This window comes from Teleopsis dalmanni, chromosome 1 (assembly GCF_002237135.1).
Source record: "Teleopsis dalmanni isolate 2A chromosome 1, ASM223713v2, whole genome shotgun sequence".
In the NCBI taxonomy this organism is placed as follows: domain Eukaryota; kingdom Metazoa; phylum Arthropoda; class Insecta; order Diptera; family Diopsidae; genus Teleopsis; species Teleopsis dalmanni.
The window spans coordinates 64,807,547-64,943,048 of record NC_051846.1 but is presented as its reverse complement, the minus strand read 5'-3'; the positions used below and the strand labels follow the sequence as shown (position 1 = coordinate 64,943,048).

The window sequence follows — 135,502 nt, the reverse complement described above, 5'->3', positions numbered from 1 at the left end:
GCGAGAGTTGAAGTTATTATTATTATCTACTAAATATAAATATAATAATGTTTGTAAGTGATGATCTGCAGAATTAAGTTTCCGAAGATAAGATATTATAAAAAATTAATGCACTTCTCATGATACTTTTTACAAAAACATTTTATATAAAACGATTTTTATAGTCTTCAAGTAAAAATATTACAAAAGTAATTAAAATTAAAATTCAATTAAAATAATATAAATAAATTTTTTTAGAAAGAGTTTAAGTTCCAATAGATGGAATAATGCTGTCATAAATTCTATTATAATATAATAAATTGATTTTGAACGTCTACTCTTTGACAAAACTAAATTCTCAATATAATAAGAATAATATATAATAGAATATATATAAATATTAGAAATAGAATAATATTATTTTCAGTGGAGTGATTTTCATCGAACAGTAGTGAAATTGCAATAACTAGGTAATTAGGTTGCAGTGGCGGCCTTGTTTTCAGAAAGCGTACTTAAGGTGGTACCAGAGGAATAGCATTGCTACGTACAATAGATTGTCAAAGCAGTATAAAATCGACGCCGGAAAAGGTAACGCCTCCCCATTAGGTAAAGAAAAACCAACCTGACAGTTTTATAAATTTAGTTAGTAGGGATCTAGCATATTTCAGAATGACAACTCGGTCAGGTCGTTGAAAAATGGGGCCCCGAAGATTTTTGATTTTCTCCTAACTAAAAAAGGGCACTGACACATGAGATGGAGCACGATGTCTTCCTCATCCTCAGAGTCACAGCCGCGACAAAAGTCATTGGAGGGTAGACCCAGTCTCATAGCATACCTGGGCCGTCAGCACAGATACCGTGCTGTTAAGCAGGTTCCGCCTTAGTTGAAGTAACTGACAAATGCGTTTCTTGTCCATGGGTTCCATCAGCCCAGTATTGTTTGGCTATGCTCAGGTATTTTTAGTTAATGGCCAGTGTAATGCAACAACTAAATTCTTATTATTATTTTGGATAATTTAATAATAAAATACAACGTATAAATATATATATTCTAATAAAACATAAATAATTATAGGTACATACAGAATAAGATATATTTAGAAGAGACTAAGTTAAAAGGAGCTGGTTAATAGGTATTACAGACTAGAAGTCAATGAAGTCACACAAAATTTTATACAAAAACCAATTTTTAGAAATTTAAATCTAGAAATTCCTACATTTCATTTCATGAAATGGTTTAATATCGTGATCAATGTCTTCTAAACTTACATTAACGATATTGGATATTGGAGAGAAAGATAATGGATAAAAGAAAGATAATTTTTTTCAGAATATAAGAGTAAAACGACGAAAAACCGCTAATTAAGGTCAGCGGAAAGATATCTTTCTATGCCCTATGACTACAACCAACCTTAACAGCTTCTTTAAGTATAAATAGATTATGAAGAACCGCCTATTTAGAAGATTCATGTCTTATATTAAAGTATTTCGAAAGTCAAATAAATCATAGGTAACTAGTCCTTAAAATACACAGTTTTGAATAAAACACACTTAAAATACAAACCTAATTTTTAAAAACGAAACTACGCGTGTCTCTATAGATAATACATACCCGTAACACCCTGATTTTATAAAAAAACGGGCTTAGTTAGACTCGTAAAGTGGATTTTTTGTATTCACTTATAAAAGCTTAATGACATATTTTCTATTTTTTCCTTCTGCTATAATTATTCTTATTATTTTTTGCTGCATAAGTACTATCACTGTATAACAATATAAAATATTAAAATAAAAAATATGTTTAAATATATTTTAAACAACAAAATAAATGCAAGATTATTTATTTAGAAAAAAAAACAACAAATTTGCAATACCAATGATGTTGTGTTGTGTGTTGCATGAGTTTTATTTAAATTATTAATGTAAAATAATAAATTTATTTGTAGAAGTAAATTATTAATATCTGAATATTTTTAAGGTAATTATTGATTTGCAGCGTAAATGTGCTGTGATGTAAATAAGTATCTTGATAAAGACGAACATTTAGAACACTTTCAGTATCTGATTTATCTGTTTTAAGGATAAAATTTTTTACCATTGAAAAGAAATGTGTATTTTATAATTAAATAAAAACAATTTGAAAAAAAAAATTGTGATGAAAAGCGAAAAATATTTAAAATTAAAAAAAAAAAAGTTGAGGAAATTTAAAGGATTATTACTGCTCTATAAAAGAAGAAAGATTTTTTGCATTTTTATATTGAAAAGAATACTATTTCTTTGAAATAAAATATGTGGTTATGACTCAGTCCATAAAAACTTCTCAAGTTTATTTTGCAGATATGTATGTCAAACATTATATATATCAATATATAAGAAATATATACTTTTTCACTTTGGTGGTACAAAAGAACAAAGAAAATCAAAATCTAAAAGCAAAAATTTAAAAACCTACGCAAATTATTTTAGTTCAAAGGTTTTGCTAAATCTTTTTGAAAGCGAGCATTTCAGGTTCGTGTATGATTACCATGACAAATCACGGCAGCTGAAACCTTTAATTCTAACAAATAAATCCATAAAAAAGTATTCAGAAAAAAAAATCATAAAATATTGTATGCAAAAGATGCCGAAAATTTTTGGGGCGCCACAGCAATTAAATTCAATCAACGGCCAAGGTTAAAATGCTGCCAAACATAATAAAAATGTATGAGAAAAAAATATATTTGCACCCAAATAAAATTTTAGATCACAAATATATATAAGTATTTTTTATATATGTGTAAAAAAGTGTGTATATTTTTTAATAGAATTGTTGTTTAGTTCCCTTTCTGATTTAATTTCAATTATTTTATTTGACAAAAATATTTAATAAATAATCATGACAGTTGCTTTTATTTGGGGAAGTATGATTCTGTTCAATTAAAAGTCAATTGAAATTTATGCTTTATTAAAATTAATGAATTTTAATTTTATTTATGTTGTCACATATATTTAAATTAAAAAAAAAGTAAATTGATATAAAAATTTTGATTTCAGATTAAATATACTCATACGCTTAATAGTGAAATACTTTATTGTTTCTATGAAAATAGCAAAACCTTCTTGCATTGAGTAAAGAAATGTTCCAAACTATATTCCATCAAGATTGAAGCATACTTAAGTATTTTATTATGAAAACTTGGAATTAGATCTTGGTAAATTTGGAAAACTCAAAGCCAAACTCAAAATGTACACTTAATTTTATTTTATTTTAATTTTTACAGATAATTATACTAGAAAAAAAGAAATTCATTCAAAAACCCGGAAACACCGGAAATACCGGAAACAGAAAAAACTTTCTTAACGTCTGCACTAGAGAACAAATAATTTATATGTAAAAAAGTGGGAGTATATGTGAAAATATAGACAAAAATCGAACCAATATAGACTAAGGGTTATCACGCTCTACAAGTCTCCTACCATACCTATCCTGCAGTGTTGAGAGAAAACAAGGACAATAATAACAATGTGATTAGAAGACACTGCGAGCATTTAAACGAAATATATTTCGAAAGATTTGTGAGCCCGTATATGTTGGTGACGACTATCCATTTAGATGAAAAGAAAAGCTACATAAATTATACCACGACCGTTGCCCCGTATAAAAATTAGGGGTCTTCGTTAGCTCAGTCATGTCTTACGAATAGACGAAACTAATCGAACTAAAAAGGTTTCCTAAAAAGATTTCCGCTAGTAGACTAAACCAGGTGTCGAATTATATGGAGGCACTTGGTACTATAAGAAAGGTGTTTGAATCGGTATCCGTTAATGAACCACGTGATAGAGGACTTCTGCATCTTCAGTGAAAAAAACAGATGTCTTATGATATGAAGGCACTCGGTACTACCAACTGGCAACTACAAGGCTCTGATTGAGCAGTTAAAATAGTAAGCAAGAATTTATCCTATATAATGACAAAGCATAGAGGTTTCGTTGTATAATAATTTATATTAAATAAAAAGGTTTGTTTACTTAAGTGAATTTTGAGCCATCAACAGTGGTCTGTAGATATATTAAGTCCTTATATAGTTTTAGGTCTGCAAGTGTCTGAAAATTAACCTGTTCAAATAAGAACTGTGGATCCGCGACCTTGCAGGCGTGCAGATAATTAATTTCTGTTAATCTATTTCTGATTTAATTTTTTTATGTAACAAATTGATATTGCAGAAAATTTGTTTCATATAAATATATTCTTAAATATATTTTCTTTAGCTAATAAATAATTAGTATACCAGTTTTATATGCAGTCTTTTGAACCTTTTTAAATAACTAGACATAAAAGAATTTAAACCACGAGAACTTCTACTTTAACATTTAAACTATCTATAAATTGAAATTTTATAGAGTTTTTAAAAATAATTAACAACAAATATTTTAACATTATTTTATGATTTAAACTTTATGAAAAAAACTTTAATATGTGTTTTTTTTTTTGTTGAGAGATTAGGTACACTTTTGCCAAATGAAACTTTAGAGCAGCAAAAGCGAAAGAGTTTTACAATTTTAAGGCAATTATTTGTGCTAATAACCAATTTATTATTATTTTTTGTTTTACAGATTATAATAATTTTTTATATGAGTACATTTTTTATCTGTTGTTAAATATTTTGCTATTTAAGCCATAACATTGTGTGCCGCATACACATTAAGATGCTTAAGCATCGGCACTTAAACAGTTCATTGCTCTATACTTCTTTCTACTACTACTACTTCTGGTACCATAGAAATGGAAAATGACTATTAAAAAATTAATAGACATAGAAATTGCTAATAAGTGAAGGATTCAGCAAGACCATAGATAGCAGATTATTAGACTTAAAAAATATACATGCATGTAAAACTTACAAATAACTAACAATAATTTACAAAATTTTAATGTTAATTTAATTTTCTAACAAAAATTTTAAATCATAATTTTTCTAGACAACATTAAATTAGTTAAATTAAATTAAATTATTTAGTATTTGCTTTAAGATAATATAAAAGGCTAAAGATATGTAAGGACTTTAAATGACCTAGAGTCCATAAAGCCATTTATATATGTAAACAATTAGCAAATAATAAAGTTAAGTGAAGCATTTAATACTTAAATTCTTAATATTTAATTTTTTATATTCAAGGTAGCAAAACACCTGGTGCTCCACGTTGAAAAGAACGGTCGAAAGTGAGCTAGTTAAAGCACGATATACATTGAACGACATCTTTAGAGAAGCACCAAATAGAGTCAAATTTAGAAAAATTATACTATTGCATTCGTCGTATAGTTTTAATTTTATTATAAGCAATTAATTTCGTAGTTTCTTTATAAGTAATAAGATATGCATTACTCTAGTTCACTAGCATAACTATTAGCTTTCTGGATCACTTGGTATGAGGGCTGTAAGTACTGCAATTATTCCAGTTTAAATTTAAACAAAAATTTAAATAAAATTTAAATAAAATTTAAACATAAATTTAAATAAAAACTTAAAAACCCTATTTAAAGTAAAATTAGTAAATAGTAAATAGAAGTCATGTAAAATGAATTTTATATATTTGTTACAGTTTAAAATATTAAATTAATCTTTAAAAAAAATTTAGCAATTGTGGTTAATGCAACGGAAAAAAACATATAATAACATCTAAACAGCACTATGGACCTAAGTGGATTTCTAGAATCACACTGACAACCCAATTCTAGACTGTAAGGTTAGGTTTGGTTGCAGCGTTAAACCTATTTTATTTAAATCTATTTTAGCACTAATAATGGCCCTTTGTGATATCAATTAAAAGACTTTGATTCATATGCCAGATCAAATGAGAAAATGGTTATACAAACGAAAGTAGTAGGCCCATAGAGAACACATTAAGAATCAATGACTTTTAAATAAAAGAGAACTAATTAAGTAGGTTTAGGAAAAAAAGAAAAATATAACCTTCAAACATAACCTTTAAATATATAACGGGATGTTAATGCCATAACTCTAATTCTGCTTTTTGCACGAAATCGCAACGCTGCTTTAATTTTGATTTCAGGTGTTCCATGGATTCATAGGTTCTTTACCATGAGGACTATAAAGAACATTTTTTCTAATAATGTTTTCTGTAAATTGGCGTTGATTGTGGACAAGCCACTTATATATTCGAGTCATTATTTCCTGTTAATGTTAAGGACACTATTTATTATTGTAACAACAGGATCCTCGCTGGGATTTAGAAAGCAGATAACATAAAAGTATTTATAAGACGATTTCATAGGTTAGCATGTGGATAAGTAGTGGTAAAGACGTAATGGATTAATGGTAAGTTGGGATTAGAAATGGGTGAGGTTTGAATTAACATCAAACCGTGTTCCGACGGAGTAGCCTAGCCACGTCAATAGAGTGGATCTCAAGGTCAATTGGACGAAGATTTGAGAGTGCAGGGGGGGAAAGAGAACACATAGGCGACTTTGGCTATATCCCGATCTCAATTAAGAGTTCTTGCTACACGGAGGTGTTGGTGTTCTTCCTGAGAAATGTTAGGTAAGGGCATGTTGCGAACCTTGTTGTAGGTCAACCTTGGAAGATAATACTGTCAGCTATTATTTCCTCAGTTTTTGCTGTTGATTAGTTTTATACCATAATTCGATATTTAATTTGATCAGAATATTTATATGTTACCACAAAAACTGCGGTCAAGAAAACCCTGCAAATTTTATTCGCTGCTGTTGAATATATTTTACATATAACTGTTATGTTAAACAGTCTCGATTGTCTTCGACAGACTCATTTTAGTGAGGCGAGAGATAATTGGAGATTTTCATATTTAAAAAAGGATTCTAAAGACTTGTTAAAAAATTTATTTTGCGTGCAGAGAGAGATAATCGAAAATCTACATATAACATATCGTTTACCAATTGTAATATTAAAAAGAAAAGCTTGTTTCAAATCTGAATTAATTTATTACATGAAGAAAAAAATATATTTACTAATGTCAACAATATTACGTCATATAAGGAAGATTCTATTTGAGTGGAAACAAAAAAAATAGTGCAGAAAAAAGCAATCAATTAGGCATTTTGATAGTTGTTTATACACAATTACTTCGGATGTATCCATTATCAGTCGCCTTTGAAAATATTTCTTGGTTTAATATTTTGTACATGATTTTTGGATTGCAAATATAAGGTATAGCAGCCTGTCAAATTTAAACAGATAGAGCCACACGATATTGGAATGGACACATCAATCAAATACTGTATACAAATTGCGATATATTATCAGCAATTTTTATAATATTTGAACTGAATACAAAAACTGTATAGCATAATGCAATTTATTGGGAAATACATATCTTTTCTGTCTCTTTAATGATTAAATTTTTTACTACCAATGATATTATTTAAACTGATACATAAAATATAATTTTTTTTTGACAGACATACCAAATTCATCATATAACTGAAAAAATACTTCTTCAATTACTTGCAATATTTCTTAATTTAATTAGATTTTTATTTCTCTTTTTTTACTTTTTATTTTGTTTATATTTTTAGCAAATGATGCCACTTTTGCTACACGTAGCACCACCACCACTAACTCTAATGATTATTAACATGATCATATCATGCCATACTTATTGTCAATGACTCTTCAGCACAATCTTATATCTTTTATTTTTTCATAAAAATCTTTTTTATTTTTTTCATTTACTACGAATATAAAAATAATTTTGGCAATAAAATTGCCTAATGCGATTACATATGTCTTCTACATAGTAAACACAAACGCACACTTAGATCTAGGGTATTACGTAAATAGGTAATACTCGTATCTCAAAGTATCTTGTCCAGTCAGATAAAAGGCGAATAAAGTCAATGAACGTAATTTCAATTAGTTCAGATTACCGAGATGACAAATAAGAATTTGTTTTGAAGATTTTGTTTATACCCGTGAGCGTGTAAAGAAAAAATTGACATTTTTAAGTTGATTATTTTGTTGTTCTTGTTATTGTCATATTTTATGGTTTAAGAAAAAATTTAATTATAAAAATAAACAATATTTATTTCAATTTTGCACTAGTTTTGCAGTAATCTGATATTGATTTAAATATTAAAATTGTAAATAAAATTTTATCAAGAAATCAATGCAAACAAGGAAGTTACTTTTTTTTTAAAGGAAATGTATACAAAAAGATACATTAAAATAAATTCATGGATGGTAACAAATTGTCATCCGTGACAAGTTTTTGATGTAGAAGTGAGTAATCTAGTATCTTATAAAGTTACACACACAAAAAAAGAACACATGTTCAAATTAATTGTTGCAATTAATCTGACATTTTATACTTTATTATAAATTATAATAATAATAGGAGTGGTATGTATCACTATACTGTATATTATTGAAAGAATACAAATCAAATACAAAATTCCAATGGTCTGAATTGCAATTTCCTGAAGAATTAAAACCCAACAAAGTACTCCTAATCCAAACAAATGTAAAATTAATTGTAACTATTTTCTTTGCCTTAATCATTACGAATAGTTCAACAAGGAGTACTACGAGAACCTATTACTTTTTGTTTAAGAAAGTCTAAAAAATTAGCCTGAGTTTTGAAGATAATTTTATATATTTAGCAGGATTATAATGACTAGGAGCTACACCGCTTGGTTAAATTATTCAATTAAATTTCGTTTCTCGGCAATTTATATGACTTAAGCTAGAAATGATTAAAAGTAGACAACAAATAATCTGAACACTAACTCACTTATAGCTACATTTATTTATTATTATTTTATTTATTATTATACGTTATGGGTGTGTCGCGTATAGCAAACCTGCCGACTCTGCTATCCAAAAGCTACAAGTTACTCAAAGTCAGACTCTCCAAAGGCTCTTCAAAGTGACATTGCACATCCGTACGAGTGACATGCTAAGAGAACTTAGAATAGATCCGGTCAAAAAATACATAAGGGACAGAGCTCTGAACTATATGCGAAAACTGACAGGATGCTCTACTTAGCACTATCTAATCTCAGAGTAATCACTAACCGTACGGGGCGGTAAGCAGATCTTAGATCAATCATTCACGAAGATTAATCACGAAGATTATGAGGAATACTCAAATTAGTCAGTGAGATGGGTGGGACTCTACAGAAACTCCCCAGCCATCATAGAGTAAAAGTCTCCAGATCTACTAACTCGGAAAAGGCTCAACATAAACCTTATTATATAAACTATTTTAAGTCCCCGATGTAGAGATATTGTTAATAAGTTTTCATTTTAACTAGGCGCAATAGAACAAAATAATAAGAAAAACTTCTATTTTGCGGGACCGGGTTTATAATTCTAAGATCTCACCTGAAGACTTTGACCCATCAACCATTTAATCCTGACATTCTACAAACAGTTTATCTCTTTATTTAATGGTGAAAATACTCGGTATTTATCCGGGTATGTGTATCGAAAAAGACACCGACTTTTAAACATTGACACTCTGCTTTGTGTTTAAGTGATGTTCCTGAAAATTATAACAGAGATATATGAAACTGAAACATACATATATAAAGTTTTTACAAGTGAAATCAACGAATGTGATCGATCGGGTACCAACCTCAATCATATGACTTTTTTCAGTCCCTAAAGCTACCTAATATAAAGTGCGCAAAAGATGTTAAAAGTCATACCTGATCAGCTTTTAAAAAATGTTTGGAGGAATGCCTCAAGGTGGTATTACACTCAAGTAGGTCTATTTTAGGTAGCAAAATAAATCTTGATTGAGATCATTTAAATACTGTATCTATATCGATTTCTGTCATACACTCGTGATGGCAACAAATTGATCTAAAATAAAGTGCCTACATAGTACCTGGGTCTGATCTAAAAGTGGCAAAATATGTTAAATACTTTCGCTGGTTCGAGATTGGTTTTTACTCTTATAGTCAGGCAGTTTTTAAAGCTCTATCTTCTTGGATTTTCAAGTAGAAACAGGTCCTTGTGTGTTAAGAGCATCAGCCGCAGTATCTGCTGTTGAGCAATTTCACGTCAATGATTTTAAAAATAATAATAATAATGTTTATATTAATAAACACAAATTAAATATATTTTTAAATTAAAGATGTACATAATTCTCAGTAAAATGCAAAAACAAAACCAAATAAAAAAATTTGTTTAACCTCTTCTTATAACGAAGACCTTTTTATAACGAGGTTTTTTGTAGGCACTAACGACTTCGTTATAGAGAGGATTTACTGTATTTGTAATAAAAATAAAATATTAAATGAAAAAATTTACAAACTTTCTATAAGAAATTAATTACACTTGCATAAAAATTATTCTTTTTTCAAATCTCTTAAAGAATTAATATTACTGAGTATATAAGGACATATTTTATAATGTTATGTGCTTTTTGATATTATAGCAATAAGGCCCTCTCGGTTTAATATCATATAATTTTTTTTAAATTGAACTTAAAGTAAATTATCAGTTTGTAATCTTTTAAAGGGAATTACAGAATTGAAAAAATTAAATTCTTAAATCTGCAAGTACCAGGAGTCTGCATCTTCCTTGGGTCATACAGAAATAAAAGCAAATTAATCTTCTTACCAAATCGTGTCTGTGTTATTAAAAGCGGCCACTTTGGACTTACCTGAAAGAGAGAAAAGCAAAAAAAAATTTGATTAACTACAGTTTTGTGATATTTTGAACGTTAAAATAAAATATTAAAATGTGCAGTATCTTAAAATACAAAAAAAAAAAATAACATCACTGAGAAATGCAACTCATGTCTACAAAATAACTTCATTTCTTTAAAATTATTTTATAAACGAAAATAAAAAAAACTAAATTCGAGATGAGTTAAGAAACTTTGCTGTTAAATTCTCCCTCAAAGGTGTTGACATTACTTATCACCGATCGAAAAAAGTTAACTTTAATTACAGATTCGTGCTTGAAAAGTCAACAAAATGACTCAAAAAAATTATTAAGGAAACTTTTTTTTATGAAAAGTTTAAAAAATGAAATGAAATTTTACAACAAAAATTAAATTATTAATGCGTGCAAAATTGTTACAAACAAAAATGTTCGTAAAAATGATGTTTTATTTTGTTTAGGGAATTTCCATCTAGAGAACCATTACACCCCAGGAAAAATGGTAAGAGAGAATTATAAAACTATTTATAAATAATTTCAAATTTTAAAACTGATAATAATGACTAAATATTTATAAGATAATTAAATAAGTTCCAAAATGGTGTTTGCAGAGCTCACATACCTACAAGATGGCTACAACAGTGGACATATTATATACGAATACATATCCCTGACTATGATTCATTACACAAATCATGGAATAAAGTCAAACAAAATATAATCACAACTGCATTATAATCAAATTAATGCAGTAAACAGATTTCCAACAAACACTGAAACAGATTGTGCTTGCTTCAGAACAAAGATATGTCCAACCAGTGATACCAATAACAACCCATTTTGCAAAATACGCAGCTCGTTTAGGCTCCAAAAATGAGCCCGTTTTGATAACGAAACTGCTGGTAATGATAAAGCTTTCAAAGTTTCGTTAATGCATAATATAAAGTAAACTTGCTTGAATATGTTAGTAAGCATAATTTCAAACCTTCAGAAAGACGAAGCCCCCACAATATTCTTTAACATGACTCTTATTATGCTTGATCATAAAAGTCATTGTATGGCACTAAATTAAAGCCCATTCAGCCTAGTTAAAAGCGCTTATTTTTAAACACTGTAGTGTAAAGAAAAAAAAGAATTTATGGTATATATAACAATCATCATCATACAGACATAAAAGACTCCCATATGCTACCTAATGAAGCCAGGTTTTTTCACACTGAAGTTTTAGCAATTAAAAAAGCAGATCACATTAAGAGTGAATGATAAATAAATGATGACTGCAATTTTTCAAAAGCTAGTATTTAAAAGTTAATTGGAATAGAGGTTGTTGGACTAAACCAACTTTCTAATATCACTCTCATTTGTAATACCAAGCATAAGAACATTGGAGAGAAAGTATTAACATTGAAGAACGACAAAACGGTTTTGACATTTACCTAAATGTACTTCTAAGGGAACTGGTGAATTTGTGTCTATTAAAAAAACACTTTAATCTTCACTTCATAAAACCAGAACCTAACATCTTTGAGCAGGCTCTAGAAAATAATACAATATTGACGAAAGCTCTCATTGATCACTAGCATATAGACACTTATGCAGATAACCTTATTATTTCTTTTAAATTTCATTGCAAAAATTGTGGTAATTTATACCAACAAACATATTTCTTAATGATGGCTTTCAGAGAAATGAGTTTTAGAGAAATTTTTGTCACAGTTTGTTGGATTTTTTATCGGTAAAGGTATATTAACATAATATATAGCATACACTTGTGTAAGAGACAGTTTTGAGTAGTGTCGACCATTCAGCGTAGATCAGTTTGCCGACCCATCATTACGCCACTACCTTATAATGTTTAATTGAATTAATTTTATCTATTTTTATAAATTAATATTTTGGTTTAAACCATACTCTATACCATGTTCCCTCCTATATCTATATATACAAACCCTGTACATAAAATAGGATAAAGATCTTTTTATTTGTGTAACGTGACAACAAAAAACACACACATTATATTTTTATTGGTAATTCCTTTAAATATATGACTTCCATCTGTGTTAACTGCACAAACACTTTTCCCATGGAAACAGGCACGTAAGGCCAAGTTTTGAGAGGGGGCGGTACTATTTTTATAAGTTATGAGTTTGCGACAAGTTGACAGTTAAGGGCGTCAGTGTGAAACTGACAGATGCGTGAGATAATATTTATATAAAAAATAAAAACTTTATTAAGGAAGAAATAAGACATCGCAGTTAATTCAGCGGATAATTCAAAAAAAAAAAAAAATAATAATAATAAATCGCTGTAAAGCTTCGTTAACGTCAAGGCAAAGTTCAAAATATCGCTTAACTTAGCAAATATTTACTTAAGTTATAAAAAATACTTAAAAATAAGTTTAAAAACAAATATTTTCCGAATGTGCTGTGTTCTATATGGCATTCATAGTAGTTGCTCTGCTAAGAACCATTCCAGCCCATTTAGCACATTTACGGTCAATCAAAATTTTGCGTTTTTTCCTTCAACAAAGGCAATCTGGTAATAGCGATGGCGTTATGTATATAAATACATTTTCTCATATTAATATTTTTTAAAATTAAAAACAAAAATTTTTTGTTAAATACTTCTTATTTTTGTTAATTTTTTGTTGCTGAGCTGTCATTCTTAATTATCCTATTTCGTTAAGAATCTATTAAGAGCGTGCTGAAAAGTGATTGTTTCAAGTATTGGACCGCGCATACGAAGAACTGAACTATTCGTCCGCGCAACGAAACAGAAACCAATAAAACTACAGGGTCTTTAGACTCCCACATGTTAGCGTATTTAATTTCATTTAAAGCACTAAAAAAAGTGCTAAAGCAGAACATAAATCTTGCAGATACATTTTTTTGCTATGTTCGATGTGATTTTTTGTGTTTTGGACTTGAAAAATACGAGTGCGTGCGTCAACATAAAAATCATTAAATTTCGCAACCAATTAAAATTTGTATTGAGCACAATTTGAAACGTTGAAGACAAGCTGTTCTTGTAAAAAAGTATCTTATCTCTGAGTCTATCTGAAGGGCTAAAGTAAGTTGTCGTTTGGTATGCTGTCTGCAGAAAAATTGACACGAACTCTGTTGCAAATTTTATGTCATCAACACAAATGTTGAAGTTCTTTATTGTGTAAATTTATTTTTTTTTTTTCAATTGCTTAAATGATGTTAAGTTCTATGTAGTTCAGTGCTGGATTTACATAGTTTCACTAGAATTGTATAAATGAACATTTAATAAGTTTTGTTCGTATTGCAAGTATTAATATAAAAGAAATCTTAACCAATTTTTATGTCTATTAAAAAAACATTTGTGCCTAATACAATTTTAAGCATATGTTGTAAGCTATAATAAAAGAACCAATTATTTGCTTACTAGAACTAAAACTGGTACTATAAAACAGTGTCCTAAACCATTATTTGTGTATTAGAACTAGAACCGTAAAAAAGCAACCTACATACAGACGACAACATAGGTGTACATTATAGTACTGTCTGTATATGCTGCAAATAATACTCATCTAACAATAAGATATTAATTTAGTTAATTATCACCATCAAAATTCTTACAGCATCAGTGCTGTCCATCAAATATCTCATATTTTACTAACTTGAATTGAACTCATTAGAATGCATATTAAGGACACGGAGAAGTGCTTTAAATTAATTCATATAGATATTTTTACAACTCAATGGAGAATAAATATTTTGCTACAATTTTCTTTATTCAGTCGACTTTTTAAAGTATTTGGAAAATTTTAAGTTCTTTTATATCCTTTAATTTAATTTCTTAATAAATTTCTGGGTTAGTTTGCATCGCACACAAACAACTATACTTTAAATAAAATTAATGGAATTAACTTTGTTCTAATTAAGGCACTCTATTAAACTGAATTAGTTCTGGACTCACTATACACTCTTTATAAATCCAAATAAACATTAAGTCACCTTTTTCACAACGCCGTAACTATTCCAATGCATCTTTAAAAAAAAAGTATTATGAAAATATGAGTATTAAAAGTATTATGAAAATATGACAATCACTCTTTTGATCTTTTATATAGTGTTCTCTTAAAAGTGTTCACTACGACCCACCAACGTCATCGTTTGTTACACTACTATGGACTTTATTGTAACCATTTTTACAACACCATAATTATGTATATATAAAGGTACCTATTGAAATAGTTGAGTATTAACAATTTATATGATCTTTTATCAAGTCTTAACCGAAAAGTGTTTACTAAGAACCACTAACACAATTGCTTTGCACTACAATACAAAAATTCTTATGTTCAGATGTTATGTGAAGCAAGTGTGGAAAATAAATTCGTTAACCCTATGATGAATTTTTAAGAAACAAAAGCATTAATGAAACTTCATTCTTTTTACAATTCTTAATTATTTATTTGTATATTTCAAGAAAACATAAAAAAAATATATCTACCAATACTTAGATCTATTACGTAGTGTTCTCTTAAAATTGTTCACTAAGATCCACTAACACGATCATCTATTACATAGTGTTCTCTTAAAACAGTTCCTTAAAACAGTTCCTTGAAAATTGTTTACTAACATCTTCATATCTTACATATTCTTATATTAAGACTGTTTACTCAGACCCACTAACAGATTCATGTATAACGTAGTGTTCTCTTAAAACAGTTCAGTAAGACCCACTAACATTATAATTTTACAATACTACAAACAACCACTCATATTAACATATCTTGAAAATGTCTTGGAATATACATTCGCTAACTTTACATTGGATTTAAAGAAGAGAAAAAAAAACATTTATTATCACATTTTATTAAAGAAAAATAATTGCGGATTTAAGGCTCTCAGTTGCTTCCCCAATTAATGTCTTCTATATTTGCTAACGTAAATCTTATTTATTACGGAAACCTCAAGTATTGCTGCTTCTATTTTCCGTACACATAAAATTAAAGAAAAAAAATTTAATAAACTATAAAAATTAAAAAGCTTTTAACTAAAGCTGTTAACTAACTAAAAATGTATTATTAACTCTTTAGATACAAAATAATAGTAAAATAGATAAACTATTAATAAACGTTGTGCTATGATTTGCAATAAATTCAAATCATTAATATGTTGTTGCTCTTATTGCCAGTACTGCTGATATATTACATATAGCTGCTGTTACTGGCAGAACTGTTCAGTTCTACGATTTCCCTACCAAATGTAATTACAAATAATAATTCTACGCTCGTTTATCTTTTGCTTATTTATGAAACAGCAAACCGACAAATGCAATTTATGTATTTCCATAGAACTGCAATATAGAAGGAAACGTATGCATTCGACCAACAGCAATTGCAACGGCAACTGCAACGGCAACGGCAACTACACTAGCAACTATACTGGCAACTGCACTAGCAACTGCAATAGCATTTAATAACAGCAACAAAGGAAACAAAGCAAGCCATTTTTAACTCGCTAAACGTTTCCCTTGACCATAACAGAATTCATTTTTATATCAATTGATGATATTAGAAGTAGGAACGATTTGTTGTTACTGAAGCGCATATTAGCTGAAAAAATGCCAAGACTCAAGACTCTGCAAAGGGTACTCGAGATGTGTATTTGCGTTAAGTCAACCCAGCTAGGGTACGAGAGGTACGAGTATAGCTTAAGTTGCATTACTTGCAAACACCAACAAGCCACACGAAAAACCAAAATATCTACAAAAAATGATATAGTATAAAAAAAAAAACAAAAACTAAAAAATAATATAAATAAATAAACGTAAATAAATAAACACAAAATCAACAAAATAAATCGCACTTTATTGCCAATAATGCCTGCAAGTTGCAACATTGCGTCTTAGGATGCACAAATACTGAATTATATTCCCAAATGCAACAACAAATGCTTAAGAGTGCATTGCAGCACGGAACACAAATGCTGCTCATCTGCAACCTGTTGTCAGTATCGCTGAGCAGTATTGCTGAGCCCGTGTGCATAGCCCTTTTCTGCCAAAGTCTTTGATAGTCAATGACATTCTGTGGTAGTGAAAAGCTCTTACCCATAGCAGCACTTCGTCCTTCCAGAATTTTATTTCATTTTCTATTTTATATATTCTTTTTTTGCAAGTTGCTGCTATGAATTCCTATAAAAATGTTATCTTAATGGCTTTTATGTAAGCCAAAAAAAAAGTCAAAAAGATACACAAAAAATAGATAAAAAGTAAGTTTAGGTAAGCAGGAAAAAAATGAAAATAATGCATAACAAAAGGGTTTATTCCTCAATAGTATCGATCAATTGTACGTTGCTCTGTAAAAATATTTGCTCATGTGCAGTTCTGGTCTTTTGTTTTGCCATCTTGAGCTGCCACACTCTGTGTGTTAGGAATTAAAGTTAGAAGAATTGGCATACAAACCGTAGATACATTCACATTTACACACAGATAATACGGAATGCATGCACATAATCAACTTTGAATTTCATAAATATCAAATAAATAGAATTTTCTCTTTTTAATAGCTCGAAAAATGGTAAACATAAGTTTAATTGAAGTTATGATAAGATTTTGATATGACATGCCATTACCAGTGGAACCAAAGGCAATTTTTGACCAATGAATACTTACTCGTAGAATACTGATTGCTTTTCAAGCTTATTTTTATTTATATCTACATATTTATAATGATTAAATTATATATTATGTTTAAAGTTTACGATGTTAAGATGTACGATAATTTTTTTAAATTCACAACTTAGGAAAGTTCTAGTAGTTCGTAGATACCTATTTCAGTACTTTTCATTTATTGTTAACATGGCCAAGGCCAATGATAGAGAACATATTATAGTTAAAAGTGTTAGTGTTGTAGGCTTATCTATTTGGTGGTTCCACAAACAAATGTAAGTTAAGCACACTTTTGTTATAGATTTAAAAAAAAAATTTACTGTAAAATACATCATCCAGTGTCCTCCAAGGAACATGCTTCACTATCGAATCCTGAAGTATCGATGACTTGTCGGTACCTAACATACTGAACCCTTTTGAGATAATTTACTAATAGTTTTCCACAAAAGTTTTGTACTAACTTGATGGTTGCTCATATTTACGAATTGTACGCATAACCACATAAATACAAATTCAGTGAGGACCAATCGCATGATCTTAGTGGTCAATTTACATCACCAAAATATGAAAGAACATGTCTGAAAAATTTCAAGTTCTACAAAGTTAAATTAGGGTATTAAGTGTGGCTTGAGAAACCAATGTATTTAAATCAGATGCCAACTCAATCTTGTATTTCATGCCAAAAACAAAAAAATATTCCCTTGTGACTGTAGTAGTCAAAACCTCTTCAGGGTAGCGATTAGAGTATTTGCATGAATTAGACATGCATATAGTAAAAAGTGAATAAAATTTAGTAACCATCACCCAGTACTGTTTAGAAAATAAATAATATTGTATAAGATTCAATTGCGGCTACCGAACGAAGGTGTACGTCTAGTACTACGTGGGTCAAAGCCTTAAAATTTAGCTGTGCTAACCAATACAGGTTTTCTACTTCAATGGAAGTATCGTAGTAATCCCAAATTTACTCCGGTTGAATGACTATATTCAATCACCTTTATTTGATGTGGAGTTGCAGTTTCCACTCAGATGCTGTAACCCAAAGAACAGAAACTCCCTTCGAATATGGAAACTGCATCTCAACGTGTAGATTCAATGGGTATTGACGGAATTTTATGAAATTTTAATGGAGACGTTTATCAACATATTATACCAATATGTGTGTTAAAAACACCGTAGTGTTAGGTCTTCACGACACTTTATCACGTTAAAAAATATTGTCAGAATTTACTGATTCACTGACCACAATCCGGCGCCCCGGAAGGTGAGTGCCCGACTCGCACGGATTAAACAATTCCTTCTCATTCCGAGAAACCTTTGTCTACCCTGGGACTGCGTTGGTATTACTACCCGGTAGGGTCGCTATTAGTCATTTAAGACTTCCATCGGTGTGACCTACGTCTAGGCCCCGCTGCTATTTTAAATGATTTATCTTTCCCTTCATCTGGGTGTGATACCATTGTAGTCTATTTGTTTTCAATCTCAGAATGTGTGTTCCGGCTTTCACTCCTGATTCGAATTGGATGTCGTCACATTGCTCTTCGTTCTGTGATTTTGATGAATTCTGTGATTTTGTTGTAATTTTTTGCTCGTTCTATTATTTTTTCTACGATATTTTTGACTGTAAAGTGACCTATATATTCTGTCAGTAGTGTTCTTTCCCCATGCCATCTTTCGCAGTTGAAGAAAGTATGCTCAGCATTGTTCTCGATGGATCCGCAGTATATACATTCTGTATATGCATTCTGTATAGATATTTTCGAAAATATCCATCACCAGATAGGAACTGTGTGACGTAACAGCCAATCTCGCCGAAATTTCTTTCAGTCTACGACTTAACATTTGAAATTAGCTTTGCTGTCCATCTTCCTCTTAAATCAGAGTTCCATCGTTTTTGTCAGATCTGAAAAGATTTTTCTTTTATATCTTGAGGGCCTGTTGAACTGTTTGTCGATCTCTGTTTCCAGCGCATTCTCCGTTCATGTGCCTGGAGGTCAATAGGGATGATTCCACTAATCACTAGAACTGCTGGCTCGGATACAGTTCGGTATGCAGAAGCTACCCGAAGTGCAGCAGGCCGCCGTACAGCTGCGTAATCCTAATTATTCTTAAAAAGTACACTCTTATCATATATCCAGACAAAATGCAACACTTTATAAGAATTTTTGTGGATACAGCAGTTACTTGTAGACTTGATCTGCTCACGATATGATAATTTTCTGTGTTAACCTTTGCCTGTGCAAAGGTAAAAAATGTTTCAACCATTTCAAAATTATTTTGGTTCTATTACAAGAAATCTATTCCGAATAGAAAAGTTAGTAGTAGTAGGGAAATCTTATATTTAATTTCCAGACCAAATTTTGTTTTTTATCAAGTAAATTGTTATGCTTACTATATGGCTGTTTCGAACATCCCCAAACATTCAAAAATTGACTTGTTAAAAAATTAAACTTTAGATTTAAAAACATCCTCCCTATACAACGCTAGTATCCAATAGTGAAAACAGGCTTTTGGCATGATCACTAACTATCCATTCAAGTAGATAAAGTAATGTTTTGGATAAAATTTTTTTAAAATCTATTAATGTCAGAGAATATGTCAAAGATATAAGCAGTTTCACTGACTATTAAAAATCATAAATATTTTGTCACATTGGACCCCATAGCAGATGCAATGTTAGTTAGTATGATTCTTTAAGTTTTAAATATAATTATTATTTAACAAAGGGTCATTTGTCCAATTCATACAACACAAATTGCACTTATGTTAGTACAAGTATTCGTATTTAAAAATTCAAGCTAGAGGATTAGCGAAAAATAAAAAATTCAATATTATCTAAGTTCATCATTCACATTGCCAAAGCAAATATCTGCCACAGATTTTTAGATATTTTTAGTTCTGTTTTTTTTTTTTTTTTAATTTTTCAAATCAAAATATGTTGAAATAAATATCTTAAAAAAAACTTAGCTCAATGTTTTTCGCATTTAAAAAATCTTAAGTTCTCGATATCTTAAAGTATAAATTAATGTTAAATACATTAACAATTAATTTTATAAACTATGTGACTATATTTTTTTGCAAAATAAATTATATAGACATTTTGTTAAACAGACAAATCCAAATATAGACTGCCTTTTGTCTTAAATATTCAAATAATTTCGGACGAACGGCAGTAGCAGTTACTGTTTATCTCATTTTGCTAACCAAAATACTTTACCTACCGCAGTTTTCATCCTCAAAGCATAACTTTGGAGCGCTTTAATTTGGTAAACAATTCAGCAGACCAAAAAAATTTTAATCTGAAATTCTGTTAATAAGACAAAAGATATCAAATATTTGCAGAAACGCTTTTGTATGACGGAAAAGCATACAAATTCTATAAACTTGATATCAAGTTGACAGCAAGTATTTGTTTACGTTATCATAAGTTGAAAAAAATGATGCATAAGAAATTTTAAGCAGCTTCAGAAAATACATATATAAATAAATTTATTTGAACTGTAAAAAATAAAGCAGGTGATGGAAAGATGCAAACACTTGAGGGATCTTGACATGGGAATTAAATAAAAAGAGGAGTACATTTATAAAAACAAATTGCATTATGAGTAATGCCTTGTAGTTTGGAAAACAGCAAACAACATTTAAAGTTTTTTAATTTTTTTAATAAATATTTTTTTTCAACAGCTAACATATATATATATATATGATATCATACAGTTAAATATTTTATTTTTATTAAATTTTATATGCATTAAAATACATGTAGTACTAATAAGTACGCGTAATTTCAAAAAAAGCAGAGAAACTACGAAGAATGATTTTTTTATTTACTACAAAAATGTGAATATGTCATTGGATCATAAACCCAAAAATATATTAATCAAAGGGATTGCAAAACCTTTTCTCAATTATTAGGGACTTATTTCTTCAAGGGGACTTCAACCTATTAAAAATAACTTATATCACTGCACTGAATGTACTATACTGATCTAGGTACATATCGAAAAAATTAATCTTTGACGGGATCCGCTAATGATTCCCAAAAATATTTAAATCAAGGCATAGCACAATAATAGTAAATCTATTTAAAAATTCAAGAAACACTATAAAAATCAACATACAATAAATCTTTATGATTAGATCATAACATGACCGAAACATTCCGTGCAAACAATCTAATCTTTAAACCCTATATAACCGATATGCGGTTTAAACCGATTTTTTTAGTAGAATAGAAAATAGAGGCACGATTCTGATTTCCGGAATGTCTCTCTTCATTTCACACCTCCATGCCAGTTCTATATAATTTTTGTATAATATTAATCGTGCGTAGATCTTCTTAAGAGTACATTGTTTAAATTCATATACCTCTTCACCTCATCTGTCCAAATAGGTGTCATTTTGTTACCACAAACTATATCATGTCAATTTTAGTTTTAAGTCCAACCTGCGTGGATGACAAAGGAAATTATTTTTTGAAGACCTAGTTTTCAAATGTCCGTAAAGCTTATAATAAATATTTGTAGAATTTCATAGTGGAATGTCTCAATCTTGTCAGTTTTGGGCATTTCTGTAGAAAGTGTTCACTTGTTTCTTTTTCCTTTATGGGTTTTTACTGTGACACATTATAAAAAATTATATTAAATTTGCAAATTTGTATTAATAACAGTAAAAGCTCTGTTAAAGAGATCCATCATCCATTTTATCTATCTAAAAATTTCAAAGTGTAAAGCCCAATGTCTTTGTTCGGACCAAACCGAAACTAGATTATAGTGCGGTAAAACATATAAATAATGTTATGTAATATCATTGATCTGATATTTATATAACTCATATAAATTATACCTCTTTCTACTCTTGACCATGATGGCATGTTATGCAGACAGTCAAATTACAATTTGTAATTATATATTCCTACAACTATTTTAATACTTTGTTGCTTATTTTAATGCTATATATCATATTTCTTCACAAAAATACATGTTTTTGGTCTCAAAAACTCCAAATTTGTCATATAGCAATTGTCAATCAGTAGGAAATTAATTACTATTAATTTAATACTTTTTGATTGTGTTTAAAATTTAAAATATAATAAATTTTAATATTTATTATCTTTTTTTGTGATGGAAAGTTGCAAACACTTGAGGGTTTATTTTTTGTGTAGATATGTAAGTATATATATTTATTTCTAAAAATTTCCAAATCTGATATTTGTTAATGAGCACCACTGTTTTGGCTAACGTGGTAAGGTACAGAGAGCCACAACACTATAATTTAATATGAATTTTCTGTCTTGTATTTGATGTGACTTGGATGGTCAGCATAACATGAGGCAAACGTACATCTCTACGAAGTGTGTAATATTGTTGTTATACAGTTTCCATTTACTAAATAGTAGTTTTCAGAAGTAGGTTCTTTACCTATCCTGTCTGTGTCTACTTAAAGTACTTTCCAACCGAACACAATTTCTGAAGCTAGTTCTTAACTGATTCTGTATGTGCCCACTTAAAGTACTTCTCAACCGGGCAGAATTTCTAAAATTAACTCTACACTGATCCTGTCTGTATCCACTTAAAGTAGCTTTTACTGTATTAAAGTTTAAAAATATTTTTTTTTGAAAATTAACTTACTTTACTCGTTGTTTGAAATTTTTTGCTTTACTTAACAGAAAATTTTTTTTTGTTTCTGGAGTTTTGCCAAAAATTATATCCAACCTTCCAAGAAGTGGATGAGTAAACAATTCATAAAACATTTTCCTAGGAAAATTTGTCAGTTTAGTACGAACGAGTGTTCTATAATAATTCATGCTATAAACAAAAAGCAGAATATAGCGTTTGTCACCTAACAATAAAATCTTAACCAGAAATGGCTAAGACTGCAGCGCCTGCGCCTGACTCTATAAGGTAGAGCATACAGCTTGGAGCCTGCTGGAACAATACCTATTTGGTTTCTCTGAAGCAATAAATAGCATAAATTCTGAGCAAAAAAAAAAAAATGCAGGAACTGGTTATGTACTTAACTTTTTATTTATTTCATTCTGAATTTGTTGTTTAATTTCTTCTGGTTTCGCTGCTCGTCAGAGTGTTTTGGTTTTTATTTGTTATTTACAAACTTGATGGAAGTATAACAAGTAGGTACGAGTAAATAAATAAACAAATAAAGAACAATAAAAACAGCTTCATTCAGTAGCATCAAAAGCTATTTAAAGTCTTTGACACTTCATTTAAAATGAAAATCGTTAAAAACAATTCAGGAAAAATAAAATATTAAAAGAAAAAAATAAAAACAAAAGATCAGCAAAAAGGTGCAGAATAAACGATCTGCAGCACCTCTGAAACCTGAGCACAATATGCCGGTACAAAATTGCATGAAGGTACAAAAACCAATATATGTGAAATCCAAAAAAGAAGAAGAAGAAAACCGAAATAAAAATAAAAAATAGTTCAGAACTGAAAAAGTTAAAAAGGTATAAAAAAATTTTAAGAAAAAGATGAACGACTAAATGACGACAGGAACGACGAATGGTGCTGATCATGATGGCAAAATATATGGCGTCGTCAACGTAAAACATGTCGCGCGAAGTAATTCTGTATGTACGGGCATGTGTAGTGTCTAGACTCAATTACACGAAAATTTCTAAGAAGATCTCTCAGAAACGTAATATCGTATGGATCTACCCATAAAGCTTTAAAAGCCATGGTAGCTACAGTAACACCAACTAACAACAACAGCAACAACAATACCACTGCCAGTGCCAGTGCCAGTGCCAATAGTAATAGCGAAACATTAAGGATCAAACTAAGAGGCGAGCAGTAAAAACTTAAGAACATGAAATAGTGACGTGCTTAAAATACACACTGACAATTTGAAATGCTAACAAAATCGCAATAAACCGAAGTAAAACTAAAATCTAAAATAGGCAATAAACCATTAAAGAAATTAAACAAAGGACTACACTTAGTTATGTGTTATATGCTATGTATATATACATTAACTACATTGTTATATATGTGCCGATAAGACACAAATTAAAATTAAGCTCCGAAACTGAGTACATAAAATTGATTTACAAAGAGTTCTGCTTTCAGGTCAGCGAAGACAAAATATCACAGTAACAATTTGGCAACATCACCGCAAGAACTGTCACAATTGGAAAGAAACAGGCAACAGAAGTGTGTGGCTAAGGCATAAAAATATTGGCTCTTTAGTGTCAACTAACACCTTTACGTCAACTTGGCGTGGTTGCTCAGTTGTGAAAAAACAACACAATATAAATAAATTATTTAAAAAAAAAAATGATAGCGCTACAAAAAATATGCTAAACTAAACAGCTACCCAGTGCATCCGTTTCTGTCCTTAAAAATTCTACACGAAAACAAACTAAAAAATGAGGCACAAAGTTGTTGAAAGCTGTTGACGTTCTTGTCTTGTTCTGGGCTCTACTCCGAGCTCTTTAGCCTTTTAGTTTGTTTTTAGTTAATTAAAAACACCAAGGCAACATGTCGCTTTACGCAGCAACCTGTGTGGTTAATTTTGGGTGTTGAACAACCTACGGAGCGCATCCTTAGCCTCAGCCTCAGCCTCAGCCTTAGTCTTAGCCTTAGCCTTAACCTGTAGATACTTTCGTTTTGTTTTAACATTTTTAGCTTTACCTGCAAGATTACACAGTGAGATATTTAAATGCAGTGTTTAGAAATGTAACCACTTATTTTGTAGACCACCAACTTTGATAACAGATAAAGACATTTATGAAGCTGCATAATAAAATATACATAGTATGATAATATGATACACCGACAATATTTTTAATAATTTAATAAAGTCATTTTGAAATCAAGACACTGATTATTTACACATATTTTACACTTTAAATTAATATTGTATTTTTCGTAATGTAAGTGATTTGAAAATGAATAAATTTTATCCAATTAACTTATATAAATGATATAAATGTGAATAATAAATAAATGGATTAGTTAAAATAAAGGTAATCGCTAAACGAACCACAAATGGTAAAAGCCATTAAAGTGATTTTCTATGATAATTAATTTAGATATAAAAAATATCTGATGAATATTATAATTTGCATTTACATTATAACTTGCATATCCAGGCAGAGTGGATACAATATAATCTACGGATAATACACTGACATATAATACATTTCAAATAAACTGGCAGACAAAAAAGGTTTACTATATTTCTAGTAGGTATATATGTGTCAATAAGAAACCATATTGAAATACTTCTAGTATTATAAATAATTGGTAAAAATATAGTAAGAAGTGGAATGAAGTAGTAGACTCCAATGAAAGTCACACGACAACAATTAAATCCAATAGTTCATACCTCTTATATGAAGTTTCAGCATTGTAAATATTAACAAAGAAATTTGATATAAAATTATACGTTCATCAAAGACTTTTACTTTTTTAACATCTTCAGCTTATACTTCTAACCATTTTGCATTTTTATGCTATTAACTGGCACTTTGACATTTGGTTATTTTAATGAATTTCACTATTTTTATTGATTTTGTATATTTTGTGCACTTTAATTTTTAGTTAATAAAAGCTTTGAATAAACAGCTATTATTGTTATATAGCTTTATTTTATATAATAATTTATCAACATTTTATATTTACTTTGAATATAAACTTATGGCAGTGACTGATCTATCGTCTGTCTGATGAATTATAAAATGCTTTTTATAAGCTGAACAATCAATAATCTACTTGTAACGATACTAATCAGATTACTGCAATGTTCAAATAAAATTCTAACAATAAACTCTATGATTCGGACAAACTAAGGAAAGATTTGTGTCCGGATACAAAATAGTATATTTTTGTCTTTATTTGCTTTCAGTGTTTTAAATTCAACAATTGGGTCGCCAATTAGTATCATATTAATATTCCACGAATTATTGTCATAGTTCCATAATACGGCAGACAAATAATTTTCTTTGTTTCCAATGTGACTCCACAGAGTTTTATAAAACCCTATAGAGAGGTTTCGAAAAGTAGTGAACGACAACAACAAAAGCTTTTTTATATATTATTTTTATTAATTAATCAAAAAATTATTTAAGAATAATTAAATATAAGAAATAATTCTAAATATATAAATGATGGGTATTTGGCAATATTCGAAACAGTTATATGGAAAGCCCAAAATTCAATTAATTAAAATTATATAAAAGGAATATTTGTTGTAGTTTACTACTTTTCGAAATGTGTCTATTAAATACAATAGTTTCTATCAAGTAAAATAGTCACTACTGTCATATAACTCTATATATTTATCCAGATTTTTGAACATTTATAAATGATTTGCAAAATAATTTAATTAATATGATGATGTTTTTAATTGTTAAATCTGCTGTAATTTCTTCAATCGAGATGCTGTCTTAATGTACTTTTAGTGCAGTTTCATTTATGATTGGTTAATCTGGGGCAATATGTAAAACGCTCGAGATTATTCACAACACTCTAGATAATTTGCCACAGTAGCAAGATTATCCTGAAAGATGTATAGGAAAATTACACAGCTGTTATATATGATTTGACAAGTAAAATGTGATTTAATTTATTTATGAAAAATATAAATGTCTACTAACACTACTACAAAGGTGTTAGATTACTCTAAAAATTTTCGATTGGGCAAAGATTGATTAGAATGATTGGGGTCTGACGATTTGATGTCATTTATGGACGATTAAATGTTCAAATCGCAATCATACCACCAAAAACTAGCGGAAATGATCATAATCTCGCCCACATAAGGGAATAAAGGTTTTTCCAACGTAACCAACTCCAAAATAACACAAAAGAAAAGGAAGGAAAAGATTGAGCAACAAAATTTTACAGATCAGGAGTAAATCTAGATTGAATCCTACCAGTCGAAAACACCATTATAATATATAAAAACATCTTAATATTTATTTATATTTTAATATAACTATCTATTATGGGTATAATAGTTTCGAAAAATCCAAGACTTGCTCTTTGTTTCAAGTTCCATATTAATGCAATGTTGTTAATTTCTCTGACGTTTGATACGTTGTTAAGTCATAGGTATTTCCCATATCGATGCACAAATATTGTTTTAAGTGCCGCAAACATGAATTGGCACTTGCAAAATTTAGCAAATCTGCATTATGCATTTCATTAATTCTTTGAGGGAATAAAAAGTGCAGATTTCGCACACAGAACATGGGCATTCACACAAATATCAAATTTCAGATTAAAGTTATATTTCGACGTATAAACTAAATTCAACTAATGAAATTAAAATATCAAAATCGATAAAATTATTCAATTTTTTTTTTTTCATTTATATTTGCAAATTCCTAAGAGGCAGACATTTAAAGAGGTTTGAAAGATAAGGTCATGAATTCTAAGGGCAAAGTCAGCGGGTAGCCAAACTGCCAAACTACTGCGGAAGCGAGTTTAAATGTTAAAGTAGCGCGACCAAAACGGACTAACAAGCAGGCGGATCTTGACTTTCTTTATAGCCAAAAACAGAATTAAAAAAAAAATTGATTATAGGAACAAAAAAAAAACAATTCAATGACTCGAAAGACACAGGATTTAAGTAGAACCTTTTACTAATGTTGTCTTCATTTTGCATTTGACAATAAAAACAGCCAGCAACAACAACAACAACAATAAGTGCAGCAGCAATGAATTCAAGCTGAAAGAAATAAAATCGCGATTAAAAATGTCGATTTGTTAGTTTTGGCTTAAGACAGCCTTAAAACGCTGGCTTTATCATTTAAAACAGTCACTAACATGCAAAGCGCCCAGTTGGAAACTGGTGTTGACTGGTAATGGCGGTGCAGCTATTGTTGTGCTTGCAATGCATGTTGCCATGCTTTGGTTCCCGTGTTCTTCAGAGCTTTTGCGCTGCTCCCGTACAATATCCAACTCTTAAACATTCGTTTACTTATACTTGAAATAAGTCAATAATCGCGTTTATTGTTTTAGGTTGAAATGGGGAACAAAAAAAGAAAAAAAGAAAATTGTTGGAAAATAAGAAAAATTCGCTTCATCAACAGCAACAACAGCTGCGGGTGCAGAAGTGGCAACAAAAAATGTTGTTGCGGTGTTGCCATTTTTTCTTTGCTTCCTTAAATGCTTTCAAGTCGTAAGGAAACTACAAATTCTGACTTTTTTCGCCATCGCCATAGCCATTGCCACTGCCATTGCCATTGCCATTGCCATTGCCATCACCGTTGTGTAAATATAATAAAAGCTAATGTTGTTGCTGTTAGTACTTTTATTATTGTTTTTGTTTTTGTTGTTATTGTAATTGTTATTGTCGACTTTGTGGTTGCATTTGTCGTTTTTGTTGTTTTAGTAACTCTTGCTGTTACTGTTGCGATTGCCGTTCTGTTGACATTCTCGCACAGTTAACATTCTTAAGCCCCGCTTAAATAGCTTCCTAGGCGGCTTTCATAGCTACTTTTTTTATGTAGTTTGCAGTGTTCTTAGGATGCTAAGATTCTTTCCACTAAAAAATCTTAAACAAACAAGTTGTTGTGCTATACTAGTAGTAGTTGTTGTTGTTGTTCAAATTGTTAGATATAGTTTCTAAGCACTTTGCGGTTGTTTTAAGTTCAACATTAAATTTTATTAGACGGCAAACCTAATTGTTGTCAAAGGTTTAAATTGCTTGCCACAACAAATCGAATTGAAATTACAAAAAAAAACAAAAAAACTGTAACCAACCAGTAAATAATTTAAAAAATTATTCACTTCGACATAAAACACTGCCGCTAAGAAAAGAATTTTTTTAGTAAATGCATTTAAATTAAATTCATTGTTTCATTAAATATTTTTTATATATTTTTTAACTGTTAAGAAAAGTTGACGGTGCTTAGTAATTAAAAAAAAATTACAGAATCTTATCACAAATATCGTAAAGTATGTGATAGTATTTTGCTGTCACGCTTAAAACTGTTAATTATATTTATATTCTTTACAATATTTTAAATAAATGGCACTTCATTCTAGTTAAGAAGTTCGTACCTTCTGCTCAAAAAGTACTCGGATTTTGTAAATAAAACACACAAATTTAAATTTTATTCAAATTTATTTTATCTCCTTCAAAATATGCTCCTTCTGAAGCGATACACATATGCCAACGCTTAACCCAATCTTCCATACACTTTTCATAGGTCCGTGAAGGTATGGCTTTTAGTTCCTTCAACGAATTCTCTTTTACCGATTCAATCGACTCAAAACGCTTACCACGAAGGGGTAATTTGAGTTTCGGGAACAGGAAAAAGTCGCATGGATCCAGATCTCGCGAATATGGTCCCTGAGCGATGACAGTGGTACCGTGTTTGGTTAAAAAATCGCCACAACAAGAATTTTCCATAGTAAAAATCGCTGAATACACTTGAGGCAGTTTCACATTAATAGCTGCTGTAAACAAACTAATTAACAGATGGCGCTCAAATTTGTACCATATGTCAAGAAGGGGTGTACCAAACATAACAAAAAAAATGTTTGGAAAAGGTCTATAACTTAAGGGGTAGTTAACAAACAATAAAATCCGGATACTTTTTGAGCAGAAGGTACAATGCCTAACGTACAATTGAACTACTCTCATACTACTATAGTTAATGACTCCCAATGTTGGAAGCAGGAAATCGCAAAAAATACGGCGTCCGTATGAAGAAGAAAAAAGTCTACTTACAGGAAAAGAATACACCGTGTCACATGTTGTAGACTATCATTGCCAAATTGCACGAATTATACTTCGAATTCCTTTCGCACCCAACACTCGGCAGTTTTAACCATCAGTATATACTCTCATGAAGACAATGAGCCGTGCTACGAGTCGTTGGCTACCATAACCAAATCCCACGTATCACACATCGATTCTACAATCACCGTATTCACCAGGTTTTGCTCACAGCGACTTTAAAAAAGCGCTCCAGGCAAAAATTTTCGACTCCAATGGAGAAGTCATCGCCTGAATTGAGGCATAAGAGCAAAGATGAATCATTTTACAAGAGAGGTAACGAAATGACAGAGAAATGGTAAAATAAATGTATTACTATTTTTTAAATTTACTACATTTTGTCGTTCTAATGGTTATCTAAAGGACTTATCAGGCGGGATGTTATGTATTAGGACAACTTAAAAAAGAGAATCGGTTGTTTATCTGACTAAAACAACACGTGCACATGATTTTATTGTTTAAAGATATAAAAGTAGATTTTGGCAACCTACCTAGTATGTTTGTTGATAATTTCCCCCATCATCACAATCTCTTCAAGAAAATTAAAAATCGGAGGAATTTGGAATTTTTTTGGTCCATTAAAGAACGTCTTGAGTTAAACACTTTTACGGTGTAACACCATTGGTAGAAGACAGTGCGCTCATTTTAATTATTGTAAATGTCTATTAGCAGTCATATGTTTTATACTTTCCAAATATATTTTGTAAAAATAATTATTAGAATGTCTCATGTCTTGCTTAGTTATATCTTTAAAAGCACGTGTACATCGATATGTTATATTAAAATAATTTACACTTAGAATGTCAGAAATGCCTTATATAAGCAATTGGACTAAGAATCAAAAGTGCTATTTGACAGCATTATTATAACAGAAATTCAAACAAGCCAATAGATGCTTTTAATGTTATTAGATACCATTGGTATTTCTATTCGTAGACTGTTGACTCTAAGAAATTAGTGCTTTGCGATACCAAAAAAGATTTAAAGCAACGTAGCTATCTCGAAGATACCACTGCATTATCTTCATAATACAAGCAAATCTTTAATGGATGCCTTAGAGTTATTGATAGAAATTTAAGAAATTTAGCACCTCTAACAGAATTATCTAATTTGTGATTCCTTTTTTGAATCACAGTTTAACAGTCGTTCTTGAAAAGTACTACTATCTTTTTAACATCACCACTTATTATACCATGTTCCATTAATGTGGTAACCCAAGTATGCAAAGGCATCCATCTGTTCAACCTCAAGAGCAAGGCAAACCATTATAATTTAGTTATTACATATTAACAAAGTTTTTATATAAAAATACTCATAATACTTTAAGGTGCTTGTTTAAAGCATATTTATAGAATTCGAAACATACAATATTAATCACACAAGTTTGGAAGTCAGTAGAGGGACTCCATTAAACAACAAGTAAGTTGTAGGCGAACTTACTAGGAAGTTATTAAGAGTGATTTTTAATTTTTTAGCAGAAAGTGTAAAATCTAAATGTTTCATTTAGACAGAACGATAACATAACACCATATAAATTATAAATATGTATATGGCATTAAAAAGTGACATTTCTTAAATATTTAAATAATTAAAATAATAATAATATAAATAACAAATTGTTATTACTACATCAACAGCTTAGGTTAGTATGTTTGGTTTCAAACCTTCAATTCCAGTTCCAAGTCATAAAAACCAAGATTCTTTATTAAGAGGACAAAACTCTGTCTTGTTCGGTACCTCAGGCAGCCTTTAGTGATTAACATATATTAGTATTGAATGTTGACATTATATAGTTCCCAGATATTAAAAAAAAAACTAAAATACTGAAAAATCATTTTTTAGTAATTATGATCACTTTAACCCTATTGTTATATAGATTGCTTACGATTAATTACATTAGTTTACAACCAAAATTTTAAATATTATTTAATTATTTGTAAACTAGTTTTATTGGCAAATACTCAATATACCCTATGTATCAAGAACAAGCTTACGGTATGCGTATATTATATTATATAGTATATTACACTTTTGTAACAATTTGAGTATAGGTCCTAATTTCTTTGGTATAGTCACACTATATTCGGTTCAAAGTTTTTCTATAGGCGTAAAGTAGTTATGAAAGGTTTTTGCAAAATTTTTGCCTTCCACCAATAAGATTTGGGCTTGCTTCCAGATTATGATACATGATAAACAAGATCAGCTTAATACTAGTGACTCCATTTTCTATTTTTAAAATACGGATGTAAAAAACATGTTTACTGGAATTGAAAGTTGTAGTATAGAATGTTTTTAGATAAACTAAGTAGTATTTTTATAACATAGACGTTTTTAGAAGGGTTTTCGAATAACAAAGCTTCTTTGTCACTATACAAAGTAAGTCTAGCTTTACAGCAACACTAATACTTTATTCAAATAATAGACGTTTTTAAATATAAAAGTAAAAATAAAATAAATTGACTGATATATATGTATATGTAGGTATATATAATGCATAGGGAGATGTGCAGGTCAAATATTTATTATATAATAAACTTCTTCAACGGCCCTTTTAAATTCCAATGCAGTTTGACCATAAATGATTTTTGTGCAAAATTCAAACATCTTTTCATTAGATCAATTTTGTTAGTTACTGGGTCACATACTATCAACATACAGACAGGTAGAGAAGGTTAGATCGATTTGTCTTATCATGTCGATCAAAAGCATATATTTATAAATTTTACATTGTCGTCGACAACTCCGTCACCGCGTAACAATCGTTGTCTCTTTGTTGCAAGAGGTATAATAATAAGCAGAAAGTAAGTCAACATCAAGGCAGTGTAGTACCAGAGAGTAAACTAACAACAGAGTAGGAAACTAACAGTAGGAATATTTAATGACATAACAAAATTAATTCAGAAAAAATAGATTTGTAAAAATATAATTAAGCTTGTTACTCAATTGTAATTTATGTTTTAATAATTCCTGGTATTATTTGAATTGTGTAAATGCTATACTTTATCAAGATGCATTTACGGACGCTTTAGAATTTGTAATTAGTGGCGCCGAGATCGAGATTGTTTGGTACAAATCGTTGCATTTAACAGCATTTAAAATATTAAAAATAAAATTATGAGCTTTGACTTTCAAATACGAAGAAAAGTGCTAATTAAAGAGTTTCCTTTGAGGAATCGTACGAATTATAAAAAAAAAAAATTAACAGATTTTTATTTGCAGTTACACACACTCTCTGAACTATTTTTTATCTTTTCTTCTCGGATAATTTCTAGTATTTTTGCTTATTTTTTACTTGGCGTGTAACTGCGATTCTGGTTGCTGCTTAATTTGTATGCAACATTTGTGCCTTCGGCATGATGTTGCAAACTTTTTTCCTTGCTCTTGTGATTTTTATTTTGTTGCTGCTATTGTTGTTGTTTTATTGCTGATGTTACTGTTGTAGTTATGTCATTGTCGTGATGTCATTAAAAATGTTTTGCACATTTTATGAGCACAAAGAACTTTGACAGTTGCTATTGCCGATGTCGTTAATATACATATTTGTTGTTGTCGTTATTGAAGTGGTTTGCTTTTATTTGATTTTAATGTCATTGTCAGGACTTTTTGTTGCTGCTGATTATACAATAATTTTGTTATAATATAATAAGGTGATTATTTGATATTATTCTGAAATCGCTTAGAAAGTTTCTACAATCCACATCAAATCCACTCTTATTTTTTTTAGAGTAAATATTGACCCAATTGAACTGCATAGGTTTCAAACTGGTGGCAACACTTCGGTTATATTTGATAGAGCTCAAATATAAGGGTATTATAACACTACATTTATATGGAAAACAACAAGTGCTTATTAGCAGAACTGTAGAACATCTCAAGGTAAATAAATCTTTAATGCCACAACCCAAAGAATTTTATAATGAATCTGGTAATGTTGGAAACGTTAAGATGATCGAGAAAAAATGAATGAGAAAAAAACATCGAGTTAAGGTAAAAGTTAACTTTTAAGTTAACTTCGTCATTCCGAATAAACTCTCCAAGTTTAAAATATAAGACCCAAGTGCAACAAAATCCGCTTTGCAATGAAAAAAAATTTCTGCTCAGGTGAGATTTGAAAACAATCATAAAATAATGCACCCTAGATAAAGCCTCACAAGATTTCAAATAGATTTCAGAAAAAGCTTTGATAAAGCGATGGAACTGAAACGCTTGTATGAACACGAAGTATTGCGGAAGATTTTCTCTGATGGGAATTACTAAAAAGAGAGGTTGTATAAAAATTAAATGATATTCGAATGGTCATAACTAATCACACACTACTATTTGTGATGGTTTGAATAACCACTTGATATGACGATCCATGATAGCTTTCTGTTAGTATTTTTGGGCTATAACGTTCAGTTTAATACAAATATATAAAAAAAAGGTACTGAAAGTTGCTTTAAAGCTAACCAAGCAATTTGGTGCGAAAGATTATGCATCGTCACAACAACAATATGACTGATTTGAATTACACATAATAGAATATACTGTCCTCAATATAAATCCCTTCGATTTTCAATATGGGGCAGTTTATAGACCAAAGTTAGCACATAGAAATAGCACTAACGTCATTTTGTTTAAGCAATGGCTTTCATGATCACCATTGTAACTTTGTAGACTTATAAGATGAAATATTTTATAGGTTTACATTCGAACTGTGTTTATCAAACTATTGTTCGATATTTATTTATTGAGCTAAAGGAAATTTAAAATATATACAAAAAATTTAATTTTCTTTTAACTTTATATATTGTTGAGTCAACTTAATGTGTTTTCGTATAACAATATAAATTGTTTAAAGAATTACGCCCTGTAATATTAACTTTTTCACAGTCGTATATTTACTTTTATCTTATCTAGGTAAGAATCCACTAATTGCAGGTAATGATTTAATTGATAGTTGGGCTCTCTCATAACAAAGCAAGGTGATAGTCCAAGGAAATTAAATAAAATTTACTAAAATATGGAAAAGTACAAACACAATGCGCTTCCAACACATTTCTACGCGGTTCATACGTGGACTATTAGGATATTGGACAAGCAGAAAATCGAAACCCTTCAATTGTAGATACATTAAAGAATATTCAGAATTCTGTAAACTGCTTACAGAACTAATATCTTCATGCCTTAATAACGAAATAAACAATATACCATGAAAATAATTTTTGATTTGATTCAATCACTTAAGAACCTTGACTAAACTGACTGTAGAGGGCGACGTTAATGGAATTATAAAATAAGGAATTTGGCCAAATCGATGCGTGGATCAATGGCAATCTTTAGTCGGAAAATCAATAACTGAAGCAATACTTATTAAGGATTCAACAAAGAAGATATTGTCTATGTACTTTAAATTGACATATATTATCTTCAAAATATTTAGCTATGTATATTTTTATAGAAGCAATCAATTATATTGCAATATACTATATTGCATCAGTTTGGATAGATCTATGTATTAAAAATATATACCAAGAATTTTTAAAAAAACCAATTGTAATCTGTAGTTGGAAAATTAATCAGTGAAGCAATACTTACAAAAGATTGGAAGAAGAAAATAATTATTATCTTTACGTAAGTTATATGGTATGCGGCTTAATGTTATTAATTTCAACTTTAAAGTGACATATATTATATTCAATATATTTAACTATATATATTTGCATAGAATCAATCAATTATGTTCCAATATTCTCTATTGTATCAGTTATGGACAGATCCATGTTTTAAACATATACACCAAGAATTTGTGAAAAACCGCTATACAGTGATGCTGCTCCGTTAATACCACCATGAATTAATTTCATTCTTATGCGATATGGAAAGCATATTAATGTGTATCTTTCAGTAGAGGTCAAATATATTTTTATTAAATGTTATACCTACAAAAAGTGATATGACAAGTTTATTTAGTTCAATTTAACGACTAAATGTAAGAATCTTCTGGCCGCAGTACCGGCTGTTGGGCAATTTTCACGAATACCTTTTATTATTATTATTATTATTATTAAATGTAAGAAACTACACATTCGCGTATCAAATGCACAATTTAAATACTATAATAGTTTAATAAATATTATATTTATCTGCAATTTGCGTTCTTTAACTGTAAGATGTATAATTTGATTACTAGTATCTGAGATGAGTTTCTTGATAGTGATTAACTAAAATTAACAATTTAACAACATTCATAAACGGAGCTTTTATTTTATTTAAACACGTTTGTAATCATTTAAACTATTCACTCTGCGGAATCAAGGATCTCGTGATGATAAGAAAATTTTTATGAATGCACTCATTGCTTTCTAATCGATTCTTAATAATTTAGCTATAAAAAATGTGGTGCCGTGTTGCAAGTGCCAAACACTACGTTAAGCTGACGTCTTTTCTCCTCTAATTACTGATTTTAATTGTGTCTCTTCCAATACTCGTACATATATTTCTGAAAGAAATGTTCTAATCAGCATAGAAACATCAATAAAAACAGAGTTTTTTTTTTGAAAAAACCAGCAGCAGTTGCTGACAATGTCAATAAAATACTAACAGCAGCAAAACAGCAACAGCAATTGCAACATCAACCGCACATAAAAACACGATAAAAATTAATAGAAGCAGAACTTTGGAAAAAAATAAAACCGCGATGATAAAAAATGAAGGCAAACTGAAAACAAAACAATGAAGTTGAAGTTGAAGTTAAAGCTGATCTGAGCTGAACTGAACTGAGCAGAAGCTAAAGCTGAAGCTGATGGTTTTCTTGATATTGATGACATTGCCATAGACAATTAACAAGCGATCAACGTGAATGGCGACATGTTGCTGCCGATATTGCTGTTGCTCTTGCATATGTTGCATGCATTGTGCCACTACTGTCGTGCAATGTTGCAATGTGTTTTATGCATTTTATAGGAACAACAGCAGCCAACAACAGCAGCAATTGCAACTGCTTGTCTTTCGATAAAGATTCAATTTTCTTTTTTTTTCTTTGTTTGTTTATTTATTTGATTTTATAATTAAAGTTCAATACCACAGCAACCATTGACAGCAATGTTGTGCTTGCTGGTACTGCTGCTATTGCTGGTATTGCTGGTATTGCTGCCTGCAACTGCTGTTTCTGTTATTGTTGCTAATGCTGTTATTGCATTTTAAGTTAGTAACAAAAATGACAATGATCAGCATCAAATGTGCACAGCTTGTGGCACGTTCTTCTAAGAAGCAATATCCCTTGACGCAATCACAATAAGCTGACAATAATGCCTCATACTTTGAGTTTTGTATTAGGACTTTTTCTCTTGCCAGTTTTTCTTTGGAAAAAATTTAATAACACAATAAGCATTTAAATTTTATGAAACTTATTAAAGCAGCAGCTGTTCCTACTTACTCGTTGCCTGACTTCATTTTTGCTTCAACAACCAACCTCCAACAACCTAACCTCACAGCAGTCAACTGGCAGGACTTAATAACAAATTTTTATGTAAAATTTTTCTGCAACTTCACATATAGAAAATGCAAATTTAATAAGGTTTTTCTGTTTTCTGGCAACGAAGGGAAATTCCACTAAAAGTTAGTTGAGCAGAAGTTACTCATTAAAAAGTAAAATATTAAAATAATAAATTTCATTGTCACTAAACATAATGAATGCCATAAAATTTTATGAAAGTTAACTGAATGTTAACCTGAATATCAAAAATGTTATAATTGAAAATTTTCCATTCCTTTCCTATCCTTGCCAATTGCTGATATAAAGTACACGTTATAAATCTAAGTATTGTATATAAAAACTAGTATTTATTAAGTACATAGTTTAGTATATAACGATGCATATTATTAAAACTTCATCACATCTGAAAGCAACTATTTGCTATCATCTGACAATAAATACATAGATTCACAACGGGTTTTTTTGTTCTAAATCAACTGATAAACAACGACTTAAGTCCTGATTCTTCTTTATAACATAAAGATTAAGAGGTTCTCATAACATCTACGAACAGCTACTTGCTATCATCTGACAGTAAATACATAAATTCATTCTAATAATTTAAAAATTATGAGGATCTCATATCATTCGCGAACAGCTACTTGCTATCATCTGTTAATAAATACATATATTCACAGCAGTGTTCTTTGTTCTAAAGTCTGATTATTCCTTTTAATATAAAGATTATGAAGATTTTATCACATCCGAAAACAGCTACTTGCTATCTTCCGTGAATAGCTACTTGCTATCTTATGATAATAAATATAATGATTCGAGGTTAAAACGTATAATATAGAAGAAATAGAACAATCAACTACCAACGATGAGGATGGGGTTTGTGATATTATCTTGTAGATTAACGCTAACATTAATATAATATAATAATGCAATTTTCAACCGAAAGATCCAGTGCCTTCAAAAATCGATCCTCAATTTTTAGTTGTGCTTTCTCGAAAAGCCATAGAACTCGACATTTATAAAATATTTTGGAACAATACGACTAAGAATCACGAAAGAACTCAAGAATTTCAAATGTAAAGAGTATGTTTCCTTATTGATATATTTATTTTTATGGTGAGTGAGCTGACGAAGTAGAAGGAAGAACGAATCGTACTCTATTAACTAAGAAGACCGTTTTGATTCTACATTCTCCATAATTGTGGGTAGAAGAATAGTCATACAGAACCAGCATTAATAAAAGCAAGTATCTAGCTCATACTAATGTTGGTAATATCACCGAGTGTGTTAAAGAATGGGGCGTTCAATAGCTTAAATCTGCTTCTAGACAAACCCGGTCATAGACGCAACAGGTACTCCGGTGACTTTTATTCGAGCTCCGTCATTATTTCTTTCGAAATGAGGAAGGACCTGCAAGTTTGAAGATAACTGCACATACCATAATAGTTTCTTATTAGGTGAACTTCTTTATTTGTTCAAGTACTATATTAAGTATTATAAATTGCATTATGTACATATTGCACTATGTTATAGTTAAGGGTGCTGGAATAATAAGGTACACTTATATTTATCCTATACTTCTAACTATTTCGATAATAATCAACTGTTATAGAAATAGTAAAAATTATCATATCTATTACACTTTAAAAGGTTTGCAAATTTGTTGCTGACTGAAATCAATACTAGTTTACGGTGTACCATAGCTTACACCCTTGGCAAACACTAAATCATTTTCTATAAACGTAACCCAAAATTATTTGATGTTTCGAAATAAAAACACACCCTAAACCCTTTCATTCAGATCGGTTATTTTAAGAAATATTAAAGAGACGCCGACATTTGATACTCTCGTACCTTCTCTTCTCTTGCAGTACAGCGTTTCGCTTGATCTTTAGAAAATTGCGCTCATACGGCATTTGGCGGACGTTTGCCTTTGATTTTGTTTTTAATGATTTTGTTTTATTGGTTAAACTTCTTTTTATAAAGAAAAAATAATAACAAAAAACAACAACAACAATAACCACAAATATTTGAGAAGCAAAAGCACCGAAAAACAGACATTTGTATGTACACTTCTGAACTGTTTGCCCCGGCCTCTAACCGTATGTCCGTCGGTCCATTGGTTTGTCCATTTGTTTGTTGGTTTTGTTTGCAAGTTTGCTCCTTATTGTCCATCTGTTTTACTGTCTTCTGCTTTTCGGTTTTTATAAAATGTCCGAAATGTCTGTTAGCTGTCCGACTTTATGGTACTTTACTAGAGTTGATTGCACTTGAATGTGGAAGACTTAACCTGAGCCGCTTGCGCTAAGGATTGAAATATATATTCGGAGCGGAGCGATATGTGCAGTAAGCGACGAGGCGCGAAACAAGTGCAAAAAGTTATTTAAGCTACGCGTATGGAGTTCTCCATTTATATATATGAGCACGTCGCATTCCTATAGCAAAAAGTTAAAAAAGTGAAAGATGAAAATGACAGTTTTATAGTGGTTCAGAGTTTAAGGCTAAGGCCGGCAAGTAACTCAAAGTGAAAATATAGGCAGGTGCGTTAAGAATTGATTTTTGTTTTTTTTTTGGATAGAAACTTTCTAAAATTTTTTCAACTAATAAACATGTTGATCTATTAGACAAAAAATAATATATTTCAGTACGTTTTTTATGATTTATGTCTTCTAATAAAAATGTTAGAAAATGAAAATTTTAAGTTTTTTTTAAGTTTTAAGGTGGACGGTCATATTAGTAGATACAGGTAAAACTACTTTGAAACACTTCGTTTAAAATTGGAATCATTTTCTTTCTGCCCGGTCCAAATAGATTTACTAAAATACTTATATTGCTAAAAAATTTTAACTCAATCAAAAACCATCACAGAAAGCTCTCCGTGTTTTGGATGTAACGTTTGTTTACATTGAGTCAGTTAACCTTGAACATTATGTTAGAACTATGGAAGGGGTGCAAAATAAACTAGTTATAAAGATTTAAAAATTTTGATAAAATTATGTACTTCCATTTCTCTCCTCAGATCAAATAATAATGAATACAAAAAAAGACAGAGGAAGAAAACAAACGATGAAGACTAAGACTATACTGTTAGCCCAGATGGCCATTATGACTGTTTTCTGAATTGGCAAGAGCATATTATCAAGATTGACAACCTTGAAAAATAGTTACAAATTAGTTAAAATATGCTATGCAATATTACTAATTATTTTGAATATTGTAATTATCTAAAAACATTTACATTTTCTGAGATTATATTTTATTAAGATAATGTTTCAAGTCACACTTCAATGGTCATCACGGCTAAAGTGTACTAATTATATTTTTAATAGTTTTACGACCCCACTGAATCACTAAATTTGACCACCATTCTTTACTACTTTTTGTTTTTCTCATAGTCCTCATAAAAAAAGAGGTGATATGCATTGAATTTAAGTACTGTGAAGACCTTGATGCAAAGCACAATGTCACGGAGTTAATTAAGAAATAACATTTTTAGAAACAGAATATTGGAATTATGTAGAAATAAAGTAACAACAAAATCATATTGCCAGCTTCGAAAAAAATATGTGGCAATGATATATAAATTAATGGAATGAGTTCATAATTAGTATGGTTATTTATATTCTACAATATAAGGGAGCGTCTTTAATCCAGGTAAACCAAATCAATGTTTCGTTATCGTTAGCTTTTAAATTACTATTTTAAGAATAAAGACAAACTTGTAACTACTTTTTATTAAAGTATGGATGGGGTTTTAAAAAAGCTTAAACAGTATATTAGCAATTTTGCTTCCAGAAACAGTACAAGATCCTGACACTCAGTTGATACAGATGTGAAGTTGGATAATAATATTGTCAAAATCGTAGAACATACTCAAGAATACACTTAAAAATATTTTCCAATTATATTTCTAAACTGTAAGCGTCTCTCAACCTAAACAGGAAGAGTCTAAAGTCACTATCTGGTGCACTAACAGGCCACACCGCCTGCCATAAACACCTACACAAAAAAGGTATGTTTGCAGACACAAATATTTGTAGACTTTGCTGTGATGAGGAAGAGTCTCTGGAATAGTTGATCACCACGTATGATGCGCTAGGCCACAAAAGCCACAAAATTTTAAGTGCTTACCAACTAGAGGATGAAGACCTTCAAAAACTCCCTCCGAAGGAATGGGTTCGATTCCTCTAGATACTAAATGTCTAAATACAGAGGGATGCACGATAGATAAAGCTGGTCGCAATCCATAAAGACCTTAGCCTAACCCATAAACCATTACCATTACCAAACTATTAGCCCCGAAGTGTTAGGTGTTTAATGTAAAGTGAGAACTTTTTTGAAGAGAATAAAATAATCATTGAAGATGGAATGAATACTGTTGGAAAAGATTAATTTTCTTGTTACTTTATAATCAAACATTTTTTCATAATATCCATTTTGATTTTTATTTAAATAGAATATATAATAGATATTTGTGAAGAAATAATTATATTTGAAATAAAAACACAAAACAAAACTTCGGAAATATAATATCCAGATTCTTAGCCAATAAATTTGAAGCTAACGAATCATTGATTGATTGCCAATTTGTAATTCTTCAATTTATTTCCGAAAGCTATAAAAGATACTTTCATTGAAACATACAATATATCTGAGAAATACAAATTATCCGAAAAGCTTTAAACCCATTGACGTGTAACAAAAAATACTGAAAAGGTGTAAATTACATTTACACTGGAAAAAACACGTATTTTTCCATTGAGCTGCATATTTTAATAAAACTATTAAATACATAGAAATCGAAATAAAAGTACTAAAAGGAAAAAATAATTGTAAAAAACAAAAGTTAAACAAAAACGTTGCAGTTAAATGGAAACTCAATATAGCAGTAAAAGCACCAGTAAAGACCACACAGCAAAATATATGAGTAGCTACTCCAAGGGTAATGGAGTGTACCAGTCGAAAAATTAAATATCGAATGCAGATGGTGCGTAACACTGAGAAAATAGGCAAAATATATGAAGTACAAACAGAATAAAATATATAGGCAAACATAGACCAGGAACACAGAGTACAGCAAACAGAGCAGCAGTCGATAGAACGATTGAAATGAACAAATGAACGATTGAACCAACGGATGGATGGGTTAAACGGCTGGACGGACTGGAATTTGCATTGAAGTCAAGCACAGACTGCAGCACAAACAAATACAAATCTTTGTAGGCCCCCACAGCACTCTAGTACTTCTCATGTTTTGTTGTTGTGGTTAACAATATTTAACTATTTTGTAGCTAGAATGGTAGCAAAATTGCATAGCAGTTCTTCATGTGGTGTGTGGTGTGTGGAGTGTGGAGTATGGTGTGGCTTAGTTTGATATGATGTAAGCCCAGTGTGTGGATTTGTGCGTATATCTTCATCGGAGCAACATGTAGCATACATGGCTTGAGAGTGCAACAATTGTGGTTCCACTTGTGCGCACAAAACTAACAAAATAACACTTAATGTGGAGGAAAAACAAAATATTGTTACATTGTTGCCAAGAAAGTTGGTTTATAATAGTGTACACACCACCAAGAAAATTGGTAGGCCAAATCAAATATCATATGTAAACTGCGAAGGAAACCGTAGAGCAACAGAATATATTACCTTTAATTTTTCCTTTTAGCACTTCTATTAAGTATGCATTTTATGGTACTCGTGTGGTCAAGATGAGGATAGTTTCAATTTAAAGGTATTTTTAAGTGTTAAAAAGAACTATAAAATATTTATGAGTTTTGCTTAAATACTAAAAGTTTAATGAAAAAATTAATACCAAAGTGAACCGTAAAGCAAAACATTTTCATTTATGCAGGGAACATTTCACAGCCATTTAAAAAGTTATAAAATAATTATTCATGCAGCTCTTTTTCACTGAATTTTTGCCGTAAATGTCAGCAAACCAAACGTTTGCATTACCAGAACGTGCCATACTACTTAAAACCATGGAATTATTCATGTAATAATACAAGTTATTGCGAATAAAAACATAATTTAATATTGTAATTAGTTTTTGTTTAAAACTGCATTTCAAAATTTAGTACTAATAAATTTTTTACGTTAGTTTTAGCAATCAGAAAATGATTAATTAATGTTGCTATTAAATTTTTATTAAATTTTAATACTCTAGGAGTTGCAGTGATTTTTTAATTTAAACCGATTTTAATATATTTAAAGATCAGTTATACTTTTGTTACACATCAAAAAACTGTTTAAATAATTTTATTGCTAGAAACAAAGATAAAGCATTAAGTTAACTAGAAACAATAATAATAACTTCTCTACATTAATGAGCAATTTGAGTTGCTATTATTATAAAATTTTAATGAAGCTTTTATTAATTACTCTTATTATATATTAACCATATATGATACTCCTAAAAACATACTCAAAAAACTAAACGATACGTCATTAGTTTCTAACAACAATTACGTTTCTAACAACTGTCCTTTCTAGACAAGGGAGTACCATATATTAAAGGATCTTTGTTAGTAATGCTCTACAAGTTAATCTTCAAGGATGGTATCAAGATGCCAAATTAGTAAATAACATATTCTAAAAGACTTAACATCAAGAAGTTTGTGAGTTTCCCCAACTCTTCCAGCGTCTTCCAGTCGAAAGAGTCAATAATTGGAGAAACATGTTGGCTACTAATTGCAAGCTCTAAATACAAACACAATACAACCTCTTAGCTGCTGGAACAAACAGAATAAAATATCTAGGCACAACACACAGAGCAGCAGACGATAGAACGATAGAAAGGACCGTAGCCACTTTGAGTAAACGACACAAATTTTCTCTTATCTATGTCCCGAGACATCGATCTCTTAAGGAAATGAAATAGCAGTCGAGCCTGCGATAACTAATTTCAAATACAAATAATCCCAATAAGAAGCTCTAGAGGAAAAGTTTTTATTCTAACAAAATTTATATCCGAAACAAATATTTATTTAAAGGTTATATATAAATCATTCTGTAACCCTTGTAAACTAGTTGTACATCACATTTTACATCCCGTTGTATTGACTGTTACACAACGGTCATTATGATATGATTCATTATGTCATAATGAATACAAATTAGTTGATAGAGAAATAGGTATTGTTACAATAGTTCCAGGCATTTGTATTAAATTGCATTACAAATTTAGTGCTTGCCTAAACCATTAATCTATAAAATTTCTCTGTTATAAATCAGTTTGATATATGTACAGCTTTTGTTAATTATTTTCTACTGTTAATTATCGTAGAAAAAAATACAATTTAATTTAAAAATCACTAAATGGTTAATAAAAAAATTTAATGCACCTACATATTTAAGAATTGATTTATAACTTTTAAGAATTACATTAGACAAGTTCTGATATATTGTTTCGACTGTGAAACATAATTTAACGAAGTGCATAAAAAGCGTCCATAATTTAATATCTTTAAATGTCATTGTCTTGTAGAGTGTCTACATTCTTTTGACAGCACAACATCCCCAGAATGCTTTTAAACATTTTTAAGTTAATTTCTGACAGTTTGACAAATTAAACTAGCATAAATCACTCTCAATAATTCACAAGCTAACACATTCAAACACAAATCCGCAATCCTGAAAATAGGCATGAGTCGTCTATGGACATACTTAAGCGACGAGCATAACTTAAAATAATGTCTTCATTCGTTATAAATTGGTTTTTCTAGCTGAGTTTTCTCAATGTACACTATTTTTTCACAACACGCCAATTTACTGCCCTCGAGATTGACATAAACCAATTAACTTTTGCCATTTATTTATCGCTTTTTGACTACGCTTTTGACTTTAAAAAGGCACTAAAGCATCCTTTAACAACATTTTTCGCTTTACGTTCAAACCAACAATTTCCAAGGGCGGACAAAGGATACAACAGTGTTGCGAACAGCTGCGATTTTATTGCATGCAAAACTGATATAATTACGGGAAAAGTATCTATTAAATACGACTACACAACCTGAACCCCATTTGTAGCGCTCATGTGTGAATTAAAATAAAACATAACGACAAGAGGATGTAACATTTTTCAAATAAATTCTGCTGGCTGAGTTTTAAATATATTTAGCGAAATAACTTTAAATATATACAAATAAAATCAAAAGAAGCATATGGAATATAACGTAGAATAGATAACTTTGTGGCCTAATCTTGGCGAACTGTCAAATTGCATTTTATGCCATGTTAAAGTGAACTGTGCACTTGTATGTGTATATATGTGCGTCTCTCGATGGACATATGTGTGAGTTAATCCATTTATCTATGGCCATAATTCTTAAAATAGACACAACGTACAAGTTCCTGTCCAGCTTTTATTTATTTTTATTCAGTTTCGCTGTTTTATTTTCAAATCTTTTGCTAAACTCTGCTTAATACATTCAATTGATTACACACAATGGGTAACTAGCGAAAGGATCAATACTCCAATGAAAAAAGAGGTCTGCCGAAGTGCACTAATTACCCATGCACATTCCATAACATTGAATGTTGGAAGCTTGGGAGTGAAGATTAGAGTTGCATGAAACATGCAACATTTAAGGGCATGAATAGACTAATGTAAAGTAAGGCTTTGATGTACTTTCGAAATCTCTTAAAACGCAAAGAAAACATATGAAGTGACATGTGAGATTTTAATACAAATCAAATTCATTAGAGAGTAGAAGCTTCTTAAGTATTGTACATATCTAAAGAATATGCCACTCTCAATAAAAAGCATGTCAAAGCATTGCTACGAAAGTGCCAATTAGACATTCTAGTAATGCTATACTATTACAGATCGTCGATTTTGTAACGGATAACCCCTCTTCACTTTTAATTTCTCTAATAATGGTAAACAATTAATACTCATATATATCACTACTTAGTTTATTTTTACAAAACAACTATGTTTCATTAACCTATGCTTACATCTAATGGTGAATCCTATGTGTTATGAGCACGAACGTTTTTGGTGCCCTTGATTATGGAACGCCACAAAATTCAAAGACATCGTAAATGATATAAAGCGGAAAAAGTAGCGGTAGATTGTTCAAATACTACCAAGAATATTAAGCTAAGGTATTGTAAACGACATAACATGAAAAAAGGAACAGTGGACGAAACATTGTTAGTATTGATTCTGACAACATTGTTCAATCAGCTTCGATTATGGGAGGTCACAAAATCCAAAGACATTGGAAACGAAATAAGACAGGTATTTTCTATGTATTTATTATATCAAGGTATTACAAGAGATAATAGCTGCAGACTTTGTCAAGAGAATACATTTTGTGTCACTTTGATAGTCTCGCTAAACTCAGACTTTAATACTAATCAATTGCCTATTCGGTTATAACAGAATTAGACAGCATCTCTTCAAGGGACATAATGGCATTTTTATGGAACTAAAGTGGGTTTGTCACAATAATCCTTAGAGGTTGCAGTGATATGGTGACATAGCTCCCAGTATTTATTAAAAAAGTTATCTAATTTCATCTAATCTAATCCATATAGACCCGACAACATACATCATTCTTCTGCATTTTCAACAGAAGACACCACAGAAGTTGTCAGGATGTTTATATGGAAGATAGAAAATTTATTATGTCCTACCACCGTGTGAGACTTGAACCCACTAAATCACCTCTTAGGAAGGAATGGAGAAGATTTTCACAGCATTGTGAAAACTTCATTCACAGGAGAGAGGAGAAAAAATAGGCTTAGTACATAAAAACAAAAACAAAAAAATTATGTCCAACAAAGGTTTAACTCCTTAGAAGATTTATAGTTTGAGCACCTAAGAGTTTAATATAATCAATATGCTCAAAACTTATAAAGTTTGTCACTAAAACCATGTGGCTTAATGAAGGTAAATTAGCAATGGTACCGCAACGAGCGCCAGGCCTAAATGAGCCACAAAACTTCCTTTTTTCAGAACTTTCAGATTTATTATGATAACAATAATGCAAATATAGTTTATTTAATAAGAAACATGAATAATAAATCAGTTATTAGTGATATAGTAAATATTAATCAAATCAATTATATTGTGTTTTGAAATTTAAAAATATACTTTTGAATACGAAAATATAGTTAAAGTATGCCAATATATAAAATTCTCAATCCAAATAATAATATAAATTAATCATAAAGAGCCAAACCACATACTATTAATTATTATTGTTAAAACACATGTCGTTTTACCGTACTTGTGAGCTGTGAAGCTCTAATTAAATAGTTCTATGGTAAAGACTATATACGACCGCTTGTGAAAGGCATCCGTTTAATATAAGGCACAAATACGGAATTTGAACCGACATATTGTATTTTCTCTCACTCTCAATTTCATAATTTGCATTGGAAACAACAATTTTTTTGATGCCGTCACCAATAGACTCTATATAACATGGCCTCAAGCAAAATTATCAAAATATTTATTAAGGATCGGTTACTTCGTAAATTCATAGACAAAAATGTGTTATGTGACTGAAAAACTCTGATTAATGATGTAAATAACTTTTAATAGCATTATCTAACAAATTTGGGTAAATAAACACCTACATAAAGTAGACACTAATATTTGCAGATTCTGCTGTGATGAGGAAGAGTCTACGGAACATATGATTACCAACTATGATGCACTAGGCCACAGAAGAAAAAAAATTTTAGATACATACCAACTAGAGGACGAAGACCTTCGAAAACTCTCTCCGAAGGAGCTGGTTCGATTCCTCGAGATATTAAATATCTAAATACAAAGGGGTGCACAATAGATTAAACTGGTCGCAGTGCATAGGGGCCTTAGCCTAACCCGAAAATCCCCAAATACCATACCATACCAATATATATAGATTTAAATAAGATCAAAATATAGTAAAATCAAAAATAATGTTGGAAATCGCATTTCCACATTTCACATTTCGGATGGTATCTCAAATATCTGAAGTACTAGGCAAAAAATTACGAATTTAAATTCAACATTAGTTCCATTAGGAACCAATAATATTTGCTTAAGTAAGACATCTTGTTGGTCACTGTAATTTAATATAATTTATCAAATGAATTTTTATAAATTTACTTTTAAATTTGATTTTAACTTTAATCGTTGACCAGAGCACGAGTTCAACCCTTGATACTTGATGTCTCAAAAAATTATTTGCGAATAATTAAATATAAAAAGTAATTCTAAGACCCCTGATAATAGGTATTTGGCAATGCTCTAAATAGTTGTATGGTCAGTCAAAAATTCAATTGATTAAAATAATATATAAAGTATTTTTGTTGTTGTAGTTCACTACTTTTATAAAACAAAAAAATTCCTTAATATATATATATAAAAAAAATTAAAGAATATATTTATTTAGTAGCTCTAATATGTAAGAGTTAAACATCTAGAATTTAAAGCCCAAACTAATGATATAGACAATAATATTTTTATTTCTCGATTTTATATTGTTATTTTATTTCTAGAAATCTTGTAAGTCCGTGTAATTTAATATAATTTTTTTAATTAATTTTAACTTAATTTCCTTCATATATAACAAAAAAATTGCTTTATATAAATAAAAAAAATTGCAAATAGGAGCTAAATATCCTATTTCTTATTAGCGCTTTAGTACTTAGACTCTAAAGTCTAGACTTTAGACTAATGATACCTTAATAATATTTTTATTTCTTGACAATAAATCAAAATATTTTTTACATTAAAAACCTGCATAAATACTAGACGAACTCTAAATTGCTAAACTTCAGCGCTCGAATTGAAGTAGGATTCAGTTGACAGAACTCTAAATTGATACATGACTTCACCAGTTTTCCTCATAATCAAGAAACAATCTCATTTCACGCAAACTGTCAAATTTAAAGTGTGTACGTCATAAATGTCAACAAACAAGGAATTATGGCGAGACGATAAAAACAGCAGCAGTACCGACCGGCAGCACTAACAGCGTCAACACTATTAGGCGTTCAAGTCAAACCTCATACGTTATCCGAGGAACGTCGTCAAATGCAGCTACTGTTTGCATTTTCAGTAGAAATTTTATGAGAAAGATTTTGTGCTTCGTGATCATTTAAAAATGTGATAATTGAAAATGCGATGGAGAAGAAAAAATATACACCAAACAAATTAACACGAAAAACATAAAATATGCGAAATAATAAGCTACAATAGAGAAGAGGATGATGGCACTGCGGCTCACTCATGGAGCCGTTGGATGAACCTCTACTTGCTTCCTAGAATAATTTATTATTTGAGGCAATAATGCAGCTGGGCTTGGTTTTATGTAATCTGTAAGAACGTTTCATTTTATAGCTCGAAAAGCAAAAACAAAAACATAAACAAAAAATATAAATTAAAAATATTAAAATAAAAGGAGCTACTGTTGCAGTTTGCTTTGTTTTTAGTTGTAATTAATTGTTGTCATATTACGTTTGGAATGAAATCTTAAAGATTGCACTTTTTTTGTTTCAATGTTTTTAGATTGTTGATTTCTAAATATTTAAAATTATTTATCATAGTGAGTGCTATTGCAATATTACACAGCACGTGCTTCTATGAGAATTATTAAGTTTGGATTGTAGTGCAAATTGTCAGAGTGCGATTTTAAAATTCCCATATAGAAAAAATTAAATTGCTGCACTCCTTCAGTATTCTTAAAGTGCTGATCAAGATTACAAAATTGTCATCGTAATAAACTTGTCAGCAGAACGTTTAATTATAAGGAAGTGTTTATACTTTTAGCCCACGTATGTTGAACACGGACATTATTACTATCTCAACACTTTAGTAGATATGAAAATATGGTATATAAGTAGAGAATTTTCTTCACTTCATGTTTCATAAAGAAGACTTGAAGCTACAAGACAGTAGTATAATTGTAATAAGTTATAGAATTTAGAACTTAATTAAATGCAAAGATATAATATATAGAAATTATCTGTAACATCTTAGAAAGATAGTTTCTCATTCTTGAACACAATCTCTTTTTGGCTCAATATACATTATCTAACATTTACTATTTTATCTCTATTAAATTGAGAAAAAATATCAAGATATGTATTGATGTTTATATAATTACATCGTTAAAAGTAAATCTGTCACTGGCAACCTATTTCTAGCAGTTGGAAAACTTAAAATTGTCGAAGTAAGAACTTATATATATAAAAAGTTTAGTGAACAGCAAAATAATTTGTAATTCAATTATAAAAATTCTGATTTTAAACTAGCTCACTGAAGTGGATCGATACTCTAACCAATGATTGAACTCAAAAACTAATTTATCTATCACCCGCCTTCGCCTCAGAAATTGCAAAGCTGTTTCAGTAAAGTCAATGATTTCGGCAAATATGTCTTCCTCACCAACTATCACTCTCAACGAAATTGTAGTTCCGCAAGCAGAAACAGTGACTTACCTTGGTATTCACCTTAACTTGACGGAAAGATATCGAAACAAAAATGACTCAAATGAAACTCAAGGCTATAAGCCTTCGCTGGCATCAGTCTCCCTTATATTTAGAGTATAAAGTCTTGTCATACAAGTCATTAAATCAATGTGGATGTACAGCTTACAGCAATGTCTGTTCATCAAACGTAGAAGTACTGCAATAAGCACAAGCAAAGATTCTAAGAATGATAACTGATACACCCTAGTATATTAGACAAGAAAAAACATACATTTCGATTTGGAAATTCAGATGGTTAAAGTAGAGTTCGAGAGAATAAGACAGAAACATGTTTTAAATCTTGAAAACCATGTGAATCTACTTGTTAGACCGCTTGCTAATATAATAAGTTACTCTAGACTATAACGGAATGATAGACCTGTCGTACTGTTTTTTTAGGACTATTAGGACTATACTGTTTAATTCAACTTATGTGCCGTGATATCTGGTAAATAAGCCCTGGCTAGTTATTCAGAGGTTATCAGAGAGTTGTTCATTTTATAATTCATTGTACTATGTATATATGTACAAAATAATTTGTAACGTAATATTATATGTTTTCAGGATTTTAAAACTTAGTGTTAGGCTTTAAATAAAAGCGGATCAATGAAAGGCATTACTATTGTTAAATAAAAAAATATTGTAATTTCACTCAAAGAACGCAATTGACATTTCGGTTCAAAAACGAATATGGTTATGAGCTGAAATAGTGACTTATTCAAAAATTTAAAATAAAGAATTTATTATCATAGCGAATTCGAAGCTGACGTGTCGGCGATTTTATTAGAATAGTGAAAATCGAATTTCGCGTATTGATAAAGTTCTTTGTTTTAGATTGTGTGAATGTGAAAGCAATCTGGTCCTTCATTTCCAACTGTAAATCGATGGGTTTTAGAGTTTAAATGTGGGACTACAAACGTTGAAGATGAACCACGTCATGGGCATTTTGGATGAACAAGTAGTATATATTTTAAAAGATGAATTCCATATGAAGAAAATATTCAAAATATATTCCGGCTTACGGAAGAAAAAAATCATTTTTCATCAACACAATACCCGGGTTCACACAAATGTTTTGACAATAACTAAATTTCACTAATTTAAGTACAAATTGGTTAAACATCCACCGTATTCTTCAGATCTGACCTCTTCTGACTTTTACTTTTTCAGAAATTTAAAGCAATTCCTTTGCAGAAAGCATTTTTTGCCGAATAAAGAAGCCATTGCAGCTATGGAACAGTATTTTGTAAAGCTTCCAGACTCTGTCATGAGGAGAAGGAAACATCAGAACATGTACTATGCAACTGCCCAGCGGCGACAAGACGTAGACTCGATTACCTTGGTAGCGGGATCCTGGCTCCAAATCAAATAGGTAAAATTAAGCCCACTGCAATTATAAGATTTATAAATAGTCTAAAACTGTCCTAGTTGGGCCTATAGGCGCACAATAGATCTTTTAGGTCGGGGTGCACAAATAGCCTTTTTTAAATAATAATAATAATAAAAAAAGCTTCCAGAAAATCATTACAAAAATGATATAAAATTATTAAAGAATCATTGGAATAAATGTTTTGAAGTTGCGAGACTATTTTGTACAAAATTCTTCTAATACTTTTTAACCAACCTGTATAATTTTAGAAGATCTATTTCTCTTTGTGTGTTTATCGGATAGAAATTTTGAACTCTAAATGCAAAAAATACTAAAACCACTTTTTGAAAAAAATCAAAATTATTTTGCATTATAGATGCAGCATCGGTCTAAGTTATCGAGGCCCGACCGATAACATTTCTGTGTTCAAAACAGAGAAACAATTCAAGTCTCTTTTACAAAATGCCTTTATAATGCTGTTTAATGCTTTTAAATAACACCATTATTTTCATATTTATATAAAATTATAAAATTAAAAAATTATAAAAATGTATTTTTGAAAATATTATTAATTTAAAACACAAGACATTGATTCTTGTTATATAAATAGTCTTTTATTGTTATTCTAATTGTATGGTAATATTTACACTTTGTAAATATTAAAAATAATAATTTTAAATAAAACCCATATTGTTTATTAGCAAACTTTACAACAAAGGTTGGAATTATTTCATTTATTGTTTAAATTGAAAGAAGTAAGAATTTCGTAATCAACGCGTAATTGGACTCTTCATAATTTTTTGATAATCTTGATTAGTTTTTTTATGATTTATTTAATATTAATAAAAACTGGCCTGAACTAATTTGCCGCTCAACACAGCTCAGAAAAAGAAAAAAAAAACGAACAAATTGTTTTGAGATACAAAGAAAAAAATAACAAAAAATTTATTTCAACACAAACTTGACCCGAATCACCCTTAAAAACCACAAATAATTCAAGAAAACAATTTTTCGTTGAAACATTTCAAATTCACACCACACATAAAACAAAATTTATGTTTTAAAAGTGTTTTGTGCGTCTCGTAACGCCACTCTTCACCGCCTGACCAGGTCCAAAACGTACGTGAATCGTCCGATTCGTGCATCATTTGCTCCGCTGACCGCAAAATTGCAACAATTCGTTCGCTCAAGCTGATTTCTGTGCCATTGTAGCTGTCCGCGGCGGCGTTAATATTCCAAAGGCGAAGTACCCAACCAACTCCGAAAAGATACAAATTTTGCGTGTGAATTTATACTCAACAATTGCTTGGTAAATCTTTCGGCAATTATCACTGCGATATGCGATGAATGCGAAATCAGTTGGCGTTTTGCGTTCTGTGTTGTGCGTTGTGCGTTCGTGGAGATGCAAAATAATGCAACTGCAGTACGTGCAGCGCACGCAAAATGCAAATGTGTTATGCACGTACGATTTGGTCCTGTATTTATGCCAAAACGTGTCCTAACCTCAACTGCCAAACACAATAAAATAGGCTTGGTTAGGATTTAAAGCTCCAGGCGAGAGTGTTCCGACAAGTCTGTCAAAAGCTAAGGGATAATTTTCTTGAACTCAAATTTATGACAAGCACGTATCTTTCAGAGCACATGAGCTTGTCCTATTGACATTTTAGGCCGTTTTAAAAATTTAATGACATATCAAAAAAGGAATGCAGATTTTTTTAAAAAGTACTTTGGAAATTTGAGACTACGAATGGCCACTTAAAGTAATTTTTTGTCTTAGGTAATGGTATGGGCAGCTATAACTGCCGATAGACGCTTTCCAATCGTTTTCATCAAGCCTGGTGTCAAAGTCAATGTTACTAATTATCGAGGAAATGGTTTGAAAGTTGCTTTAGAGCCGTTGGCACGTAAACATTTCGTTCGTAATCCATCGATGTTTCAAAAAGACTCTACACCATCTCATAAAGCTTGTGTGAACCAAGAATGTTTAAAAAACCATGTTCCACACTTTATTTCGTCCATGTAATGGTTTTCGAATGCGTCAGATGCAAATTCGATAAGGTATGCCATCTGGGCCATTTTGGAGAGCAAAATGAAGCCTAAAAAAATATGCCAGTGTGGATGCGCTGAAGAAAGCGATTGTTCAGTAATGGGACAAAATAGCGGAAGATCACATTTGTGAGGCACGCTACTCATTTTTTAACCTTTTGAAGGTCATAGTCAAGGCAGAAGGGGGCTAGCTCGAGCTAGAGTGAATGGATTCGAAAATTTTGATTATTTTCACAAATTTTTGTGATTTAAATCAATAAAAAATAATTTCACATAAAATGGATATGATCATTTGAATAGGTAACACTTCAATTGGTAACACTATACAAAAAACCTTGTATAAGTATAATATAAGAATATTACTACTTAGTAGACAATTTGGCTTATAACAAGGAAAACGTAACACATTTTAGTAATAGTCATAGTTTTAATACATATTCTAAACTAATATTCCTATGAATATTATTCATAATAATAATAATATTGTTTCTTCAATGTTATGTTTTTAGAATAGGAATAAAAAATAATTCTCATTGAATTTAACCAACTATGACATTTTCCAGTGCAAACTATTCATTAGTTAATTATCTTACATTTTACATTCATCATATCAGGCAAATATATTTGAAGCTTTAAGGTTTTTTATTGCTTCATATGTTTTAGGTTAGGTTTGGTTCGGAAGGCGCGTGCTGACCGTTGTCAGCACTTCTACTCGGAGGCGTATATTGGCCATTGTGATGCCCTCAAAATTTTTGTCGGGAGAAGCGAACTGCTAACCTTTGTAATCCTTGTTAAACCATTTGGTTTTCCGGATGAAGTTGAGGAGATCCGATAAGTTTGCTTTCTTTATGTCTTCCAAGTCAGTGAAAGACCGATCCCCGAGACATTAAAGTCACTTTGTCTAAAGTCCTGGACAGAGACATATGTTTTAGTAGAAGACATTTTTAAGACTCTATTTTCTAGTTTATTGTACCTAGTAGATAGAGTTTAAATCAATATCAAGAAAGTACATGTCCAGGACATCAGCATAGGGATTGTATTAGGCATTTCAATTGTCGTCCGTGTTAGATTAAAAATCTACTTACAAGGATAGCATAATAAACCTTACAATGAGTTCACAATAGAACTCTTGCAGCGTGCAATTGTCCTTTTTAATACTAAAGGTATAAATATATCACTGTCAAAACTTATTGACAACACAGTTTAACAATGATGATGCATCTAAAAAAATTTATTTAAACCCTTAATGGAAAAAAATTACAGTTATTTATTAAATCAACCAAAAAAAAATATTTTGAATTATATAAAAGACTCTCGGGACACTGATATGATAAAAAGGCACTGACTCCGAGCTTTAAATTTGGCAGGGCACGAGTTCAACCCTTAGTACCTGTAATCTCAAAACATTAATATATAAGAAATAATTTCAAAACCACTGATGATAGGTATTCAATATCAATTAAAATAATAAAATTTATTTTTTTAAAATATCAATTAAATAATGAATGAAAAAAATTTTGTTGTTGTGTTTTACTACTGTTTAAAATATTTCTCTATTAAAACAAGAGTTTCGATTGAGAAAGATGGTTTCTTTCTTCATAAGTATCTTTAAAAAAATCATATTTGATATAAAAGATGGTGCAACAATTTTTTTTTGTAAGGAATTATATTAGAAAATTAAGGACAACTACTTCTAATCAATAGTAGAAACATATATCTTTCTTAGACATTTAAGGCATTTAGACAGAAACAAGTAAAACGTTGTTGAAGGATTAAAATTCTTACAACAAATTTTTTACAAATTAATTTGAAGACATTAAATTTCATTACATTTATATGAAATTGAATTTTTAACCTTTTTCATTTACTGTTTGATTAAATTTTTTAATACCCGGCAAACTACAAATTCTCTTAACTAGAAACATATTTTAAAATTGCCATTCGATGGTTTTTATATGAACTTTACTAGATTTTAATTGTATTTAATGTGTGGGTGAAGTCATAAAGGACTTAACTGCGGAAATCATGAAAACTTTTTTGCTCAGCACTCTGTACTCTGTAAGTTTTTTATTTCTGGTAATTGGTAACTGAAATTGTTGCATAGTATCGATTCCAAGAACTTTAATCAACATTTTTATGCTCTTTTGTATGTCAGAAATAAATTAAAAACGATCATAAAAATTCTGATTAAATTTCAGTAGAAAATAATAAACGAGAATTTTTTTTTGCAGATACTGGAAGCTAAAAGTAGTAATTGGAAAAATGTTTATTTTATTTATTTATCTATAAGAAAATGTACTAAATTTTCTTTTATTACTTTTCATTTTATTAGCTTTTACTTGTCAATTTTATTTATTTAATCAATTTTATAATTTTTTTAATGTTAGCTGTTACAGGCAATTATTGTTTATATAAAAATCAAGAGTTAACTAAAAGTTAATGATAATAAATTGTATAGTTTTCGTTAAAGAAAGTACTTATGCTAAAAAAATTAACAGCAATTTAGTTTTTTAAATTAAAATTTTAAAATCAAATTTTTAATTACTCTTACGGACCTATTCTGTGCACTTTATAAACTTGTCAAACATTGACACTTGTCAAAATTGACTGCTGTAAAGGTTTTGTTATTCTGTGATATAAATAAAAAGCTCTTTTCCTTGTTAGTTGTCAATACTACAAATGCTGTTGACAACTTTAAAAATATGCTCTTTTTAAGCATTTTTTATTTTTTGCATGCATGACAAATATTCTTAACTAAAATATACGCTCTTTACAAGCATATTTTTTATTATTATTTGAATGCATGGAAAAGGCTTTTGGCAACTTAAAATATGTGCTCTTTTAAAGCATTTTTTACGAACAGTTACGAACAATTACGAACAGTTTTCTATACAAAACACTTTACACCATAGTGTGGTGAGAAGCACTAGGTACTTGAGCTTTGAAATTTGTCAAGAAGTGTCCAGAATACCGAAAAGCTTTCTGCTTTATAAAAATCAAAAATTTTATTAAAGAATTTGACAAATCTGTCAAGTGCACAGAACAGGTCCGTTAGAATAAATTCATTTTTTTTCTTTTAGCAAAGAAAAAAATTGAGCAAAGTGTAGTGCGAGAATATTCTTTGCTAAATAAGGTTGGAGATACATAAATACGTAGTCACGTGTACATTGCAGTCCTTAAAAGCAACTAGTGACAATACATATTAAGATGTGTTTTCCGAGTTTTACGAGAAAGTTCAATTCAAAATTAACGACAACATTCAGCGTCTTTAAACTGATAGATGCAAGGAATTTGGACCAGTTTTCAGAAGAGCTGAACAAACATAGAATATGCTCTAAAATTTGCATTATTCCCGGCTTCTTACCAGCAATCATCACTATTTACTTTTTGCGCCTATGCCACAACGCGAAATCTCTTAATAAAACACTAACTTATGTCCTGCAGTTCTTTCGATCAAACGACAACATAAAATTGGTGTATCCTTCATCGAATCTGTGTTTACACATGATAACAACCATTTTACAGACACTTAAGCCACGCTATCTTTTGTTCAGCTTTTTCAGCAGGTGTTTGTCTAGTTTTCTATATATATTGCGTAGAGGCGTAAGTACCTCTCTTATTAGCCTCTCTGCAACTTCAGTACCAGTTTTATCAATATCGTCAACCATTTTATTTTCCTCTATGCGTTTATGGCCAGGAACCCAATATACATGCAGCTCATTTCAGTAGGTCAATTTATTTCTTATCTTCCTGCACTGCTCAACATTCTTGGAATATAGCAAGTGTAATGATATTGCTTTAATTGCCGATTAGCTGCCTACAAAGAAGTTTAGATTCCACTTTGTTCTTTTCTAACAACAAATACTTCTGCCTAAAACATATAACAGTATTGAAGGAGTTTATACAAAGTTCAGTATACCGAGCTGAGTTCAGTACAGAAGACACTGATTTCAATTTCAAACAAAGGTAATGAATATATATATCGAAGTGGTAGGGGTTAGGTAAATCTGCGTATTCAAAAGCAATGCTATGGTAAGCTGTTTTAAGTAAAAGAAGTTGTTAATAACTTTGTGGTAATGCAAGTGAAAGACATCTAAAAACTGCTTTAAAACTAATAATTGTCATAATAACTCATAAAATGGTTTTGGATCTTGAAATAACCGATAGAGAATGTGATAGATAGAATGATAAAATGCTGAATTTTTTTATGTGACTCAGTTTTGTCCATTATATGTATTATTCGAAATGCACTCAACTCTTTGTCTCTGAACTGACTTTTAAATAAAATCGTTTATTCGTGGGAATGAAGTACTTTATTATCAAATGAACGAATAGTTGCGGTAGAAAGATGTTTTGCTGACATTTCAGAAATTATTACAGAAATGGTATTAATAAATTACAGAATCATTAGAATATTGTAAAATTTTTTCACATATATGAAGGGTATAATAAAATTCACAAAATCGATTTACACCGACAATAAAGAATTGCTTTAAAATTAACATTATTCTTAAGAACAAAATTAATATATTTGTAATTTCACTATAGTCATTGGAAAAAAACCCATTCATATACCATCATTAAAAAACATTATTTCGCCCAAATAGAAAATTATATCTAAAAGTATAAATATAATAAGAAATTTGTTTAATCACTTACCTTCATCACTTGTGCTTGACTTGATGATGTCCTCCTCTGACTTTGATTCCACGACACCGATAACCTCAATGGCACTCTTAACCGAATCAACTGATGATGAAGTTGACATAACTGTTGGCGTTGTTTGTCCCTCTGACATGGATTGCGACTGTTGTGACTGTGAATTTTGCTTTTGTATTTCAGTGGGTAAATTGATGGTCTCCAAATGCAACTCATTGCCCATTTGCATATTAGCATAGCTACTATCACTGTTGCTATTGCTATTGCTACTGTTATTGTTGTTGTTGGTGTTAGCATTGTCATTGAATTCTGCCGACAACGAACTAGAAACCACATTTGGCATATATTTTGGTGAACCAACATTTTCAGTTGGCAGATCTTCACTAGCAAATGTGATAATTGGGCTTTTGTCATTCAAAGGTATTTCTATTTGATGTTCTACACCGACAATTATACGTTCGAGTGGCTTTGGGGTTTCAAAAATGGGTGAAGCATTCGTTGGAGTTGTGCTCTCATCACAACTTGTAGGTTGTGTGGTCTTTGTAAGTAGTTCGGTTGCATCGATAGAGGCGCGTTTCGTTGGTGTGGGCTTAATTTCACGTTTATGTGGCACAGGTGGCTTGTTTGTTGCAATCTTCAACTCTTCCTGTTTGACATTGTCTGCTTTTTCTATAACCAATTTTAATGCACGGGGTAAAGGTTTTGTAACTTCTTCAATTTTAATAATTTCAGTCACTTTTGTTGTGTTTTGCATTTCTGGTTGGTCAATTTCATTTATTTTATTTATATTTACTTTTGAATTTTCATTTTTATTAATATTTGTGCCTTTAATTATATTTTTGTGCAACAAATAGAAAGGTTCACTATCCATTAGAGTAGGAGTTGTAGGAGGCGTTGCTGTGGGTTCAATAATTGGCACTGTTTCATTTTCAGTGAATTGTTTTTGTAAAGTTTCCTTTTCGTTATCATTGAAACTACGTTCGCTTTTCAAGAAGTCAGCAGTTGTCTCTGTTTTTGTTGGACTTTCAATCTTAATTTCTTCTTTCTTCACATCGTCTACTACATTCACAGAACTTTCTTCGTATGCACTCAAATCAAAGCCAGCTTCATCATCCACACGTACATCATCTTGAAATAGTTTTTCAGCTTCTTTACGCACTTTTTGGTAGCTATCAATTAGCTTTTGTGCTTCTTGTTCCAAACGTTTTTCATCTTCAGTTTTTCTTAATAATTTAACACCTTTCTTTGGTATTTCTTTCGTTGTTTCTGCACGTTTAGTAGTTTGCTTCTCATCATTTTTAGCAACTGTTATAGTCTCACTTACTTCTCTTAGTAAACTGGGTTCCATACTAACATCATTATCAAATACACTTTCTTGATTCTTCCTCGGACTCAATATTTCTTCCACATCTTCGTACGTGTCCTGCACTTTGTGCTCACATTCTGTGTACTCCACACCACCATCTGCAGTCTTTTGCAATTGTTTACCACTTTCCGATAAATTCAAAATACCCCTAGCAATACTTTGCATATCTCGTGGATTCTCAGCTAATTCCGATATACGTGTTTCCGCTGTAGCGGTGACGGTCATCGGTTTATTCTCATCGTTGGCTGCAAATTCAGTCGTTAACTCATCCAAACTGTCCTTGCTGTGAATTTTCTTAAGTTTAGCGTGTTCTTTGTGAGTTTCTGTGCTGGTTTGTAATTTCTCCTCACCATCAGCATCTCGAGTGCGCACCTCTGCGTAAGCCTTCTGATCGCTTTCAAATTGTCGCTCTTCAAGCACCGTTATTTTCGTGTTACCAGTGCGCTCCGCATATGGCTGCAAAGTGAATGCAATTGGTGCATGTGTGGGCGATTTGTTATTGTCTGCATTAATCTTAGTAGTTGCACCATTCAAAGCTGCCTTGAACTCAATAGGTAAGTCATCTAAGGCATCTATAATTTTGTCATCGATTATTTGTGAGTTAGTAGTTGAACTCGTCATCGAAGTCGATGACGAAGTTGTGCTCTTGATAATACGTTTTTTTGTTGTTGTAGTTTTTGTTGTTTTTATTTGTTCAGTGTTTTCTTTAGCCAGTGTCGACTCCTCGCTGGTGGTGGTCGTCGAACTGGAACTTGTTGTTGACTCAGTTGATTCAGTTGTGGTTTGTTCCACAGATTGACCTTCATCACTTATACTAACTGCTTGTGTGGTTTTCTTTTCTTTAGAATTTGTCGACTCCTCCAACTTCTCTGCCACTTGTTGTATTTGCGTGTTAGGTAAATTTTCGTTAGTAATTTCTAATTTATTTTCGCTTGGATTAGTCGATTTAACTTTATTATCTACTATAAGCTTTTTGTCATCAACAATATTTTGCATTGTAACTGTTTTTGTTGTTTCGTCAATCCGTGCCTGCTCAGATGCGTTATCATTAACACTGCCGGCGGTTGTTATCTTATCAGCAACGTTGTTAATATTTTGGCTGGCATTATCATTGACCACATTTTCGCTTTTAATTTCAACTGCAGTTTTTACTGCTGACACTAATTTTTCTTCAACATTTTCGTTGGTTTCTTCTGCTGTGCTTTCATTTGAGTCAGTATTTTTGTTGGTGACATTTTCTTCAGTCTCCATTTTAGGTACTGTTGGTGGTAAGACTTGTACTCCGATGAAATGTGGTTTCTTAAATTTAATTTGATTTTGTGCTGCTACTGTTGCAGGTTTTACTGAGTTATTCTCCTTACTGTTCACCGTGGACTTCTCTTCTTCAGCTGTACTTGTTGCTTTCTGCTGGCTTAGATCGTTAACAATAACAATGGGGCTATAAAGAAAATATTAAAATTTCATTTAAAATTTGCCTTGCATAATAATAATTAATATCTTTTATCTATATACTGTGTACTATAGTCGACAACAAACGGAAATTATTGTTTTTACCTTTACCACCCCAAACTAAAATTTGTACTAATTAACGTTTTCCATATTTATGAATTCATTTCACCTGTTGGCTTATCAATTTCAACGTTTATGCAAACGCTGAAAGTCGATAGCTGTGGGTACCTTTGCAAATATACATAATATTTTTTTTGTAGTTCTTTTCAACAAAAATATTTCACGCTTATTTAGGGTTCCTTTGCCACAATATATTTTACTTTGTTTATAAACAATTACCAAAAAATTTAAATTTATTAGTGGTAATGTATCAGAATGTTGTCGAAGGGTATGAAAGAGATCTACTATGCCATCAAAATAAAATTGCAAATAAATAATGACAATTAAAGAAGAACAGACATCGTTTTTCAACAATAATTGAGATAAAGACGATGTCATAGTGTAAACTTAAGACCATATCAAGAAAGGCGTAGGACCACTGCAGAATATCAAAATGTCACTACTTCAAACAGGATAGAATTAAATTAAAAAATAAGCTATTAATTAATAAGCTATTCTTAAAGTAAATGTTAATACACTGCTTTTACTTTAATATGACGCACAAAATTAAATTATTATTTCTGGACGATTATTATAGAACTACGAATATTTTAAATGTATTTTGTAGTTTTTTCATTTTTGAAAGTACTCCTTAGAGAAGACTACATGAAGCACAATGTACTTCAGTTTTTTTTTTGAATCTGGTCAATCAAAGTGTAAACGTGGATTTTACCGCCCTCCATACAGATGCAATATTCTCTTCGAGAACAAGAATAACCCACAACAAAATTCTCAAAAGACCACCGCCTGTCAGAAAGAACGACATCTCCCCTGTACTGCGAGAACTGTCCTCGCTCAATTGATATTAAGATATACTCAAGTGCTAAACAGTTACTTGTCACACATACGTATATTCCTATTGTGTGTCTAAACTGCAGCTCCACCCCCAAAATGTTCCCTATCTGTTCTTTTGACCCACTGCACACACAAACCTCCGTCCAATCAACCCACCCCTTGAAGTGTCTAGGTTTCTCCATCTGGACTAAAATCAATTTATACCCCACGCATCTCTAATCCACTCTTTCTTCCTAATTTCCTCTCCCCATTACTTCCAACCAAGCATAACCTATTTATATTCTAACCCATATATTCATTTAGTAAATCCGTTCAGATATAATCTCCTTTTAGATCCTAGCGGGTTACAACAACAATCAAAGTAACATATGACTGGGTACTGCAATTTTTTTTTTTTCTAAGAGATAAAGTGATAACATAGAACCATTGAAAATACAACGTGATGAACTCAAATGGTATGGTTTAATATTTGAAATTAGAAGAAATTTTTCCAATTTCTTCCAATTATTCAATTATTCAATTCTTCCAATTATTCTTCCAATTATTAAAATTGGAAGAAATTGAGTTAATCCGATAGTAAACTAATAGTTATCTATACGGGTATATTACGGAATGAGCAGCAAATAAATTAAATTCGATATGATTCCGTTTAGTCTAAATCAAATATAAATGCAGGTAAACACAGCTCTAAATCATTGAATTCTATAGAAATTTAGAATAAAATAGCAACCTTAATCTTTAAACAATACCAAACTGTCTTATCTGAATTTAGGATGAAAAAATCTACACAGTTTTTGTGGTACTATATTCTGATTACAATTGACTAATAATAGATAGAAGAACGACGTAGTTAACTTTAGGAAAAAAGACCTTTAATAAGATGAAGAGTATTTTAGATAAATAAGAAGATAGAAATTATACAAATAGAAATATACTATACTCGTATGAGTGAGATAATTATTATTATACTGTATCTTTAGGGTTTTCGCCTATTATTATATTCTCAATTCTGTATTGGAATAATTCTTCATAATTGATATAGTGTTGTTTCAACAAAATCGCTACGCTTTGACTTACGAAATATTATTATAATTTATATATTTGTGTATAATTTTGTTGTATATAATCTTATCAAAAGTTTTTGTTGCCTTTCTCGTGCAGTCATTAGATTGTTGATATTTGGCACCTTGCTGTTTAAAGAGAATTCCGGTATTTACGATGTAATTACTTAGATAAGATTTATATCTGAGTTGAATGAATATCTTTTATTTACCAAATTTATTATTAGTTTACTTTGAGTTACAAGTTACAGTTGTTTTATTAGAATTGCAGATAGAAAGCGTCATAAAAGTGGAGTAAAAGAGATAAAATTTGGAAAAATTGAAAAGTGCCTTATCAACTGGTAGGCCTTTGATTACTAATTGCTAGCTAAAAGTTGTTATTATGTGATTCAAAATGTATTAATGATGGAAACTAATGGTTGCCAAATAGATAAAAATATATTAATTATTTTGAACATTTAAGTAATATCAATTCAAATGATTTGAAACCCTTTGAGTTTTACCGATAATAGAAGGACCGAAGAGGAACGCTTAATCTAACTTAACTAATATTGAAGTCATATTCAGATATTTTACACTCGCCCACACTTTATTTAAAAATCTTAGCGCTATAGTTAACAAACTTACCCATTTGTTAACGATTGTGGTTCCAGCGAAGAGAATTCTTCTTCAACTTCACCAATCGTAGGCAACATATTTGTATGCCAGTATAAGTTGAAATACGCCTCCGAGGGGCCAGGTCCATTTATTACCTCCGGTGGTCCCAATTTCTCACCGTCCTCACAGTCATAATCCTTTTCAGCGTCATTCTCATCATTAGTATCAGTATCCTCATCCTCACTGCTTGTACTTGAATAGTAGGTGGGTTGTGTATCGCTCACCTTGATACATTTACCCACTGCAGGCACGGAATCATCCGTTTCATCTTCGGTAACATCCTTGATATGTATCTTCACTGCTGAATTATTCATATATGTACTCTCAATATCTTTTCGTTCCAGGTTAGGACTATTTTTATGAACCAAATCGAATAAACTCGGCATTTTGGTCTCCTCATTACCATTTACATCAGTGAAAGGAGCCTTTAATTGTGATTCTTGTACTTTGCTTTCATATGTTTGTATTTTGAAACGTATTTCTCTATTAGCAGCAGTTGTGGGTGAAGGTGGTGTACCTGGTGTTGGTGTGCCAACCGGTGAAGTTTGTTTAGTATTTGTTTGTTTAAAGGTCTGCATAGTGGGTGGTGCTGTAGACGTCACTGTTGCAGTTGTTGCATTCTTATCTGTTATAGTAAGTGTAAAGGATGAGTTGCTGGTATTTGCAGTAGGACTGTTTGGTGTCTGTAATTTCGGGATATTAGTTTTACCCAAGGATTGTATACGCTCTGGTGGTTTTGGCTTAGGACCTTTCGTTTTTGCACTGACGCCACTACTCTGTGTGCTATTACTACTCAATGACTCTGTCGATGTAGACATTTGGCCACTGAAAATTGGTATTAGTGTACGTTCTGGACTCTTTAATTTCGATTCAGCCGATATGGTACGCTGTAAAGGCGTTTTGTTGATTGATGTTGGACTTGATTCTTTCGATTTACTACGGTATAGTCCGAGTTTAAGGTCTGTTTCGGATTTTTGTTTCTGCATAAGCATGCGTGGTATATTTGAAGGACTATTACTTAAGTTAGATTTTTTCTCCACTAGATTTTCTTGTTTTGACAAATTTTTCGGTGACAGTACTACGGGTATACGTGATTTTATAATGCCACTCTTGAGTGCATCCGCATTATACTTAATTTTACTGACATGTGTTTTGTTTTCCTTGTTATTCAAGTTTTCCATGGAACCTCTACTTTCTTGCTCCAAAAACATTGAAGTTTGCTGTTTTAAATTCTCTGTGTACAATGGCGATTTCAATTTTATTTCACTTTCAGTCTTTGAGCGCTCCATAACGCGCAGTGAATTCGGTGAAAATACTGTCGCTATTGCCTTAGGTATTTTAGTCAGAAATTCTTTAGTAGGTGTGGTTTCATTTGTTGGTGTCGTTGGAGTATTAGGTAATTTATGAGCATTACTTGTGTCTGGTACTTTTGGAGGTGCTACCTCAATGGGTAGTTTTGTTGGTGTGGTTATTTTACGCGGCAATGGTATGATGGAACGTTTCTTCGGTTCAATGCTAGATCCACCTACTGCAACTTGTCTTGGCTTTGGTGTCGGCAAATTAACGACCGGTGCCGCAGTTTTTTCATCGTTTCCTGATTTGAGTTCTACATTTTCATAAACATTTACTTTCTCAGTTTTAAATTCTACATTTTCGTAGTTATTTCCAGGAATCATATTTAGTTTTTTCACTTCTTCACCTCCCATAGATTTAGGATCGTCCATTTGATTGATAATGCAGTCTTTAAATTGTGTTGTGCTATCAACACTAAATTCTTCTTCCAACATTGTGAATGGCTTAAGTACTTTTGCCAAATCCGTTTTGTTTATTACATTTTGTGCATTTGGCAGCGATGCAAAGCTAGACAAATCTGATTCAGAAGAATAATTCGAGTTAATTGAAAACTTATCGATAACAGTAGATATCGTACTGGCAGTATCATCAGATTCTGACTCAGTTTTGATGGACTGTCCATCAGCAAACAGATTTATGTAATATTCTGCATCTGGCGGTGGTGTAAATGGTTTATCCACTGCATCTGTTGTGATTTTTAAACCATTCTCAATGATTTTGGCATCTTTCAAAGACTTTCTTTTAACCAATTTTCTTGGTGGCACTGGTGGTGGTGGAGGCGGACTACCTTTACTCTGTCCATTACTCATTATGGATGCGGTGCCATTGCTCATATGTTCTGTGCCATTTATATAATCCTCTTCAGTTTCAGGTTTCTGGCCATATCCATTTCTCACTTCAAGCTTAATGGCGACATTATCCTTCAAGCAGCGCACACACTCAATGCGTGTCATTTCACACACTTTATTGCCATCAATGCTGACAATTTCATCGCCCTCACGCAGTAAACCCCAGCTGGCTTCTACCTTCGATGCTGGGCTATCCTTGGCGCATGATTGTATAAATAATTTTTGAACTTTCTCTGTACTACGTGTACCACCTAAAATAAATTCAAATATAAAAAGAATTTCAGTTAAGTATTATTTTCTTTACTTGCCTTGAAATTTTAAACCAAAACCCAAGCGTTCGCCGGGCAAACGATATACGATCACAGTTTCCGTTAAAATTTGGTTTGTGTCTGTGATATAGTTGGAATGAGAGTTATTGGTTTGTGGCATGACGTTGTTATTATTGTTGATTGTTAAAACTGTTATAAATGAAGAATCTTCTGCGATCGAACTCTGCCTTTTCAACAATGGTCGGTTCTTTACTTTGCTTGCTGGTTCATCAACTGACACAACTGTTATATAGTCATCCATTGTGATTGTTGTTGTGTTGAGTTGGGTTTACTAATATTGGTGTGGTGAAATTTGTACATGAAGTGAGCAGTGATCTTCAAATTTTTAAGTTTATGTATGAAAAACGTTGTTGAAATATCATATAATTATTTCAACTATGCATCGCTTGGAGTGCTGCAAAGAAAAATATGAAGAATAATTATTAAACTTGAAGATATATTGGAATAGAATGATCATGCTAAGTAATATTGGAATTTTTAATATATTAAATAATCATTAAATAATTTAATAATTATTATAAATAACTAAATAAATATTTATTTAATACTAGCAAATAATTAATTCTGCAATGATTAAAGTTGTCGTTATAAAGTGTTATAAAATACAATAAATATAATAAGTTAATAAATATATTAATAAAAATAAATTATTTTTTTATTTTCTATTATTTATATCACTGTTCCTGTTTTATTAAAAAAACGTTCGTTTTCTACCGTTATCAGATAAAAATTATAATGGTGGCCAAAGCTCTCAAAGTACAACTTAACAACATTTGGGGATATATTAGAAAAAGTTTTATTAAATAGAGCTGTCTCCGCTTTTTAAATACAGCACTTGCTGACCTTACAAAAGAAGTGAATTCTTTTAAACATCTTCCAAGCGTTATTGGAGTGGTTTTAGTACACCGAGCTAAACGTTTTTCGCAAATTTATAACTTTTGTTATAGCATGGACTCGCCAAAATTTTTTGAGAGCATCACAATGGGCAATATATGCCTTCGAGTGGAAGTGCTGACAGCTGTCAGCACCCGCTTTTAAACATAACCCTATCCTACAACATGAACTCACCAACACACTTCAAAGTTCAAAAGCACTTGAGAGCAGAAAATTGAAAAAAAGACACAGAGATCTGCGAAAAGAGAACAATGCTTTGATATGCTATGTTTCTTGATATGGCAAATCAGATGACCAAATCACCGGACCTAGAAACTATATATTAATTTTCAAAATTCAGAACTAAAGTTTACTTCAAATAAAAAGGAGATACTGACGACGGAGTTGTTATTTTGAAGACCTTAGTGCATGCATTATTTAGAAAGATTTAAGTTTATTGAGTTTTAAAAAAAATGAAGTTTAAAAAGAAAGCATATCGAAATTAATTAATAAAAAACTAAAAATGTGTGTATTTATACCAAATAAGACTTCTGAAATAACATTCGTTGACCAAAAAAATATAAAATTTATTTCCTATGGAATTTCAGTCACCAGAAAAGATTAAATGCTCTTCTCTGAATTACTGGACTTTGTTCACAAAGCTTTAAAGGGCCGGTTTTGGCCGCAGTACCGTGAGTTAGGCGATTTCACGTCAAAAATTTGAATAATAATCGCAGCAATTAGAGAAGCCAGTCGGCAAATTGCAAGTCACATCGAGGACAGTTGTAGTGTTGCCATTGACAGCCAGGCAACAATCAAAGCCCTTGAATCTTTCACAAAAAAATCAAACATAGTAAAAGAATATAGAGAAGCAATTCACGAGCTAAATGGGTTGGTTGATATCACCCTCATCTGGGTTCTTGGACATAGGAACATCGAAGGGGACAAAAAAGCTGACAGTTTAGCCCAATCTGATGCTTCCCTGGATGTGTCTGTAGCGGTACCGATTTATATTTCCCTAGAGACCATTAAGAAAAGTAGTTTCCTCTACTTTCTGCAACTTGCCCATAACAGATGGAAAGCAGGTAAGTAACTTTCAGGTTAACATGGCCCACCTATAATAAAAATAGATCCTCGAAACTCGTTTAAAGTGACTTACTGCAGTTCTTTCTGGTCATTAGTGTGTAGGTAACCACGCAGAGAAACTGCGCATTCCCTGTAAATCTCACTGAAGAAATTTTGGAAACTAGCAGGAGAAATCGCAGGCATCCAGAAGGTATACGTTCTTAGCAAGATACTTTTTTGATAGTTTATCAGGCTGTTCATCGGTGAAGACAAAATACCTATTAAATTATCTAAATTCGGCAGGCTGGATTTAGTCTCTACTCGTCTATACTAGGGTTCTTACGAGGAATATGGTAGTAAAACGACGAAAAAACGCTAATTGAGGTACATGGAAGTTATCTAATGGCCTGCTACTACAACCAACCAACCTACTATAAAAGTTTGAAATTATATAACAAAAAATAATATATTGCTCTATATATTTTTATATGTAATAAATATATCATTAAATATAATATATAAACACTATATTTTTATATTTTAAAATTTATATGTTAATTTTAACAAATTTTTATATTTTACAACAAATATAAGAATTTATTATATCATATATATTTCAAATATATGTGTTAAGTGTATTTTATAAACCATTTATGCCTTCATATTCATTGCCATTAACGGTCGATAATGCACCGATATTTTCCATCTCATAAAAGTAAAGATAAATATTAACAAAAACCAAATTGCAAACTTTAATAAATGCCTCAATGGAACCAGCTGGGTTCAGTTGAACTTAAGCTCAATCTCATGGCAAACCACTGGAATCAATTACAGCAGCAGTAAGTCTTTGGTGCACACAAACTGTGTCAGACAATCACTTATATTGAATACATACCTACATATAGGAATTCAAAAATATATCTATATTAAAATATATTATGTATGTAAACGAATAAGAGTATATAAATAATAAAAAGATAAAAATTGAAAAGTATAAAAATGCTGTCATTTTTTAAAGCGCCAAGCTTGGTTTTAAGCCAAGCCATTGCAGTAGATATATTTTTATTTGAATAATTTCTTGCAACTGCAGTTAGTTTACTTCAGAGATATGAACAAATAATGACATAATTACCAACATAAACCAAAGAATGCCGTAAAAATTTAAATAAAAAATTAATTGCTGTAAATCGCAAACTACAACAAATTTTTGCATAAAAATTATTATGCACCAATCGACAAGTTCGACTATTTCGAATTAACAACAAACCGTTGACCCACCTATAAAGTCCGCGAAATTCAGCACAGTGGATTGAAGGCAAAGTTCATTTAAAATTATTGAGAAGAAATAAAAAAATAATATTTTTAATGAAATCTTTCTTATTGAAAAGAAAAATAACTTGAAATCTTTGAAATTTCTGCGATTTCCTTAGCTAACCCACTTGCCCCCTCAAAATAAGCGACCAAAATCAAATTCGTTTCGCTTATTTACTGAACGGTTAGTATTGAGAGCGGCTTGTCATTAATTGGACCCATAGGTTCCAGTTAACAAATTCATTTTCTGCAAGAAAAATCTTCAACTCTTTTTTTATTTTGTTACTGATTTTAATTTTATTTTTCTTTTCTTCTTTTTCTTCATTGATTTTTATTAAAAAAATATTATTTATTTATATTCCATAAAAGTTACAAGCCATGAAAAATGTGCTTAACGGTTACGAGTACAGGGGGAAGGTCTTATAAAGTGTACAGTGTACAGCGTACAGCGTATAGCTTTATCTCGCAACAAGTTTAAGCCTGGCTTAACATTGCTTGGACCAACATTAGATTGCCAATTTGGTATGTTTGGTATGCGGTCACCTGTAAAATTGAGCGTTGCGGAGCTGCTGCACTCGAAACGCGTTGGTACCGCCACGTTTCTTTGTTTGGTTTTCTGGCAAAAATTTTTGGTACCGTTGAGGTATTTTTCGTGTGAGACTCATGGCAAAATCCACAAATATTGGCAACGTGATTTTGCAACTTTCTTATAAGCAATTTCGGGTTTTAATAGAAACAAGTTTTCATATTTTGCCGTTTGCTGTTTGCCGTTTGCAGTTTGCAGTTTATTACTGAAGCGGTCCGTAATTACGGTGAATGCATATGGAAAAGCAGTCACAACAAACGTCATGACTCTATTTTACTCATATCTAAACGATTTTCTGTTCATTTAAATTATCTGGTTTGTAGGTGGCTTGAAACAACAGTTGAAGTCATTTAAAATGTTTATGAAGTTGAAAAGTGATTGTTAAGAGGCAGTCGCGCTAATGAAAGTAAATATGTCAAACATGAAATGAAAAGGAAACTTTAGATATTTATGGTATGTTTGGTATGTAGGCAATTATAATTGAAATTATATGATAGAAAATATATGTGTAGATAAAGTTATAGTACGTTTCCACTGCTTTGGTTCGACCAGTTTATGTAGTTAAGGTCGCTAATGAATTTTGATTAACCATACAAATCGCTTTTGTGCTCTTTAACTTAATTAAAAATAAATCAAGGGAAATTAGATCAAAAATGTCGAATGCAACCTTTAAAATTAAAATTTCCAAAAGGGAAATTAGCAAAAAATTAAAATATTTGTCATATGTTTTATATGTAGAATGCTCTGAAAAAGCAACTATTTAAAATATTTGTTTCTATTAATTGAATATATAATAAATATATATAAATGATTTAATAAAACCATTACATATATAATTTTTTTGTGTAATATATTATTAAGTGAAGTTTATTTAAACAAACAGAAGCTCTCTTAGAACTTTCAAAAAATTTTTAACACATAAAAGCTCCTTTCAAATGCAATAAGTAACTTATGTTCATGGAAACGACAAAATCTCAAAGTTACTTAAGTAACTTAGTAAGTAAGCAGTGGAAACATGTTATTAAGTGAAGTTTATTCATAGTGATGATAGCGATTATTAAGATAACGATGAGAATTCAAAAACTTAATAATAAATTGACTTGTAATTTAATTAATTTAGAGGAAAGTAACGCTATTTATTGTTTTTTAATAATTATTCATTTTTCGGATACATGACACATTATTTTCTGTACGCACCTATTCCTTTGTTCATGTTGTGAACAATTTCACAATAATTATGTATTATATAAACAAAATTAAATATCATCAACTTACAATTGAAATATAAACAAAAAGAAACACTCCAAGAACTTTTACAGAACTTTCTAACAGATGGAAGCTTTTTCACCCGCAGTAATCAACTTATGCCAATGGAAACGACCAAATCTTAATTTAATTAACAAAAACTATTTTAGCTGCAGTGGAAACATGGTATTGAATTATTTTTATTGTACAATTAATTTAAGGTCTAAATATAATTTCCTTTTATTAGCTGATGTAATTGAAGAATAAAATAAAATTTTATATAAAATAAAGAAGTATGTAAATACTGTTATAAGTAAAAGATATACTAAACACTAAATTTATTAACTACTTCATCTTTAACTCAACTGGTCGTTTTTGGACTGACCCTAATTGTTTTGTATAACATCAAATATACACAGTGATATTTGGAAACGTAAATATTAATTAAGATATGCGGACAGCATTTTTCAATTGCAACTGTCGAATTAAACCCTACCTAATTTGACATATAGACATTTCACTTACTTTATGTTGTTCAATTTCGAAATGTATTTGTTGTTATTTTTTTTTAATATCAAACACACTTAATAAACGTTATTTAGCAAACGTAACTGATGATGAATATTTGATGGTATCAGAAACAGCTCTATGGTCAAACTAAATTTTTACTTAATTAATTATAAATATTTGACTTTGAACTACTTCTCTACTCGAAAATATAATGGATAACTTATTATTTAGATATTAAAAACTTAATTATATATTGTTTAATTATTTAAATTTGGTTGAAAAAGGTTGAAAAATATTTTTATCGTGAGAAACTAAAGATTTTGGTCAATATGTTACGCAGTCTTTTTGGCAATTATATATTTTGAATGCCTTAGGTTGCATTAGATTGTAAAGTCTGGTCAGATCCCACATACTAGTGCTTTGTTTCACCTGAGGTATCTTGTTATAAGATATTCGTCTATTTAGAGATTTAATTTTCTATCTACATGGTTTTTAGTGTTACATGTTATCTTAATCGATGCAATGCAAACGAGTAATCCTTTAACCAATTTACCTATTTTCCGAAGTATATAACTTTCAAAACGATTTCGCTAACATATATTTTTTGAGTTTATGAAATTATATACACGGCAACATTTTTATTAATTTTTATTTAATTAAGAAAAACTTTTGAAGTTCACAAATCAAATTTATTTTTCTCTTTAGACAGTTTAAAGAAGCGGTCTGTAGGACACGATTTCAATTATCTGAACACAGACTATACTAAAGGCAGTTAGTTATTTTTGTCAACTTTTTTATTGATACATGTCAATATACCGATACACCAAAATAGTTTTAAGAATATTAGATTTTGACATTCAAAAACTGTCAACTACTAGTTTTACCAGTTGATTATGGATGGTGTATATAGTTTTTGTTATTGTAATCGATGTAAAAATCAATGTAAAGAGTAAACTATATGTCGACATACAGCGTAGTGATAAAAATTGCTCAAAATAGCTGATCCAACTAAAACAAGTCGTCTTATTTGACATGCCCAAGGAATCGGGGACCGAGAATTAGGGAACCGATTTCCGTCAATAAGTCGTCAAATCAACGACACGTCAAGGTATTTGGATAATATTTAGTTCGCCGTTATATCTTTCAATTAAACTTTTTTATTCTCTGTTAAAATAGAGTATCTTCAAATATTTGTAATTAGTATAACTTAGCATAAACCAGGTATCTCTATGTATTTGTCTGAGATTGTTTGTTTAAAATCATTGAATGCCCTTTCTTACTATTTGCTATTTGTACTATATAGATCCTGATGAATTACTTTTTTGACCAAATCCGTTATTGGTTAAGGGTTAAGGTGCAATTGGAGAGGGTTAACATTTATGACTGGAATATATATATACTTTATTTTAGAATACAATTTTTTCAATTTTATTATAAAACCGTTTCTCAAAAATTAACGCCAACTCCCATACAAAGGTAATTATAACAAAAGGTTTTTTGGAGGGTTAGTGTTCATGATAATTTAATATTTATTTCTGTTAATGGAAATTTTCTCTTTGTATTACAAACCTCTATCTCAAAGCTTAGACAACCTCAAAGCTTATGAATCAGTCTACTTCTATTGTGAGAATATTATTGAGAGGTTTAAGTACAAATATGATTTCTTTTCCGCTTCTTCTTTTTCTATGATGAGGATATTATTGCTAAGTTTTTTATAGGAAATTTCAATTTTCATAAAATAAGAATCAATCTGCTTTTTCTATGGTGGAAATATTATTGAATGGTTTATCAATATATTTTTTATGCTTGTTCTTCTAAGGTGAGGATATTACTGTTGTGTTTTTTATAAAGAACTCCAATTTTCGTAAAATAAGAACTACTCTAATGGATGTCCAACTACATTAATTGCTTTTGTTTTTCAGAAGTTATAATTAAAGTAAAATTAAAGTAAACAAAATAAAAAATTCGAATATTTCCTGAGACCACTGATGATGAGTACTTGGCAATACTCGAAACAGCGTTGTATAGTCAGTCAAATTTTAATACATTAACCAAATTTTTGTTGTTTTCTTTTCATTTCTATTTGAACTCTTCTAATATTTAAATAGTTTTTGTTCGTCATAAGAAAAAAGTAACATTAAAAAAGGTAAAATTTTTAATTTTTCCACCATTAGTTGCTAACACAGGAAAATTCTAAATAAAATCTTTAAGTCAAAACATTTTTAAAGATTTTGATCTTTTACTTATAATATTAAGTCTATAAAAATTTTAATTTACTTTGAGATTTAAACTATTCTATTTATTAAGCCTAAAGACGGCTTAATAATACCTAAAAGTCATTATAATACCTTTAATTTGGAACACTCTACTTTAATACAGTTCCCACAATAAATTAGTTTTAATTTAATTTTTCTTTGAGAAAATTGTTCCGTCTGAATGCGTAGTGATTTAATGCAAAGAAGTTAGAAAAGTTCTTCCAATGACTGTTGAATTTCTAATTTATGGAAATGAAAAGTAAGCAAATTTAAAGTCTAGACTAAGCAGACTAGGCCATAATTTTAATGAAATTTATTATACTATAGAAAAAATTTCATATTTTTTATTTTAGTTTTACGTTTTTAGTTTGTAATTGATTAAGAACGATTAAATAAAACAAAAACATCATTAATATAAGTGTTCTCTCTAGCAATTATAGGAATTAATAGCGATTAGCTTTCATTCTAATTGTCAAATACAAAACGTAATATATTTTAATACAAAATGAATTATTTCTTAATGAGTTAATGATAGAAATAACATAATAATAAGCATTTAATTAGCTTCTCCACTTAGTACTTCCACTTTGCATTCACTTCCTGCTTCAATTTCGAAATCAATGGCGGCAATTCACTCTGACAGCATAAAGGATCCGCTCTTAGAAGCACTGACCCGATTGGAACTCTTGATTTTACGCAATTAAGTGAAGTTGGAAAAAATTGCAATACTTTATTCATAAATGAATGGAAATATTTAAATATTTTTTTTTTCTTTCATTTCTTCATTTCCAGTGCTGGAAACTGAAGAAGTAATTACTTATAATAAGAACCATTGAGGCACTCCGATTTTACGTTCAGTTTCTTAAGCAAATTTCAAAGCTACTGCACTTTTCTGTTTGCACGTGATTAACTCAAAGTAAAGTAAAGCGGGGCAGTAAAAGGCAAGAAAGTGCGATTAAATGTGCAATTTCTGCTGTGTAATTAGCGTAAAAATTCATGAAAATGTGCAAATATTAAAAAGTGGAAAATGCAAAAAATTTCCCACAAAAAGTAAAAATTACCATACAAAAGAAAGAAGTACTCTTGATAAGCTTTAATGGTGTAATGGTGCGAGTAGGTAAATGGAGGAGTTTCCCTCGGTCGAAAGTGCTAAACTGCAAAAAGGCAAAGTTCAACCGCAAAGATATTTAATTTGCATAATAGATACAAAGTGAGTAATTTATTTTAATTTTAATTATTATATTTTGTATGATAACAAAGAAATAGCATAAGTGGAAAGCTGAAAATTTAATTTTAGCAACTACTTTTTTCAACTGACAATGAAATATGTTTAAAGATAATAATATATTTTCTAAGTGTAAATTAAAGATAACTAAAAATTTATTGCAATAGACTATTATTAGGAATGAGAAGTAGAAATAAATACAAATCTAAGAGAAATTTAAAGAAATCGTAAAACTATTAATAGACATTTATGAACACAAAGGGTATATAGGCAGATATGGTTAAGTAAGGCACATTTAAATAATCGCCACAGATTGAATTTAGTTTATAAAATAGATATATCTGACTTAGAGGTCAAATTTTAACAGATTACTCTTTAGAAAAGAGATTAATATAATATAGAGAAACACGTTATGTAGAGTGTCTCGGGCACGCCAAAATTGGCTCTATTGGATCACGAAGGAAATGCATGTTAACATATATTTTTACAAGAAAAAACTTATAGAAAAATATATATATATAAACCTTACTTATTCTTAAACTTACTTTTCCTTAAAATGAGAAAGTATAATAATTAGATTATTAGCAGTTTATAAAACAGGCTGTGTTGCTTACTGCCATTTTTTCTCCAAAACGAGTTAAAATTATATTAATTTGTTCCTAAAAGACGGAAATTCTGAAATTTACTAAATAACACCGTTTTACCTAAATGCCGAGTCTTAATTAGCCCTGCTCTCAAGCCGAAATTGGTACCGAAATATTGTTTTTTCTTTCACTCTCAATATTATAATTTACATTGAAAACAACAACAATCTTACTTATGTCGTGCCCGAGACATTACATAACATGGCCCTAACACTAACCAGATCAGATATTTCCAATAAGAATGAAAAACTCTACTGCACATACATACAATCCAATAATCTTTAATTTTTTACAAATTAAGAGTTGAAGTATCTATAAATAATAATTTTTCTTAATCTGAAGAGAAATGTACTTTCTGATGAAACTATTAAGCATAAAATACATATTAGAAAAATGTTTCAGCATTATTTTGCTCAGTTTATCAAGTTTCCGAGGACTGGCTTTTAAACCTTGCGTCTAATAATGGGTGGTTAAACAGTGAAAATAATTTTATTACTTTTCGGAGTATACTCTATGATTGATGATCAATACATTTTTACACTCAATTGAACCAAATCTCGAAACAAATTGGCCACTCTAAAGTTGGTGACTCTAAAACCAGGGTTTTGAATGTTTCAACGACTGGTTTGTTCGAGCGTAGAAAAACGCTTGTCACGCATTTTTTCTCAATCTTTGGGAATAAAAAGAAGTCATTAGGGGATAAGTCGGTGATATCAATTCAATAGAATTCAATATTAGTTTGATTCAGAAGCTCAAAAATTCTTTTGTTTGAGCTGATGTGTGAAAGCTCGCATTGTCGTGGTTTCGGATAATCGTCCTTCGACGAAGATCCATCTTAATCATTTCTAACACTGTAACGATGTTTGGTGTCCAAGAACAGCCGTTCTTCACAAAATTTGTCGTACTCATTGATCCAGCGTTTTACAGTCACTGGATGCGGTGTTTCATAACCAAATGTCGAACTTAGTTGATCGATGCATTCTTTTCTGTCTTTTTTTTTTGCAGAAACACAATTTAGAATCGATATAAACAACGCAATAAGTACGCGTAAACTAAAAGAGTTAAGAGAATTAGTGTTGCAATGGTGTGAGACTTAAAGGGTGACCTACGTATTTTTCTTAATTTTTCATGTATAAGAACTCTTCAAAAAAAATTAAGCTCTTTTTTTTAAAGAAATTTAATTTTTGAATCACTATTATTGTATCAATCAAAAAAAAATAAATAATAAAATTTAATGTCATTTTTAAAAACAAATTATTTAAAAATTATTAATAATAACAATCAAATTTTTAGTTCCCTCTTGTTATTCTCCCTCGCATAAGCACTTTCTAACACTATTTTTATTTTGCAATAGTGTTATGAGAATCTACTAATCGAATCTTTTACCAAAATAAATTTTTAGATTACAGAGACATCTATTAGGCTTAAAATAACTTTATCACTCTAGCTATTTGGGTGAATCATTTTTGATATATGTGATACTAATGAATTTATATGTTGACATTCGTTGAAATGAAGTCTTGATACCTTCTTAAATGTAATATTGTAAAACTGTAGAATTTAGAGAACAATTTTTAACAAAAGTTAAAAAGAATATATAATAGAGAAAAGATTAATTTTGATTGAAAGGTATAACAAACTTTAGAAACTTCAGTCATTTTGCTCTATTATTTTTTAGTAAAGATCAAAATTTTTTCAAAAAAATGTATCTTTAAGGCAAACTTAAATAAAAAACCACACAATCCAGTTTTTAATTATGAAGGTTTAAACCAAAACTTCGCTCCACTAACTCCCACAATAGCAACAATTTAAAGTCAAAGTTGTGGTTTTTAGACATAACAACAAAAATAATAAAAAAATTAATTTATAAAAAGAAACATAAAATAAAATTAAGTAAAAATTTTGTTTTGTTTTGAAATAAAAAAAATTGTGAGAATAACAAAAGAAAATCAGTGGCGACACAAAATGTGGCAGTAAATAATTGGCAATTTTGCGATAACCAACACAATTGTTGTTGCAATGCGGTTACTAACAGATACTCTTGATCGTATTTCATTACATGGCAATGGTGGTGTAAATAGGCTTAAATATTTGAAATGCTACGACTTTATTTATTGTGCCATTAACGATGCACTATTAATTCTACTTTTAGATACAAACTTCAAAGCAATCGACCGCAACCAGCTAGCAGATAAAAATTATTGCAACAAAATGCCAATGATGACAGTACACAAGTGATAACGATGCGAGGCAATTAGTTCGTGTCCTTGACATTCGAGTGGAATATCGTCAGTGTACTTTTACCACAAAATCTGTATCTTTGCGTTGTTAAAGCGAAAACTATTTAAATTCTTCTCATATTTACTACCACCGACAATTGTCACATTCACTGGAACTGTGATGACAGCAACGTCTTCCTTGGCATTGCTGTCGTCATTGTTGATTAAAACCGCCTGTCAGTATTGATCAACTAAATTATTCATTTTATCACAGTTTTACGAGTGATAAATGTTTTAGTGTCAAAATTTATATAGCGGTGATTATGTAGGTCTGAAGCGGTCTGAACATTTTTGAAAAAAAAAAAAATAAAAGTGAAACTATATATTTGAAAGGCAACTTGAGAAAGATTGATTGAAAATGGTTACTTCTTCTTAACTTCTTTCTTTGTTTAAAGTTTGTCTTTATGGGACAAAATCTAAATGTGATTAATTATATGGATATTAATGTTAATTTAAGAGTTCGAATTAGGTCAGTATAGTATTTACTAAGAAAATATCAATCATATTAGACTATGATAGGCCTTATAAGCAAGCTGTGGGTGTAAACAAACTTTTTACTCTATAAAATCGTATCTGTCATTAATTTGATTCTTATTAAAGAACATTTAAACATTTAAATAAATATATGACATGAAAATATTATCGTATTTACTTAAATTAGTTCATTTTCACTAAGTCAATACATATAAAAAACCATATTAATACAAATGGTAGGTGAAGTTAGGTTGAAGAGGCAGCCTTCTGCTCAATTGTGCTCAAATACCGATTAGAGTTCAGCATATGAACTAAGCGAGAAGGTAGAACTTCCCAATTAGGTAGAGATGAATCAAGCTAAGTCCCTGATTTTTCAAGATGATAGCTCTGTTAGGTCGGTAAGAAAAGGGGCCACAAAAGTTTGAGATCTACTCCTAACTAAAGATGCACACTGTCACATAAGGTAGAGCACAGTTTCCCTCTTATCCACAAGACCTACAACCTCGATAAAAGTCATAATAATATAGATCCAGTTTTATAGCATGTTTTATAGTATTGGAAAGGTTACGCTTTAGTTAAAGCAGATGACTGGTGCATTTTCTGTCTCGTTTAGACCAGGTCAATCTGAAGATCTGACAAAAGGGTTCATCTTGCTTGGCAATTCTCAGATAGTTTTGTTTGATTGCCAATTTAACTGTTGCAAATGGGACACCAATATCTGAGAAGTGAATGTCAGAAAGCAGAATTTCTGTCCTGGCAAGCTTGTTTTCACTACAATTGCCCAAGTTGTCCCTGTGTCCAGGAATCGATGTGAATTAGTTCTTGAGTTGTCAGCAAACAACTAACAGATATCTTAGAAATTAAGCTATAGCAACTGAAGTGGTCGCTCAAAATAACTGACTTCACTGAAATCTATTTAAAAATCAGCGTGTTCAAGTAATCAAGTTCGTACCCTTTTTGGATATGAATCTGGAATATATAAACGAATTAAAAGAATCATTTTAATATATGTTTAACGAACAAATTAAATTTTCTCAATGGTACATTTAAGATTTTAATTGTTATTCTGTCTACAAATAAAATCTTCTATGTTTGGTAAATTTTAAGCAAATAAAGATATAGAATGATAATTATAAAAAGTTGATATGCATTCCTATTATTATACTTTAATACCATGTTGTTAAAGTGGCGTAACTAAAGCTCTCTTTTTTAAAATTGCCATAATCGTAATAATTACAGTTCTAAATACAATAGTAAGAAATGACATTTTATGTTGTTTTATAGCTCTAATATGCTATGTTGCAGCAATTTTAAATCCACATATTATTAAGAGTTGAATATTTGAATATTGAATCGACTTATGGTTCGATGCTTAACTAATATAGATTTCTTAAAATGGCCAAATAATCAATTTTACTTCTGTACTCCCAGTTTTTTTGCAAGATATCCATATATATATATAATACATCGATATAATACAGAATTGAATGCAATAGATTACGGCTTTCATTACTAAAAAACTCGCATTATTATCGATACAACATTTGCAGTGTTTCTCAATAGGTGAAGAAGTCTTTAAAAGCTTTAAAAAAAATCTCTCGACATTGATAATATATCAATATCGATACCATAATAGCTAATGGTATATAAAATTAGAAAATTCATTTTAGAAAAATGATTTAGATTTGTTAATTTCAATATTCATTAAAAATCAATAAATTTAAAATATATGTATTAACAGTTAATGAAATTTTTTTAATTATCTGTTAGTTTTAAACCTATTTACCTAATAACAAAGAAATAGTTTAATTATTCAGACAATTGTTTGAATTAATGAGATATAGACTGGCATACAATAAAAAAAACTAATAATATAATAACTGCCTCACTAAAAAAAACATTAAATTCATATTAAACTTAATAGTAAGTAGTAAGATTCAAGTTCCTTCTATGATTTATTTTAAGATAACTGAATATCGACTAAACAACATTTCATTTGAACTAAAATTTCCTTTCTAAATACAACTAAACGTTTTAAAAGTTTTATTATCATATTCTAGTCAGGAACGTTTAGTTTATACTTAATTAATTAATTAAACAAGAGAATTGAAATAACTGAATAGGTATTAGAGAAAGTAGGGAAAGGATAGAATGGAGCATACATGATTTTCAGTTCAAGTGCTAAAGTGAATAAGTTAGTCAATTTATTTATCCTCAGTCATTAAAGCCTTAAAGTTGTTATTAAGAAGTTAATAAACATTCAAACAAAATTTCAGTAACATATTACATATTTAGTATAATTAAATTATATTAAACTTTAACATGGAATTATGTATTAAGCAACGATTAATAAAACTAGCACTTAGATGTTTCAAAATGACAGAATCGATTAAGTATTGACACATATCCACAGGACCAATGTAATTTCATATCATAAATTGATGGGATCTATTGACACAAACTACGAAAACCCAATCACTTGCAAAACCTAAATATGGGGTTCATTCAAGAGTCATATAATCCACAATTCCGGACTGTAAAATTAATTATTAAATATCATCGCAGAAGATTATAAAACAATTGTTAATATACACAGAGGACACTTGCATTACATAGAAAGGAAACGGAACTCATTTACAGAGATGAGAATCAAGTGTAGTGAAATTTGAAGCAGAAATTTTAATATCCTGTTTCCACTGCAGCACAATTACTTATGTTAATGAAATTAAGATGTGGCTGTTTCCATTGGTATGATTTGATTTATGCATGTGAAATATTCTGTTTGTTGAAACATATGACGAATATTTCAAATTTAAAAATTTTTCCTTGTAGAAAATTAATTTTTAAGAATTACATTTAACATTTTTCGCTTTGAAAGAGATGTTTCGAATATTAGTGAACTACAACAACAAAAATACTTTTTATATTATTTAAATAAATTAAATTTTGGCTGACCATACAGCTGTTTCGAGCACTGCCAAATACCCATCATCAGTGGTTTTGGAATTATTTCTTATATTGAATTACTCGTAAATAATTTTTCTGAGACTGTAAGTGCCAGGAATCAAGCTCGTGCCCTGCCAAATTTAAAACTCCGAATTAGCGTTCATAAGCTAACTGACCCAAAGCCATACTTGACATCGCACTTTTTTCTGGAGCTTTGTTTATTTGCTGTGAAAGTTTTTCATTAACAGATTCACTTGCTGTGTTATGTTAGAACGAAATCATAAACCAGTTGTAGAATAATTGAATTAAAAAATTATATATTTTTTTTTAATTGTTAAATTTCAATACTATTCTTTTGCAGAGACATTATTTATTGCTTGCTTTTGTATTATTCTTTTTTATATATGGAACCTAAACTAGGAACGTAATACGTAGAAAGCCATGCTAATATTACTCCACGATTCACAAGGGCGTGACCATATATTTTTCATATAAGTTGATTTGATTTATTTATAATGAGCTCATTTATGTGAAAATTCTTTATATTGTAAATTATGCTTGTCTTTACAGCGACCTTAATGAGCAAAATTGCCAAAATAAGATCAGTGGAAACATGATGTTAAACAAGAAATTTTAAAATATATTTGAAATTTTTTAAATAGTTTAATTCTAATTTAAATTTAATTTATTTAATATACTAAATATAGTATACTTTAGTATCTAGTAGTTCTAGTATAAATGTTTTACATATACATAAATACCAATCTTTAAGATTGCATTAAAATTTTTTTTATTGCTCAAATTTAATTGAAATTGAAGACCTCAAACTATAACACATTATACATAAAATATTTTTTTGTCATTCATGAGTTTCTTTTAAAAGTTTGAGTAAGTTTTCACATATAATAAGAATTTCTTTAAAAATTTATTTATTTTTTTATTTAATTCATTACAATTTTTAAGTAATACAGAGTTTTAATTATTAATTTACAAATTATTATAAATATTAAAAAAAATATTTTCTAAAACTAATTTATACAGTAGCAAGCATCAAATGTGTAGTTTGAAATCCAATCCAAATACTTGCTGACGCGTGTATAGACTCCAGGTGCATCGGGTTTAGCACAGCCATAGCCGAATGAAACAACACCAGCAAGACGATAGATGCGATCTCTTACAATCAATGGACCACCACTGTCACCCTTTAAACACATACACAAATATACAATAAATAACATTTTCATAAAAGTAATAAGACTTATTTTTAGCCTACCTGGCAAGCATCCTTGCCACCATCTTTCACTAAACCAGCACATAGCATCGTATCCACAATCATACTTTTGTATGAAGTAGCACGACACTGTGCATTTGTAATAATGGGCACTTTAACCTCACGCAAGACACTTGAAGTCAAGCCCCCTTCCTTTGTCAAGCCCCAGCCAGCAACAATTGACTGTTTTAGATTATAGAAATGAAAGTATTAAATCATTTATACCTAAAGTTGTGAAAAATATTAGTTTATTTTTTTTTTGTGTGTTAAAAACCTGCTTAAAGTCGAAATTCTGATTTGCACTACTTGGCAAACAGACTGGTCGCATATCTTCTGCCAGTACCACAGGTGCATTTAACTTAAGTAGTGCAATGTCATGCACTAAAGTTATAGGATTGTATTGCGCGTGTATGATGGTATAGATGACTTTACGCATGATGCCCAAGTCAGTTGAGGAGCGATCTAATTGCAGCAAACGCACTGAAATGGAACTTGTGTCCATGTTGTATAAGCAATGTGCCGCCGTCAGCACGTAGCGATCGTTTATAAGTGTGCCACCACAAAAGAGAAATGAGTCGCGTATCAACTGTGCAATCCAAGGATATTTATTAGTGCGCACTCTCGCGCCACCCACGATGCGATTGACATTTGGTACACCACAAGCTGATTTCATTATAAAATAATTCACATAAATTAATTTCAAATTTTTAAGATTTATGAGCTCCTCTTCTACTCACTGCATTGTGCACACTTGTTACCGCGAAATGCCTTACTGCCACCTTCGGCAGCTTCAGCAGCCTCAGCCAATGCGTTACCAGCCAATATTGATTGGAATATTAACTCCTTTTGATCCGCTATAATATCATCAATAAAATCGCCTTGTACACCTGCTGGCGGTTGGCTTTGCTGTTCACCGTTTTCTTCAAGTATTGGCACGCCCACAGGTTTTGGATAGAAATAACCATTACCCTAAAAAAGCATTATAAATCATTATTGGCTTTTAACTGAGCGTAAACGAGAGGAGTACGGGAATATGCAATTTATTTCAACACTCACCGCTTGAGCGGCACTAAAAACTATTAGCAAAACGCCGATATGCAACGCAGCCGTCAAATTCATAATTCCTCTTGATTTATAGCGTGTTTATTACTATAATTTTTTATTAATACTTTTTTTTTATTTTTTAATAAGCAATATTTTACACAATATCAGCTTCAACACGAACATAAAATATCGTAAATAATAACCGCGCACAAAACCTACTCTTACAACATTCAGCGAAATGATAAAATCCGAACTGAAAAAGAAAGTTAGGACAGAACGGTTCTTATACCGTTCAAGCGGACACGATTCTTCTGAAATTCACCAATTAACAGCATAGGGCCTCGGTTAATAGCGCTCATAAGACAAAAGAAAAAAATTAATGTCTAAAATAATAAAATTCGCTAAAAGCAGATTTGATAATTAAATTTTTAAAATGTTAAAATTTTATCATCGGCGGAGTTATTCGCCTCCATTTCTTGAAACCTGTAAGTCTTCGTAGATATTTTTGCATAGATATTTTCATCGTTATTCTTAATTTATTGAAATTATTTTTTTGTAACACATTTTGTAACGTTTTGATGTGCGTTTTTTATTGTGGCTATAAGTGCTTAACGTTTTGACCTAATTCGAATCTTTTAACGCTTTAAGATAAAACAAAAGAGCTGTTGACATCTCGAGCCTGTCAAATATCTACTTTATTATTTATGAGTGCTTTTAAGTTCCCTTTGTACTCGCACCTTGTCTAGTATATTTTATGGTTCATTTTTGGAAGAATTCTTCCATTTTCATAGTAGAGCTAATGAATTTTATGATGCTTTTATAGATGTTTTTAGATATATGACATTTTGTTTTCAAAATTAATTTAAATGTTTGTAATTAACAATGTTTTTTTATCAAATTTTTTAAATTAGATATAAAATATTTATAGATATTTGACATAAATATATACAGCTATATAAACAAATAAGGTTTTAGCGAGAGAACCAAAGATACTTAACCGATGGCGCGAATAGTTCTAAGAGCTGCACAACAAAAACACAACAACAAAATACGACATCCCTACTACAAAGTCTCAATAATAAATATACAGGATTAGGCGTTTGAAGAAGTGTTACCAACTACACACAGGTATATCTGTCAAACTGATATTGCCTGGTGTCAAAGTCAATGCGATTTATTATCGGAAAAATGTTTTGGAAATTTTTTTAGAGCCAAGGGCACGCAAACATTTCGTTCGTATACCATAGATGTTCCAACAAGACACGGCACCGTCTCAAGAAGCTCGTGTGAACCAAGAATAATTAAAAAATCATGTTCCACATTTTATTTCGTCCACACAATGGCTTTTGAGTTCGGCAGATGCAAATCCGATGAACTATTCCATCTGGTCCATTTTGGAGAGCAAGGTGAGGACTAAAAAATATGTTAGTATGGATGAGCGAAAGAAAGCTATTGCGCATAAATAGAACAAAATACCGGAAGATCATGTTCGTGAACCGTTTGAAGGTCATAGTCAAGGTGAACACATTAAGCTAGAGTGAATAGAGTCTGAAATTTTAATTATTTTCACAAATTTTTGTAATTTAAATCTATAAAACATAATTTCACATAAAAAAAAATATGATCGCTTGAATAGGTGACACTTCAATCGCCTAACCCTGTATAATACTTAATATAAATGCATACAGAAAATTACATGAAACAGAGTTTAAGCAGATGATGGGGTAAATTCAGATCTCTGGTAAGTTGTTTCAGTGATCCGCTAATAATTATTTTTGCTATATTCAGAAAATATTTATTTTAAAAATATTTTAATAAAAATACAGGGGGACCCCACCATTCGATCTTTTGTTGAGTTCGACTCCAATGTGAGACAACAAGAAACACGCAAATATTTTTCTTTCAAATATGAAGTGAAGAAATCACACAAGAAATCTTAAAATTAGACTATATTAATTCATAAGAACAACGGAATAGTCATTTGTGAGAACTTTAGGAAAATTTTCTTGCTCAACGTAGTTAAATAGTATATTTCAGTATAAACGGTGATGCGGTTTTAGTCCAATTCGTTTAACAGCCGATTAAATCTTCTTGCTGAAGAAAACCATGGAAAAATGTTACGCCACTGAAGTTCACATTTAATAGAATTGGCCAGAATAAAATAACTATTAGTAGTCCAAAGTCTAAAAATTAGGGATATCAACTCTAATATGTACAAATGTATTAAATAATATAGTAATTGTATAATATTGATGAAGATCTCCAAAAACAAATTTACTACATCTGAGGCAGTGGTACTTGGTTTAAAGAAGTGATAAGCCCGAACATTTCTAAGAATAACGTAGCTGTTACAAAAATATCAGTTCTAATGACTGCAACCATATGAGTACTTATTTTTTTACCTTACCTTTTACCTCTTCAAATTTTTCAAATATTTTGACAATCTGTTAACTTGAAGCTGAGCTATTGCCAGCTATGTCCTGATTTATCGATACCAAATCGATTATTGCCTCAAAAGGATTAAGTTCTATAAAATCTTCTCTGAAGCATATGTTAGGTTGGGTTATGCCAACCAGTGATGCCGGTTAACCAAATATCTTATCGTGTAAGATCTTCAACATTTAGAAACCACTTTGAAGCTTTGGCAAAGCGTAAAATACTCTTTAGAGACTGGTGCTGGAGCTGTCCAAGCTTGTCAAAATTATTAATTCCTAGTTTATCCAATCGGCGCTGTACTTGCTTTGGCCAGTAACAAGCAGACGTGAGTCACTTTCACCGTCCTCTCCACAGGGATGAGCACTAAACCCATTGAAGTTGAACAAAGTGCATGATCTCACTAATAAACAAAACAAAATTAGAGTCGAAAGAGCGAACGTGTTAGTTCGTTTGGCTAAAAGTGATGGGGTGCCGAATTTGATTTTTTTTGTGATGTTTCTGACAAAGGGCCACCAGAAAGCAGCCGCCACTGTTAGTGATAGTGTGGCGCGCTGTAACGACAGATGGTCTCTCTCCGCTTGTATTCATCGACCGTGGGGTAAAAATAAATGTCTTAATCCAACGGTAAATTATTTGAAAGGCAACACTAAAGCCCTGACCAAATGAACATCGGTCGCAAGAGTTGAACATTGCAACAGGGCTCAGCACCATCGCACAAATTACGGGTCAACCAAGAAGGACTGAAAAAAGCTTCGTGCTTTACAACACAGTGACCACCATGTTCTCCTGATATAAATACTTTAGATTTCTCGATCTAGAGTAAAAATTTTAAAATGTCGATCAGCGAACTTCTGAAGCAAGCGCTAATCCGAGAATGGACTAGAATACCTCAAAGTAATTTGCGGACAGCGTGCGTTAGCTTTATTAGCCGTTTAAAAGTCATAATTCATGCTAGAGGTAGTCATATTGAACCAAAATAAATTAACATATTCGTATATTTTCTTTTATCTTTCATTAAATTTAATAAAAATAAACAAAATAGAGCGTTTTTCTTTGTTGCAATTTTCGTCAGTTACCCATTAAAATTCAAACATCTTGAAAAGAAAATTTTATTAAAATCTCATTATGTTTTATTTAAGTTTACTTTCGAAAACATAAAATGTATAACCCTGACCTTGATTAACATGCTGAGATGTATACACATTTTCAATACGACTATAGCTGGAACTATTTAGAGTGTATCTACTATCTTTCTTTATATTTTTCAACTTACTTACTTAAAGCGCTTAAAATAACTTAAAAATTATAGTATTCATTTTTCAAGAAGAAATAAAAATATTATTTGTTTATTGTATATAGTATTTGTTTATTATATATAGTATTTGTTTGTTATAATATATATATATATATAGCTTGATTACAGTAATGCGGCTCTGATAAGGCAACATTTGAATTTTATGGAAATTATTATTATTTTTAATTTTTTTTTTTTGCAATTTTCTCTTCTCTTTCTTATCGTTCAGTGTGGAATTATTTTTTATTTGAATTACACCGCTAAGAAAATAAGAAATTGATAAGTGACGAAAAAGTGGGTTAAGCGAATTATTATAAAAATTAATTTGCCAGCAGCGAATGCCGAATAACTCATCGATTACAAATGCTTGCGAAACTGATACCCGAGTCAGTGTTGCTTCATGCTTTCGAAATATGCAACATTGGCATATTTCGCTTTGCTGCTGCAACGCAACCTGTTTTCAAGCTTTGATAAATAATTCTCGGTATGGACAGGTGAAGTGGCCCAATAAAAATGATCAATAAAAAGATAAACTCTGGAATATTTATGTCAGTCATTTTTGTAAATTCAAATGTTTTTTTATTGTGTTATGAAAGAAAAAATGATATTCGCTTATTTAATTAGAGCTACTAATAATATATCAATAAATTTATAAATCATTTTTAATTACTCTATGGTTTTTTCAACCTCTCACCTTAACTGATTAAACATAATTTAATAATATGCAAAACTATAAAAATTAATAAACCTTTACCGATAACTGTATTATTATTTCATAAATAATTATTATTAATTTAAAATAATTTAAATCACTAAAATTTTTGGTTGAGTGTATGCCAGTGTTCACAATGAAACATTTTTAAAAAATTTTTTTTTATATGGTTTTTGTTGTGGTGTTTGCCAATTCGTTCCACTTGCTTTAAACTGGGTCAAACTAAACGGTTTAAACGTAGCAAAATAACACTTTGCTGTTACAATAGCAATAACGACGAGAATCAGCTACATCACCATGGCGAGATACAAAACAACTGCTCTGCAACAGATACGAGTACATTTATACCAACATCCATAAACATTAACTTCTCTTAACATCATCATAATCGGCATCATTATCAACATTGCCATTGCAATGTTCTTTCAACTCTTTCAACAGATCGAAGTGGAACTTGCAGTATTTTTACTGTTGTGTATCAACTTAATAGGCAGCATTCAAGGAAGCCCCACACTCCAGCTGAGACACGAGTATCGCCTTGGGTAGCAGTTACAATCGTAACAATAACAATAGCAATTATATCGCATTTGACCGGTACAAAAATTTCTTAGCACAGTTGCTAATTGCGGTACTAAGATTGCTGCTACTAAATTTTTATTATTACCAATTTTATTAATCCAGGCATTATTTTTTGAAAATTTAAGAGGTGTGTTAAATTAAAGTTACTGCACTTTCCCGCGTATATTAAATTTCGTGTTGCGGCTTTTGTTTCGATTTTTTATCAGTTGTTTCCTTTGTAGCAGTCGCAGTTGCTTGTGATATTGTGCAACTTTACAATTTCTTAAACCGTTCTTGTACCTTCTTAAGCCACTCTAAAGCCACACTTAATTTGTTAAGTAATTCAATATTCTTCATATGGCTGTTGGCTGGAATCAACGTAGTTCAGGTTAAGAGCTCTTAAGCAAGTTGCGGTGACTTATTGCTTTAATAGTAGTAATAAACTATTAAATTCTTAAAAAACAAGTTTATTCTTGTTATTAAATACTAGTACTGTTGTTATTAATATGCAGCTAAACAACAACATAAATTATATATTCTTTATAGTTTAAATTTTATACAACATCAAAACATATTAGAGCTTGTAATCATAGATTTTTCAATATTAAATGTTTAAAAAATTTATAATATCGATGGTGGGAAATTTAAGTATATTAGTATATGCAACATACCAATTTCTGTTATACATAAAAATCGCAATACAATTAAAAAATAATTTAATGAACACAACTAAGTTTAGTGAGGAACCAGTGCACAATGTTACTGATTTGTATTCCATGGTACCAGGGACAACAAAGAAATAAAATTGCCGATGAACTCGCCATACCAAGATGAAAAGTTTTCTAAAGAAAAAATAAATAAAAATCATTTTCCAAGCTAAGCAGACACAAATTTCACCAAACGTTATAAATCTTCCAGATGGCACTATTATCCCGAAAAACAAAACAAAAATCCATAAAAATTTTAAGTACCCATAAATTAAAGTTGCAGTTTTTCTAATATTGAAATTATATGAAATCAATTTGTAGACTATACTCTATATGAGTATGAGAAAGCAGACTTTATTCACAGTCGATCAAAAGCAGAAACGCCTTTATGATTCTGAAATATATACACACATATTTACATAAAAAAATAATAAGTTCTTTATATTATACATATGTTACCGAAAAAACGACTCCATCGCAATTTTTCGCATACAACTTGACAGTCAGCTGATTAAACAGCTGTTAATTGTAAGCAAATCAAAGTGCATGTATTTTATATTCAAAAAACAGGAAAAATATCAGGTATAGATATTATACTGGGCTGAGATGTAGAATGAGAAAGTCACTATAAATTGTGCCACTGTCGGACCGACGAGGTCATTCTGTAAGGTCGGCACCTGTCCACAAACTTAAGAATCATGCACCAGGAAAAGAGATTTGAGTCCAACCACACAGAGATTGTCGTAAAATCATCTGTCGAAATACTCTTAAAATAAATTTGTGTATAAGTATCCCCATTATTTTTGCGCACTGAACATTTTACTTAAACTCAATATCTCTCAGTTTGCAATTCTAAGAGAGAAAAAATTCGGATAACTTCTATAGGAAATCGTTACTCATATGCAATAAAAAAGGTTTATTTTATATATTTTTATAAATAATTTTTAATATTCTAATTTAAAAGAGGTTATTTTCTCTCTATGTTCACTACTTTTCGAGATATCTACAGAAAAATGTAGTGCCGATACGTCAAAGCAGCGAATTGACACGGATAGGTCAAAATTGGCTCTTTCGGGCTATGACGAACATGCATATTACGCAGAGCGTCACATCAGTTTGTTGATTTCGAATTTTTACTCTTACTTATGTACTTTTCGGTTGTGTCTAAATTTTAAAGGAAATATGTACATACAACACTACTTTGACTGAGTGACAAGGCACATATAGCCTCAGTTCTTATGACCGAATTTAAACCTACATTGGTGTTTTTCTCTCATTCAACAATTTTGATTTTAACGTGCTCATGACACTCTACATAACATGGGCCTTAGTAAATATAGGGTGAAAACATCTTGAGCTGGGTTGATGTTACACTTGTTAACGCCCATTATCGTATTCACATATATAATGAAATTTTCTCTGCTTCCGGTTTTATCGAACTCAAAAAAAAAACTTTTTCCAAAAAAAAGCAAAATTTTCCTAAAATCTAATTCTAAATCCTAATCCGAACATAGCAGATCTTTCAAAGATTTTAATATGATCAAATCTTAATCCAAATCCTAATCCGAAAACAAAGCAGATCTTTCAAAGATTTTAATATGATCACTGTAATAATTCTCTGATTCTCTGATAATTAGTAGGTTGTTAACAAAATACTATGTAATTTACTATACAATCATTGCGTAACTATTTCTTCAGCTAGATCTACCTACCTAGAATACCCTAAAACAAGGGAATATTCATATATTACACAAATAGAGTATAATCAGCTTGAGAAATATTAATGCCATATGTATGTAGTATCTCCAAATCTCTAATTCATGGAGATTTTTAAAAAAATATAATATCGTACAATTATGATTATTAATTATTGTTATTTTAAAATATGATAATGGCAAATATAAATGAAAGTTGAATAATACTTGACTAGTTACAATCAATTTATAATATTACAAGCAACTCTTCGAATCAAAAGAATGAGGCCAACAACTAAGACTTGATAGAAGAATGTAGTTATTAAAGCTGGTAAACCAGGATTGCAAAGTTTGCACCTTGTCATTTAAAATGGATCATAACAGAATAAAAGATATAGAAAAGAGACCATAAAGTATATTAAATATATAAAATACACAGACAAAGCATATTTTTACATTAGAGAAAAAGTGATATTCTGTATAAGTAACTTTGAATGAATATCGTGCGTGAGTTAAAACTATCTTAACGATGATATTACATACAATTTATATACAATAGCTTGAAGAAGATAATATAAAGACTTTTAAAATTATAATTATAGATATAGATAACATCAATTTAAATTCGTTGGCAACTCTTCAAATATTTGAAAGTTCGTTCGTACTTATAAATACAATGAGGACACTTCAAAAATATATTTATTATAATTTTAACTTTTAAATTTACTTCATGCTATAAATATCACAAACTCAAATAAATATAAACAAATCTAAATTTGAAAAAAATAAGTTAATAAAAACAAAAAAAAATATTTTCGCAAACTCGTTTTAAAATGCAATTCACTTTTATTTAATATTTGCACTTACTCATGTTACACAAAAAAAAAAAATATTCGATACAAATATATAAACCAAATACCACAAAACAAGTCAGTCACAATAACAGACGAGACCAGACCAGACCCTCAAGACGAAATTGGTATTGTGCGACATACGCAACATTATAAAGTGTCCCGGTCCATTTATGGCAGCTCATATTACCATTAAAAATTTAAAACGCGTTTGCATGACTTTCTGTGACTTGGGTTTATAATGAACTCAAGTGTCTGAGGCATTCAAGAGTGACTTTTGTTAACAGCAAAAAAAATTATATTACGTGAATTACCAGAATAACTAGCAGAATATGTAATATGAAACATCAAGTCCACTAAAAAAATAAAGCAAGCTAAATAAAATAAAAAAAATAATTATTATGCAAACTAAGAACTGACCATACTTAATATAAAGTAGTGCGCAAGGCAATTGAAATCAATTAAACCTTAATTCATTAAGAATTTTTATTACAAATTACTTTATTTTAATTAATTAATTAATTAATAAGTTAATTAATTATACTGTTGATGTAGGATTATATGCTATATTTATAAGAAGAGAAGTGACAATATATTTATGGCAATATATTTATGGCTTTATTAAATGGTAATAAATTATAAGTTTTATGACTAAGCAGCAAACGACGCATCTCATTAAGTAAGTACTTTTTAAAAATAATTTTAATAATGACACTTTGTTATAAAATATGGTGATACCATTTTTTTATAATTAAATTAAAAAGTAACCTATATTAAAAATCATTTACTGTAATAAAAAACTGAGAATATATCAACAAACCACACATACATGTTTTTAAATATAATGAGTATAGTAGTTTGTATATATACAGCATATTAATAGTTTATATATAGTACGACAAAATCAAAATTAAATGCTTAGAAACATATAACTTTAAGATCTATCTAAAAGCATGAATCGAAAAATAAGTTTGGGTATCAATACCAATAGATTATTCCAATTATTCCCCATCTACCTGTGCTATGCCCACACTTTCTGGCTTAGATAGACCTAGACCATTAGGTATCAACCCTGTTGATCATATCTAATTCGTCTAATTACTCGAATAAAGTTACTACACGGATCTTTGACTTTCTAAAAAGAAGAAACAACCAATATTAAGCATCTGCAACCATTTCCAAATACTGTGTTCAGACTTTTAGTACACCCTACTTGGTAATTAATTGATGCAGATCTACATAGCGAAAAACTTACAGATAGAAACAGTCACAGTAAAAAATGAAGCTATAAAAATAATTAATAAACTTAAGTCTTACGAAAATTCTGAACTGAACATACTATAAACCATACAATATGAGAACCATAAACGATCGGAAAGCAAATTCACAGACCTTCTCAATAGATACTAAGGAACAAACTAACAAACAAATTAAATTTTAAATAAATACAATGAAAATCATAGAGATAACCTTTACTTTGATATTTATTTTGTTAAGAAGAAGAAGAGTAAGTTGTAAAGTCTTTAAGCTGATTTTATTTGCGATGTTGTATGCTATTAAAGTTTAAATATGATCTCAGACATACTATATAAACGACACTATTGGATTACAATAAGTGCAATCTGGAAATCAAATTTTCTTTTAGCTACCGCTGTATATTGACAATTAGTCTGTGCATGCTTGCTACCAAATGGTCTAATGTCTTCGATTTGTTAGAATAGTGAAATCACATATTTTTATAGAAATTAATCTATAGGAATGAATGTACATAATGATGGAATTACATCAAGGTAAGCATTCATCGCATATTTATTGCAATAATTTGAAAACAACAAATTCATTAATCAGAGATCTATATCGTTCTCCATTGACCGCAACCTTTCAACCGGTAGCATTCTTGCAAAAATATAGACTATTGGTTTATAAACCACACTAAAGCGATGACAAAATGTACTTTAGAAACTATTTAACTGTTTAACTGTTAATCTCAAAATCGAACTTGTAAAAAATACAATTTTTATATATTTATAATGCACATATATGTATACACTTATATATTAATAAGATATGTTAATATAGAAATATATTCAGACCCCCACATAACATGTAGAAATTGACTCAAATTAGAAATGTAAAAAAATAAAACGACAAGCAATAAACACTAAACAATTTAATTAATTTAATTAATATTTCAAAAACAAAAATTGCAATAATAAGTAAATTTATTATCATCATTTAAGTTATATATTTTCAAAATATATATGTAATATTAAAAACATATTAGACATCGTTAAGAATTTAGTAGTCAAAGCAGTGAACATAATAATGCATGTATATAAGATATACTATCAACGTTTGTTGCTTAAGTCTTTTGTTTTTCTTTGTAGTTCCGTACAATTTTAACTTAATCTATTAGCAGCATCTGAAGTCATTAGAGACAAAGAAACAGGTTATTTTTTTATTTATTTTAACGTTCTCACAATCAATTTTTTTTTTCAACTTTCAACGTGTTTATTTTTCTACTTTATATTATTTATTTTGTGTCTGATGTTTTTATCATTAAATTTAAAAGAAAAAGTTCTTTAAAATTTTGTTGACCCAAATTCGTCCAATCTTTGGAAGATTTCGTGCTGCAGGTTAACGCGTTGGTAACTTGTTCAACATATAATTCTGTGCATCTTGTGTCATTTGTTTTCAACGGAAATGAATTTTTTCATTTTATATAGAACCAAATGAATCAAATCTTTACTGTAACCCACTTACATATGATTTCGATTTTAATTCGAAATTGGGCCAAAACGTATCTTCTTTTTGAGATTTTTAGAAAGTAAAATTATTTAATTTTCTACTTTTTCTACTCTTTTGTATTAATGGTTAATTTGATTAAACTTTTCTAGTATAACGCCTCCATTTGTGCTCACATTGTAGATGTATTAAATTGGTTTCTAATTTTTAATGACCACAATAATCTTAATATTTTGAAAGATGAGTAGGTATCACTATATAACCCAATATTTCTGATTAATGTGCTTTAAGATTTAAATGATTTTCTTAATGATTTGTGTTCAATGATAATAATTAAGTATAGAAGAATATTTTGAAAAGTGATATTGTTTGAGTTTAGCTCAATTGAGAACTCACAGTAATTGTGATTTAACGGTGAGGTGCATAATTTTTTCTTTCAATTTTATTAAAAGATCTTATTATTAAAAAAAAACCCCGGAAGCTACTACAAAATGTAATAATTTTATAAATCAGCTTTCTTTGTAATATTAAATTTTTATTTATATCTCAAACGTATTTAAGAAATTAAGAGTTACTGAACCGTTACATATCAATATAAAATTTAACAATATCGCAGTTTGTATAAAAGCAGTAATCTTTTATATTTTTCTAAAAAAATTTGTTAGACGACAAAAATACTTGCATATTGTAAACTTTCATATTAAACTTGATTTATTTCCAAACTTATATAAACAATTAAAAATATAAAAAATAAAACCATAAATTTCTAACTACTTAATATCTGTCTTCCTCTGACTATTTTTATAAAATCATTATATATTTTTATTTATTTTTTTTTTTTTTTGCAAACAGAAATATCAAAATCGTATTAAAACTAAGTTAATTTTAATATATACATTTAAATTAATTGCAAAACAAAAACAAATTACGAAAGTTTTTCTGTCACTATCAGCAACATATAGATGGTCCTAAATTTAGTAGTTGGGTTCTCAAATGAGTGGATTAAAAATTACTTAAACATATTGAAGTTAGATGTGAATGAAAAAAAATTTAGATATACACTAGAGTCATAAATAAATACGCTAGGCTCTGCACTCCAGTGTACATCAAAATTTTTTTTCATTCAAATCTAACTTCAATATATTAACAAAGATAACTAAGATAAAGTATAACATAAAGGTGAGTTATCATTTCATAATATGCATCGTTTAACAATTATTGGAAATATTCAAATTCTGAAAATTAAATAAAAAATGTTGGTTCTCTTCACATTTCTATCAGTGATGAAGCACATTTTTCGTGTATCTTCTGATCTGAAACCTGGATCTTTTTTCAAGAAATGCGATGGGTGTAACAGAAATAGTCAATTCTAGTCATTTGATAATTATCAATTTTATTCGCCTCTGGTTAGACGTCTTACCGTTATGATAAATTTCTCTAGACTGAAAAGGAATGGTGGACTTACTATCCTGCTTTCCTAAAGACTATCCTGTTTAATTCAATTTATGCGCCCTGATATCTGAGAAATAAACACTGGCAACTCATTCAGGCCCCTTAAAATAATTTTCAATTCATATTATAAAACATTGTATATGTACATATGAAATAATTTGTAATGTAATGTGATTAGTTTTTAAGATTCTACCTAGAAAACTTATTGTTAGGCCTGAAATAAGAGCGATTCAAGAAACCACGCTCTTGTTGCGTACAATATATATATATATAAAATATATAAAAAATATATATTTATATAAATATATAAAAAATAGATAGATAGATATATAAAAAAATAGAAAAAAAGATATAAGAAAAAAAGATATAAAATAAAAAAAATAAAATAAATATTAGAAGATCAATGGTTAGCATTTTTATTCTATATATTCAAATTCATTTATATATTTATATTTTTGAATTTATTAGTAAATGAAATGCTCATATGATTTTAAGGAATGACTGGAATTTTGTAACATATTTCCAATGAACATTCACAACAAATTGAGTTTTGAATTCGGCTGGACTAAAATCTTACTCTGAAGATTTTAAGAGCATTGTTGTTGCTTCACATGTTTTCTTTTGTAATTTGCTAGTATTTTTTTTGCTACTCTGAAAGAAAAAATGACTGCTACTATTCTACGATACCTGAAAATTTGAATATCAATTTTTTTATAGAAATTTCTTTAGAAACAAATTCTTGAGTACTCGGATTGTGTTTATATTTATATAGTTTATATTGTTCGTATTGTAGTCACAATGAATCATTTCTTGTATATTTTGCTGTTCATATTTTCAACGTTGTCTACATCTAAGTCTATTAATTCAATCATGAAGTCTATCTGAAAGTCTATAAAGAAATTTCAAAACGTACTAAATATATATCAACTGTCAACTGTAGAAATGGTTTACCAATAGAAGTAGTGTTACTTATAAAACAAGTCTCTAAAAAATACTCTCGTTGTTGGTGCAGCAGGTATCATCATTTATTAGAAGACAAGTAAACAATATAAATTTAATTATTGTAATAATATTACACATGATTTCATACAACGTAATACTGTATAATAAGAAGTAATGTGTAATAATTTCATTTAGAGAATGAGTTATAAATGACTAAACAAACAAGTGTTAATATTTATATAATAAATATTTATTGAGTATTATTTTGCCTTTCCAATTAAAAATGTCAAATGTAAAAATATCAAATTTAGTGTTAAATATTAAAAACTATCATAAAAAAAAAATAAAATGCATTTTATAAATAAAAAATTAAGTTAATTTATTATTTATATTGTCTAGTGATGATAAAATAAAGAAATTAAAAAATAGTTTGCCTTGTAAAACCTTGAAATTCCTAACTGACATTTGATTTACTAATCTCAGCTAAAACAGTTGCTTTTAGTCGTTTAAAAACTTAAACGACTGTTGATTGACTATTGTTATTAAAAAAACACATACATACATATATATTGTATATATAGATCTTTAACAACAACTCATTAATTTATCAGAATTTACACAGTTAGGAAATGCATTTTAATTACTTCAGAAATACTGCTTTTTTGAGATTTCATGCTTTGAGGTGCTGAAGTTGAAAAATATCTTTTATTTTCATTAATGTTTTTTGTCTATTCGAACAATCGCATTGTCTTGAGTTTTCTTGCTTGAATTACAAATGTTTATGGACTGCATTTTGTTATTACACTTTTTAATATTTATTTAATTTAATATGTAAATTTATGCAATGCATTTCATGAGTTTTCAATCTAAACACTGTTAAATGTTGACTCACATTTCGACTCTTATTTCAATCGCAGCTCGAATGTTAAGTTTAAAGCAACTTCTTTCTGTTCTCGACTCGTACCAGGCGAGTGAGTCGTGCTGCAATTGACATTTATGTTGGAATTTTTATAACAAAATATCGACAACAGACACGATAGAGTTCAGCAACAGACCAATGCTCACGTTTTATTGGCTTTGTGCTTATGAAATTGGAGAACTTAACGAAATTGCTTCCAAGTTCTAATGTGGCGATTATCCAATTGGTCTTATAAGTGCAATAAGAATAACTACTTCAAAGTGGTTTTTAAAATGGATTTGCTCAAAGGAAAAGCTACAAAAAAAACTGTCTGTTGAAATTGTAAAATAATTAATTTTAAATTAGCTTGAAGTTCAAAACTTATTTATTTTACATTTAACAGAAAACTTTAACATATGTTGGTAGTACTAAACAATTAATTAATTAATTTTTAAATTTCAAATGTAATCGGTAATTATCATAATCTGCATTAATAATTAAAATTAAATTCAATTTGTTATTAATTACAGTACAAAAATATTCATATACCAAGGCAAGGCTGGACAAAAATGTGTCATAGAAAAACAAACCAAACTGGTTAATTTAACCAGTAATATTGCCAATCTACCTACCAATATTCTAAAGTAAGTACCTTCTGCTCAAAAAGTAAAAGGTACCAACACAAATTTAAATTTTATTCCAAATTCATTTTATCTCCTTCAAAATATGCTCCTACTGAACCGATACACATATGCCAACACTTAACCCAATCTTCCATACACTTTTCGTAGGCCCGTGCAGTTATGGCTTTTTGTTCCTTCGGCGAATTTTTTTTTACCGATTCAATCGACCCAATGGGCAATTTGAGTTTCGGAAACAGGAAAAAGTCTCACCAATCCAGATCTGGCGAATATGGTGCCTGAGCGATGACAGTGGTACCGTGTTTGGTCAAAAAATCGCTTACAACAAGAATCAAGTCCATTTAGTAAAAATCGCTAAATGCACTTGAGGTAGTCTCACATTAACAGCTGCTGTAAACAAACTAATTGACAGATGGCGCTCAAATTTGTACCATATGTCAAGAAAGGGTGTACCAACATAACAAAAAAAATTTTTTGAAAAAGGTCTATGACTTAACAAACAACATAATCCGTATACTTTTTGAGCAGAAGGTATATGGGTAACATCTGCATACCCACATTCTGAAATTGTCCTTACGTGTATACCTACCATGGCATTGAATGATAGGCCCAAACTACTAAGTATTTACTAATTTGTTTAATATATTAGCAGAAAACCATTTATGAGTTAATAGTAGAAGTACAAGTTCGAATATCTGATTTTTCATTAGAAAATATCCAAAGTTTTATTTCAACCCATCAATTCGTTCTTTAATAGCAAGCTATTTAAAATTGATGTGTAAGTATACCTATTTTTTAACAATAGATACAAATGAATAGTCTTCATAAACAAAGTTTAAGAACAATGAAAAGTCATAATGAAATGGTGAAAATGTTTAAATAAATTTTCTCCTTCTTAAATGAAATGGTTCGCAAGTGAACTGATTTGTTTGAAATTGATAGTACAAGCCTTAAAGACAAACGATAAAATGAACGATATTAACAACGGATATTATCGCAAAAAACATCGATGGTATGATTTTAAACAATCATCGATTGGTTGAAACAGGTGCATTAGAACATCCAAGTATATCATTACGTACAGTGAGTAATGTATTATGTATAGTTTTAGCTTCAAAAGCTGTATAACAAATCGATAAGAATGCAATAAGAATGAAACGACTGGTGGGTTTTCGAAAGAATGAAAAGAGTATTCCACTTGGATTTTTTTACTCTGGATGTGACTTAACTCAAAATTGTAACAAGACACTAAGGAATGATGTGAACCTGGCTATACAGTTCTATAGCGAGTTTATATTCAGAAATCAACTAAAAAGGTGTAAATGTTTAATTTTTTTTTACGCAAATTTAAATTTTTTTATAAATTACCTTCAATCCGGTATAAATTAAACACAAAAATATTTGAAAACACGGAGAAAAAAAATAATTTTCCATTAATATAATCCACCTTCTCTCCAATTAAAACAACATCATTTCCGTTAATAAAGACCTTCTTGGAACAACCAGACTACTCATCAAATTTCGCTTGCTCTATTATCTCTTATCTCTCCTTATACCGCAAAGAACTATTTTGAGGAAACAGTCATCAAATAGTGAGGTAACAGTTATCTTAATCTAGAGACTAGTAGAAATAAATGTATTGAAGTTGAGGTAAATTATACTAAGGAATTATCATTTTTGGAAATTTAAACACGTTTTTTAATTTTTTTATGCGTTTTTATCTTCTTTTGTAACCAACTCCTTTTTAAATCTGCGGTTTGAAAAATTGGCAAAGCATTGAGCAGAGTCTATTAAATTCACTTTTATTTCAAATCATTTCGTTTACCAGAAATAGTTGAAGAGGCAAGGCATACTACAGTAGTATGTTTAATACTACTGTAGTAATAATAATGGTAAAAGAATAATAATAGTATAGGGTTATTTATAGATTAATGAATAACTTGAATATTAATGAATAATTTATAGTTGTTAAAAGTGTACAGTTAGTGTGGGACTCGGTCTAAAGATAATGTCTACGAATGACTGAAATGAAATACGTAAAAATATTACACATATGTATGTCTATAGCCTGAAATGTACTTCGGGAGTCCTACAAATGAAAGGTTGAATTGACTAAACTTTTGTGTACCATGCTGTCATGTCAATATGTATTAATAATGGATAGATATATAGTATGTATAAATAAAGTTGTGTTCCTTTTTTATACACAAGCATCCCCACTCCTCCCCAACCCGATTCACGTGTCTATACACATATGTATACATTTTGTTTGAAAACATTTGGAACTTATAATTTTAATCACACGTAGATATTTTGGTTAAACGCCATACTGAGTTGAAATTTCTCCAAGTGACTTTTATTTTTATTTTTTAAAAGGAAAATTAATATTTTAAATATCTATAGATACTAACGCAATTGAACTAAATTTAATTTTATTTGTATTTAAAACTCTAAAGTAAATTTTTGATGATCCTACGGATTCTATAAAATGTGTATAAAGTCACTGTTAGCTGGGAGTTAAAAAATATCATTTATTTTTTGATTTTTCATGAAGTTATTATAATGCTGAAAGTTTCAGCCTGAAACCATATCGATAATTGTATAATAGTGAGAAAATTTGGAAAGCCAGAAAAAGCTTTGTATTAAGTCAGTCACCTTTTCTATTCGAAATATATTTATTGTCATAGAACATTAAATTCGAAACATCAATATTAGGAAGGAATTCTTTTGATGAAGGCAAAGGCGAATTTTTCGAAATACGTGTAGAGATATACAAAATACAACTTAGAAAGTATCCGGATTTTGTTGTTTGTTAACTACTCCTTAAGTAATAAACCTTTCTTAAAAATTTTTTTTTTATGTTATGTTGGTACAGTCTTTCTTAACATATGGTACAAATTTGAGCGCCATCTGTCAATTAGATTGTTTAGAGCAGCTGTTAATGTGAGACTATCTCAAGTGCATTTAGCGATTTTTACTATGGAAAATTCTTGTTGTACGCGATTTTTTGACCAAACACGGTACCACTGTCATCGCTCAGGCACCATATTCGTCAGATCTGGATCCGTGCGACTTTTTCCTGTTCCCGAAACTCAAATTGCCCCTTCATGGTAAGCGTTTTGAGTCGATTGAATCGGTGAAAAAGAATTCGTTGAAGGAACTAAAAGCCATACTTTCACGGGCCTACGAAAAGTCAGAAGGAGCATATTTTGAAGGAGATATAATAAATTTTTAATAAAATTTAAATTTGTGTTTTATTTACAAAATCCGAGTACTTTTTGAGTAGAAGGTAGGAAATAAAGGTTAAATCCTAAAAGACAAACCAACCTTATATGCAAATTGAAATATACGTTGATATTGTAGCAATTCTACATAATTTCGAAAGGTTTTTTCGTTTTTTTTTCGCTATTTTATTTGGAATCTGCTATTTTCAGACAATAAATAAATTTAAAAAACAATTTACTATACAGAACAGAAACAACTAATCTGTAATAAAATACACTTGTACACTTATCATTTGAGGTCTTATCATTTACTTTTGAACATGACAGAAATTTTATCGCTATAAGAACTCTTAATTTAATCCAAGTATACCTACTTCTTAGCACATTTTAAAAGTGAACATAAAAATTAATGTCATAACATTTTTTATAAATAAAAACACTTAATTGCGGTCATCAGTCTCTTGGTTTTTGCAGTTTTTGTTTAATTTGAAAAATTAAAAAAATAAATAAAAAAGAAAAGAATATTATATCAGCAAAATTATTTAATTTCGTGCTCAGCAAAAAACCAATTCACACCTGTTTCCATATTTAGAGACAAGGTTCGCATTATTCTACTGACAACGGTCGACATATTTTCCAGCAGAACAAATCGACGGCTCAGCTTTTTGCACAAGCCGGCAAATAATTTGCACAAACAAAAAATGCAGGTCAATAGGGATTTACGGTTAAATGCTGTCATTCAACTCTTCACGCCTAAGTGGCGGAGCCAATTGCGTGCAATCGACGGCACCAATTACGGCGAGATTGCGAAAAGCACCACTCAACATTTGATACTCTCTAGAAAGACTTATTTGTCAAGACATATTTCGCACCTTGCGGCCAAACTTGGTAAGAATACGCAGCACTGCACAGTTTTTTCCACTCAAATCGAATCCATTTTTGTCGAAGAGTGCAAAATTTGTTTTGGCATTTGAAACGTGCGCTGTAACACGTTTCACGACATCTACTAACCACAAATAGAATCCATTAAAATGTTTGTTTTTCTTGCAGAAATAATAGAAAATAAAAAAACTAAGACAACAGCGAAGAATTTGTTATCAATCCTGTTGGTTCGAGTCGACTACAAATTGCGGAACTACATATCTGACAGTCTCGTTGTCTGGTCGCATCAGTTTATTCTTTAGTTAGTCGCAAGGCCTAAGGAATTGCATTATGCGACTAACAGGTTTGCGTGTTTCCAAAGTCGTCAAAATACCGTTCATCTTATTTTTAATATCCACAATTTCTCAATTTATCAGGTTTGAGCATTTTTGGCGCGTTCGGGGCATTTTTAATAATTTTCCAGTTCATTGAACTTATTTCCCGTTTTCTTTTTCTGCGCCCAATCCATAAATTCAACCAAGAATTCTACTTAAACGAAAACATCATCGGCATAAAATGGTCTGGTTATGTTAGGTTTTTTCTTCATTATTTTTAATATTCTTTTTTTTATGTTTTTTTTAACTTCAAATTATTATGTTTGTGCCAAATTATGTTATTATACTTTATAATTCTTTAGACTACAATTCTGCTGCCTTGATTTATGTGTGTTCTGTTACCTTTTTCATGATGTTTTTCACACATAAAATTATTTTTAATATGATTTTGAAGTCAATCTCTTACTTCGTAATGCTTTCCGTTGCGTTGGTTTATTTTAAATTTTGGCTGAGTTTTTCATAAAAACAGTAAAATCATTTGATGCTTTAATTGAACATTAAAAAACTTGAAAAGTTTATTTTTTCAATGCAGCTACATAAAATATTACTACTAAAAGTAAATTTACTGCTTCACTGTAACATCCTGTAAAACCAACAAACAATCAATAATTGTTATTGTTCTAAGATACAATTTTTATCAAACAAGTCTTGACTGAATTTTGATTTCAGAGCAAAAAATTTGATAATCAATTTTTGGTTACCTTTTCTAAAAAAAAGAAATGCAATCAATTATTTGTTCCCCTTTTGGAAATTTATTTTTGAGGGTTGCATTCGACATTTTATTTCCTAAATGAGCTGATTTATTGTTAATGAGCTCATTTATATGAAAGATTTTGATAAATCATCCTCATTAGTGGCTATAATGAACAAAACCGCCTAAGTGAGTAGCTGTAAATGTGCTATTATATATAAACGCTTCCCATTTTTCCAACTTTATCACTCCTGCAAGTACCATATTTTTTGACAACACTGTTATTATGTAGTATAATCAATAGTGCGAGACGCTTATAATATAAAATATATAAAATGCCATCTCCTATCGATTCTGAAGAGTATGAAGTATTATTGAATACTGGTTGATAAGAAAATTTGACGATTTTTTGCACACTTAACATAATATAGAACACATTTACATAGATCATTTATGAATTAATTAATCTAGAGGAAACTATATTTTACTACCTAATACCTTTTTAAAAGCATAAAAACAACACACAAAAAATTTATATTCCATTAAATATTTATTATCAAATGTCATGAAAAACTTTAGACATAATATACATATATCATTTTATTAGCGTCATTCTGACTTCCCAGGAACGCCGATTTTACAATGCATTTTAGTTGAATCAGAACATCTTTTTCGACTAAGCTTGCTTACTTCTCGAGAAATCGAGGTATAAAGTTTTTAAGTCATTGCATTATTAATTACTCGTTAATTACAGTAACAAAAACTATTAGCGCTACCTAATACACCACATTTTTATATTGATAAACTTATACTGACAGAATTCAGCTTAGAACGACAACAAGTATATTGACATACTATATATGTAAGGCGATGACAACCCTGTTGAGAACGTGAGTATAAAAAAAAAGCAGTTAGTCAGTTGTTTGTTAATCGCTGCGTGCTTCGGGAGTCATAGACGAGGTGTTAACAATTGGAAACTTCATCTTACACCATTAATAACTCATTCTTATCATCACGATATTAAGGGATATTATATTGTCCTTTCTATTGTAAATAATAAAACCATCTAACATATGTGTGTTTATAGTCTCCCTTACATATATATCTAAATAAAAAAAGTTGTTTAAAATAACTATCTTCACTAAAACTATATATCTATCTTTTCTATCTTAACTAACTTATCAAATAGGCGTTCTTAAGAAATTAAAATCGTACCAATTTATTTAATAATAATAAATAAAGCAATAATACAGCAATTATAATAAAAAAATAAAAACTTGACTTATTAAATAGCGTATATCTACCTATCCTTTTTAATAGAGAGATGGCTACGAATCTGTAGAAACTACAATAATAAACAAATGTCTGACCACAAGGTTCATCTAGCTCAAATGGGATAATTATAAATTATAGAGAATTATTTTAACACAAAAATATAAAATCTCTATCCTTATATGGTGATATGCTTTAAAACTGGATATTACCATATATCCAATGACTAGAACAAGCTGGAACTGGAAACCATAATTAACCATCTTCTGTGTTCCTGTCCAATGGACAACCCAAAATAAATAATATTTGCTTCGAAAAACTTTTGATTGAGTGGTGATGGTGATGTTATAGCGTCTAATATATGTAAAAGGGTGGCATAACAAATGAGGTAGAATGGCGAGACAGAAGCAAGGCAGTTGAGGAGTCGTAAAGTGAAGTCGTGAAAGTAAGAGGTCGTAAAGTAGTAGCGATCGGCTGATTGAATTTTCTGAACTTAATCATATTTAAATTACTATCTTGTATTTAGCATTACAATTTTACTTTAAGAATAAATACTATAATTTATCTTACATATATTATAGACAAAAATTTTGTTATTGAAGTAAATTTGTTATCTAATAATCATGTTCTAGAATAAATTTACATAAATGAATGTTAAAAAACTATTTCTATATAAAATTTAAAAAAAAAATTGGAAAATTAAAAGAAATTAAAAAAAAATTAAAACAAATTAGCTCAAATAGTTTTTGAATTTTTTAAGACATTTAAAAATATAAAAACTGTTTATAGTATTTTTTATTAATTTTTTATTACTTTAAGTTACATATGTTTTCAGTCTTCACGGCTTTTATATTTATTAGTTTTTTTTTGCTTATTTTATTTGTTAAAAAATTATTTCTCATTTAAAAAGAACGGTTGTGAACCTCTTCAAGGCTAGAAAATTAATAATCCGAATATTATTGACGGAACAGTTAATAATATTTAAAAGACTTTAGAATGAAATAAAAAATAATAAAATAAGTTTACATTCACATAAACTCTTTTTAAGCCATTCAATTATTTTAAAAGTTTTTGGAAAAAAAACTCAAGTCCTCATTGTTATATAGAAATGAAAATTCAAAAAATAAATACTTAAGCAATAAAATGAGAAATCTGCAAATAAAAAATTAAAATAACAAAATAAAATAATAAAAACTAATTAGAAATGTTTCGAGTTCAGAACCTTGACATTGACTTTGGAGCGCCATAAAAGTAGGCAGCGATGCAGAACAGAAACAAAAACTCAAGCACCCACACGCATCTCTATAAGGCAAACCGTGGAGCTCTCTTGAAATTTTAATAAAAATTTGAAACACGTACTTTAGCTAAACATTTAATATATAAAAAAATATATTTTAATTAACATAAAACAGATGCATATATCCATTTTTGTACTAGTCACTGTATGTTGTAGTTTACATATTCGTTTTAAGACGTAAGCAATAAAAAAATTTTTTTTAAATGCTATTATAAAATTTAATTTTTGAGCTTATAAACTCGTTGTATCTTTTTACGAGTATCTTATTACTGGCAACTAAATTTATAAACAACAAAATTATAAACAACGAATCTAAACAACTTTGAAATGTATTTCATTGATATGTATATGTATATTTCATCCAAAATCTAAGAAACAAAGTTAAATAGAAATATGGAATTAAAAAAATTAATTTTATTTGTTATTATACAAAACACTCTTATTAATTCTTTTCTCCTGTCTGATAAATATAACTGATTCAGTTATTATTGTAACGGTTGTAGATTCAAATAATAGAGTATTATAAACACCAAAGATATCAAACTGTGAGTTTTTGTTATTATAATCAATGCAACAAGTTAATAAACGCCAACATAGAGTAAGTAAAGTCCATCGAGTTATTACTAACTCGATACCAGAATATAGAAAAAGCTAAAGGAACGAGAAAGCTAACAGTTTAGCCCGCTCTGATGTTTCCATGGATGTGTCCCTGGGGGTACCGGTTCATATTATCGTAGAGACAATTAAGAGACAACTTGCAACTTGACAATAACAAATGGAAAGCACTTAAGTCATATGCAACTTCCACATTACAAAGACTCACGTATAATAAAAATAGATACTCGGAACTCATCAAAAAAGACCGCGTAAACACAGCAAGGTTTACTACAGTTCTTTTTGGTCATTGGTGTGTAGGGAAACTATGCATTCCTCATAATCCTCACTGCAGAAGTTGTGAAAATCTGCCGGAAAAAGAAACCATAATACATTTTCTCTGCGAATGTATTATTTCTCTGCGGCTTTAGCGTACAGAAGATATAGGTTTTTAGAAAGACTTAGTTTATCATCATTGAAGACGAAAGTCCTATTAAATTACCTAAATTCAGCGGGATGGATTTAGTCTATATTCTTCTATTTAAGGCGTTCTTGCGTAGATTGTGATAGCAAAACCGAGAAAAATCGCTAATTAAGGCACAAGGAAGTTATCTAATGGCCTGCTATTGCAACCAACCAACCAACCATTACTAAAAATATAGAAAAAATTGATTATATATAGATATTCGTATCAAATCGGTGTATCTGGAATATCGGAATTTCAGAAATGGCCCATATTCCAAAATGGCAAACCTTAAACTAAACATATATATGCTGTCATAGGTGACAGTTCTGTTCACCTGTGCTAACAGATCAAGAACCTAAATAGATAATACTTTATTTTTGTTTTTTACACTAATCAACCTAATCATTTTGTTAGCGATAAAACAATCTGTAACAACTAATTTAAAAAATAAGTATGATGAAGTTATTAAACTCTTTAATTTAATATGTATATATACAATATAGATATATACAATATATAGATAATATAGAAATTTGTTTGAAGTAAATATTTATACAAATAATTCTTATATATTTTTATATATAAAAATTCTCAAGTATTTTCGTTTTATTGAAACTTGCATCAACGATGATTGCAATTAACACTTATTTCAATTAAATATTTATTACATAAAAATTTTTGCATAAATTAATACTTCGTTTTATATTAGATTTTCATTAAGACTGTGTCATCATTAAACTGATGTCATAAACTTTCAATAAAAATTCAAATTTTCAGCAGAGTATTTGAAAAAATAATATAAAAAAATGTTCAGATTTATTGTGATTGATTTTACGAATATGGCTAAGTTTTTTATATACATTTTTTTATAAATCATTGAAATTATGAAAAAATAAAAAAAATATTTAAATAAAATTATGATTCATAAACTACGGTCAGTTGTTTTATTTATTGATTTTATTCATTTTCTAAAAACAAGTTTAAGAATAAATAAACAAGATGAGGTGTGAATAAATTTTGAAATATTTCAGATATTGTGAAAGAAATCCACTTCAAGAATAAAGAAAAATAGCACGAAAATAACAATATTCTTAGAATCTTTATTTTTCTGTTTAAACATTTCTTTGTTTATCATAATATTTGCTAAAAAGAACTGTAAAATAATATTTTTTTATAAAAAAAAATATTTAACAAGTATAGCTTAATTTTTGTTTAACATAAACTTAAAACTAAAGAGTAGTTATTAATAATTTCTTAAACAAATGCAGTTCTGATATATTTTAAGTAACAAAGCTCTTCAATCATCTATTTATATTGAATTTAATGCAATACTAAAGGTTTATAACTAATTAAGTCACAGTTAAATTCATCTATAATCAATTAAAATTTTAACTAAAGTCAGATCTTCAAAGTGAAGCTGACTGGTAAACCGAAAACTGAAAAAAAATTAATTACGCATTCTCTTACAGTAATTATTTCTTATTATTATATATTATTTTTATTACAATATTGTTTTTTATTACATTATCAAATAACATCACCTGAATCTTTTCTAAAGGACACAAAATATTTTTTTTCCTGAATTATAGATCGTTAACATAAGTCTTTGCGAGAAAACAAGTCTAAGTAGAATCTATCAACCAACCTAATGTCTTGATATGTCATATCTTGTTCTAAAATATTATGAAACATAACGTTCTCCGTTTTAATGCTTCGGTTTTAAGTACTATTTTAGCGATATATGTCAAACAAAACTCTCATCTAAGGCAGTATGTCTTTAATCGAAGGTTTACCATTCGATCGTTTAACAACTACTGAACGTATAAAAATTGTAAAATCCATACAAATAAATTAACTATTTCCTACATCGTATCCTTTGCAATGATGACACTTATTCTTCACTTAATGGATAGATCTGTTAAAACCAAATTATCACATCTCGGGCAGTGAAAATCTACATGTAACCTTTCTTGATTTCTATATCAAATTGTATGTAGAAAGAATTTCGAGGATATGACGTAAACCTAAAATTCTGATTGCTACAGACACATGATTACCAATTTTTGAAAAATATGGCTATAGAAGATATACATGTGGTTTTAGCGAGTTGCTACTGTAAATCACATCGCATACAACACATGCTGTTTTGGATTTGTTGTGCATGAAATTTTTCCGAACGTTTAATATTATATCTGGGTAATGTGATATAGCTACTTAATCATACGGTTTGTAATTGCTGGTCTTTTTTTATAAACGTATGCAAAGAATCGAGTTTTAATGGATAATTCTCAAACTCTTGACACTTTGAAAATGAACAGTTACTAAGTTTTAGCCAAGCTAAAGCCAACTATGTGTGACGACAAGTCATCCTCAAGATGATGTAATACTGTTAGATACCCCTTGGAGGATATTTAATTAATGAATTTCACACCTAATGGCAACAAAGATTTTGTTATTTGTTAACTACTCCTTAAGTAATAGACCTTTTTCAAAAATTTTTTTGTTATGTTGGTACACTTTTTCTTGACATATGGTACAAATTTCAGTGCCATCTATCAATTAGTTTGTTTACAGCAGCTATTAATGTGAGACTACCTCAAGTGCATTTAGCGATTTTTACTATGGAAAATTCTTGTTGTACACGATTTTTTGACCAAACACGGCACCATTGTCATCGCTCAGACACCATATTCAACAGATCTGGATCCGTGCGACTTTTTCCTGTTCCCGAAACTCAAATTGCCCCTTCATGATAAGCGTTTTAAATCGATTGAATCCATACAAGAGAATTCGCTGAAGGAACTAAAAGCCATACTTTCATGGCCCTACGAAAAGCGTATGGAAGTATGGGTTAAGCGTTGGCATATGTGTATCGCTTCAGAAGGAGTATATTTTGAAGGGGATAAAATAAATTTGGAATAAAATTTAAATTTGTGTGTTTTATTTACAAAATCCGAGTACTTTTTGAGCAGAAGGCAAACCTGAAATATTCAAACCTCATCAAATTTAAACATATGGAGTTATAAATTTATATTACTTTCGATAATGGTAAAATAAATGTTTTTTATATTTGTCCATTTAAAAGTTCAAAAACATTTTCAAACTTTTCTTTAAGACATGTTTGAAAGTTCGTGAATTTTCCATAAATTAAATGCAATAACATAAAATCAATATAAACTTGCAAATCTCTTCAATTCAATCTACTCTTACGCAGATACTTAATAGATTTAATAAAAAATATTATTATTTAACCACAAAACTAAATAACAAATTTAAAATATTTATGTATATATTTGTATCTGTACGACTAAGTATAGTTTCTCCACTTACCAAGCTATAAAATATTTCGACAGCAAAAATTTATTTCCTAGAAATTTTTGCACTGATAATGCAGCTGCATCAGCATTTCTCCTTGAATGTAGTTGTCAACTTCTTTGCATAAAACTTCAATAAGTTGTATGTCTGTCTGTTTGTTCGTTGGGTTCGTTGGTTAGTTATTTAAAGCACAATATTTCCTTGTCGTAGATGTAAATGATTTGCACATAAATCAATTCACTGATCACATACACCTTGGTCAACTAAATCAAATGTCACCAAATCTTGTTTGGTTTCCTTAACTTTTCCAATAAATTTAATAAATTACCTATTTTTTCACTTTTTAAATTATTAAATTAATTTTTCATTTCTTTTTTAAATTATTAATAATAATTTAATGCATAATTTATTTTTGAGTATTTTTTATATTTTGCAGTTTATTTTATTTCTTATTTTTTTTATTAAATTTCTTGTTACACTTTTAGTTACTTCCTGTAAATTTTGGATTACAAAAAGGTTTTCTAAAATAGTGGGAAAATAAAAAAAAATATTATAATGCTCATAATTAATTAGAACATATCGTATCACCAGATGTTATAATTGAAAATACGAAAATTGTATTGCAACCATTTTATATATTTTAACACAAGTCTAACTGTAATAATTTTATTAGATTTTTTAATTTTTGTTTATAATTTATTAATTTCAAAGTAACTAAGTAGCATTCTACCGATCTAATCCTACCTATCTCATCCTACCTTATAATACTTATAGATAAGTCGATAATGATGTGACACATTACTTATATGAGTCATTACTCTGTATTAAAAAAGAAATTCATGTTTTTTTTTGATAATCATATATTAGATTATAAATAACGTTAAGAAATTATGTGAGCAAGAAGGGGTATGAGCAGTCATAAACCCCAATCACATCAAGAATCTTCAAACTATAGTAAACAGTTTAAAAAAACGATTCAAAAGATATGGAATCAACCTCTTCCTACCTCATCCACCGACAAAAATCATTTTTAAAAATAAGGAATAATAGAAAAATAGTTTGCAAGAAATATAGCTTTGAAAAAAAGAGAATAAGATAATAATAGGTAAGAGAAACATAACCTTTTTGTAGGATTTTATCTAAAAACTTTTTTCCTGATAAACAAAAAAAATCAATACTATTTATCGTTTATTTTGCACATTACTGAGGAATAACATATATTTTATTTTTCCTTTGAGAAAACAGATCTGAATAAAACTATGTATTCTATATATGTCATTCATCACACCTTTGACCGAAAACGGACAAGAAACATTGATAAAAGAAGACACCAGAAAATTATCAAGACATTAGAAAGAAAACAAGGACTACATTTCTAAGAAATATATATGTATGTAATAAAAATTTATTATATAATAATAAATTGATATATTATAATTATTATTAATTAGTATAATTATTATTAATTATTAGTATTAGTATTAATTATTATACTTATTTTTAATTATTAATTAAAATTTAATAATTTTATAGTTAAAAAATTATATTTTATATAATAAAATTTTATTATATATGTATATATGGTATATTGACTAGAAAAGAGTTAAAAAAACATAAAGGAAATCATAGACAACAAATGTGTTTATAGTAAACGATCTAATGGATTACTTGTAACAAACCTTACTCTCAAAGCGAACTCTTATTATATATTTATATTGATATGATTAGCATTACTAGCAAAAAAGTTTGTCTTTTTTTTGGTGTTTCATCTAATATGTTGGATCCAAAGCAGCATTTTCATTTTATTTCACAGTTTTATTTTTAAAAGAAAAAAATGTACTTTAGGTAAGAAATAACTTTTTCAGCGTGTATGGGGAAGAAGAATTGAGAAAACAGCAGTGTTAAGATTCGTTTGCAAGATTTCGCGCTGCTAATTTTGGAAACTCGATATCGCGAGAAGTAAGCTATATAGGCATATATAATGAAGTGCAAAAAATTGAAAATACCTAATTCTACTATTATAGAGAAGTTATAGAATATAGAATATATAGAATATACTCTACACTAGGTTAACGATCCCTGCAGTCTGATCTTTAGGTTAGCTTGCTCTAATTTGAACAAAAAACGTACCAGTCAGCTACTTCAACTAAGGTGGAACCTGTTCAGCACTACGGTATCGGTGCTGACGGATCTGAGGACTCGGAGAAAACTATGTTTCATCACAAGTGGCAGTGGCCATCTTTAGATAGGAGATGATCAAAAATCTTAGAGGCTCCTTTTTGTTACCGATCTGACTTAGCTGTCATCTTGCAATATTAGAGACTTAGCTAGGTTCATAGAATTGTCAGGTTGTTTTGCCTTTACTTAATGGGAGAGTCGTTGCTTTTTTCGTCGTTGGACATATACTGACTATCTAGTCTATATACAAACCAACGCTATTCCTGTGGTGTCACAAAGTGTCATTATATGAATTCAAGTGGACTTTCTTGGATAACAAGGCCGCCACTGCAACCTAACCTAACCTAACCATATTATAAACTAATTCAAATCATTATTAAATTTGGACAAATTCGAAATTTAGAAAAAAATACAAAATCCAAACACCACTGCTGATGATTTTTTAGCACTACTCGACACAGAATTACTTTCTGAAAAACCCAATATTTTCACAAATTTAGTGAAAAAAAAAAACATTTATTGAGCCTTGAAGTCACATAGCTATACCAAATATTTTCTAATTTCATTTTTATATTTAAATGTCAAAGTATAAAATTTTTTGTATATATAGTAAAGGTCAATATATTTCTAAGCTAATCATTTTTGTTATTTCTTATTATTTTTTTTAACTTTAATTGCCTGAAACGAGCTTTGCAAAAATTAATATTTAAATTTTCTGCTAAGTTTATCTTTACACTTTTAAATATCTTCAAGGCTGTGTATAATTTATATCTAGTTTCCTAAGAATGACTCGATTAATAAATCATACACTTTACTTTCTTCCACAAATTAAAGACTTGTTTTCGATTAACTAAAAACAAAAAAAAAATAATAATAAAATGTTCACAAATCTCAGCATTCAAATAAATTTTCACTTTTGTCGATAAAAGGCATTATTGTCGAATTTGTTGACTTTTTTTTTTACTTGTTAAACAGTTTTTTTTTTTCAATTTGTTAAACACCAAAAAAATGTAATATTTCCATGGGTAAACATTTTCAGATTTACAATTAAGCATCGGAAGAGATGACGACGAAAAATGTTTGCTTGACGATGTGGCAAAAATAAAAGGCAAATCGCTTGATTCGCTACTTTCACATAAAGCACATAAAATATATATAAAAATTATTAAGAGAAGTTGACACTTTTGTATACGACGAGCAGATACGACAATTATGATTATTAATTTATTTCTTGTTATGCGAAATGACCGCTATTGTTGTTGTCACTGTGGCTGTTGTTGTTATTGTTGGTGCTGTTCCTGTTGCTATTACTGTTGTTAATTTTTTTCTTTTATATTTCTCACTTAATTGTTATTAAATTTAATTGTGCATTTCAAGTTAACAAAACATTTGCCTCGAGCGTACACCGACCACGACCACGACCGCACCGTAAATCGACACTTACGGTAAAGCGAAACAATTTGCGAGACTTTATTGCAATTTCTTTAATTAAAAATCGATCTGCATGTAAATTTATTTATATTGCGAGTAAATAGTTTAAATATTTATAAATAGCAACGGTATAAATGCCTTTAAGGTTCCGGGTTGCAAATTGCTAGGCTAAGTTAATGCACAGGAAAAAGTATAATCGATTAAGAACAAGTGATTACAACAAGCAATTTTTATAGAGAACTGTACGAGACATATTTACGATATATCAAACGCAAATCAAATGCATTGAAAGGCAATCAATGCAACGCCGATTGATTTACATTCATACAATACATGCACACACGCATACACGGAAAGGAAAAACAGAAACAAAAACAAAAACAAAAGGGTGAAATATGTTGTGAAAGTAACACAGCACAACAACAACAACAACAACAACAACAACAACAACAACAAAAACGACAGTTTCAGTTACAAAACGGCAAAAAGTAAATCATAAAAATAAACACAAAAATAAAAAAAAATAAATAAATAAAATATTGTCAACGCACAATGAACTTGATCGATCGGAAGAAACAAGACGCACGATCACGAACTACGATCATTAGCTTTTAGTGGCGATCAGCAGCATCGCAGCACATTGCGGCATCGGCGCGGTGGCGACCGCAATGTTTGCAACTGCATATGCTGTGACGGTGGCGGCACCGATAATGGCGAATGTAAATTTACAGTTACTTGCAACAAATAATTTTTTTTGTTTTTGTTTTGTTTTGTTAACAACACACCAAACTGCACTTTCATGCAATGGAATGCACTTGTGTGTGCAACTTTATTTTCAGCTTCTTTTCGTCGTCAACATCGTTGTTGTTGTAATATATCTTTTTTTGTTGTTATTGTTGTTGTTGTAATTTTTCATATCGGATTCTGCTTTAGCACGTTTTAAGTTTGTTGTTGTTGTTGTTATTTTTATTTTTATTTATTTTAAATTGATTAAAGTGAACGGGTAAGTTTGCGGTATACAACGCGGAAAGTAAAAAAAAAAATTATATACCATATATAAAAATACAATATATAAAAAAAAATTGTGGTGAAATTTAATGACTTTTGGTACTTAATTTTCATATTTATTTTTAATAAATTTTTTTGGCAATTTTTTTATGTGTTTATGTGTTTTTTTGTTGAACAATTTTGACAAATTAACCTCATATAAACCAAATAATTATTTTAACTATTATTGTTGACTGTCACTTATTTAAAATTATATATAATTATATGCAAAAATAAAAAACAAACACACACACTCATTTATTATACATAATTTCAACTCAAAATTATTATAAATTTATTTAATTTCGTTAAACTTTCGTTCGTTAAATTTGTTCGTTTATTATTACAAAAAAAAATTTAAACAATAACAAAACACTATAATAATAAACAAATAAAAAATTAAAATAATTTTAACATTTAAGAGATGAAAACCGCGTGGTTAACGCGCTACGTACCAAACTCTAACTGCGCGTATTTTCCATACAAAACTCAGCTCAAAGAAACTTCTTCTTACACGTTTAACAGTTTCTCATTCACTCCACGCCGTTACTCACAAGCAACGCTCAATTTGCTCCAAGCAATTCATAAACACGTTTAAGCAGCTTAGAATGAAACCAGCAAAACAAATGTGTAATAACAAAATAAAAAACAAAGAAAACCTAAAAATTTAGTAGGTCCACTTAGTTGACCACAAGCGGAAGAATTCAATTATATGGAATAATGATTTTATATAGAATATGACTACATGCCACAATACAATACAGTAAAATAAAATAAAATAAAATAAAATAAAATAAAATAAAATACTACAAAATAAAATAAAATAATACAATAAAAAATAAAATAAAATAGTATAAAATAAAATAAAATAAAAATATATATAATAATAATACCAAAATAAAATAAATAAATAAAATAAAATAAAATAAAATAAAATAAAATAAAATAAAATAATATGAAATAAAATAAAATAGTATAAAATAAAATAAAATAAAAATATACATAATAGTAGCAAAATAAAAATAAATAAAATAAAATAAAATAATATAAAATAAAAATAACTAAAATAAAAACAACAATATCTATGGAATCTATTTTAAAAATTCAGCAAACAAATTGTAATATTTTTTTATAATAACATGAAGAAAGTAAGTAAAATAAACAAAATAAGTAAGAATAAAATAAAATAAAATAATATAAAAAAAAATAAAATAGTATAAAATAAATAAAATAAAATAATATGAAGTAAAATAAAATAGCATAAAACAAAATAAAAATATATATAATAATGGTAAAATAAAATAAATAAATAAATAAAATAAAATAAAATAAAATAAAATAAAATAAAGAGGTTTTTTTGAACAGTAGTGAACTACAACAACTTAATATTTATTTTTTTTTATATTATTTTAATTAATTGAATTTTTGGCCGACCATATAGCTGTTTCGAGTATTGCCAAATACCCATCATCAGTGGTCTTGGAAATAATTGTTGTATTTAATTATTCGTAAATAATCACTTTTTAGACTGCAAATACCAGGAATCGAACTCGTGCCCTCCCAAATTTGAATCTCAGAGTTAGCCCAACTTACCAACTGACCCAAAGTCGTACTTGACTTTTATGTTCGCACATTTTTCTGAAGTTTTGTTGCTTTGCTGTTAAAGTTTTATTAACAATTTTACTTGCTGTGTTTATATAAGAACGAAATCATAAACCAGCTGTAGAATAATTGAATTAATTAATTAATTTTTTTTTTGTGATTGTTAAATTTCAATACTATTCTGTTCGTAGAGGCATTATTTGTTGAATAATTTGTTCTTTCTTATGTATAGAACCTTAAGTAAAATAGTATAAAATAAAATAAAAATAAAATAAAATAAATTTAAAATATATATAATAACAGTAAATATGGCATTATCTATAGAATCTATGAAAATTCTGTAACCAACTTATAACATTTTTTTATAATAACATGAAGTAACTAAGTAAAATAAAATAGAATAAAGTAAACTAATATAAAATTAAATAATATAATAAAAAATCAAATAAAATAGTATAAAATAAAATAATATAAAAATATACATAAAGTAGCAAAATAAAAATAAATAAAATAATATAAAATAAAAATAAAATAAATAAAATAAAATAAAATAAAAAAAATAAAGTAAAATAAAATAATATAAAATAAAATAAAGTAGAATAAAATATTATGAAATAAAATAAAATTAAATTAAATAAAGTTAAGTACTATAAAATAAAATAAAGTAATATGAAATAAAATAAGATAAAGTAAAACAAAATAACATAATATGAAATAAAATAAAACTAAGTGATACAAAATTCAATAAAATAAAATAATATAAAATAAAACAAAATAAAAAAATGTATATAATAATTGAAAATATGGTAATATCTTAGGAATCTATTCTAAAAACTCAGTAACCAAATTGTATTATTATTTTATAATAACAAATTAATATAGATGAAACAGATAAAAACAAAAAAATAATTTTTAATTTTTTAATTATTCTGAATAATAATTCAGAAAAAATAATTATTACTATGACTACATATCACGATACAGTAAAATAAAAAATAAAATAAATTAAACATAAAGTATTTTAAAATAAAGTAAAACAAAATAAAATAAAATTATATAAAATAAAATAAAATAAAATAAACAAAACAAAAAAAATAAACAAAATAAAATAAAATACAAATTAATAAAAATAATGTAGATATCTATGGAATCTATTTTAAAATTGCAGTAACCAAATAGCAACACTATTTTATAATTACATAAAGTAATACAGAAAAATACCGATAAATACAAAAAACTAGTGTTTAATTTTTCAATAATTTTATAAAAAGTAATTATTGGTATAAATACATTAATTATTATTAAGCATTACCTAATAATCAATAATAACAATTTTTGAATTTTAATATACAAAAATATAATAGAAATAAAAATTTAATTAAAATATGGCTTATACAAATTAAATACCATAAAAAAATTAATGTTAATAATAGGATAATAATAATATATTATATTAAGAAAATGTTGTAATAATAAAAGAAAATAATAATAAAATATTATAATAATAAAATATTAATAATCTACACAAAAACTGAGAAAGTCGGGTTGTACAAAAAATTACCCAGCATAATAACATCAATTTGTCATAAATGACTGAAACGAACTTAGTATGCTCTTTAATAGTATAGATCCTAAAGAGCACTCACAAAACTTGAATGAATGGTTCTTCTAATAGAAAAAGTAAGGTGCAGCGCGAAACGAATTGAGTCAAAAAGTGAGCTGATCATTAACAAAAGCTCAATTTGTTGTGTTTTTGTTTTAAGCTCGCTTTTGAGCTGCTCCACTTTTCATTACCTTTTAATAGCCGCTAAATTTTAGGGCTTATTTTTTATTTTATGCCACTTCCACCAATTTTATCCGGTTTTGTTTTTGTTTCAGTTTTTTATTGTGCTCATTGAAATATTTTTTCATTACGTTTGTAAACAAAAATCTTTGCATTTTTTTCTCTTTTATTTTTTGTTGTTTTTTTTTGTAAAATTTTTTTATGTACAGTCTTGAATGGAATTATTTAAAATCATTTTAATTTACTTTAATAAGTTTAATGAAATAATTAAAAAATTAAAAATAATTATGCAACTAAACTTCAAAAACCAATAAAGGAAGTTTAGAGATATAAAAATGGTTACGTGTTTACACTATTAAGAAAAGCATTTAGCTGAAGTGTTTAACCGTAAAGAAGGAGCTATCTACAAATGTCCATATAAATATATACTATCAGTTGATTGAAACAAAGCAATTTATCAGCATTTCTTTTTCTACTTTCATAGGTTTCTAAGCTACCAAAAGATAAACTACAGAAAAACTTTTTTAAGGGGGGACCTAAAGAAATATAATTACCAAATATAAAATTTTTGATTTTATTACTACATTCAATTCAAATAAACATGAACACTGTTAAACATAAATTTATTTAATATATTATAGATCACATCTCATAAAAAAAAATTATTAATTAGAATTTAAACTTAATCCTAGTATTGTTTTTATAACCTTTTCAGTGCTAATAAGTACATACAATAAATACACTTTTTTATTAAAGCACAAAATCTTTTTTAAATATTAATTATATTAGAAAAAAATATGACTCATCTAATAACATATTAAGATTAAATTCAAATATAGTCGTTGATGTTAAGCTCAGACTAATAGTAGTATCATCCATCAGGATTCTCATATGAACACAATATTTCAATAACCTTGATGTAAACATACCATATAGGACATTAATATATATAGTATATAAAGTCTATATATTTTCGATTACAGGTCCAAAATAATTCATGTCGATTATCTGCCCTTGAAACAAATGAAACTGTAATTACTAATCTACTTTTTTAAACCAATTAAATAATGATTCAAATCTTTTCATTTGACCAAAGAATATATTAAATGTTGGTTTGTTGATTGGTTGCAATTTCAGATCAGCAGATACTATTCTACATCCTTAAATTAGTATTTTCAATGCCACATTCTGTTTAGATTGGCTGTCCCGATCAAAATTGATGGTTAGTATTATATCCTCATCTTTTCAAAAAGAGTTTGAGCTCCAAACTACCACAGCTCCAAATACATCAAATAGTGAATTTTTGCCGACGCAATGATTTTTTGATAATTAATAAAATGACATTACTGACCTTTAATCACAGTTCTGTTTGACATATATCACTGATACTTACTTACTACTTGGTAGGCCATTACATACGTGAGTCATTCTTGGCCGCGTCGAGTAGTTATCGCAAGCCAGCCCGATCAATGGCTTGCTGTCCCTAGTTGGTAGTACCGAACGCCGGGTATCGAATCAAACACCCTTCTAGCCAGAGCACTTTCTTCCATTCGCAAGACATGGCCAAGGTAGCGATGCCGCTGAATTTTTATATGCTTAACTATGTCAGTGTCACAGTATAGCTCATACAGCTCATCATTTCATCTAATTCGATACTCGTTGCCAACGCATAAGGGACGATAGGTTTTTCAAAGAATTGTATCACTGATGTAGTGCACTCAAATTTGGACAGCGAAATTAATAAATCTTTACAGTAGAGGATCTAGCGTTACTTTGCAACAAAATATTCATGCGGTTTCTAAAATATTTTTTGAATAACAATTCTTAAGGTGCATGTAAAAGTCAAATTAGTGAATAAGGTTTTATACTTTTAATTACATTCCTTAAATAATAATAATTAAAATACTTAAGAAAAGGAATTTCAATATTTTCATTATTTGCAATTTATTGTCTCATAAAAACTTTTTGTAATATATACAATACTTATTTTTATGGACATTCAATTAGCTTTAAATACAAATTGCATATGAATTCATTCATATTTAATTTACAGTACGAACACGTACCAACTGTTATTTTCAATAATATACATTATTAATAAGTTATCTGCAGACATAAAGAGAAAATATTTATAAATATTTCCATTTTTAAAGGACAACTGGATATAACATTTTTATCTTTTGAAGCTCAATGATTGCAAATATTTAAACTCTTTAAACCAAATTAAAATCGAAGTTTTGATATATTTGAATTATTGTGAAATGTTATATTTCTAATTTCTCTTTTTTTTTTAAATAATGAAGTCTATATATACATTGTGACCGAAAAGCTTTCGGAAATTCTCATTTAAAATTCGCGCGCTGTATATTTTTTGATATTTTAAGTTTATGTAGTTTGGCAGCACTGTCCTTAATTACTATGCCAAAAATGAGCGCGATCTGTCAGACAGTTCGTTTACGGCAGCTGTTGAAACCAGTTCACCTCAGTAGTGCGTTGCGAAAAAAACAATGGAAAAAAATATTGAACAAAGAGTTTGCATCAAATTTTGTTTTTCGAACGAAATTTCGTGTGCAGAATCGTTGCGAATGCTACAAAAGGCTTATGGGGAATCAGTTTTATCGAAAACTCAAGTTTATGAGTGGTACAAAGCCTTTCAGGACTGTCGTACGACCGTCGAAGACATGCCGCGTTCTGGACGACCTTCGACCTCTACCACCGACGAAAACATTGAAAAGGCAAAGGAAATCGTGTTCAAAAATCCTCATGTGAGTGTTAGAGAGATAGCACGAGAGCTAGGCATCGGTCGTGAGATGGCTCGTTTGATTTTGGTGGACAATTTGTGTATGCGACGTGTCAACGCCCGGCTTGTTCCGATTCACCTCAATTTGTTCAACATTATCAACGATTTTAAGGCCAAACATTCAATAAATACCATCGAACAGCCACCGTATTCACCTGATCTTGCACCGTGTGACTTTTTCCTGTTTCCCAACCTCAAATTACCACTCAGAGGAACGCGTTTTGAATCCATAGAAGACGTAAAACAGAATTCGCAGAGGGAACTCAAAGCCATACCGGAAAGCGCCTATAAAAAATGTTTTGATGATTGGAAGAAACGTTGGCATTTGTGTATCGCTTCTAATGGAGCATATTTTGAAGGAGATAAAATAAATATTGATGAAGATTAAGAATTTTGCGTTTTATTTAAGAGTTTCCGGAAACTTTTCGGTCACAATGTAGAACAACTGGTGGCTACAGATTTCACAAATAGATAGACAGTTAAACAGGTATCAATATATCGGTTACCTCGTTACGCAAATTAAGAATACTCGTATGTAAGAGTATATGGTAGATATAATCACAGAAATTATCTGTTCCGCATATTCACGGAAGTGCAAGCTATATACATATATCTACTTTATTTCGTAAAATAATTATTAATAATAATAATTATTAATAATAATTAAATGAATTAATTATAAATAGTAACATTAATATTTAATATAATCACATTTTAATAACTTATATAAGTATAATAATTAAGCATATAAACTACTATCGTATACGGCCCGTATACGATATATTATATTACACATATACATATGTATTAAGATATACCATCATCTACAACCCATTCAAGCCTTTACCAATCCTAATTTCCATCTGCAATCTTCACGGTGCTAAGCTTATATATTAATTTTTAAATCTAATGTTTACACACTAAATTTAGTATATATATATTAAGTTTAATGGGAGAGAAAGGAAGAATAACGTTTAAAGGATAGGAAGTGACTAAATGAAGATACTTAACCTAACTTAGCTTTTCATGAATAATCCCACATCTTCTTTACTGTGTAGCTATAAATCAATAGATCTTACACTAGTGTATATGCTTGAACAGAAAAACAGAAAAGTAAAGTCATAAAAAATAGATTACAGCTGAGGCTTATATTGGATGTTATAAATTTTCATGCGTTACATGTAAATGCTTTGCACTTGGCTTTATATAGACTTCAATTTGGACAGTGTAGTTGTTGCTGCAAGTAAAAGGCATCACTCAATAGGATCTCTTAGATCCTATAGGACGACTATCATTATAAATTTTATTCTGGTCCAATCGTGATCTCAAAGGTCTCACTGCTTTTGTTTGGATAGGGTTTTATGTCCTCATTATACAAAGTGGAATCAAATTGAATCAACTGTATCAGAGTTTAGATATTTTTAAGTAAATCACGAATAAATAAAATGTAACTGGTTATGCTTTCAAAATTAGATTTTGGAGCCCGTTTAAAGATCTTGAAGCAATAACTTTAAGACGAATGAATATTGTTCCAGTACAGCTGGCAGAGCTGATGTATTTGTACAGTTACAGCAAAGCTGCAATACTCGCCCAATTGATTTGTATATCTCCAACAAAGTTAACTTAACTTTACCCCAAGATCTGTATGCATATATCTTTAGTTGGTTTTGCCATTCCTCAATCGACTCGAAAAAACAGTGGGAGGTATAGAAGAAACAAGCTTACTATCATAAATGATACACATGTTTCTTGGTGTGGTGATAATCTCCATAATGAACATAATGAACAGAGTGACAGACATATAAGAGACATATATGTCTCTTATATGAAAGATTGAAATAGTTAATAAGATAGATAAATAATGAAATAGGTAGCAAAGAGAAAACGCAGAAGATATGCCCTTCGCTACCACCAGGAACGGCAACTATTCGTGGAAGCTCTAGGGCATCTCCTAACAGCATAACAGTACATGAAATGTGTTCAAGCAACAGTAAAAACGTTCTCAACTCAACTTATGCGGCGTCTGTAACATTGTGAAGAGGAAAAAAGAACAACCGCAACGATATCAAATGCAAATATACAGTCTGAGAAACGTAGTTAATTGAAACGACGAAATGACGACAAAAAACTGACGTTTGGGCTTCGTGCTCTGGACAGCCTCTTGACGAAATACCAAACCGGTGATCCCAAAACAGCTAACCGTCGAATGTAGAGGTGATTTTAGTGGGTTAAAGTGTCACACTGACTGGGATTTCGATTGCTTTACACCTCGTTAAAACAAAACAAAAATGAAAACAAACTCATAGAATAAAGAGGTAAGATAAATAGATAGATAAGATAGATAGATAGAATAGACAGTTAGAATAGATAGATAAAATAGATAGATAAGATAGGGAGATAAAATAAATAGATAGATTAGTCGAATAAATAAAATAAATACATAAAATAGATGGATGTGATAGATAGATAAGATAGATAAAGATAAATAGATAAGATATATAGATAAGATATACAGATAAAATAAATATATAAGCTAGATAGATAAGATAGATAGATAAGATGAATAAATAAGACAGATAGATAAGATGAATAAATAAGATAGATATATAAGATGAATAGATAAGATAGATAGATAAGATAGATAGAGAACATAGATAGACATGATAGATAGATGGATAAAATAGAGGAAAAAAGTGATATAGAAGGGATAAATATATGAACTAGATAAATAGTAGTAAATATACACTTTATAGGCTTTATTTGACCTATGTCATTATCTGCTTCAGCTAATAGCGCAATGCATAAGAGATTTGTTATTACACTGTAAAAATATTCATAAATGTTCTCCGTCTTATATTTTAATCGAGTGATATTTTTTAAGCAAAACTTTAAAAGCAATTTTTATAGTCAAAACTTCTTTATTCCAAGATATATTTGAATATTCCTAAATTATATTGCAGTGATGTTCAATTAAGAATGTCAGTTATGTCATATATTATCAGCATATGTTAAAATTTTACAAAATATTCTAAATCAATTCGATTCAATTTATTGCATTAATTTTGCAATGAAACACGATATGCGTTCTCGCCACATGCTATAAACTTCTAGAATCAACACTACTAATCTATAATTTGGATTAGCAGTTAAGCGTGTGGAGCAGCTTTTCGTGTTAACCTACAAAAATCAAGTAGTGCCTTATTATTTTATTTTGGTTTTCTTATTGGTCTATGAAGTTAGAGTACCAGGCTGCAACTAATTGGCCATCAAATGACAACTACATTCCAAAAGTTGTAATTTTATTCCCATTTTTTTTTTGTACTTTGCCAAGAAAAGCAAACCGCTTTTGCAATGCAGTGACTGGCTCAAAGCGAAATGCTCACAAACAAAATCTTAGAAAAATTAGTAATTGTTGAGATTTTGGTATTGCGTAGATGCAACAGGCTTTAAAATTTTTTATTGCTGTTGTTTCAAGAAATGACATATAAAAATTTATTGAACTGTCTGCCTACAACATTTTTCGAACTTTATTCACGTTTAAAATTTATAATCAAAATAATTTCCTCAGCAGGTGCAAATTCAATATTTCTGAGATTTAATGTTTTAGGATTTAACATAATAAAATAATAAAATTTATTAAAATATATCGAAATAAATTATTTTAGTAATAATAATAATAATACAGAGTGAACTGTAATGAACTGTATGAACTGTAAATATCCAGAGAATATATATTATATATTCGAACCTTTTTTCGGTACGTTCTACCGAACGCTAGAGATAAAAATGTTTATGTTCCCTTCATAACAAAGATAGATAGGTAGATAGATTTTGAAAGGGTGTTGAGAACTATGTCATCACAAAACATACACAATTAATGTTCGGAAAAAATATCCCAATTATACAGAGATTCATCCTTGTTCGTAGAATAACATTAGTATAAAATTTATGCAATAAGCTCCTAAAAATAAAACTATAATAATGTGACTATAATTTACACAAAACAATCAAATTAGCATCAAGGGTGCACCAGAAAAAGAACACAAGCTTGTTATTTGATAACAAATAACTAGTAGTTGAAGACCATGAGAAGTCAAATATCTGGGAGATATTTATCAATAAGTTATTTCAAGACAACACCAAAAGCACCATCTTTAACGATCACCATCAAGAACTATGTCAGGTCTTCAGGTCAGGTCCTTCATTAACTAAAGATGAAATCCAAAAAGCCATCAAATCATCTAAAAACAAAAAAGCTGTTGGTCAAAATGAAATACCAACAGAAATCATCAAACTTTTGGACAACAAAAACTTAGCTGCGCTACAAAAAACCTTCAATTTTATTTACGACAGTGGTGTATATCCTCAAGATTGGCTGAAATCCATATTCATTGCAATACCCAAATCCATAAACGCCAGATAAGTCATATGCTAAAAATATGCTTGAATATAATGCACACCTCATTACATCTTGGAAAATATAGGCCTAGACAATAAAGATATAAGACTAATAAGAAAGTTGTACTGGAACTAAGCTGCTGAGCTGAAGCTGGAAAATGTAACCGTCCAAAACTTGATTATCAACAGAGGTGTTCGTTAAGGATGCATCCTGTCTCCACTTTTGTTTAACATTTATTTAAAAGCAATCTTCAAGTATTCCATAAACGATCTGGTCAAAGGCATTAAGGTAAATGGTACATTTATAAACAACATTACGTACGCAGGCGACACAAACTTATAGTTGATAGTATAAACGATCTTCAATTTCTTCTTGAAAAAGTTAAAGGGAAAAATGGATTTTGGCCTATCCATAAATATTAAAAAACCTAAGTACATGATTATCAGTAAAAAACGACTTCCATACATCGATGCTACTATTAAAATTAGAACTGAAGCTACTGAACGAGTAGCTAAGTTTCAATACCTTGGTTGCTGGCTAAATGAAGAGTAGACATCATATCAAGAAATCAAATGTCGAATAGAAATGACAAAAACTCTTTCCACAAATTCAAAAAAGTGCTATGCAATAGCAAAGTCATCATCAACTTAGGTATTCGCTACATTAAATGCTATGTCTGGTCCATTCTTCTTTATGGCTTGGTATCGTGGACTTTAAAAATCCTAACAATGAACAAAATCGAAGCGTTTGAAATGTGGTGCTACAGACGTATTTTGTAGATTCTTTGGACGGACAAAGTTTCAATTGAAAAAGTTCTAACAAGATTAAGAAAAGATAGAGAACTTCTAAAAACTATCAAAATAAGAAAAACGAAGTATTTTTGTCATATCATCTGAATTGCTGCAATTGATTGTGGAAGGCAGAATCGAAGGAAAACGCGCCATGGGACGAAAACAAATGTCTTGGTTGAGAAACATTCGACATTGGACTGGGTTAAGAACTATTGTAGACTGAGAGAGATAGAGAGAACTTCAAAAACATTATTTCTAACATATTGTAATTTATATGATTGTATAACATTCAATTTTTGAATAAACAATTAAAAAAGAATATCTAAAAAGAACCGATGATGGGTATTTCGCAAAGGCGACCCAGCTGTGAAATCAGTCATTGATTCAATTAGTTATTAAAAAAAAATATTATCATAATATTGTAATTTATTTCTGTTACCGGTAAAAATACTAATTCTTTTTTTTCCTGAACTCCAAAATTGATCAGTTTTTTCTACAAAAACCGCCAAATTTTTTTATAATTACTTATACATCTTATGCATTTTGTCGCTAAATATAAGTCTTAATCTATTTGAGATGTTGCTGATGTTATTATATTTTTCTCAGACAAAATTTTCTTTAACACAATAAGTATCGAAAAATATGAAGAATGACCTCTCCTATCAATCGAATATTTTTCGTTTTTGTGGACTAGTAATACTTTCCATATATTTTGGCACATTTCAGTGAAATACCTTATCTATTTTATATATAAGATCCAATTAAACAAATTGTATAATTAAATTGTAAAATATTTCCAAAATAAATAAAACGATAGGCCTATTAATTACAGTTAAATTTTAACAAAAACTTTTTAATTTTTTTCCTAACTTGAATTGTGCACTTAAAAAGAATTTTTTCACATCGTGAAGAAAAAAGGTTTGCGAAACCATAAACCTCAATATTATTCGCGTAGAGACTTTAACTTTTTTTCTTATATTTGTGCTATTTTGATGCAGAAAAGTAAATCTATGAATAAATTTTATCTTAAAATCACGATTCTGTACCCAACTTTCACTAGGTTAAACAGCATTCTCGCCGTAATAGTTAAACACACCCTCTCCTGAACTCTTGGCTTCTTTGCTTAAGCATTTTAATGACTTTTACAAGCGCCAAACGTTCGAACAGTCAGTGCCCAATGCTGCAGATAACTGCAAACATTGCTCAAACTTGTCAGCAACAAATCTCAGCAATAAGATTTCAAAATGTTGAAGTTTAAAGTCAAACTTTGTATCTACACAAATCAACATTTTGTTTTCATACATGTTAAGATAAAATTATTTATCTTTTTTAATATTTTTTCTAATTTTGTGTGCAAGTCAAAGTGAAATAGGTTGTCTTGATTTTTTGGCCTAAAGTTAATTTGATTTTTGCTCATATGTGTTGCCTTACAAGCGGACAGACAATTGCAAACATAAATCAAAATCTCGTTGATAATCATTTTTTGTGGCTGAATGAAGTGTAAAATAATCTGCAAATATATTTATTTAATTTTATTTCTATTCTTATTTTTTTTTTTTTTTGAGTACATATAATATTTTGGTTATAATAATCGAAAAATATTTGCGTTGCTGTGAAATGTAGAATTGCCACTCCCTAAGGCAAATTTACTTTAAAAGTACGAGTATTGAGTAAGAAAAAAAACAGTAATTGTAAAAAAATAATTGTAATTTTTATTGGTTTTAGCTGCTGTAATTCTTTCTGCTTAAGAAATCCAATTGTAAGACAATGCGGAACGCACCTGATTTCCTAGGAAAATTATTTCAATTTTATATATACATAGTGTCTATTGCTACACAAGTAATCCGGTAGAGTAAAAATAATGTGTACACAATATCTCTAAAAATATTAATGAATGAATTATATTCACTTCGAATATAGAATTTTAACAAATTATGACATAGGTACATTTGTGAGTCCCAAAAAACAAAACGTTAAAAAAACTTCTGATCAAAATTTTGGTCCAAATTTAAATTTAATATATTGTTTAGATTTTGTATATTTGCACGATGTAGAAAATATAAGAGACTATCGATATTTTGTTATTTTTTAGTACCTAACCTTACTTTTTAAAATATCCCAGACCGAGAAATCTAAACGGAAAACCGGTAAAGGTGAACACGGTGGCCACTGTGTTGATATAATGAAGCACGAAGCAGTGTTTTTCAGTCATTCTTGGTCGACGCGGACTTTGTGCGATTCATGTTGGGATGTCCAACTGCTGTGAACGAAATACTTATCTGTTCACGGCTTTAATGCTTCCTCTAAAATAATTTATCGATAGATTTGGACGTTTATTTTTACCCCACAGTGCATGAAACACGAGCGGAGAGTGACCATCAACCGTTACGGTGGTCCACACCACTACAATCGGTAAGGCCTGCTCATTTCTCAAATTGTATTGCATACTTGCTCACTATACGTTCACCTTCTTTGGCATTAGATTGCAGCTACGGCATGGGTTTCGCTCAATTCGATTCTACACTTTACGAGTCATTTCTGGTGTTGTTATTTTTTTTTCCCCACTTTCTGAGCCTCGGGCAACTTAACCAGTATCACGGTATCGAGCTGTGTTACGAAACACAGATGATTTGTTCACGTTTAGGTTTTGGAGAGCTCGAGGGTACAAGGTGTAGCCACTTAAGTTTTTCCAGTCAAATATAAAGCTATCACAGTATCAAGTTTAAACTCCATCATATATAACATCTTTTCTAAAACACAAAAATTCAAATGCCTACGTACGATTGTAAACAAGATAATGAACTGTAAAATGAATTAATTTTGAGCTCTCCGTCATTATTGGTTTGACAGCTCGTTCAATGCGAAATTCGTTGCAATTTTCGGTTGCCACCTTATATATATATATACCTTGTATATATATCCATATATATATCCACCTTGTATATATCCATATTTTTAATTTAAAGTCAAAAAAAAAAATAATAATCATGTGAAGGTTATATGTCACATCTTCATCATTGTCATAAAAGTTCGAACCTATCACACATCCAGAATAAATAACAATACAAGCAGTCACTTTGTTTGTGACTCCAAAGGGTGTTCGACAGTTACTTGTAGATTTTCGTTAGTATATATATTTCAGATATAACAATTGGGTTTATTGACATATCGACACTAAGAAAAATATGTCCTGACCACATATTAGTTGAACTAAACTGTTCATTTTGTTAGGAAAACATAGTAAAAAAGATAAGAAAACCAACATCTGGTATGGTTGATTCAACATGACACTCAAGTAAGAATATTTTGACCTGAGATTTAGTTAAAATTTAGATTAATCAAGCAAATTATTTTTCTGAGTGCACCAAGCGAGAGATAAGCCTTATCTCTGAAGAAAATTGATAGTCAATAATGGTTAACATAACACTTCTATTGGAGCACCCTATTATTATATATCTAAGTATTGCATGGCCAGTCGGCCTGAGGTCTTGTAGTTACTAAATTTTATGAAAATAGAAATGCGAATACAGTTTCAAAATATATTGTAATGTGCCATAACATAAGATAGGCTAAAATATTGTATGTGCCGAAGAATGAATAAATTCGATTCGATTTTCGAAGACAATTTCGCTACCAGTAGCAATCTCTTTAGGCCAATATAAGTTTCTGTAATGTTGAAGTCTCAGTATATGTGTTGTATATCCTTCAAATTCTTTCGCTTTGTACCGTCCAAAACCTCCATGTTATACATAAAATGTATTTATTATAGAATCACCATTATTGTAGTAAGTACGTTTGCAATTTTAGCATGTTAAATAGTTGTTAAACGATCACTATTATAATATGCCTAACTAAAAATGTGATCACTTGATTATAATTATATTTCGCATTTGTTATTGAGACCATGAAATCAATCAATTTTGCATTTTTAATAAGCTCAATGGTTGTTAAACGATTCATATTATAAAATGGCAAACTGAAAATAAAATAAGATGCCTTGTATTATATTTGTTTTTCACGTATATTACTGAAATACTATTTATTATTGCTTTTAAACAAAAAGTTGCTATTGCTGTTAGTCTTAATTCAATTATTTACTTAGTACACTTAAGTTTTATAAAAATTTTTAGTTGAATTTAATAGCTACGTTTTTATATGTAGCTAATATAGAACTCATATTGTGAATAATAAATACTTAGCATAACAAATATTTATTTAAAATATTTAACTTATGGATTAAATAGATTTTATACTCTTAAAATAACCTATTTTATTATTAATAATTTTTCTAGTAAAATATTTATTTTAATTGAACATAGCACAAAATCAACTAAGAAAATATATGGAACATTAATTGATTTATAACTTAAAATTTTAAATGTACTGCAAAAATTCTTTGAGTTTATACCGCATGTATCTTTATTATTGAAAAAGAATAATAAAATTTCATTCTTTAGAAATTTATTTATGGAATTGAAGTTAAGCTTGATAACATCCGTTTTAACTGCGTGAATAAACAAATTTAAAAGACAGCATAACATACTTTTGATACTTTAGAAAAATTTGAAAATAAATAAAGTTGGGTTAGAACTAAACACTTTTTGAGATGAAAATGGAAGACAATCAGAAGAAAATAAGTTAAATTAATGACTATTTGATTATTTCAGTTTATCATTAAAAATATTTTTATATTTTCGCTTACTTATTACACATCTTTACGATTACAGTAAATTGAGCAGCAGTATACGTTCAGGGAAGATGTGGTTCGTACTCGTATTTGATGAGAAAATGTACCTTGGCATCTTATAAAATCTATTTTATTTTCAGACTCAATTGCTGATAATAGCTAAAGTCATTCAAAAAGATTGATATACATTTCAGTTAAGTAATTTGTTCAAACAAAAATTAATAAATTCTCATATCATTTCATAATGATTAGCACTTTTATAAAAAAAAAAAAAACAGTTTATGTTAGATTTTACTGCTGCTATTGTATAAGAAATATTTTTACTCTTAATTTTAATAAATATTTGACAATAACTTGAAAATTAAGCAAAGCATTTACCTAAACCAACAAAAGGGTTCAGTCACCTCTGAAAAATAATAGAAGTTTCTTTGAGAATTGTCCCACACTCGTGGCTTATGAGCATTCATCTGGTATTTTATGACAGCATCTTTGGCCAATTATTTAAATGCTGTAAGATGTTTAGTTTTTATTTAATTATAACTAAACTTTGTTTTAGAATATGTAAAAAAAAAATTTAAAAAAAACTAAAATACAAAAAACATCAAAAGGAAATGAACAAATAATGAATTTTGGTTGACATTTTCATTATATCCACACTGCGAAAAAGTTGAGAATGTGAGAATCGAGATTATTTAATGACTTATCAGAAGAAGAATTATAATTTATGTTGTATTAAATAAAAAAAATATTAAGAAATAAAAATATATAAAAATAAAAAATTTAAAGAATACATATTTAGATATTTGTCATTAAATGTAAATGGATTAATAATATAACTTTAACTTATGTTTGTATATTGGTTGCTCGCAATGTCAAATTAAGGATAGTGCATAAATATAGAATTAGGTTAGGTAATATGGTCCATTGTGTTATCATATAGTGAAGAAACTCAGGGTTTAAAACCACCTAGAAGCTTTCGCGAAGCTTTAAATGAAAAATGAAAATGGGAGATTTTGCAATTGATCAAGATCCACAAGGAAGTGCGCCCCTAAAGTGTTGAATTGCCGCCGTGCATGAGCTGAGCAAAGAGAAAGTAGTTGAGACTTTCAATATCTTCCCGATAGCTGCAACAGGTATGATCGAATAAAAGATGGAAACTACTACTATAGTTTCCTAATTTACTATGATCTGTAAGCAAATCTACCATAAGACTGATATCTCTACGGTGCATTTCAATGAGAAAATTTAATTTCCTTTTACTAAAACTTAGTAAAATTGCATAATTGTATTCCTATATTTTATTCAAAAGTTTAACACAGAAAGAATTCAGCAACAATTTGCATGATGTTAAGGATATGCCCAGATTGTTAAGGTTTTACGAGTTAGATCCTGAAGCACTATTTCTGGCTAGCTCAAAAATAATTCAGCAACAATTTACATGATGTTAACGGTATAGCTAGCTGGTCTGCTTTGCAATTGCCGAAAATGTCCCTATAACCGGGGATCCAGTTTAGAGAAATGTTAAGCTGCGTCGATATTTATAATAACACTACATATAATTCATTTGGGTCTAACACCCAAATGAATTATATGCTCTTTCTAGGAGAGCATGAATCTAGATTCTAATCTTTCCTGGACTTGTTATTTAAGTCATTTTTAATGTTCTCATTTTGGTTCCAAAAACATTGTGATAATCCGAAAATTTTAAAGAAAATGGTGAATGTGGTCATAGTGTAGGCGAACTATCGAAGTGGTAAAAAACCTCGCATTATCTTTTTAGCATATTCTACTATTCTCATATTTAATCTGGTAGTTTCTGCATGTATGTTATGAATAATACAATTTGTCCTATTGATAAGAGGTGAAACGGTCGGGTAATTATGCAGTATAAGCTCGATAAAGAAACGACTATCTTGAAATCCCATCAAACAGGTGGTATCATTTTTTTTTTGGAGGATCGTATTTTTAAGTGTTTTAAATTGGTTCATCTTTTTTACACCATTATTTTCTTAAGAAAAGATTTTTTGTTCGATAAGTAACGTACAAAGTTCAATTAAAAAAAAAATGTTTTGTTTTGAGAGGATTTATTACGGTCAATTAAAAGCTTAATTTCTTTCTATTCTTCTTTGAGAACTTTTTTGTGCCGTTGTGCTTTCCCTAATTCTTTTAAAGGTTTTTTCGAACAGTAGTGAATTACAACAACAAAAATTTATTTTTTTTATATTATTTTAATTAATTGAATTTTTGGCCGACCATACGGCTGTTTCGAGTACTGCCAAATACCCATCATCAGTGGTCTCGGAAATAATTCTTGTATTTAATTATTCGTAAATAATTATTTTTGAGACTGCAAGTACCAGGAATCGAACTCGTGCCCTCCCAAATTTGAATCTCAGAGTCAGCCGAACTTAACCAACTGACCCAAAGTCGTACTAGACTTTTTTGTTCGCATATTTTTCTGCTGTATTTATATATATTAGAACGAAATCATAAACCAGCTATAGAATAATTGAATTAATTAATTAACTACATTTTTTTTTGTAGTTGTTAAACTTCAATACTATTCTTTTCTAATTCTTTTAGTTTTTTATCCATATATAATAATAAGAAATTTGCTAGTGAATTTTTTAATAGGTCTGTTGTTGTTATTGCTACTATTCCACGTATTTTATATTATATACATTAAGACTGAAAAGTTTTCGGAAATTCTCATTTAAAATTCGCGCGCTGTATATTTTTCGATATTTTAAGTTTATGTAGTTTGGCAGCACTGTCCTTAATTACTATGCCAAAAATGAGCGCGATCTGTCAGACAGTTCGTTTACGGCAGCTGTTGAAACCAGTCCACCTCAGTAGTGCGTTGCGAAATGTCTTCGACGGTCGTACGACCGTCCTGAAAGGCTTTGTACCACTCATAAACTTGAGTTTTCGATAAAACTGATTCCCCATAA

General features: G+C 29.6%; 2 protein-coding genes across 2 annotated transcripts; both read right to left on the bottom strand.

Moving 5' to 3' along the window:
* Positions 1 to 42,777: 42,777 nt before the first annotated feature.
* On the bottom strand, positions 42,778 to 112,179 carry LOC119683132 (serine-rich adhesin for platelets-like). The gene is made up of 5 exons (XM_038096746.1): positions 111,849 to 112,179; positions 67,041 to 67,455; positions 64,502 to 66,983; positions 59,045 to 61,848; positions 42,778 to 42,980 (listed from the first exon to the last, which is right to left on the bottom strand). The coding sequence occupies exons 2-5, from the start codon at positions 67,300 to 67,302 to the stop codon at positions 42,778 to 42,780; spliced, it is 5,751 nt and encodes a 1,916-aa protein (XP_037952674.1). The 5' UTR covers positions 67,303 to 67,455; positions 111,849 to 112,179.
* Positions 83,503 to 84,863, bottom strand: LOC119683123 (trypsin-1). Its single transcript, XM_038096738.1, has 5 exons — positions 84,801 to 84,863; positions 84,482 to 84,713; positions 84,019 to 84,407; positions 83,748 to 83,927; positions 83,503 to 83,676 (listed from the first exon to the last, which is right to left on the bottom strand). The coding sequence occupies exons 1-5, from the start codon at positions 84,861 to 84,863 to the stop codon at positions 83,503 to 83,505; spliced, it is 1,038 nt and encodes a 345-aa protein (XP_037952666.1).
* Positions 112,180 to 135,502: the final 23,323 nt, after the last annotated feature.

What these genes read in the sequence shown, in the direction of transcription:
- LOC119683132 (XM_038096746.1), bottom strand. Translation starts at nt 67,302, where the DNA reads ATGGATGACTATATAACAGTTGTGTCAGTTGATGAACCAGCAAGCAAA. An exon ending in TTTTGGTTTAAAATTTCAAG is followed by an intron (nt 66,984 to 67,040) that starts GCAAGTAAAGAA and finishes AATTTATTTTAG; the next exon opens with GTGGTACACGTAGTACAGAG. An exon ending in CCACAATCGTTAACAAATGG is followed by an intron (nt 61,849 to 64,501) that starts GTAAGTTTGTTA and finishes TTTTCTTTATAG; the next exon opens with CCCCATTGTTATTGTTAACG.
- LOC119683123 (XM_038096738.1), bottom strand. Translation starts at nt 84,863, where the DNA reads ATGAATTTGACGGCTGCGTTGCATATCGGCGTTTTGCTAATAGTTTTT. An exon ending in AGAATTTCGACTTTAAGCAG is followed by an intron (nt 83,928 to 84,018) that starts GTTTTTAACACA and finishes AATCTAAAACAG; the next exon opens with TCAATTGTTGCTGGCTGGGG. An exon ending in GTGGCAAGGATGCTTGCCAG is followed by an intron (nt 83,677 to 83,747) that starts GTAGGCTAAAAA and finishes ATGTGTTTAAAG; the next exon opens with GGTGACAGTGGTGGTCCATT.